General features: G+C 39.1%; 1 protein-coding gene and 3 non-coding genes across 4 annotated transcripts; all 4 read right to left on the bottom strand.

Moving 5' to 3' along the window:
- Positions 1-48,442: 48,442 nt before the first annotated feature.
- Positions 48,443-74,453, bottom strand: LOC140182264 (uncharacterized). The gene is made up of 3 exons (XM_072228409.1): positions 74,201-74,453; positions 73,819-74,071; positions 48,443-49,073 (listed from the first exon to the last, which is right to left on the bottom strand). The coding sequence occupies exons 1-3, from the start codon at positions 74,451-74,453 to the stop codon at positions 48,443-48,445; spliced, it is 1,137 nt and encodes a 378-aa protein (XP_072084510.1).
- Positions 64,846-64,953, bottom strand: LOC112781638 (small nucleolar RNA R71). The gene has a single exon (XR_003192403.1). It is a non-coding gene; the product is annotated as a small nucleolar RNA R71 (small nucleolar RNA).
- Positions 74,454-90,596: 16,143 nt separating the features above from the next.
- On the bottom strand, positions 90,597-90,705 carry LOC112781071 (small nucleolar RNA R71). The gene has a single exon (XR_003191868.1). It is a non-coding gene; the product is annotated as a small nucleolar RNA R71 (small nucleolar RNA).
- Positions 90,706-141,765: 51,060 nt separating this feature from the next.
- On the bottom strand, positions 141,766-141,873 carry LOC112781889 (small nucleolar RNA R71). The gene has a single exon (XR_003192639.1). It is a non-coding gene; the product is annotated as a small nucleolar RNA R71 (small nucleolar RNA).
- Between the last annotated feature and the right edge of the window lie 2,306 nt (positions 141,874-144,179).

Here is a 144,179-nt window from a genome sequence, read left to right as displayed (position 1 = left end):
AGTGGAGTTCAACGCCCAAACTGGCACAAAAGCTGGTGTTCAACTCCAAGAATGACTTCTCCACGTGCAACACTCAAGCTCAGCCCAAGCACACACCAAGTGGGCCCCGGAAGTAGATTTATGCATCAATTACTTACTTCTGTAAACCCTAGTAGCTAGTTAATTATAAATAGGACCTTTTACTATTGTATTAGACATCTTTGAATCTTTGGAATCATCTTTGGACGCCTGGTTCTTAGATCAGAGGGGCTGGGCATTCGGCCATGCCTGGACCTTTCACTTATGTATTTTTAACGGTAGAGTTTCTACACTCCATAGATTAAGGTGTGGAGCTCTGCTGTTCCTCAAAGATTAATACAAAGTACTACTGTTTTATATTCAATTCACTTGTTCCGCTTCTAAGGTATTCATTCGCACTTCAACCTGAATGTGATGAACGTGACAATCATCATCATTCCCTATGAACGCGTGCCTGACAACCACTTCCGTTCTACATTAGATTGAATGAGTATCTCTTAGATCTCTTAATCAGAATCTTCGTGGTATAAGCTAGATTGATGGTGGCATTCATGAGGGTCCGGAAAGTCTAAACCTTGTCCGTGGTATTTCGAGTAGGACTCTGGGATTGAATGACTGTGACGAACTCCAAACTTGCGATTGCTGGGCGTAGTGACAGACGCAAAAGGATAGTAAATCCTATTCCAGTATGATCGAGAACCTCCAAGATGATTAGCCATGCAGTGACAGCGCATCGGACCATTTTCACAGAGAGGAATAGGATGCAACCAACGACAAAGGTGATGCCTCCAGACGATTAGCTGTGCTGTGACAGAGCATTTGGACCATTTTTCCGAGAGAGATCGAAAGTAGCCATTGGCACCGATGACAGCCTTACATAAAGCCAGCCATAGAAAGGAGTAAGATTGATTGGATGAAGATAGCAGGAAAGCAGAGGTTCAGAGGAACGAATGCATCTCCATACGCTTATCTGAAATTCTCACCAATGAGTTACATAAGTATTTCTATCCTTATTTTGGTAATTAATTTCGAAAACTCCATTACTATTTTATATCCGCCTGACTGAGATTTACAAGGTGACCATAGCTTGCTTCATACCAACAATCTCTGTGGGATTCGACCCTTACTCACGTAAGGTATTACTTGGACGACCCAGTGCACTTGCTGGTTAGTTGTGCGAGGTTGTGAACCATGGTATTGGCATCGTATTTTTGGTGCCATTGCCAGGGAAAGAAAGAGCAATGAATTTTACATAATCAAAGTGTAATCATAATTTCGTGCACCAATGGCCATATATGCAAAATGACGCGGCCGCGTGGGGCACACGTTCGTGTGATAGGGCTTGTGCTTCCAGTACAAGTCTAGCCCTACTCCACCATAAGTCTCTGCCATACACCTCTTTACATCGATTTTGCAAGGCCACGCGTTCGCATGGGTGACGCGTATGCGTGGGAGGCTCTTTTTTCAAAATAACGCGAACGCGTCAGCGACGCGTTCACGTGGGCATGGTTGTGCCTAAGGCACGCCTCCAGCCACGCCTTTGTGTGACTTTCTGTTTAATTCTCTTTTCTTCAGAATGCATCTATGACGCGGACGCGTCAGCGATGCTTACGCGTCGCATGCGTTTTTGTTTTTTATTGTTTTTATTGTTTTTTTTTATTTTTTTGTTTTTTTATGTAGTATGCAAATGCAAATGCAGGCTATATGCAACTATATGCAGAGATTATGAGAAGAGTCATTAACAAAAATACAAATAGAATAAAGTAAAATAAAACTAAGACTGAAACAGAACGATCATACCATGGTGGGTTGTCTCCCACCTAGCACTTTTAGTTAAAGTCGTTAAGTTGGACATTTGGTGAGCTCATTGTCATGGTGGCTTGTGCTTGAACTTGTCTTGAAACTTCCACCAATGCTTGGACTTCCAATAAGCTCTATCAATACCAAGTAAATTTCTCAAGCTTTGATGGAGTTCTTCACAAGCTTTGAGCTCCCAAATTTGATCCTCATGTATGCTTGGATCCCAAATCTTGTTTCTACACCCGTCTTCAAGTGGAACATGATGATTCCATCTGAGTGGTAAGCAATCCGAATTCTCACTACGGCATCCAAACAGCTTCCTAGACCCATTCAGTTGAGCTTTACACCAACCCTTGCATTTAAACTTTGAGCTTTCCATCATATTGAACCTTGCATGATAACTCCAACCACTAACCATCTTCCTCTTACTCTTAACGCCATAGAGAGCTCTAAGCTGGCCATCTGTCTTAAGTAAACCATATTCAAGTGGAAAAGTAAAGGGCAAGGATAAGAATTTTACCCACTTGAATGTTGTATTGGATGGTAATGGCTTTGGGGGAGAGGTCTCCAACAACTTTGGGAAGGTGATTTCAAGCTCCATTCCCTTGTGCTCTCCCTTGGCAACTTCCACCTCTTTGCAAGCTTCTTCAAGTTCAACCTCTTCCTTTTGGTAGCTTTCTTTCAATTCAATCTCTTCTTCATTACTCACCAAGGGCATGGAAGATTGTGCTTCTTCTTCTTTAATCTCCATCTCTTGATCAACCTCTTCAAAGTCTTTAGCCATGATATGCCTTAGAGGTTGTACACCCTCTTCAACATCAAATTCAAACATCTTGGAAGGAGGTTCTATGACTGGACTTTCCTATGGAGGTTCAACATCTCTTAAGTCTTCAACCACTTCTTCCTCTTCAATAATTACTGCTTTGTCCAGTTATTTTAGTATAAAATCGTACTCATCCTTGATGATTTTTTTTCCATGATAACTCCTTTCAACTATTCCTTCATCTTTAAGGGTCTCTCCTATCTCCACATTTTGGGCCTCCTCTTGCTCTAAGACAAAATCAGACTCCTCCTTGATGTCTTCCTTCACTAATTCTTCAGCCACTCCTTCGACTTTAAGGGTCTCCACTACCTTCATCTGTAGGGCCTCCTCTAGCTTCTTATGAAGTATGAATTCGTGAAGACGATTCCTTCTTTCTTGTTCCATATCAATAGCATAATTGGGATCATCTTGCTCATGGATTGATGGATGTGGGTGCTCTTCCATGGAGGGTGGTGATGGGATGGGAAGATTATTATGTGGTTGAAAAGGAAGCGCATTGAAGCTTGAGGGTTGAATATTGGAAGTAGAGGTTGGTCCATGCGAGATATAAGATTTTGGAGTGTAGAGGTGAGACCAATGATATTACAGATGAGTGTGTTGTTATCCAATAGAGATGGTGAATATTGAGGTGGTGGTTCTGGGTGTGGTTCATATGGTGGTTGGTGTGGTTGATGTGGGTTAGGGTCACGTGGGGGTGTTTGGTGGTAAGGTGCTTGTGAGTGTGGTGGTTCAAAGGTATGTTGGGGAGGTGGTTCATAAGCATATGGCGGGGCTTGTTGGTAACTACAAGGGGGTCCACCATATTCATCATCTTGGTACGCTCCCTGGAATGTCTCTTGACCATAGTAATTTGATGGAGGTTGGTTGTCATGAAAAGGTCCACCATAACTATTGTCTCGACATGCATTGTTGAATGGTCGTCGTCCATGGTACGTTGGAAGGTGTTGTTGCCTAAAGGATTGATCAAATCCTCGTGGCTCCGTCCATCTCTGATTGTTTTGACCTTGATGCATGTTCCTGTTATAGCTTCCATTCCTTTCAACAATATTAGAACCAAACTCAAAGCGACGGGGGTGAGAACTCATAGCAACTAATAAAAATTAAAAACAAAAATAAAAACAAATAAACAGGTAAAAGAAAATATTTACAATAACCAATAATAAGGCACACATTTGCAATTTCCCGGTAACGGCGCCATTTTGACGATCGGGCTTTCTGCTAGTAAAGAAATTCACAAATATAGTCACGTTGTAAGTATAGTTTCTAAACTAACCAGAATCCTTTCGTACAAAAGTTTTTTTTGTCACTAAAGCAAACCCAATAAAATTAATTAACCGAAGTATTCAAACCTCGGGTCGTCTCTCAAGGAGTTGCAGGGAGGTGTGTTATTATTGGTTATAGGTTTTTCGAGAATTTTTAGAGTTGGGTAATAGAAAAATAAATAATTATAAATTAAGGCAGTGAAAATTAACAAAGAGGTTTTATGTAATTAAATTAAATAAAAAAGCCTTAATTCGAAGAAAATTAATTGGAAGTTCTATCCTTGTTGGATTTTCCAAGTGTAATGGTAATTGGTTGTTGTTCTACTTAGTTATCCTTTACTAAATAAAGGAAAATCAAGTTAGGAGCTAACTTCTATTCACAAGTCCTAATCCTCACCCTTGTGTTTGGATTAGCGTTAGTTGCCAGAGAGCCAATCACAATTAACTCTTGAGTCTTCCAACTCAAGGGTCTCCAAATATTAATCAACTCCAAAATCAAGTTGGGAACATACTCCATTGACATGGATGCCAATTTCATATAATAAATGACTAAATAAATACTTGAAGATAATCAAACAAATAATGAGATAAATAGAAAAATACTCTTTGCATTAATAATGTCATAAAAGCTTTCCAATTGTAACTCTGAATAAGGATTAAAGATATAAAAGAGTAGAGATGATAATTGAAATAAACTTGGAAGCAATTAAATAAACAATAAAATTTAAATGGAAAAATACTATGGAATAAATGAAAATATAAGAATCCTAATTTAAAGGAACATTGAACCTGGAATCTGAGAAGAAGTTGAAATCCTAATCCTAAAACCTAAGAGAGAGGAGAGAGCTTCTCTCTCTCTAAAAACTACATCTAAAACCTAAAATTATGTATATTGAAAGTTCCATGAATGAATAAATGCATTCTCCCACTTTATAGCCTCTAATATGTATTTTTTGGGCCGAAAACTGGGCCAGAAACAGTCCAAAAATTGTTGATTGTGAATTCTGTCACGCTGGTTTTCGTCACTGCGATGCGTCCGCGTGGAGCACGCGTTCTTCTCAATCAATTTCCAAATCGATTTGCACAATAAGGGCAAGATGGCTATATGCTTCCCTTGCCTAATATCCCAAAGTAGCAAAGCAGTTCTAAATCTCACATGGGTAGTGTGGGTGCTCGAGATGATGTAGTCCGCCACAATTTGATGCCATATACGAGCTTCAGCATTCAAATCAGAGTATGCAATACTAGTGGGAACAGAGTTTTTCCCTTTGCTATACTCCCAAGATGCACCAGGATGGCCTATTTTCTCAAGAATGGGAGTCAGAGATATTCTTCCTTCGAAGACATCCTCTTTTATCTTGGAGTATCCATCTTTCTCAAATAGAGTATGGGGGATGTTCAGGATAGCTTCTAGAGCTTGATTGGATGTATCCAACATCTTACCCCGGAGGAAGACTGACTTTGTTTCCCAAGCTTGGTAGTTTGCATAGAATTTCCGCACCATAGTCTCATTGACTTCAATGGCTTCTCGCTCGAGAATCTTCCAATGAAGCGACGCGATCATGTGGTGAATAATCGCCTTGTATTGGCTTGGAACCTTCAACGTCCACTCCCAATGAATTGTACGTGCCTCAATAGCCTCGTATTGAGAGTCGGCTCTTCGGTTAACCAAGGTATCCAGTTTATCCCCTTGGCGATCTCCCCAAACTTCAGGAAAGCGAGCGGTAGTTCGCTCAACTGGTGGAGGAACCAGTGTCTTACCCTTCTTCCTCATCCTGAAAATACAAATAAAAGAGCTTCGAGATCATAGGGCAACAATGGAGTAAAATCATTTAGGAAGCACTAATAATGTGAAAAGAGCTTATAGAAGTAGTGTGATTTGCAAGAAACACGGTGTGTATATTCCAATGATGTGCGCGGTTGGAACACACACACCGGCCAGATATCACGGCAATCACACGCTTGAGGCAATTTATAGTTCAAAGCTTCAAGCAAGCACCATAAGAGGAAATTATTCATTGTTCATTCTCAAAAAGTAGTGATCACACATACTATGTTCTCAAGTGGAAATCCAAAAGATGTTTAATCAAGACATCATCAAAAGTTTGAACATTTGTAGAGTGGTTACTCAATTAAAATTCAAGATGAACAATGAAACTTAGATTGTACCAACATAATGCATTTACAACCAAAATCAACGAAGGGATTGCATTGGTGATTTTAATTTCTATCATTAAAAGTCATAAAAGAAGTTGCACCATTCATACAATATGCCTAACAAGAGATAAATTGAACACATATGATGGCCAAGTCATATGAATCAAACCAAATGTTTATTGAGGCATTTTATCGAACATGTGGTATGCAATGTGCAAGTTCATCACAATTAAGCTCAAATTTGCTCATAACCGATCCCAACAATCAAACAACAACACTTTGCAAGTCAAAGAAACAAGAAAGAAAGCAACTAATTAAATCTAAACAACATAAAAGGAATGGAAACAATTGCAAAAATGTTAACACAAAGAGAAAGGAAAAACAAGAACCTTAGATATAAAGGTGGAAAGGAACAAGAATTAGGGAGAAACAATGGCACTTCTTATAGCCACTGCGAAACCACGGCGGTTGGGGTCGCTGGAAAAGAAATAACACCGGAAGAGGGAGAGCTCACTGGTGGTGTATATAGAAAAGAGAAGGAAAGGAAGAAGGAAAAGAGGGAAGAGAAGAGAAGAAAAGAGAAAGAGAGAGGGAGTGGTCGCCGGCGGTGGGCTGGCGGCGGCGGCCAGGACCGGCGGGGCTGGGCAGAGAAGAGGAAGAGAGGACAGCTATGAAGGAGAAAAAAAAAGAGAAGACTGCCTCTCAACAGGGCAGGTTGCCCTGTTATTACCCAGAACGCGTCCTGTGCAGACGCACAGGGGCCTGTACGGATGCACAGAGACGAAAACTTAGAAGGCTACGAATGCATACAGCATGCGATCGCTGCGACCAGAAGGGCTGCGAAAGGACGTGCGGATGCACGCAACCGTGCGCTCGCACAGAGGGGTTTTTTTTTTTAACTTGAGGATGAAATCATGTGTGCGTGTGCACACAGGTCCGTGCGCACGCACAGAGGTTAGAAGTGGGGGAGGTTGTGCCCACGCACAAGCTGTTCCGTCGCTGCCACCAGAGGGGCTATCAAGTTGCGTGCGGGCGCACACGTCTGTACGACCGCACAGATGGAGTATGTGAGGGGTTGTGTGCGTACGCACGTAGCTGTGTGCACGCACAGGTCAAAGAAAATTGGGCAGCGTGCATGCACAGGTTGTGTTGGCGCTGCGACTAGAGGGCACAAAAAAGCGTGTGTGGACACACAGGTGGATGCGGCTGCACAGATGGCGAAAAACTCAATTTTGTGTGCACGCACAGGTGGGTGCGGACGCACAAATGCCCTGTTTCATAAAATTCTTTTCTCTTCAAAACTAAGGTTCCTACCCTTAGTATATCAGCATACCAACCCCAAACCATTCAAATAAGCACAAATTCACAGTCCACAAGCAATACAACTTGAACAACTCAAAATTCATCAAATCAAACCTAAACTAACCATTATATCACAAAAAGGCAAACAAGGCAAAAGACTATAAACAAGAGATAGAGTTGGAATAATGTCACCATGGTGGGGTGTCTCCCACCAAGCACTTTGGTTTAGAGTCCTAAGTTGGACTTGCATGGCTTCATTGGTCACTTGGGAACTTCACCAAGGAGGAAGATCTCCAACTCCTTGGCATTTTTGGGTTGAGTATGATAGAGCTTCACCCTATGACCATTGACCTTGAACTTAACTCCATTAGTGGGGTGAATCACTTCTACCACCCCATATGGCTTGACATCTACTACTTTAAACGGCCCATCCCATCTAGACCTCAATTTTTTTAGCATGAATCGCAACCTTGAATTGTATACAAGCTCTTCATCACCTATCTTGAAGTTCTTCCGCCTTATATTCTGGTCATGGAATGCCTTAGCTTTTTCCTTGTAGAATTGAGCATTTTCATATGCTTCAAACCCAAGGCATTCTAATTCTTCCAATTAGAGCTTACGTTCCATTCCTACCCCTTTAAGTCCGGATTGCAATTCTTCACCGCCCAAAAGGCTCTATGTTGGATCTCAACCGGAAGATGACAGGGTTTCCCAAAAACAATACGGAAGAGGCTCATTCCATTTGGGGTCTTGTAAGCATTCCTATAGGCCCATAATGCATCTTCCAATCTAGAACTCCAATCCTTCCTCTGTGGGTTAACCACCTTCTCTAAGATTCTTTTGATCTCCCTATTGGATACTTCCACTTGCCCATTGGTTTGGGGGTGATAGGCTGTAGAAAATTTGTGAATAACCCCATACTTTTTCATCAATGCCTTAATTTTTCTGTTACAAAAGTGGGTTCCTTGGTCACTCACGACTACTTGTGGTGACCCAAATCTACAAATAATGTTATTTTTCAAAAAGGAAGCAACGGTATAGCGTCATCGCAACGGGTAGGAATTGCTTCCACCCATTTAGAGACGTAGTCCACTGCTAACAATATGTACACAAACCCATTGGAATTTGGAAATGTCCCTATGAAATTCATGCCCCAAACATAAAAAATCTCACAAAAAATCATCGATTGTTGGGGCATCTTATCTCTCTGAGAGGTATTTCCAGATTTCTGGCATTGATGACAGGATTTGCAAAATTGGTTGGCATCCCTAAACAAAGTGGGCCACCAGAATCTGCAGTCTAAAACCTTCCTCACTGTTCGTTATGGGCCAAAATGACCCCCACTTTCAGATGAGTGGCAAAATTGAAGGATAGACTGGAACTCAGATTCTAGCACGCACTTCCTAATTACTTGATCCGCTCCATGCCTCCACAGATGTGGATCATCCCAAAGATAATACTTAGCATCGCTTCTCAATCTATCTTTTTGATGCCTTGAAAATTGTGGGGGAAAAACATGAGCGACCAAGTAATTAGCTATCGAGGCAAACCATGGGGTGCTTTGGGATATTGCTTACAAGGTATCTAAGGGAAATGAGTCATTGATAGGAGTGGGATCCAGAGTTAAATGTTCAAGGCGACTCAAATGGTCCGCCACTAGATTTTGAGACCCACTTCTATCTTTGATCTCCAAGTCAAATTCTTGCAAACGTAATATCCACATAATGAGCCTAGGCTTTGACTCCTTCTTCTTTAGCAAATATTTCAAAGTGGCATGGTCCAAATATACCACCACCTTAGCGCCTAGAAAATAGGGTCAAAACTTGTCTAGATAAAAAATAATGGCTAAAAGCTCTTTCTCAGTGGTGGTGTAATCCGACTGAGCTGAATCTAGAGTTTTTGATGCATATGCTATAGTGTAAGGAGTATTACAATCGCGCTGTGCTAGCGCGGTACCTACAGCATGATTTGAGGCGTCGCACATGATCTCAAAAGGTTGATTCCAATTTGGGCCTCGCACAATAGGAAATGTGGTTAGCGCTTCCTTCAACTTGTCAAAAGCCTTTTTGCAATCTTCATTGAAATGAAATTCTACATCCTTTTGTAGTAGGCAGGAAAGGGGCAATGCAACTTTGCTAAAGTCCTTGATGAATCGACGATAAAAACCTGTCAAGCGATCCAACATTTGGTCAATGAACGACAACGGGTAATGGTCCTTCCGCGTTGCTTGATTTAGCCGGCAGTAATCAATGCACACTCGCCAAGTGTTCTAGACTCGGGTGGCCACAAGCTCTCCACTCTCCGTCTTCACCATTGTTACTCCGGACTTCTTCGGCACTACTTGGACCGGACTCACCCATTCACTGTCGGAAATGGGGTAGATGATGTCCGCTTCCAGGAGGCGAGTCACTTCCTTCTTGACTACGTCAAGGATTGTAGGATTTAGCCGTCTTTGCGGTTGTCAGACCGGCTTGGCGCCTTCTTCCAAGAAAATTTGATAGAGGCACACTTGAGGGCTTATCCCCACAGTGTCACTTAAGCTCCATCTGATCGCCTTTTTATACTTCCGGATAACTTCAAGGAGTTGTTTCTCTTCTTGATCGGAGAGGTCGGTTGCCACTATCACCGGAAATTTATGTTCCTCATCAAGGAACGCATACTTAACATGAGGTGGTAGTGGTTTCAAATTTTCCCTTGCTTCTTGGTGGGGTAACTTGTCATCTTGATTGTGGAGACTTGGAGGGCAACTTCCATCTTCTTCCTCCTCAAGGTTCCCTACTTGGAAGATCAAATCATCACTTAGACCTTTTTAAAGCTCATAGTGACTCTCTTCTTCAAGTCCATCCTGTCTCCTATCTTTAATAAATTTCTCACCCACATCAATATATTCCTCCTTCGGAAGAGCGGGTTAAGGGGCTACCTTACTAAGCAGCTCACTTCCTTTCGGAGTTATAGCATCAATGCTAGATTCCAGGGTTGATGGGTGTGTCAAGGGTGGAAGGGCAAGGTTACTAGGGGTGGAGTGAGAGAGTACTAATCGCGACAAAGCTTCGGCAAGAGTGGCCATGCAATTCTCTTGCTTCCTTTAAAATTCCCTTTACTTTTAGATGAGGACTTGAAAGCTAGGCTCCCCATAAGGGAAGTTAATTAGGGTGGAATGGTGGAAAAAGCTAGGTTGTCCCACTTGTGGCGGTAGGTAGATGTGTGAAGATGGAATTGGTGGTGGAAAAGGTAGAGGGGCTTGAGGGTATGATGGTTGTATCTCATGTCAAGGGCATAGAGCATGAGCATATGGATGGCCAAAACTGTAGTGAGGATGTGTTCCACTAGGTGTGAGAGGTTGATAGAAATTAGGATCGTAGGTCCCTCGCAATGGTCCTTGTTGCCAAGAGTTGACTGCTTGTGACCCTCCCTCAAATTGACATCCCATACCTTGAGGTGAACCAACGTCGGAATTGCCACCCCCTACAACATGATAAAAACTAGACTCCAAGCCAAAAGGGTGATAGTTCATGATGAATAGGAAAAATAAAACGCAACGATACCAACAAAAGCAATGAACAAATGTGTATATATGTTCTAATTATATCTACTAGTCTAGGCCTAAACAAACAAAAAGTGTTAGTTTCTATCAATACTAGGATAGAGGTGCCTCTTACTAATTAGTGCCAAGTAGCAAACCAAAATCAAGTATTCACAATATTTACATATTTACAACAACCAAAAATTGTAGCACTCATTGCACATAAAGTGAACTCCCCGGCAACGGCGCCAAAATTTGATTGATGAGGGGTAACCAACTCACAGGTGGGTTAGGAACTCGGTTATCCAAAGAAATGGATTTAACGTTGTAAGTATAGTCCTAACCCGACAAATTGGCCCCTCAACTTAAATTGGAAATTCACAAGATATGTCACAAGCAAAACCAAATTAAAACCGAGAGTATTAGACTCCCGAGTCGTCTCCCTAGGAGCACTTTAGAACAATGAGTGTGCAATTCCGGTTGTAGTGATCAATGATCAACGGTTGTGAATGAAAAAATGAACATATAAAGCAATAAAAGAACATGCAAAATTGTAATGATTGAACTAATTAAGAAATTAAAGAACCGACTATGCAATATAAACAAGTAAAGTATAAAAGAAATCAACATATAAAGGTATAAAAGATTGAAAGCATCAAAAAGAGTCTTGGCTTGGAGTGAGCTAAGGGTCATTTCCTTGTTGGAACCACAACTATGACAATTATGATGGATTAGTCTCACTTGATCAACCCTCACATCGGAAGGTAAGTTAAATGAGCATAAGTGTCCTTAACCCACAAATCCTAACTTGCTTGCTAATTACTTTAGCAACAAATTAGCGTTAGTGGGAACAAGAACAATTAACAACCCAAGAATTGAAACTAAATGTTGGACATTCCAACTCTAGGAACCCAGTTGCTCACTTTACCCAAGCCAAGAACAAAAAATTTAGCCTAAAACCATGTTTGACATTTTGTCAAACACTTGGTGGGTAAAAAGCTTAAACATGAGGAAAATGAGAAAATACTTGAAACTAAAAGCAACAATTGAACTCAATCAACAAGAATAACACAAGAAAGCATGTAACAAGCATCAAACATCAAATTCATCAACAAGAAATTGAAAGTGAAAGAGAGAAGAAAAATTGAACTATAACTTGAATTAGAAGAAAGAGTAATGACAATGTAACTATAAAGAGTGATAACAAGAGAATACTTACAATGAAAGCTTGCAAAATCCAAGATCAAAAATAGAAATGGCACTTGAATGTAAAACCCTAATATAAACCCTAATAAAGATGATGAAAAACTTAGAGAAAAAAAAACTAACTAAAGCTTCCTACTACTACTCCTAAAACTACCCTAACGATATCCTATGTTATCTCTTCATTTCCCCCTCCAATATGAGCTAGAAGACTTCAAAAATAGGCCTCCAAGGCCCCCAAATCACGAGGAACGTGCTATTTTAATGAAGTCATGTGCGGACACCTGTGCGGACGCACAGATGTGTGCGGACGCACAGATGTGTGCGTCCGCACATTTCGCGAGAAATCCAGGCCTGTGCGTACGCACCGAACTACGCGATGCTTGGATGGACGCGCGACGCGCTCGATGCAATCCACGCACTCTGATGTGGAAGCTGTGTGCACGCACACATCTCTAAGCTCATCTCCTTTGATTTCTCTTACTTTCTCCACTTTGCATGCTCTTCTTCCATTTTCTCCAATCCATTCCTACCTTATATACCTGAATGCACTCACAAACAACATCAAGGCATCGAATGGAAGGAAAATGGAATAAAAATAGATTCAATTAGGTATAAAAGAGCATATTTTCATAATCAAGCACAAATTGGGAAGAGAGATCAAAAGCATGCTATTTAAGTGAATAAGTGCAAGTTTATATGACGAAAATCCATCCAATTCTAACAAAAAATCATCATCAAAAATAGATTCATCAATTCCCCCACACTTAAACGCTAGCATGTCCTCATGCTAAACACACACAAAGGAGATAGAAGAAAGGGAAAATGACTTATGCTATATACTACTTAAATGCATGCAACTGTCCTAAGGTTAATCACTAATATGTACTACGATGAGAGTGGGTAGAAGCAAACCATGAAATTCCAATCCATCACAAGAAGCCTTTAGGGCCAATGCAAAGAGTTCATGCATTAAGATCAATGTCCAAAGAATTGAATTGAAGTTGTCAAAACTATCCAATCAAACAACTTGCAAGAAGACGCAATATGAGGTGTAAAAACATGGAATTGAGCGATCGAACCCCTCACCGGATGTGTATCCCTCAATTTGCTCAGTGTTTAGGGTTTAACCACTCAATTATCCTTTTATCATGCTTTTCAAAGATTTGCAAGTCATCTAACAATCAACTAGTATTTAATGCATGAATAACAAGTATCATGAGGTCTTTAGAGGGATGTAATGGGGCTAGGGTTAGGTAAGATGAATTATGGTCAAGTGGACTTAAAGAATTAGTTCTTTGATTAGCTTGAGCGTCCACCTAATCCTACATCACCTATATACACGTAACAATGCAACCTTCCCACCTATTTCCTTTTTATATCTCATCTTACTCATGCATTTTCTTTTCAAACATGGCATATGCATCCTTTATTTATTCTTTTATTTTTTTACTTTGTTATGCACAAGTTTTTTTTTAATTAATTACTTGAACTATGAATGCATATGTTTCAATTAATGAAATGCATGAGCATTACCTAATTGCCAAAAATTTTCACGAGTTCATGCCTCTATCACCAATGCTTCCCAGAATTCCCCCACACTTAGAATTTACACCTTAATCCACCCAAGCTAATCAAAGAGTAATTCATGGACATCAATGGTTTTCCACTTAAGGGGAGTAATGTGCTATTATTAGAACAAAAAGGGATCCATAGGCTCAAAGGGGTTCACAAAGGTGAGTGCAAGGGTTGGCCATATAGGTTAGTGAGTTTATCATCAAAGACGGCCTCAATCATGCTAAATGCATCCAAACACAAATATAGAACATAAAGAATCATGCAAATCAATGATCACAATAAAAAAGGAGTAAAATCACACACAAGAACAACGTTATGGTTGAAAAATGCAACCATCTATTAAAGCTCAAATCTCACAAGGCATATTGTTCGAGCTCTTTTTTCCATGTTCTATAAACGAAATACTCCAAGCAAGTTGGTAAAATAATTTTTCCTCAATTCAATCAATGGTATGCCCTTAGAAAAGGATTTCATGGAAATTCCTTGGTGTTTCACCACTTATTCATCATATCATGCAAAATGCAAATATTAACTACTAAATATCCATAAACGATAAAGAAATATTCACAACAAACCATACAAGATGCAATAGAAAAACTACTCCAAAATGAAGAAAAAGTACTACAAGAAACATTGCAAAGTGTCTTTAAAATAGAAACTTTTACCCCCTTGAAGTCATTGATGCTCCCCCACACTTAGATTGTGCACGGTCCTCTGTGCATGCTCACGTTCCGGGAGGATGAAGAGGGGGCCACCTTCAGCTGGTAGACTCAGAAATGGGATGGTCAACTGCATCATGCTCCGCACCGGCTAGCTCGGATGAAGCTGTAGGAATCGGGTCGGGGTCTCTTCCTTCTAACTTTTTTGCTATCCACTCAAAATGTTTGTGCTCCAAATACTCCATGTGGTGGATATCGTGCAAGATATCACGGAATAGATCCGGAAGAGGACGAAGAAAAGGTAAAGCAGTTGATGGAGTTGGTAGACTTGATGGTGGTGCTGTGGGTGTCTTCCTCTTGGAGGGGGTTGTTTTTGTTGATCTCTCCAAATCTCCCCTCGGAATGAACTTGTTGCCTCTAGGAAACTCAAGCATTATATCCATTGGTCACCTCTCTATCCCTGCTGCATTTGCTAAGCGTTGATAAACCCCCTTTGTAGGGTTTATCTTGTGTTGTATTTAGAGCATTTTGATAACCTTTCCTCAAATTTATCCAATGAAATAGCATGGTTTTGTGATTGTCTCCATACTTGTGCTTAGATGTGAAAATATACTTTTTAGACCTTTAATTTGATAATTTTGATTTGCCTTTGATTCCACTAGATGCTTTGATGTGTTTGCTAGTGATTTCAGGTTGAAAAGGGCTAGGAAGAGATCAAAGGAGTGAAAGGAAAGCATACAACATGGAGAAATCATGAAAAGCCAAAAGTTTGGAAAACCCCATGGGCGCACACACATACTATGCGCTTACGCGCAGATTGCGAAATTCCCCAGGGGCGCGCGCGCGCACGCGCCGATGACCACACGTGATTTTTAAAGAAGAAAACGTGCCTGGCAATTTTGGAGGGTTTCCAGCCCCATTTGGAGCTGAGCTTTTGGCGGGAAAGAGACTAAAAAGACCAAGGAATGAAGGGGGAGGGGGATTATCTAACACAACACACATTAGGCTAGTTTAGTTTGAGTTTTAGAGAGAGAAGCACTCACTTCTCTCTAGGATTAGAATTAGGATTAGGTTTAGTTCAATAATTTAGATCTAGGTTTTAATTCATGCTTTCCTCTTCTTCTACTTTTCAATTCTATGTTGTTATATTCATCATTCTTCTATTGTTGTTATTTCTTTCTTCCATTTTGTTTGTAGATCTACTCTTGTTCATTCTATTTTCTTTTAATGCAATTTGAGATAATTCATGTAGATCTTGTTTTCTTTGATTGTTGTTATTAATTCCTTGCAATAAGTAGTTGTTAGATTTCATTGTTGTTATCAATTTACTTTGCTTTACTTTTATACCTTCCAAGTGTTTGATAAAATGCTTGGTTAGATTTTAGTGTAGATTTTGTTCCTCTTGGCTATGGTAAAGTAATTAGTGACGCTTGAATTATCTAATTCTCTTGTTGATGCATAATTAGAAGTTGCTAATTGATTTGGATACCACTAAAGCTATTCTTTCCCTTGGGAGTTGGTTAGGACTTGTGGAATCAAGTTGATTCATCCACTTGACTTTCCTTCATAGTTAGAGGTTAACTAAGTGGTAGCAATGGATAATTGTGGTCACAATTGAGGAGGATAACTAGGATAGGACTTCTAATTCTCACAACCTTGCCAAGAGCCTTCTAGTTGTTAGTTTATTTTCATTGTCATTTACTTTTCATGTTTCTTATCAAAAACCCCAAACATAACTCATAACCAATAACAAGACATTTCATTGTAATTCCTAGGGAGAATGACCCGAGGTTCAATACTTCGGTTTATAAATTTAGGGGTTTGTACTAGTGACAAACAATCTTTTGTATGAAAGGACTATTGTTGGTTTAGAAACTATACTTGCAACGAGACTTCAATTGTGAATTCTAAACCACACAAAAGTCTTCTCATCAAAATGACGCCGTTGCCGGGGAATTGCAATGGTGTTGTGTTATTGGTTATTGTATATATGTGAATATTGTGAATATGTTTGCCTTTTTCTTCTTTGTTAGTTCTTGCTAGTTTTAGGATTTGGTTTCCTTTGTTTCTTATTTGATTTTATTTTCATTTTCTCTTGCTATCATAAATTCTCACTTTGGCTATGAGTTTGGTTCTAATTGTGTTGTAGGAAATGTGGACTTTAATGACAATGTGTACCAATGATGGAACACTTCAAGATGGGAGGAGTCTCAAGGAATTGATCACTCCTATTGGCAATAACCTTCGGATGCGTATAGGTATAATTTCCATCCTAATGCATGTCAATTCAATGGCTGTGGTGAAACTTTATGTGAAAATCAACTACCACCATCATATGCCTATGACTCTTATCCTCAACATGAATCTCAACCATTCTCACAAGCCTCTCATTACCAAACACCTTCCTATGATCCATATCCATCACATGACCAATTACCCATACCATATTCTTATGACCATTATGAGCAAGAACCTTTGGAACCACCACAACATTATCATGACTACTATGAAGAACCACCTCAATGTGCACCATCTCCATACCCTTACCAAGAAGAACCGCCTTCCTACTATGAACCCTCTCTCCAAAATGCCTCCTATCCATCCCAAGCCCCAATAGATGATTCTCTCACCTTGCTACTTCAAGGCCAAGCGGATATGCAAAGGAACACCCTAGAGTTTGTGACCAATTTGACTAAGGTAGTGCATACTTTAGCCTACCAATGCTTGAATACTCAAGGTGCTTCCGTGGCCACATGTGAAAAATCAAAAGAGGAGCAAAGCATGAAAGAGAGATTGGAAAATCCGGTGGAGAAGAAGGAAGAGTCAAGCTTTGTGTTAGAGCAATTGGAGGAGCCTATGACCATTGAAAAAAAGGAAGAAGTGGTTGAAGATTTAGGAGATGTTGAAAGTCCAAGGGAACGTGGCATCATGGAGCATTCTTCCAAGAAGCTTGATATTGATGTTGATGAGGGTGCGCAACCTCCAAGGCATATCATAGTTGGAGACTTGGAAGAGGCTTATCAAGAGATGGATTCAATCATGGAGGAATTCCTATCTACAATGGAATCCTCTCCCATTGGACATGATGTTGAAATTGTAGAAGAATGTGCACAACCTCTCATACCTTTGGTGAGCAATGAAGAAGAGAGTGAATTGGAAGAGAGCCACCAGAAGGAAAAAGTCGGCATGGTGTATGTCGAAATTGAAGAATATGAAGAGGTTGATCAAGAGATGAATTCATTCATCAATGAATTCCTATCCAAAATTGAATCACCTCCCACTGGGTGAGAAATTGAAGCTCTTGAAGGCAACACCAAGCCAAGTGATAAAAAGGGAAAAGGTTGAAATTGAAGAAGCTTGCAAAGAGGTGGAAACAACTAAAGAAGAGCCTAAAGAAGTAGACCTCGCATGGTCTAAGTGTGGGGAGGTCTCCCTCCCCAAGTCACCATCCAACACAACATTCAAGTGGGTAAAATTCTTATCCCTAAGCTTTGCTTTCTCTCTTGAATATGGTTTGATTGAAAATAATGGTCAACTTAGAGCTCTTTGTGGAGTTAAGAGTAGGAAAGAGTTGTGTGGTGGTTGGAGGTTTGGAATTAGGCTCATCAAGGTCAAAACCTCAAAGTATAGGGACTATGATTGGATGAATGCTACTTTACATGGGTATAGGAAGAGGACTTGGTATGCTCAAGAGAATTCTACTTGTTCTATTTGTCAACCGCCCGAACGGAGAATTCATGGAAATCAACTTGAAGACAGGTGCGAAAATAAGATATGGGATCCCGGATCGAAGCATGAAGACCAACTAAGGGAGCTCATATCTTGGGTGGAACTCCACCCAAACTTGGTGAAGACGGTTGGAATTTCTATCAACCATTTGAGGCACAATGATCCTTGGAGATTCAAGGATGGGTACAAGCATAAGCCACCATGACAAGAGCTTCCCAAATGTCCAACTTAAGGACAATAAATAAAAGTGCTAGGTGGGAGACACCCCACCATGGTAAACTCTTTTCATTCTCTTGTATATATACTTAATAAGTGATTTGAGTTACCATTATAGGTAGTTCTCTTTTTTTCCATACTCTTCTATATTTTGTTTTGATTGATAGGTTGTTGTAGTGTGTTTCATTAGTTTAGATTGTTGTTAAAGTAGGTTACTTGAAGTGCAGGTTGTGTTTATTTTGTTTTTGAAAATTCTTCAAGAACTTAAAGATTTTTGTTAAATTTGAATTTTGGTTGCTTTAGGATGTTTATAGGTTAGGAGAGTGTTAAATTCAGTGTTTATGCTTCCAAAAAAAAAAGAAAGGGGCAAAGGGCATGCGCGCACGCTGTATGCGCACGCGCCCATAAGCGGATGCAGCCCCCATAGATTTTCTAGAGAGTTGGGCCTCTCTTATGCAAACGTTGAGCTTTCAGCCCAACTCGTCCCATGTGGACGCGCACGGTACGCGTGTGCATCCCTGCAACATCGAGGGGAAACACGCGAGCGCGTACATTGCACCCGCGCACACCTACACCAGATGGCCAAGCACGTGGACGCACGCCTTGCGCGGACGCGTCCCTCAGTGGCTGGCCGCAGCCCATACTTCGTCCAGAGAATTATGCTGGTGCTGGGCCAGCACTGAGCTCCCAGCCCAACTCTTCGCACGTGCGCGCGCACATTCCGCGTGCGCGTCTTTGCTAGTTCCACAAGTCACGCATGAGCGCACATGACGCTCCCGCGTCCATCCCCAAAAATCTTCAATGCACATGGACGCGCACGATGCGCGCCCGCGTCGATTCTAAAATGGGATAACGCTAAGGCGCGATGAACAATCGCGCAGACGCACCATCCCCTAACCCACCTTTCTTCTCCTTCCACCCCTCTCACCCCATCCCGCCTCTGACCACCGCGCCGGCGCGCCTCTGCCGCCGTCGCCCCCTACCCTTCTTCAACCACCCTCACCCCGTTTTTCTTTCTCTCTCTCTCTCGCTCATTCCTCTTTTCTCACTCCCTCGCTCTCTCTGTCTTCTCTCAACCGCCACCGCGCCGGCCCCTGCTGCGCTGCCGTGGGGTCGCTGCCGCCACCATCTGAGGCGGGCACTGCATTTCTGTTCTCCTCTCCTCCCTGCTGCCTATCCTCCCCGTTCCATTCCTGGTCTGCTCCCAGGTGGCTCCCCTGCCCCCTTATTTCATTCTTTCTTTGTTCATTAGTTTACTGTTAATTTGTTGTTAATTAGAATTTAATTTTCTTTTCGTTACATGTTAGGATAGCTAGAGATATCTACTGTTAGGTAGTTAGGTTCTGGATAGAGGATTCTAGACCTGATATTTGTGCAATATTTGTTTACCTATCTGAGCTTATTTTGATTGATTGCTACGTGATATTGATTGCTTTGCTGAGTGATAATTGCGCCTGTTGCATTTCTCATTCTGTAATTCTTTTGCTGCTGCCTGGCTTTGTGACTTTCATTGGGCGCACGAACATTATTTTTCTGCTACTATTTGGTTATGCCTCTTGCTTCTTAGATTCATGTGACTCTCCTGCTGATTAGTTGTTGTTCGGAAACGTCCGAATTACTGCCAAAATGCTGCCCAATTTTCTAGAATTGCTTTGCTTTCAAACATCTTGCTTATGATTGAACTTGTTGGCTTTGAAATTGCTTATTCACCAAGCTACATCAAGTTCAATTCTTAGGTATCCTTGGGTCAGTTTTTCCATATTCCATACGTTTCCGATGACTCGCTTTAAACCATCCCTTGTTTACACTTTTCAAGTTAGTTGAATGTCTTATTCTTGTGCCTCACTCCCCATTCAATCTAACTTGTAATTTTGTGCATATGGTTCTTGCATTGCAATTAGTTGATGAATTCTACTTGTGCAACTGTTAAACCTTGCAATATCAATTATTGCAAAGAATTGATTGATGACTTGTTTTCAATTAATTGCATCATTTGCAATTTCATATTTCATCATCAATGACTAAACTTCCCTCATGAGTGTGAATGTGATTGTGTACACATTTTGCAATTCTCTTTCAATTAAGCCGTTTTCCATCATATCACTAACTACGAATCTCACTTTTTTTTAACTCACTAACTAGTTTAACCTCCTAACTTTAATTTTCATTTTCCTTAACTGTTTAACCTTTCTTTTGAGTTATGATAGTGAATGCGCCTAATATACTCACTTCATGACTATCGCATTGCTTGCTTGCTATCTCTCTACTTGGTTAAGTGCTTATATATCCTATTTGATTTTCAAGATGGCCGATAGAGGAATAGAAAAGTCCACTACCTCCAAAAAGAGAAAGAAATCGCAAGCTCTTACCCTTTCCCCTTATGTCAATTATGCCAAGAATCCGATTAATAAGGTGGATAAGGAGAATCAGCTAAAATCACCCACCGATACATACATGTTCCCAAATCTCTACTGTGAGCTCTGTTTTCCCGCCTATCGGAAGACGGGCCTGAATATTGAGAAGAAATTGGCCTTACCCGACGACCTGAAGGAACCCATTGAGGCCTGTATTCAAGGATTGGGCCTTGGCTTTATTGATAGGGATTTGGGACGGATCAACACTTCCTGGGTCAAGGAGTTTTATTGTAACTTCTTTCGAGAGACTCTAGATTTAGTGCACCTGCGGGGTGGGCAGATTTCGATCCTTGTGGCAGACATTGAGAGTGTTTTACAATGCCTACCTCGGACTGGAGATATTTGTGCATATCAAGAGGCACAGACTGCCATAAACACTATGACTTTTGATTATGAAGCGCTGAAGAGCGTTATTGCCACGCCGGATGCCTCTTGGGTCATGGAGTCCACCAACACCAGGCCCAAGGGGATGCTATTCACCTATCTGACTAAGGAGGTTAGGACCTGGCAGCAGATATTCGCGCACTATGTCCTGCCTACTACACATTTTTCTGAGATCTCGATGGATATGCTTCTTCTGATTGGAAGTGTCATGGCGCGCTCACATCCGTGGCCTTCTGCCATTTCCCACCATGATCACTAGGATGATTGAGTTAGCTGGCGCCCCATGGAGGGATGATGATGCGATTTCACTGTTCCCAGACGAGGATGAGAAGGAAGTTACTATCCCATAGGGCGGGTGGGTGCACGAGAAGCCCCCTTCCAGGCGCCGCTCTCGAGCTCGAGCAGTAGTCGATGCAGCTAGACCCTCATCTTCCACAGCAGCAACAGGACCATCTTCTTCTATAGCACCAGCAGCAGTACCACCACCAGCACCTCAGCCAACCTACTTACTGGTTCAGCGTCTTTTACGGTTCATGGAGCACGGCCAGTGTCAGATCATGCGTCGCCTGGATCGGATTGACCAGATGTTTGTGGCCCAGGGCCTTGAGCTGCCCCCTCTCCCAGAGTCCCCCGGTTCAGATGAGGAGACCCACGAGGAGGAACATGTGGATTTACATGATGAGGATACTCATCAGGAGGAGCCGGTTCATGTGGAGGCACCATCCCAGACCCAGGCTACTCAGGAGACACCTCAGCCTCAGCCCCAGCCAGAGCCAGAGCTGACCGGCGTACCTCTCCCTGAGCCTGAGGATTAGCATCGGGGAAGATGCTTGATCTTAAGTGTGGGGAGGTTGCCATTGGCACCATTGGTGGATCGGTGAACATTTTGGCACATTTCCTAGTTATATTCTCCTAGTTATCTTATTTTGCACATTACTGTATATATTGTTTGTTTCGGATTACTTTGGATACTTTTGCCTTAGTTGTTGCATACTTTGTCATTTTGGATGCTAGATTTCATACTTTAGTTGGATTGTTTTTCTTATATAGTTATCTTTTAGCTTATGGTTGTGATTAGGAATTGTTTTAGAATTGTTAAGACCTAGTTAACCTTTTTCATATGAAACCTGTTTTGATTGAAAAGAAAAGGGTGAACTAAGGAGTTTTTATAAACTCCCAATCACAACATTGCATTAAAAAGCTTAGTCAAAATGATGAAATTTTCAAAAGAATCTATCTATAGAGCACACCCCAATTGATTGAAAATTTTTGTAACTTGCTTGAATTCATACTTTGTGAAGCATGTAGTGAGCCAAGAACACAAGCATGTGAGATTTGAGCCTATTGATGTGGTTACATTTTATAACCACCCTTTTTCCATTCTTGTGTGTGATTATCTCTTCTTATGATTGTGATCCTTGGTTTGCTTGATTCTATATGTCCATTTATTCCTTGTATTCATGCATTTATATGATTGAGGCCATTATTTCAATTAACCCACTTACCCAAATAGCCTACCTTCTATCCTCCATTGTTAACCAATTTTGAGCCTACACTTAACCCAATTGTTCTTATTTTAGCACATTACAAGCCTAAAGTGGAAAACAATAAAGTCCCTTGTTTGGATCTTTGATTGGCTTAGGCTAGTGAGAGTGTCTTATATTCAAGTTTGGGGAGATTAGGAACATTGGTGGGAATAAAAGAGTAGTTTTGTATTTTTATTGAAATTATTGGGAATTGGGTACATGCTCATGTGTTAATAAAATGTATAGACTTTATGCATTGATGTCTTGTATATAGTTTGAAAAGAAAAAAAGAGAAAAAGAAATACATGGAAAAGGAAAGAAAAAGAATAGAAAAAAAAAGAAAGAAACAAATAAAAAGAAAGAAATAAAAAGGGGACAAAATGCCCCAAAATAAAGTAAAGTTCAATAAAATTAATGCATAAGTGTTGTGAAATGAAAAGGAATACATGAGTATGTGAAAAAATGAGAAAAATGGGTAGTTAGGTTAGATTAGAATTTGTATAGGTCATTGTATAGATTAGGTGGGAAGGTCTAGGTTAATCAAAGATTCAAATCTCTAGCCCACTTAACCATATATGATCCTACCTTGACCCTAACCCCATTACAACCTATGAAAAAGACCTCATGATGAATGAATGCATACATTGAATGATTGTTGATTGTTAGATGAAGAACAAACTTTGGAAAATATGATTAGGGGAGAATTGAGTAAATCAACCCCTAAACACTTGAGTGAATAGAGCGGATACACATCCGGTGAGGGTTCGACTGCTCAGATTACATGTATTCACCACTATCATCTATGTCCATGCAAGTTTGTAAATTCCTATGGTAATTCAATACAATTGTGGGTTGGATTCAACTTCCATTATTTGAGCCCTTTGTGCTTACATGTATTCTTTTGGAATTTGATTTGTTTTGACCAAGTATTAGCATTCATATAATTAGTTGCATTCATTTGGATCATTGCATATAGGTAGTTTAATTGCATTGAATAAATGTCATACCCTTTGCTTCATTCTTGGTTAAGCATGAGGACATGCTTAGTTTAAGTGTGGGGAGGTTGATAAACCCCCTTTGTAGGGTTTATCTTGTGTTGCATTTAGAGCATTTTGATAACCTTTCCTCACATTTATCCAATGAACATGATTTTGTGATTGTCTCCATACTTGTGCTTAGATGTGAAAATATGCTTTTTAGACCTTTAATTTGATAAATTTGATTTGCCTTTGATTCCACTAGATGCCTTGATGTGTTTGCTAGTGATTTCAAGTTGAAAAGGGCTAGGAAGAGATCAAAGGAGTGAAAGAAAAGCATACAACATGGAGAAATCATGAAAAGCCAAAAGTTTGGAAAACCCCATGGGCGCGCACGCGCACTATGCGCTTACGCGCAGATCACGAAATTCCCCAGGGGTACGCGCGCGCACTGTGCGCGCACGCGCTGATGACCACACGTGATTTTTAAAGAGGAAAATGTGCCTGGCAATTTTGGAGGGTTTCCAGCCCCATTTGGAGCTGAGCTTTTGGCGGGAAAGAGACTAAAAAGACCAAGGAATGAAGGGGGAGGGGGATTATCTAACACAACACACATTAGGCTAGTTTAGTTTGAGTTTTAGAGAGAGAAGCACTCACTTCTCTCTAGGATTAGAATTAAGATTAGGTTTAGTTCAATAATTTAGATATAGGTTTCAATTCATGCTTTCCTCTTCTTCTACCTTTCAATTCTATGTTGTTACATTCATCACTCTTCTATTGTTGTTATTTCTTTCTTCCATTTTGTTTGTAGATCTACTCTTGTTCATTCTATTTTCTTTTAATGCAATTGATGCACGGAAACTTGTCTCTCAACAAATTTCCTTTCGGCAAGTATACCGAATTATCGTCAAGTAAAAACTCACAATAGAGTGAGGTCAAATCCCACAGGGATTTATTGGTCAAGCAACTTTAATTGGAGGAATATTCTAGTTGAGCTAAGCAGAATTTGATTTGAGAATTGTAGGAAATTAAATGGCAGAAAAGTAAATGGTAGAAAATGTAATTGCTGGAAATAAAGAACTGAATGTAAATGACGGAAAGTAAATTGCAGAATCTTAAATGGGGAATGGGGAAGATGAACATAAAAGTAAATGACAGAAAGTAAAAAAAATGGATAAGATCAGAAATGGGGAGTTCATTGGGCTCAGGAGATGTTGTATTCTCCGGATTAAGTTTATTTTCATCTCTTCCTCAATCAATGCATTCATTGATCTCCTTGGCAATCTTAATTGATTGGATTCCAATTTCTTGGCAACCCAATCTCTCAAATCTTGATCAATAGCCAATTCCTTGGTCTAATTGCTCATGAGAAGAGATGAAGTATGGTCACTGATTATACCACATGTATTCCCAAATCAAAGTATTGGTAGGATTATATGTCACCATATCCATCCAAATCCCAATTTGGTCCAACATGAGAAAGCATTTCTAGCATGATCTCTTCATTCCTCTTCCAAGGTCCGAAGAGATCCAAGTATGAATAGCTTCTTTTCTAAGACAACTACCCAATTGGATGAAGATTGAAAGCTTTCTAGTAAAATCAAGAGAAAAGAAAGAAGAAGAATAATGAAAACTATTATTGATCCATCAAATTACAACAGAGCTCCCTAACCCAATGAAAGGGGTTTAGTTGTTCATAGCTTTGGGAATGGAAAGCAAAGATGGAAAATACATTCTGAAAGTAAAACTAGAAGTTGCAGAGAAAGTAAAATTATACAGAGAGTAGTTCTCCAAATGGCCAAAGATCTCTTACTAGTTCAAAACTACTCCTATATATACTACTCTTCTGATCTTCTAGTTGGCTCTTCAAGTCTTGGATATGGGCCTTTGGATCTTTGAGTTGAAGCAGTTATCATCTTCAGTGGGCTTAGCTTTACTTGCAGAAAAAGTGTGAGTTAGGCATGGACGTTAGTTAGGACGTTAGTGGGGTTAATGTTAAGTGAAAATGTGGGTTCGAGAACGTTAGTGATGATCACCTTTTTCACTAACGTTCCTAACCCAAGATGGTCCACGTTAACTTTAACGTTAGTGGCACTAACGTGACCACTAACGTTGCCTCTTGGTCTTTCGCAAACGTTATTGGCATTCACCTTTTCCAATAACGTTTGCTTGTTGCCCTTCCTCCCTTAACGTGGGCATGCCTCAGCTTCGAGAGCGTTAGTGACACTTACCTTTGTCACTAATACTCCAAACGCCCCTTTTCATGTTAGTGCCTCACGTTAATTGTATTAACGTGGCCCCTAACGTGGTGATTGTCATCTCCAACGTTAGTGACAAAGGTGAGTGTCACTAACGTTGGCTCATCATTTCTTTCCTCCATGTTAGCTTCCACGTTAATGTAATTAACGTGGCAACTAACGTGGCTAATAGTGGCTTGGTCTAACGTTAGTGACAAAGGTGAGTGTCACCAATGTTGGCACTTCTTTGTTCCTTCCACGTTAGAGTTCACGTTAATGTAATTAACGTGACTCTTAACGTGGCTAAGTGTGCCCCTTTTTTCAACGTTAGTGGTATTCACTTTTACTACTAACGTTGGAGCTTTACTTCTCCTCCACGTTAGCTTCCACGTTAATGTAGATAACGTGGCAACTAACGTGGGCTATGATGGCTCACGAAGGCATTATTAGCGATCACTTTTCTCATTAACGTTGCAAGCAAGCTCCCATTCCACGTTAATGGTCACGTTAGTTAGACTAACGTGGCTATTAATGTGGCATCTTCCTTTCTTCCTTTGTCCTGAAATCAAGCATGTAAAGTGCATCAAAGCTAGGTTCTAACTCATGAGATCATGCATCATCCATTTTATCATTCAATTCATACATAGTTCTCATAAAATCATGTAAAATTCACAATGTTTGCTTGAATCAAGATATACGTGATTATCTACCCAAAACTTGCTTATTAACTAAGAAAATGCATGAAACTACCCTAAAACAGTAAAGAAAAGGTCAGTGAAACTAGCCAAAATGCCCTGGCATCACAACACCAAACTTAAAGCTTGCTTGTCCCTAAGCAAGTACTGAAACATGAGAATGATGAATGAAATGACAAGAGAAATGAGTCATTATTGTGGAAGTCATGTCCTTGGTTTTATGGGATTTCATGCATAGCAAATTAGGTTCATTCTTTCACTGGCTTTCAGACCTTTATCATGCCCTGGAATACTCACTTGATTGCACCCTATGAGACTTTTATTTATTGATCCCTTTGTCTTTTCAGAGTTTAATTGTGTTCTTAGACTAGGTGCTTTGTGAGAGGGCGACTCTTTAAGATAAGCTTTCAGTCAGCACTCCCGAACCACTTGGTTCAAGGTGCTGGGTGTTAAGACACCCCTAAGGACTTACTCCCTCAAGTCTCTTTCCCCCATACATACACACCACAGGCACATGGTTTGTTATTTTCTTTCCTTGAGGCCTTGGTGTCCAGCACCTCTTTGGGTTACTAAGTGTTCTGTAGCAAAGGTTACTCTTGATAGTGGACTTTCAGCTGATAATCCCGGGTTAGTTAACCCAAGTTACCAAGTGATAAGGCACCTCTGAGAGCTTATTCATCCAAGCATATCCTTTACACAAGAGCACCACAGACACTTGCCTCAAGATTCAACCCTTGGTGCCTAGCCTTATTTCTTACTCTTTTTCTTTATTTCTCAACTTTCATTTTTCTTTCTCTTTTTCTTATTAGGATCTTGTTATTTAGCTAGTCTCATGGAGTTTGTTTGAAGTATATGATTTAGGACAGATAGTTGCCTTCCTACCTTGTTGGTGAACCAACTTAGCTAAGTAATTACTACACCACAAGCTTAAGAACTTACTCCACAAATTGAACCCCACTCTGGTCTTTCATAACATTCTCTTTTTATTTAACTTAAAGGACAAGCATACAAGTGAGCAAGGTGAAAATGCAGCAGTGACATTAGACTAGCAAGCATAGACCTAAGTAATGCAAACTTAAAGGCAGAATTGAAAATCCTAAACTACCATGGAAACATGTTCTATTTCATACATGATTTTTCTTATTTAAAACTTGAAAAAGATAGGACAATGAGGGAACTCCACCACCTTTTACTCATGGGGGTGCTCATGCTCTCCCTCTTGTTTATCCTCTTCGTGTCCACTTGTGTTTCCTTGTATCCGTGCCAGTCTGGCTTTTTTCCAATCCTCAAGTGCCTTCCTTACTGATTCATGACTCTTTTCTACTCTCTCTCTTTCTTCTCGCGCTAATTCATCCTTCACTTCTTCATATCTTGTGATTCATGGATGCAGTATAGGCTATTGTCCAACTAAGTATCCGAGCCTGGCTTGAGTGTTCACATGATGTCCAGTCTCGTTCATGTAAACTCCTTCTGAGAACGCCCTATATTCGTCAAAGAGTTCTGCCTGTTCTGATTGCTTCCGATGCATTTTATGTATGTGTGCACCTTGATGTGCTTGGATGTTAATTAGCTTTTGGATGGCTTCTTGTTGTTGATCCTGCCTTTGTTCCAACCTGTGGAAGGATTCACCCCATTGTTTCCCTTGTTCCAGTTGCTGCTCCATCATTTGCTTTTGCCACTCCCCTTGTTGATTCATCCATCTAGAGAGTGATTCTTCTTGATGGTCCATCAATTGTAGTTGAAACTCTTTCTGTGCCCCTTGATTTTCCAAGTATTGTCTAGATAAGCCATCAATGGCTTCATGTAGTTGGTGCATGTCCAAAGGGGCTTGCTCCTCTAGGTTTTGTCCTTCTACCACTTGATGGGCTGGCCTCTTTCTTGGCTTTCATTGAGGTAGGGGAGATGCAACAGCATGCATCCGTCGAACAGTAATTGGGATGCCCACTTTTATGCACTCGGGGTTCTCATCCTCGAACACCACCACAGCCCTGTCACACAGACGAAAAATAGTGCTGGGGTAGCCTAACCTTCCTCCAGAATCGCTTTTCTCAGTCATCTTCCTAATGCCTTAGGCTATGAGTTCATGAACCTTGATCTCTCCCCCTTTAAGTATACATTGCACCATTGTTGCTCTCTTAAGATTCACCTCTGAGTTATTCCCGGCAGGAAGGATGGATCTCCTTACAATTTCAAACCACCTCTTTGCTTCAGGGGTGAGGTCCCCTCTCTTGATGAACTTGGGCTTCCCCTGAGGATCTCGTACCCAATCAGCTCCTTGCACGCAAATATCTTGCACTATTTGGTTATAATTGAGATTGCTATCTATTCTGGAGTGATAGCTTTCTTCTGCAAATGGTATGGTTCGTAGTTTTAACGCCCTCATGATGCTCATGGGACTAAAATCCACAGTCACCCCTCTTACAAAGCTTGTATATGACTCATTTGCCTTATCATACCTGACTGCATTTGCGTAAAACTCTCTTACAAGAGTTGCGTTTACTTTTGTGACCGGATCAGTGAGGAGCTCCCATCTTTTTTTTTCCACCTCTGTGATTTTGGGGCACTCCATTTTTCTGACTTGAAAGCCTAGCTCGTATATGATCTCCTTATCAGCCATCCACCCAAATTGAAATGCATGGTGAAAGGTTCTAAACTTCTTTTCATCAAAAGGGGGCTGCTCCATAGGCTCCTTCTCCTTTCTTCTTTTAGAGCTTGATGATGCCATAAGTGACTTTTGAGATGTGAATGTGTTGAAGGGTGTGGATAGGTGGTGGAATTCGGTCGGGTTAGGATAGGGTATAGTTAAGGAAGTGGGTGAGAGTGCTTTTGATAGGGTAAGAGGAGTTGTGCCGAAAGTGGGAAGTACAGAGAATGGGATTGGAATGTGAAGGGGGTACGGAATAAGAACCACTTATATAGGGAGATGGTGAGTAAATGAAAGGTGTGGATTGATGGAGTGGGTGTATGATGAACGGATGGGGTTTAGCATGGGATGAGCACAAGGATCATCAACTTTATGATGGGGTTGGTTCGATTTCCAAGCGTGTCATTCTTTCAATGTTGCATGGCAACATTTCCCAATGCATTCCCCTTGAAGACACGTGTATAGTCCTCTTCTTTTGAAGTGCCCAAACCCTTCCTCCTTCAATTGTCCCATCAATTCTCCTACAAAAGGAATGTGATTAATGAATTTATGGATAGTGGTGGCAAAATTAAAAAAAATGGGATAACTACTTTTTAAAGTTTTTTTTTTGTTTCTAACTAACTAAGTGCTATTCATGAATGCAAACCAACTGACTATTTAATTGTCTATGTATGCAACATTGGTGACACCAAACTTAGTTTGTGGCCATGTGGTGTGTAAAGTTTTGTTCAAGGCTCTAAGAGTGACATGATATGAATTGCATTTATGCTCTCTTAGTATGCCTTGAACACCAAACTTGTTCTTCACTATATGCTGCATAAAAAGATTCATTCAAATATATGTCAAAGTTGATTTGGAATTCATGAACCTTGCATTATTAACTACTTTAAAAGCATATAAAACATGGGTTGCCTCCCATGAAGCGCTTCTTTAGCGTCATTAGCTTGACGTTCTGACTTTGTCAGGGTGGTTGGTAATGCTTCAAATCTTCCCCCCTCGCAGTAAATCTATCTCCATTGGCTTCATCAAGGATCTCCACATGTTCTAAGGAGAGAATTCTGTTGATGGTGAAAATTTTAGGTAGCTGAGATGGGATGGTGGGGAGATGTGGTGGGATAATTGGGAAATAACCTGAGATCACTTTATCCCCTAGAGAGAAATCCTCTGTAGGAATCTTCTTGTTCTTCCATCTCCTTGGTGCCTTCTTCTTTGTTTCTTTTGATGTTGCCATGCTCTTTGTGGCCTCTTTTTCCAATGAAATTTTGTTACTGGTCTCATATGACTCTGGTGGTTTAGGTTCCTCCTGGTTTTTCTTTAGCTGTGACAACTTCTGACTGTCTTGCTCATCAACCAAAGGGATTCTCAGGTGTACAGCTTATGTTTCAATGCTTGTTTCTTCCACTAGTGCTTTGTCGTGCTCTCCCCTTGGTTCCTTGCTTTCCTGATCTGCTTCTTGTGAGGGTTTGAAGACATTGAATGCGAGTTGTTCATCATGTATCCTCAGTATTAGCTCTCCTCGCTCCACATCTATAAGCGCTCTGGCTGTAGCTAGAAATGGTCTTCCCAATATGATTGGGTGAAGGGAACTTTCTTCCATTTCCAATATGACAAAGTCTGTGGGAAGGAAGTAGTTCCCAACCTTCACCAACACGTTTTCAACTACTCCTACTGCTTGTTTTTGAGTTTTGCCAGCCAGCCTGATGACTACATCTGTGGGCATTAGCTCATTGATCTACAGCTTCTTCATGAGAGATAGAGGCATTAAGTTAATGCTTGCTCCTAGATCACAGAGTCCCTTATCAATCAGTGTGTCTCCTATGGCATAGGGGATGTGAAAGCTCCCTGGGTCCTTCCTTTTTTTAGGCAACTCTGGTTGTATAAGAGCACTGCACTCCTTATTCATCACTATTGTTTGTCCTCCTTTGAGTGAGCTTTTCCTGGTCAGCAGCTCTTTCATACACTTAATGTATGAGGGCATTTGTTGGAGAGCCTTGATGAATGGTATGTTCACATGAAGGGATGCAAACATGTCGAGGAACTTTGAGTATATTCTCTTTTCTACATCACCCTTGAGTCTTTGGGGAAAAGGTACATAAAGGTTCAGAATCTCCTTCTGTGTAATTTTGGTTTCTTGGTGACACTCTTCCTGCTTCTCTGCTGAAGTATCTTCAGGTTGTTCTAATGGTTTGTTCAGCTCTTCCTCAGTTCCCTTATCATTTATAGTGATCATCTTGCAATCTTCCCATCTTACTTTCTTTGCTTCACCTCTCGGGTTTTTCTCTGTGTCACTTGGGAAGCTATCAGTAGGTTTGGGAATCTTTTTAGAGAGGTATCCCACTTGAAATTCCAGCCTCTTGATGATTTCTCCCTGGTTCTTGATATTGGCTCGCACCTCCTCCTTGAACACCTTATTTTCTTGGATTTCCTTGCATATGCCTTCAAGTAGAGTCTCAATCCTTGAGAGTCTATCTTCGGATGATGGTGAGTTGAGATTGGAAGGGTGAGAAGGGCCATTTTGGCTTTGATATGGATGTTCAGATGTGTTGTTAGATGGGTGTTGATATGATCTCTGTGTGGAATGTTGGTGAACTGCATTGTTGTTGGGGTTGTGACGTCTCTGATCTTGGCCTTGATCTTGTTGATTTCCCCACCCAAAGTTTGGGTGGTTCCTCCAACCAGGATTATAAGTTTTGGAGTATGGATCATGGGTCTGCCTAGGTGAGTTCCTAATGTAGTTGGCTTATTTCTGATCACCCTCTGCCTCTGCCTTCACTCCTTCTTGAGCTACTGATGAAGTGGTGATTGCTGCCACTTGGTTCCTTTCTATTTTCTTGGTGAGGTCAGCCAACTGCTTGGTGATCATCTTGTTTTGAGCCAGCAGTGCATCCACGTTGCTTAGCTCCATCACTCCTCTAGTGTTGCCTCTTTCAGAAGCATAGAAGTAGTCATTCTCAGCTACAGTCTCAATGACATCTATGGCTTCTTCAATGGTCTTCTTCTTGTTCAGAGATCCCCCGGATGAGTGGTCTACTGCCTTCTTTGATTTGTAAGAAAGACCTTCATAGAAAATATGTAACTGCACCCATTCATTGAACATATCTGGCGGGAACCTCCTTGTCAAGTCCTTAAACCTCTCCCATGCTTCATAGAGAGTTTCACCATCTTGTTGCCTGAAGGTTTGTACCTCAGCTCTCAACCTGTTGATTCTTTGAGGAGGATAGAATCTCGCCGAGAATTTGTTCACCACATCTTCCCAGGTTGTTAAACTCTCCTTCGGGAAAGATTCCAGCCATTTAGATGCTTTGTCCTTAAGTGAAAAGGGGAACAAAAGCAATCTATAGGTGTCAGGATGAACACCATTAGACTTCACAGTATCACATATCCTCAGAAAGGTGGTTAGATGTTGATTGGGGTCTTCTTGGACACTTCCTCCAAATGAACAGTTGTTCTGAACAAGGGTGATGAGCTGTGGCTTTAGTTCAAAATTATTGGCATGTATGGTTGGCTTTTGGATGCTACTTCCACAGTTTCCTGGGTTTGGGTTTATATAAGAGCCTAAAACTCTTCTCTCTTGTCCAGCATGATGCACTGGACCATCTCTGCTATGGTTGTAAGCCTCTTCTTCATGATGGTTCTCCATATTCTCATCCATGTCTGGTTCAAAATACTCTTTCTCTTCCTCAGCACTAACGACTCTCTTTCCTCTTGCTTCCCTCCTTAGTCTAAGGAAGGTCCTCTCAGGTTCAGAATCAAAGGAAGTTTAAACCCCACTTTTTCTACCTGTCATACAACCAACAAGGCACAAGCAAGAAGGAGACAGAGAGTATTCTTGTTAAAAAATGCTGTTAGTGTGAGTGATGCAATATATCAAACAGTTAGTGGGTTAGTGAACTGAATTGTAACAAATAAGAGAACACCACAAACGGGCAAGGGTTAAAGGAAAGAAAATAACTAAAATTGAAAGTAAATCACTCAAACAGAAATTAAATCAAACAAAAAAAATGCTCAATCTAGTTATCCACCAATTTAATCATTGTTGATACAAAATCAATCCCCGGCAACAGCGCCATAAACTTGATGCACGAAAACTTGTCTCTCAACAAATTTTCTTTCGACAAGTATACCGAATTGTCGTCAAGTAAAAACTCACAATAGAGTGAGGTCGAATCCCACAGGGATTGATTGGTCAAGCAACTTTAATTGGAGGAAAATTCTAGTTGAGCTAAGCAGAATTTGATTTGAGAATTGCAGGAAATTAAATGGTGGAAAAGTAAATGGCAGAAAATGTAATTGCTGGAAATAAAGAACTGAATGTAAATGACGGAAAGTAAATTGCAGAATCTTAAATGGGGAATGGGGAAGATGAACGTAAAAGTAAATGGCAGAAAGTAAAAAGAATGGGTAAGATCAGAAATGGGGAGTTCATTGGGCTCAGGAGATGTTGTATTCTCCGGATCAAGTTTATTTTCATCTTTTCCTCAATCAATGCATTCATTGATCTCCTTGGCAATCTTAAGTGATTGGATTCCAATTCCTTGGCAACCCAATCTCTCAAATCTTGATCAATAGCCAATTCTTTGGTTTAATTGCTCATGAGAAGAGATGAAGTATGGTCACTGATTATACCACATGTTTTCTCAAATCAAAGTATTGGTAGGATTATATGTCACCATATCCATCCAAACCCCAATTTGGTCCAACATGAGAAAGCATTTCTAGCATGATCTCTTCATTCCTCTTCCAAGTTCCGAAGAGATCCAAGTATGAATAGCTTCTTTTCCAAGACAACTACCCAATTGGATGAAGATTGAAAGCTTTCTAGTAAAATCAAGAGAAAAGAAAGAAGAAGAATATTGAAAACTATTATTGATCCATCAAATTACAACAGAGCTCCCTAACCCAATGAAAGGAGTTTAGTTGTTCATAGCTCTGGGAATGGAAAGCAAAGATGGAAAATACATTCTGAAAGTAAAACTAGAAGTTGCAGAGAAAGTAAAATTATACAGAGAGTAGTTCTCCCAATGGCCAAAGCTCTCTTACTAGTTCAAAACTACTCCTATATATACTACTCTTCTGATCTTCTAGTTGGCTCTTCAAGTCTTGGATATGGGCCATTGGATCTTTGAGTTGAAGCAGTTATCATCTTCAGTGGGCTTTGCTTTGCTTGCAAAAAAAGTGTGAGTTAGGCATGGACGTTAGTTAGGACGTTAGTGGTGTTAACGTTAAGTGAAAATGTGGATTCGAGAACGTTAGTGACGATCACCTTTTTCACTAACGTTCCTAACCCAAGATGGTCCACGTTAACTTCAACCTTAGTGGCACTAACGTGACCACTAACATTGCCTATTGGTCCTTCACAAACGTTATTGGCATTCACCTTTTCCAATAACGTTTGCTTGTTGCCCTTCCTCCCTACGTTAGAGTCCACGTTAGTGTAGCTAACGTGACCCTTAATGTGGGCATGCCTCAGCTTCGAGAGCGTTAGTGACACTTACCTTTGTCACTAACGCTCCAAACGCCCCTTCTCACGTTAGTGCCTCATGTTAATTGTATTAACATGGCCACTAACTTGGTGATTGTCGTCTCCAACGTTAGTGACAAAGGTGAGTGTCGCTAACGTTGGCTCATCATTTCTCTCCTCCACGTTAGCTTCCACGTTAATGTAGTTGATGTGCAACTAACGTGGGCTATGATGGCTCACGAAGGCGTTAATGGCGATCACTTTTCTCATTAACGTTGTAAGCTAGCTCCCATTCCACGTTAATGGTCACGTTAGTTAGACTAACATGGCTATTAACGTGGCATCTTCTTTGCTTTCTTTGTCCTAAAATCAAGCAAGTAAAGTGCATTAAAGTTAGGTTCTAACTCATGAGATCATGCATCATCCATTTTATCATTCAATTCATGCATAATTCTCATAAAATCATGTAAAATTCACAATGTTTTCTTGAATCAAGAAGTAAGTGATTATCTACCCACAACTAGTTTATTAACTAAGAAAATGCATGAAACTACCCTAAAACAGTAAAAAAAAAGGTCAGTGAAACTGGCCAAAATGCCCTGGCATCAGCAATTTGAGGTAATTCATGTAGATCTTATTTTCTTTGATTGTTGTTATTAATTCCTTGCAATAAGTAGTTGTTAGATTTCATTGTTGTTATCAATGTACTTTGCTTTACTTTTATACCTTCCAAGTGTTTGATAAAATGCTTGGTTGGATTTTAGTGTAGATTTTGTTCCTCTTGGCTATGGTAGAGTAATTAGTGATGCTTGAATTATCTAATTCCATTGTTGATGCATAATTAGAAGTTGCTAATTGATTTGGATACCACTAAAGCTAGTCTTTCCCTTGGGAGTTGGCTAGGACTTGTGGAATCAAGTTGATTCATCCATTTGACTTTCCTTCATAGTTAGAGGTTAACTAAGTGGTAGCAATGGATAATTGTGGTCACAATTGAGGAGGATAACTAGGATAGGACTTCTAATTCTCACAACCTTGCCAAGAGCCTTCTAGTTGTTAGTTTATTTTCATTGTCATTTACTTTTCATGTTTCTTATCAAAAACCCCAAACATAACTCATAACCAATAACAAGACATTTCATTGTAATTCCTAGGGAGAATGACCTGAGGTTCAATACTTCGGTTTATAAATTTAGGGGTTTGTACTAGTGACAAACAATCTTTTGTATGAAAGGACTATTGTTGGTTTAGAAACTATACTTGCAACGAGACTTCAATTGTGAATTCTAGACCAAACAAAAGTCTTCTCATCAAGCGCATCACCATTGATGGAAATGGAATGCTGACATTCTTCTTCTCAATCAATTTCCAAATCGATTTGCGCAATAAGGGCAAGATGGCTATACGCTTCCCTTGCATAATAGCCAAAGTAGCAAAGCAGTTCTAAATCTCACATGGGTAGTGTGGGTGCTCGAGATGATGTAGTCCACCATAATTTGATGCCATATACGAGCTTCAGAATTCAAATCAGAGTATGCAATACTAGTGGGAACAGAGTTCTTCCCTTTGCTATACTCCCAAGATGCACCAGGATGGCCTATTTTCTCAAGAATGGGAGTCAGAGATATTCTTCCTTCGAAGACATCCTCTTTTATCTTGGAGTATCCATCTTTCTCAAATGGAATGTGGGGGATTTTCAGGATAGTTTCTATAGCTTGATTGGTTGTATCCAACATCTTACCCCGGAGGAAGACTGACTTTGTTTCCCAAGCTTGGTAGTTTTCATAGAATTCCCGCACCATAGTCTCATTGACTTCAATGGGTTCTCGCTCGAGAAACTCCCAATGAAGCGAGGCGATTGACGTTAGGATTTTTGCCAGTAAAGAATTTCATAAAAACAGTCGCGTTGTAGATATAGTCTCTAAACCGACAGAAATCCCTTCGTACAAACGTTTTGGTTGTCACAAGTAACAAACCCCTAAATAAATTGTTAACCGAAGTATTCAAACCTCGGGTCATCTTCTCAAGGAATTGCAGGGAAGTATGTTCTTATTATTGGTTATAGAGATTGCAAATTTGGGGTTTTAAGAATGAGAAACAAATATGACAAATAATTTAAATGGCAATTAAAAATAAATAAATACTGTAAAGCAAACTTTTGGCAAGGGATGAGAAATTAGAAGTCCAAATTAGTTACCCTTCTCAATAATAAAGAAGATTGAATCTTTATTCCACTTAGTTAACCTTTGCTAAAGCAAAGGAAAGTCAAGGGACTAATTAGCTTGATCTTCGAATCCTATTTATTTCCTAAGAAAAGGTTGGGATTATTGAAGCTCAGTTCAATTAGCAAAGATAACAGTTATCTTTTATATTGAGCTAAGATAACTCCTGAGTTACTGATTTCTTAACCAAGACCAAAAGGGGAAAAGTAAATCTATTGGAATAAAGATGTCTTCAGAGTAAAAGCAATAATAGCATAAATAAAAGAAAGCAATATTAAACTGAAATACCTCAAATAATATTAATTCAAATAATCTGGAACATAGAAGAATTCATAAATTAAATGGCAAAGTAAATAATCAACTAAAGTAATGGAATGAATAAAAGTGAAAGGGAAGCTTAAAATAAAGGAACATTAAACCTGGGATTGAGAGTCACTCCTAAAACTAAGAGAAGTCCTAAATCCTAAGAGAGAGAGGAGAGAACCTCTCTCAAACTAGATCTAAATCATGAGAAATAACTAAATTGGCAAGCTCCCTCTTGAATGGATGCATTCCCACACTTTATAACCTCTGGTCTATGCCTTCTGGACTTGGATTTGGGCCAAAAAGGGCTTCAGAAATCACTAGGAGCATTTTCTGCAATTTCTAGTGCGTGGCTTCTGTCACGCGTCCGCGTGGGTCACGCGGTCGCGTCATTCGGAGCTTTTCTTGTCACGCGGTCGCGTTAGTCATGCGGCCGCGTCATATGTGTTTTGCTTAAGGTGCGCGGTCGCGTCAGTCATGCGGCCACATCGCTGTTATTCATGCTAGGCATGCGGTCGCGTCGTCCATGCGATCGTGTGGATGCCAGTTTATTTAGAAACTCCGTTTTGTGCTTTCCTTCCATCTTTGTATATTTCCTTTCTATCCTATGAGTCATTCCTGCCTTAGAAGATCTGAAACTACTCAACACACTAATCACGGCATCAAATGGAAATAAAGGTAATTAAAATAATTAATTTTAAAGCATAGGAAACATGTTTTTCACATACATCACATAATAAGGAAGGGAAAGTAAAACCATGCAATTAATATGAATAAGTAGGTGAAGGATTGAATAAATTACTCAAATTAAGCACAAAATATATCATAAAATATGGGTTTATCAACCTCCCCACACTTAAACAATAGCATGTCCTCATGCTAAATCCAAGGCAAAAAGTAAGGTTAAAGTGGTGGAATGTCATGCAATGCAATCTAATCTAAATGCAATCTACCTAGATGAATTATGCATCATGCAATTCTAATTTTTATTTACTTGAATATAAAGCTTGCATGTAGTTAAATTAACTCACATTCTCAAGGAGTCATGTAGATTATATAGCCAACCCTAGATAGTGATAAAGTGCCTTTACAATTGAGATGGGAGAGAAAAACATTTTAAAATTTTTTAATACAATTAACAATTTAAACAGAGATAAATGTTAATGAGCTATTGAACCCTCACTGGATTTTGTGTTTACTCTCTAATCACTCAGTGTTTATTGGGTTAATCACTCTATTCTTCTTTTTATTCTCTCTTTCTATAACTTTGTTCTTCATCTAACCAATCAACAATCATAGAATATAGTCATACCAAAAATCATGAGGTCTTTAATTAAGGTTGTAATGGGGCCAAGGTAAAGGTAAGGGTATATGTATAAGACTAAGTGAGCTAATAAGTGAATCCTTAATTAGTCTAAGATCTAACCTAACATACATACTTGCTGGAGCAAAGTTGATTTACCTATTTTCCCATATTTTCCCACTTTGATGTTACATGCTCATGCCTCAATATTTATTTATTTTTTTATCCCATGTGCATTGCTTTATTTGCATTTGGGGGATCCTTTGGTGTCCCCTTTATTCAAATATTGAAAAATAGATTAAAATTTTTTTTAATGCACATGGTAATTTAATTTCCTTCACATGAGCATGTTTTCCAAAAATTCTTATTTTGAAACATCTTTATTCTTTTTCAACATTCTACCCTTTGTTTCTATCATCCATGTTCCCAATAGGTTTTCCCACTTTTAAACTATACATAATTTTCTATCTTAAGCTAACCAAGGATTCAACTTAGGATTTTATTTTGTTTTTCTGCTTAAGGCTAGTAATGTGGCTAATAGAATAAAAGGGGATTTAAAGGCTCAAGGGGGCTAACAAGGGTGATGTAAAAGGTAGGCTATTTTGGGATTAAGTGAGCTAAAATCAAATAATGGCCTCAATCACTCTCTTGGTATGTATCTACATTCTATAATCGAACATATAGATTAAAACAAAGTAAAGAACACCAGAATATAAAAAAAGGGCAGAACACACAGGAATAAAAATTATGGTTTGAATGTAACCATACAATTAAGCTCAAAACTCACAGGCTATGTGTTCTCTAGCTCAAAAATCATTTATCACCTATGTATGTCATGCAGGTTTAGTTAAAAATTCCCATTATTCTCAATGTAAAACTTATATTGAATGGCTTTAAAGTTCTAGTGTTTCTCCTTGATGAAGTGTTGTTAACTAACATGTAATGCTATATATACAAGGTGTGGGTTATTTTGATTCTGTTAAAGTCTCTAGTTTACTTCCTTTTTCTTTTCAATCTATTCTGAGTTATCTTATGCTAAAAAGGGTAAACTATACTAATCAATCCACAATTTCTATAACTAATAAGTTAGAATTGTAACTAAACTAAGTGGCTAAAATATGAACTAAAAATATAAAATGCAGAAATAGAGTAAAAATACATGAAAGTAGCAATGTATAAGTACTCAGAGAATAAAAATAAAAATAAAAATAAAGAGAAAAATACAGAAAAATATCCAAAATAAAAGAAAAAGAGTCTGTAGTGGTTCACCAAAATAATACGCCAGAGATGACGACCTCCCCACACTTAAAATGTAGCATCGTCCCTGATGCTCACTCAAGCAAGGTGTGAAGGAGTGTTATCACTGGAAGGGTGGGTAGCTGGGGTCTCTGTGGTGGTGATCTGAGGGTCTGACTGCTGTGGAGGAGGTGCTGACTGAAGGGGGATCTCAGGGTCTACAGCCTGAATCTGGGGCAGAGCCTCCTGATGGTGTGCTGCCTGCTGAGTGCCTACCGGTTCTGCCTCCTGCTGTGGGTGGGTCTCTGCCTCGGGCGCATCCGCCTCCTCCTCAGATGCCTCGGATGGTGTGTCAGGCTTGGAGGGGATGTCGCCAGATCGTATCATCAGCTTCAGGTGCTCATAGCGTCGCTTGTTGCGATGCTCCATCTGGTCAAGCCGTCGAAACAGGCGGTGCACTAGATGATAGATGGGCTCTGGGGCAGGTGGAGGTGCAGTGGTGGTGGCAGGTGTAGCTGTGGAGGAAGAGGGGCCGGCAGATGGTGTGGCAGTGTCACCGGGAGCAGTGAGGACTGGAGGTCTGTAGCCCAAGGCCAGAAAGTTCCTGCTGTGCGGGATAATCTTCTTGCATTCTACAGCAGGTGGCCTCTCATCAGCATCCTCCCAAGGCACGTCAGCTCGACGGCCTAGCTGTGTGATCAAATATGGAAAGGGAAGAGTGCCTCGGATGTGGACCCTGGCCATGTAGAACCGGATAAAGCGTGACAGGTACAGGTCCTTACCCTCCATCACACACCATAGGAGGGTGATCATATTGGCAGGTATATCGGTCTCGTGAGTACTGGGCATAATGAAGTTGCTTAGTATCTGATGCCACAGCCGAGCCTCATCATTCAAGTATGCCCGCTTGATTCCCTTGGGCATGGTGGTATTTTGACCCATAATCCAAGGAACGGTCGGGTCAAGGGCTATCCGGGCCTTGACTGTATCCCAATCAAACTTTAGAAAGCGCATGTCTTCCTCAGCTTTCTGATAACCATCTGGCTGATCAGATTTAGGCAGAAGCTTCAGAACCTCTTCTATTGCCTCTTCAGTAACCAGAATCTGCTTTCCTCTGAGGTTCACTGCATCTAGGGAGGTCTTGAAGTAATTGCAGTAGAATTCTCTAACCCAAGATGCATTGACCTCAGTCAGGGGTCTCTCCAGGAAGAACCAGCCTCTTTGTTTGATCTGATCAGAGGTGTATTGCTGGGGTTCTCCTGGGATCTTCAGAGTCCTCTCCAGGTATAGGTTTCTGGAGTTTGCAAACACCGGATACTTTTGCTCACAGTATCGGTTTGCAAACTTTACTAGGTCATTAGCAGGGAGCAGCTAGTTGGCCCTCTCCTGCGGGGTGAAGTTTTTCTCCTGCCAGGAGGCATCATGCATGAGATCTATGATAGACATAGATGATTCTCCTCTTTTACGTTTGCCAGTGGTAGCCATTCCTTTTCCCTTTCTCTGGGAATCTGACATCTTGAAAAACAGAAAACCAGGATATAATAAAATTTGGAAAACAAATAGGCAAATAGTCAAAAGAAACACAAAGTGGCAAAGGAGAATTAGAATGAGATAAATGAGTTAAGTAAATATGCATTAAGGATTGTATAGGAGTTAAAAGTCTGAAAAGAAGAATGCACAATCCAAAATGTAATTGAATTCATGTTAAATAGAAAAATTATCATTATGCCATGGTTAGAAGGTTAAAAGAAAGTGAAAACCAGAAAAAAGATTTTAAAAGGTTAGCTTGGTTAGAATTAAAAAAATGTTTAGAAAGTTAAAATTAGGGAGTTAATGAAAAGTGGGTTAAAGTAAGTGGCATAATGAAAATATTCCAAGTAACAAGGATTCACAGGTAGGGACTATAAGTAACTCATAACCAAACAAGGAAAACAGGTTGATGCTGAGTCAAATAGATATAGAGAAAGCAAAAATTGGAATCAAACATCAAAATTGCAATATATGAACCAGGAAATCAAAGAGAATAAGAATGCGTGCCTGGCATTCATGAATGGGTTTGGGTAAAGCAGAGGAAAGCAGATTTCAAAATGCCAAAACCAAAACATGAATGAAAACATTTTACAGAAATTTGGGCAGCATTCCGGCTAAAATTGGATTGTCCCGAAAAATAAACAGCAGATAAATAGTTCATATGAATTAAAATTAAAGCTTGCAATTACATATAAGGAATATAAACATGGAAAGGCAGTATAAAGAGCAGCATGAAATAAGAAATCACAGCATATGAACAAACATCACAGCAACAGCAGAATTGCAAATTTGAGAAAACAGAAACATGAACAGTGCAAGTAAACAGGCCTAAATCCACTAACCACATCCTAGGCTACCTAACAACCTAAAATCCACTTCAACATGCATATCTAACTAGCCTAAACATGCACATAAACAGAAAAGAATGAAATAACGACTACGGATAGAAGGGGGGGCATTCGTCGGAACCTGGTAGGCCGAATAAGGAGAGTGGACAGAAAAGGGGCTGGGGGTGGTGGCGGCGGCGTCTGGCGCGGCGGCTGGCGGCGGTGGGCACGGCTGTTTGGGGCAGGGGGAAAGAAGGGATGGGTAATGGGGTATGGGGTAAGAGGGGAAGGGAGGGGGTAGGTGTGTGTGTGGCGGATGGGGGTGGCGCGGCTGGGACGGGCGGCGGCGGCGGGTGGCGGTGATGGTGGCTGGATGGTGGTGGTTGGATTGGAGGGGAAGAGAGGGAGAAGAGGGTTTCAGGGGGGGCGCGACTGATAAGGTTCGCATGGTTTGGGGGTTATAAATTTGAATCCACGTGGCCGCGTGGGGCACGCGGTCACGTGGCTGGAGCGAATTGGGGGGTGATGCGATCGCATAGAATGGCTAAAAGAGTGAATGACGCGATCGCTTGGGGCGTGCGATCGCGTCGCTGGGATTTGTGCTAAACGCACGAATCCAGCGTCGTTTCAGCGCAACTCTCTGTCTCCTTTGGGGTGTTCGTGCAATCCATGCGACTCGGTCGCGTCACTCACGCGGTTGCATGGGGTTGGCATTGTGCAAGTGACGCGATTGCATGGGGGACGCGATCGCGTGGGTCATTTGTGCGAAACACACAATGGCTGCACGATTCCAGCCTAGCTTTCTAGACGTTGGATCTTTACGCCGATCTCCAGGTCACGCGACCACGTGGATGATGCGGCCGCGTGGGTAGTATTTTTCGCAATATGACGCGATCGCATGAGTGATGCGGTCGCATCGCGCACCCTTTTTTTTATGCAGTATGCAGGATGCAATGATTAGTATGAATGCGATGCAAAGTTTCAGGTTCAATATTATAAAATAAAATAAAACTTGAAAATAAGCAAAACGAAATAAAAATTAAAAAATGAACGATCATACCATGGTGGGTTGTCTCCCACCTAGCACTTTTAGTTAAAGTCCTTAAGTTGGACATTGGAAGAGCTTCCTGTTATGGCGGCTTATGCTTAAATTCATCTAAAAATCTCCACCAATGCTTGGAATGCCAATAGCCTCTGGGGTCCCAAACTAGGCATGTAAAGCTCCTGAGCAGCTTCAAACAAATTTTTAGGCTCCCGGAATGACGAATGTCGGAATAGATTCCAGGATCCCAAATTTTGCTTTTAAATCCACCTCCGTCTTGATCTATATTTTTCCATCCGGGCGGTTTAGAAAGTAGATTCTCACCATGGTGACCAAACGTTTTCCGAGATCCATTCAATTGAACGTGATACCAATCCGTGCACTTCAAGTTGAAGCGTGGAACCTTATTGAACCTTGTGCACCAGCTCTGAGCACGAGCCATTTCCCTCTTACTCTTAAAGCCGCAGAGAGCTCTAAGCTGGCCATATGTTTCAAGCAAACCGTATTCAAGTGAAAAAGTAAAGTTAAAAGTTAAGGATTGTACCCACTTGAAGCTTGTATTGGGTGGTAATGGCCTTGGGGAAGGTATTTCCGGTGGTTCTGTAAGTTCTACTCCCTTGTGCTCTTCTGTGAATTCCTCCATTTCTTTGCAAGACTCTTCAAATGCATCTGTGTCCTGGTCAAAGTCTTCTGTGTCTTCCTCATCACTCGAGTCATAGATTGGAGGTTGAGAGAAATCTACCTCTGCATCATCTTCGTATTCATTTGGGAAAGATTCTTCGATCTCAGAGAATTCACTTGCAGATGCAAGTTCATTACTAAGAGAGCTTGACTTGTGACTATCATCATCAAGGGAATTTGTGTCCTGGGTTATTCCGTCTAGTTCTTCATAAACGACTTGCCTTGGGGATTGTGTACTATCCTCCTTAGCATTAACTGTAACGTCCTTGACGGAGTTCTCTTCAGCTCTGAATTCCCATGGAGGTTCAGCGTCTCCTAGATCTTCAACCAACTCTTCTTCTTGTGTAATGACAGCTTCTTCTACTTGTTCTAGTACGAATTTATTTTCTGTCTTGGCCACTGGAGTTTCTAGTAATTCCTTCATACTACGCTCTTCATTAGATTGTTCACATGGGGCTGTGGTTGGTCCTTGAATGTTCGAACGTCTAGAAGCTAATTGAATTACTACTTGCTCCAGTTGTCGAATGGTTGCTTGAAGTTTATTTACTGTTTCCTTGAGGCGAACCTCTGATTCTCGGGGTGATGGATTTGGACATGAAACATGGGGAAGTGGTGGTGCTTGGGAGTGATTGGATTGGAACTGGGGTAAATAGGGATCATGTGGTGGCGAATGGTGAAGAGAAGCTTGTGAGTGTGGTGGTTCGAGGTTATGTTGAGAGGATGGTTTATAGGCACGGGGTGGGGCTTGTTGGTAGTTACAAGGTTGGCCACCATATCTATCAGCTGGGTATGCATTGTAGAATGGTCGTTGTCCATGATATCTTGGAGGGTGTTGTTGCCTAAAGGGTTGATTAGATCCTCTTGGCTCCATCCATCCTTGATTGGTCTGACCTTGATGCATATTCCTGCTGTAACTTCTATTTCCTTCAACAAAGTTAGAACCAAACTCAAAGCGAGAAGGGTGAAAGTTCATAGTAGCAAATAAAATTAAAAAAGGAAAAACAGAAATAAATAAACAAGTAAAAGAAAAATATTTACAGTAACCAATAATAAGGCACACGTTAGCAGTTCCCCGGCAACGACGCCATTTTGACATTAGGATTTTTGCCAGTAAAGAATTTCATAAAAATAGTCGCGTTGTAGATATAGTCTCTAAACCGACAGAAATCCCTTCGTACAAACGTTTTGGTTGTCACAAGTAACAAACCCCTAAATAAATTGTTAACCGAAGTATTCAAACCTCGGGTCGTCTTCTCAAGGAACTGCAGGGAAGTATGTTCTTATTATTGGTTATAGAGATTGCAAATTTGGGGTTTTAAGAATGAGGAACAAATATGACAAATAATTTAAATGGTAATTAAAAATAAATAAATACTGTAAAGCAAACTTTTGGCAAGGGATGAGAAATTGGAAGTCCAAATTAGTTACCCTTCTCAATAATAAAGAAGATTGAATCTTAATTCCACTTAGTTAACCTTTGCTAAAGCAAAGGAAAGTCAAGGGACTAATTAGCTTGATCTTCGAATCCTATTTATTTCCTAAGAAAAGGTTGGGATTATTGAAGCTCAGTTCAATTAACAAAGATAACAGTTATCTTTTATATTGAGCTAAGATAACTCCTGAGTTACTGATTTCTTAACCAAGACCAAAAGGGGAAAAGTAAATCTATTGGAATAAAGATGTCTTCAGAGTAAAAGCAATAATAGCATAAATAAAAGAAAGCAATATTAAACTGAAATACCTCAAATAACATTAATTCAAATAATCTGGAACATAGAAGAATTCATAAATTAAATGGCAAAGTAAATAATCAACTAAAGTAATGGAATGAATAAAAGTGAAAGGGAAGCTTAAAATAAAGGAACATTAAACCTGGGATTAAGAGTCACTCCTAAAACTAAGAGAAGTCCTAAATCCTAAGAGAGATAGAGGAGAGAACCTCTCTCAAACTAGATCTAAATCATGAGAAATAACTAAATTGGCGAGCTCCCTCTTGAATGGATGCATTCCCACACTTTATAACCTCTGGTCTAAGCCTTCTGGACTTGGATTTGAGCCAAAAAGGGCTTCAAAAATCACTGGGAGCATTTTCTGCAATTTCTGGTGCGTGGCCTCTGTCACGTGTCCGTGTGGGTCATGCGGTCGCGTCATTCGGAGCTTTTCTTGTCACGCGGTCGCGTCAGTCATGCGGCTACGTCATATGTGTTTTGCTTAAGGTGCGCGGTCGCGTCAGTCATGCGGCCGCGTCGCTGTTGATTCGCGCTTGGCATGCGATCGCGTCGTCCATGCGATCGCGTGGATGCCAGTTTAATTAGAAACTCCGTTTTGTGCTTTCCTTCCATCTTTGTATGTTTCCTTTCCATCCTATGAGTCATTCCTGCCTTAGAAGATCTGAAACTACTCAACACACTAATCACGGCATCGAATGGAAATAAAGGTAATTAAAATAATTAATTTTAAAGCATAGGAAACATGTTTTTCACATACATCACATAATAAGTAAGGGAAAGTAAAACCATGCAATTAATATGAATAAGTGGGTGAAGGATTGAATAAATTACTCAAATTAAGCACAAAATATATCATAAAATATGGGTTTATCAGCGATCCTGTGGTGAATAATCGTCTTGTATTGGCTTGGAACCTTCAATATCCGCTCCCAATGAATTGTACGTGCCTCAATAGCCTCGTATTGAGAGTCGGCTCTTCGATTAACCAAGGTAACCGGTTTATCCCCTTGGCGATCTCCCCAAACTTTAGGAAAGCAAGCGGTAGTTCGCTCAACTGGTGGAGGAACCGGTGTCTTACCCTTCTTCCTCATCTTGAAAATACAAATAAAAGAGCTTCGAGATCATAGGGCAACAATGGAGTAAAATCATTTAGGAAGCACTAATAATGTGAAAAGAGCTTATAGAAGTAGTGTGATTTACAAGAAACATGGTGTGTGTATTCCAATGATGCGCGCGGTTAGAACACACACACCGGCCAGATATCACGGCAATCACACGCTTGAGGCAATTTACAGTTCAAAGCTTCAAGCAAGCACCATAAGAGGAAATTATTCATTGTTCATTGTCAAAAAGTAGTGATCACACATACTATGTTCTCAAGTGGAAATCCAAAAGATGTTTGATCAAGACATCATCAAAAGTTTGAACATTTGTAGAGTGGTTACTTAATTAAAATTCAAGATGAACAATGAAACTTAGATTGTACCAACATAATGCATTTACAACCAAAATCAATGAAGGAATTGCATTGGTGATTTCAATTTCTACCATCAAAAGTCATAGAAGAAGTTACACCATTCATACAATATGCCTAACAAGAGATAAATTGAACACATATGATGGCCAAGTCATATGAATCAAACCAAATATTTATTGAGGCATTTTATCGAACATGTGGTATGCAATGTGCAAGTTCATCACAATTAAGCTCAAATTTGCTCATAACCGATCCCAACAATCAAACAACAACACTTTGCAAGTCAAAGAAACAAGAAAGAAAGCAACTAATTAAATCTAAACAACATAAAAGGAATGGAAATAATCGCAAAAATATTAACATAAGGAGAAAGGAAAAATAAGAACCTTAGATATAAAGGTGGAAAGGAACAAGAATTGGGGAGGAACAATGGCACTTCTTATAGCCACTGCGAGACCACGGCAGTTGGGGTCGCCGGAAAAGAAACAACATCGGAAGAGGGAGAGCTCACTGGTGGTGTATATAGAAAAGAGAAGGAAAGGAAGAAGGAAAAGAGGGAAGAGAAGAGAAGAAAAGAGAAAGAGAGAGGGAGTGGTCGCCGGCGGTGGGCTGGCCGTGGCGGCCAGGACCGGTGGGGCTGGGCAGAGAAGAGGGAGAGAGGACAGCTATGAAGAAGAAAAAGAAAAGAGAAGACTGCCTCTCAACAGGGCAGGTTGCCCTGTTATTGCCCAGAACAAGTCCTGTGTGGACGCACAGAGACGAAAACTTAGAATGGTGCAAACGCATACAGCGTGCGATCGCACAGAGGGTTTTTTTTAAACTTGAGGACGAAATCATGTGTGCGTGCGCACACAGGTCCGTGTGCTCGCACAGAGGCTAGAAGTGGGGGAGGTTGTGCCCACGCTCAAGCTGTTCCCTCGCTGCCACCAGAGGGACTATCAAGTTGCGTGCAGGTGCACACGTCTGTGCGGCCGCACAGATAGAGTATGTGAGGGTTTTGTGCGTACGCACGTAGCTGTGTGCATGCACAGGTCAAAGAAAACTGGGCAGCGTGCATGCACAGGCTGTGCTGGCGCTGCGACCAGAGGACACAAAAAAGCGTGTGCGGATGCACAGGTGGGTGCGGCCGGATAGATGGCGAAAAACTCAGTTTTGTGCGCACACACAGGTGGGTGCGGACGCACAAATGCCCTGTTTCAGAAAATTCTTTTCTCTTCAAAACTAAGGTTCCTACCCTTAGTATATCTGCATACCAACCCCAAACCATTCAAATAAGCTCAAATTCATAGTCCACAAGCAATACAACTTGAACAACTCAAAATTCATCAAATCAAACCTAAACTAACCATTATATCACAAAAAGGCAAACAAGGCAAAAGACTATAAATAAGTGATAGAGTTGGAATAATGTCACCATGGTGGGGTGTCTCCCACCAAGCACTTTAGTTTAGAGTCCTAAGTTGGACTTGCATGGCTTCATTGGTCACTTGGGAACTTCACCAAGGAGGAAGATCTCCAACTCCTTGGCATTTTTGGGTTGAGTATGATAGAGCTTCACCTTATGACCATTGACCTTGAACTTAACTCCATTAGTGGGGTGAATCACTTCCACCACCCCATATGGCTTGACATCTACTACTTTAAATGGCCCATCCCATCTAGACCTCAATTTCCCGAGCATGAATCGCAACCTTGAATTGTATACAAGTACTTCATCACCTATCTTGAAGTTCTTCCGCCTTATATTCTGGTCATGGAATGCCTTATCTTTTTCCTTGTAGAACTGAGCATTTTCATATGCTTCCAACCTAAGGCATTCTAATTCTTCCAATTGGAGCTTACATTCTATTCCCGCCCCCTTTAAGTCCGGATTGCAATTCTTCACTGCCCAAAAGGCTCTATGTTGGATCTCAACTGGAAGATGACAGGGTTTCCCAAAAACAATACGGAAGGGGCTCATTCCAATTGGGGTCTTGTAAGCAGTCCTATAGGCCCATAATGCATCTCCCAATCTAGAACTCCAATCCTTCCTCTGTGGGTTAACCACCTTCTCTAAGATTCTTTTGATCTCCTTGTTGGATACTTCCGCTTGCCCATTGGTTTGGGGTGATAGGCTGTAGAAACTTTGTGAATAACTCCATACTTTTTCATCAATGCCTCAATTTTCCTGTTACAAAAGTGGGTTTCTTGGTCACTCACGACTGCTCGTGGTGACCCAAATCTACAAATAATGTTATTTTTCAAAAAGGAAGCAACAATATTAGCGTCATCGCAACGGGTAGGAATTGCTTCCACTGATTTAGAGACGTAGTCCACTGCTAACAATATGTACACAAACCCATTGGAATTTGAAAATGTCCCCATGAAATCTATGCCCCAAACATAAAAAATCTCACAAAAAATTATCGGTTGTTGGGGCATCTGATACACGAAAAACTTGTCTCTCAACAAATCTCCCTTCGGCAAGTGTACCGAATTTGTCGTCAAGTAAAAACTCACAATAGAGTGAGGTCGAATCCCACAGAGATTAACGGATTAAGCAATCAATGGTTAATTGATTATTCTAGTTAGACGAATCATATTGGAGTGATAAGCAGCAAGGAAATGTAAATTGCATGAAAGTAAAGAAAGCAATAAAGTGCAGAGAAGTAAAATGGCAAGAAAATAAAATGTAAGAACTAAAAAATAAAATGAACATTGGGATCAAGAGATATTGCAATCCTCCGGATCAAGTTCATTCTCATCTCTTCCTCAATCAATGCATTCATTGATCTCCTTGGCAATCTTAATTGATCGAATTCTAATTTCTTAGAATTCAATCTCTCAAATCTTGATCAATAGCCAATTCCTTGGTCAATTACTCATGAGAAAAGATGAAGTATGGTCACTGATTATACCACATGCATTTCTCAAATCAAGTGTTGGAAGGATTATAGTCACATATCCATCCACACCCAATTTGGTCCAGCATGAGAAAGCATTTCTAGCATGATCTCTTCATTCCTCTTTTAAGGTTCAGAAGAGATCCAAGTATGAATAGTTTCTTTTCTAAGATAACTACCCAATTGGATGAAGATCGAAAGCTCTCTAGTAAAATCAAGAGGAAAGAAAGAAGAAGAAGAATAAGAACTACACTTAATCCATTGAATCACAATAGAGCTCTCTAACCCAATGTAAAGAGTTAGTTGATCATTGCTCTACAAAAATAGAAAAGAAAAAAAGTGCAGAAAAGTAAAGATGAAGATTAAAACTAAAATTGAAAATTCAACATTCATAAATGAAAATTACAACTAAAAAAAAGAGAAAGAAAAGTGTGTGAGGGGAGGGAGTCCGAAGACCCCTCTTCAATCCCCCATTCCTGAATCTCAGTCCCCCTTTTTCAAGATTGCTTTCAATGTAAAGACTAAGGCCTTTATATAGGCTCTCCTAAATTACAAAATGAAATTAAAAGCAAATTACAATTAAATGAAAATTCCTATTCTAGATGCTTCTTGTGGTCTTGATTGGTTGACAATTGTGGGCTTGCTTGCTTGAGCTTTGAAGTGGACTTGAGAGAGAGTGAGTCAAGTTGAGGTCCAGGTGCTAAATTTAGCGCTAAAGTTAGCCACACTAACGCTACAAGTGTGGCGTTAGTGCTAAAGTTATTGTGGCTAACGTTGCACTTGCTGCCCAGTTGGTGTTTTTGGGGCTTAAAAGATGCCTCTTGTTTGTACTCCAATTTCATACCCACTATAGAGTATTATATATCCTTGGAAACCTCTACATGTCAGCTTTCTAACGCAACTGGAATCACCTCAATTGGACCTCTGTAGCTCAAGTTATGCTCCTTTGAAGTGGACATGGTCGCTGGCATAGTTGCTAGCGTTAATGAAAAACTTGAGTGCCAATAACGCTAGCGATCAGGGCTTCATTATTGCCAGTTTCTGAAGCTCAAACTTAGTGTCCACCCCATACTATTATATATTATTAGAAAGCCCTGGATGTCTACTTTCCAATGCCTTTGTAAGCGCATCATTTGGAGCTCTACAACTCGAGTTACACTTCTTGGAAGGTGAAGAGGTCAGCTGGCCTTACTACAGGTTGATACCATGTTCATCTTTGCACTTTCGGGGCAGGTTTTCTCCCTCAAATTTAGTGTCAACCATATAGTGCCATATATGCTTGGAAAGCTCTGAAATCCTACTTTCCAATGCCACTGAACTCACCTCATTTGGAGCTTTGTGGCTCAAGTTATGCGTGTTTGAAGAAGGCATGGTCAGGCTGCCAGGTGGGACTTTTGCCCACGTTAACTTCCACGTTAACTAAGTTAATGTGGGAGTTAACGTGGCTCATAGTGGCTTGTGTGGCTCATTCCAACGTTAGTGACAATGTTGGGTGTCACTAACGTTGGCGATCACCTCCCTTCTTCACGTTAGCTTCCACGTTAACTAGGTTAACGTGGCTTATTGGGGCTTGTGTGGGTTCCTTCCAACGTTAGTGACAATGTTTGGTGTCACTAACGTTGTCGACCACCTTGTTTTTTCACGTTAGCTTCCACGTTAACTAGGTTAACGTGGGAGTTAACGTGGCTTATTGTGACTTGGCCAATGTTAGTAATAAAGTTGAATGTCACTAACGTTGGCTTCCCATTTACTTCTTAACGTTAGAGGCCACGTTAACTAAGTTAATGTGGCAACTAACGTGGCCACTTATGAGCTTGGTCCAACGTTAGTGATAATGTTAAGTGTCACTAACGTTGGCTCCATTTCTTTTCTTCAAAGTTAATGCCACTAACTTTTCCCACTAACGTTGGGACTTTCCTTCCTTCCACGTTAGTGCCCACGTTAGTGTAACTAACGTAGCCACTAACGTGGCTTCTTCTCTTCTTCTTTTGGCCTGAAATCAATCAAACAAAGTGCATCAAAGTCTTGTTCTTAATCATGGGATCATGCATCATCCAATTTATCATATAATTCATGCAAAATTCTCATGAAATCATTCAAAGTTCACAATGTTTGCTTGAATCAAGAGGTAAGTGAATATCTACCCAAAACTAGCTTATTTTCTAAGAAATTGAATGAAACTACCTTAAAAATAGTAAAAAAAAAGGTCAGTGAAACTGGCCAAAATGCCCTGGCATCACAACACCAAACTTAAAGCTTGCTTGTCCCAAAGCAAGTACTGGAACAAGAAAATGATGAATGGAATGCCATGAGAAATGAGTCATTCTTGTGGAAGTCATGTCCTTGGTTTTATGGTGGTTTCATGCATAGCAACTTAGGTTCATTCCTAGCTTTCAGACCTTTATCATGTCCTAGAATACTCACTGTGATTGCATCCCATGAGACTTTTACTCATTGATCCTTTTGTTGTCATTTCAGGGCTTATTTGTGTTCTTTAAGCTAAGTGCTCTGTAAGGGGCAACTCTTTAAAATAAGCTTTCAGCCAACACTCCCGAACCAATTGGTTCAAGGTGATAGATGTTGAAGCACCCCTAGGACTTACTTGCTCAAGTCTCTCCCCCATACATACACACCACAGGCATATGGTTTATTTATTTTCTTTTCTTGAGACCTTGGTGTCCAGCACCTCTTTGGGTTACTAAATGCTCTGTAGTGAGGGTTACTCTTGATAGTAGACTTTCAGCTGATAATCCCGAGTTAGTTAACCCAAGTTACCAAGTGATAAAGCACCCCTAAGAGCTTATTCATCCAAGTAGATCCCTCACACAGGAGCACCACAGACACATGCCTCAAGATTAAAACCATTGGTGCCTAGCCTTATTGCTTACTCTTTTTCTTTTAATTTTCAACCTTTATTGTTCCTTCCCTTTTTCTTATTAGGATCTTCTTATTTAGCTAGTTTCATGGGGTGTGTCTCAAGCATAGTATTCCTGACAGATAGTTGTCTTCCCACCTTATGGTTGAACCAACTTAGCAAACTTATGATCACACCATAAACTCATGAACTTACTCCATAGTATGAACTCCACTCTGGTCTTTTGTAAAACACCCATTCTCTTTTTCATTTGATTCAAAGGGATAAGCATACAAGTAAGCAAAGTAAGGATGCAGTAATGACATTCAAACTAGAAAACACAGCCTTAATCAATAAAAAGTTTAAAAGACAGAATTATCATGCTTATTCACAAGGAGAAAGCACAGATACATACAAAGAACATAGAAGACAATCATGCAAATTAAAGTGTTGGAAATAAGTAAGAGGAGAAAGGAACTTTACCACCTTGTATTTTATCTTCATTGTTGTTGCCCTTTTTCTCCTATTCTTCCCCTTCCCACACCAGACATAGAATGATTGCTTATACTCAGGCAACAATTAAAACAGTGGTGACGGGGTCCATGATGAATCATGAATGTCTTAGAATGAAGTGTGAGTATGCATGTGTTTCAGCAAGCAAGGTTAAGGATACAATAAAGACACAAGAGATACCAACAGAGACATTTTGATTGCATTAATAAGGGGTGTTGGCATGGTACTTTGCATGAAAGTTAAGTGGCAACACCAAACTTAGTGTTCCACTGTCAATCTAGAATGTTGCAAGTACCCAGTGAAGATTGAAATTCAAATTGTTGCATGGCAACACCAAACTTAGAGTGTAATCATATGCTAAATTATTGAAACTAAACTAAGCAAAGCAAGGAAATATTACCTACGGTTGGGTTACCACCCAACAAGTGCTCTTTTACTGTCATTAGCTTGACATGTTGTTCATGACTTTCTTCCTCTTCTTCCAGTTTGTTAAGAGGAATGACCTCAAGAGGAAAGAGGAGCCAGTTAATGCCCCTTGTTTTGAGTGCCTCTCCCCAGCAAGCTTTCTTTTGTTGTTAGCTTGTGTAAACTTGCTTGTTGGGGTAGGGTTGGGATGGCTTTTGGTTGACCTTTTCTTCTTCATGGATATTGTCCTTCTTTTCTTGGTCACCATCCTTTTGTTAGTGTTCTTGTTGATTGCCTTTACCACCTTGATTTTAGGATTTGGGTATTGTATGATGGTTGGAGCATCCTCTTCATCAAGAACTTCTTGAATTAGTGGTTCAATGAACTCACCCTCTATGCAACTCTCTGTTTCCTTGGAGTGTGGACTCCCTTGATTGACTTCCTCCCTTTCTTCTACATGATGTTGCATTGAGTCTTTTGGGAGTGAGTTTGCATGTTCCTTTATCACCACTAGTAACCTCTGTGGGTATGGAGCCTTAGGCTTATATACTCTCATAACCTCCTCCTTCTTCATAGAAATCTCACTTGGTATGGGTGCCTCTTTTTCTTGTTCTTCTGATTCCTCCCTTGGGTTTGCCATGGTATCACTGAGAGAATTGTGGGTAGTGATTTGCTTTGATAGATATCCAACTTGTGCCTCAAGCTTCTTAATGGCAACCCACCGGTTCTGCATAATGGTTTTTACTTCCTCTTGGAAAGTCCTTGTGTCCTTATATTCTTCCAAGAGCATTGCCAGTAGGTTCTCTATCCTTGATAGCTTATCCTCGAGGGGAGGGTGTGCAGCTGGGGTGAAATTTGGAGGTTGAGGGTGGCTACTTTGTGAATGGAATTGGTTGTTTTGTGGTTTTATGTTCTGAGAGTGGTATGACTTTTGTGGGTAATGGATTGAGTTTTGTGGATGGTGAAATGAATTGTATGGATTTGGGATAGACTTTTGTGCTGAGGCATACTCAAATGATGAAGAATTTAGGCATGTAAAACTTGGAGGTGAGATTGTATAATTGAGAGGTGATGGCTCTTGATGACTGGGGTATGAATGAGTGAAATCTCCTTGATTTTGATCTTCTCAGCCACAACTTGAGTAGTGATCAATTTCACCAAAATATGGACCATTTTGTAGCTATGGAAAGTACCCCATTTCATGTTCTTGAGACTCCCACCTACCATGAGCATAGTAAAGTAAATCATTCTGTGGTGGTGGAGAGTTTCCCATAAAATTTGATTGACTAAAATATGATGGATGCTCCTTTCTTTCCTGCAGAAAGCTCTGTCTCAAACAATAATCACCAAAAGAAAATTTGAATCTCCATTGTCACAGATGAGGAAATTCCCAGTGAGGCAATATCACAAACAGTTAGTTAGCAAAAGAAAATAAAGAAGCAAAAGAAAATAAAGACAAAAGAAAAGTGTCTAATCTAGTAAATCAATCAACCGGTAGTTTGTTAATCACAATTAATCCCCGGCAACGGCGCCATAAACTTGATGCACGAAAAACTTGTCTCTCAACAAATCTCCCTTCGGCAAGTGTACCGAATTTGTCGTCAAGTAAAAACTCACAATAGAGTGAGGTCGAATCCCACAGAGATTAACGGATTAAGCAATCAATGGTTAATTGATTATTCTAGTTAGACGAATCATATTGGAGTGATAAGCAGCAAGGAAATGTAAATTGCATGAAAGTAAAGAAAGCAATAAAGTACAGAGAAGTAAAATGGCAAGAAAATAAAATGTAAGAACTAAAAAATAAAATGAACATTGGGATCAAGAGATATTGCAATCCTCCGGATCAAGTTCATTCTCATCTCTTCCTCAATCAATGCATTCATTGATCTCCTTGGCAATCTTAATTGATCGAATTCTAATTTCTTGGAATTCAATCTCTCAAATCTTGATCAATAGCCAATTCCTTGGTCAATTGCTCATGAGAAGAGATGAAGTATGGTCACTGATTATACCACATGCATTTCGCAAATCAAGTGTTGGAAGGATTATAGTCACATATCCATCCACACCCAATTTGGTCCAGCATGAGAAAGCATTTCTAGCATGATCTCTTCATTCCTCTTTTAAGGTTCAGAAGAGATCCAAGTATGAATAGTTTCTTTTCCAAGATAACTACCCAATTGGATGAAGATCGAAAGCTCTCTAGTACAATCAAGAGGAAAGAAAGAAGAAGAATAAGAACTACACTTAATCCATTGAATCACAATAGAGCTCTCTAACCCAATGTAAAGAGTTAGTTGATCATTGCTCTACAAAAATAGAAAAGAAAAAAAGTGCAGAAAAGTAAAGATGAAGATTAAAACTAAAATTGAAAATTCAACATTCATAAATGAAAATTACAACTAAAAAAAAGAGAAAGAAAAGTGTGTGAGGGGAGGGAGTCCGAAGACCCCTCTTCAATCCCCCATTCCAGAATCTCAGTCCCCCTTTTTCAAGATTGCTTTCAATGTAAAGACTAAGGCCTTTATATAGGCTCTCCTAAATTACAAAATGAAATTAAAAGCAAATTACAATTAAATGAAAATTCCTATTCTAGATGCTTCTTGTGGTCTTGATTGGTTGATAATTGTGGGCTTGCTTGCTTGAGCTTTGAAGTGGACTTGAGAGAGAGTGAGTCAAGTTGAGGTCCAGGTGCTAAATTTAATGCTAAAGTTAGCCACACTAACGCTACAAGTGTGGCGTTAGTGCTAAAGTTATTGTGGCTAATGTTGCACTTGCTGCCCAGTTGGTGTTTTTGGGGCTTAAAAGATGCCTCTTGTTTGTGCTCCAATTTCTTGCTCACTATAGAGTATTATATATCCTTGGAAACCTCTGCATGTCAGCTTTCTAACGCAACTAGAATCACCTCAATTGGACCTCTGTAGCTCAAGTTATGCTCCTTTGAAGTGGACATGGTCGCTGGCATAGTTGCTAGCGTTAATGAAAAACTTGAGTGCCAATAACGCTAGCGATCAGGGCTTTATTATTGCCAGTTTCTGAAGCTCAAACTTAGTGTACACCCCATACTATTATATATTATTAGAAAGCTCTGGATGTCTACTTTCCAATGCCTTTGGAAGCGCATCATTTGGAGCTCTACAACTCGAGTTACACTTCTTGGAAGGTGAAGAGGTCAGCTGGCCTTACTACAGGTTGATACCATGTTCATCTTTGCACGTTCGGGGCAGGTTTTCTCCCTCAAATTTAGTGTCAACCATATAGTGCCATATATGCTTGGAAAGCTCTGAAATCCTACTTTCCAATGCCACTGGAATCACCTCATTTGGAGCTTTGTGGCTCAAGTTATGCATGTTTGAAGAAGGCATGGTCAGGCTGCCAGGTGGGACTTTTGCCCACGTTAACTTCCACGTTAACTAAGTTGACATGGGAGTTAACGTGGCTCATAGTGGCTTGTGTGGCTCATTCCAACGTTAGTGACAATGTTGGGTATCACTAACATTGGCGATCACCTCCCTTCTTCACGTTAGCTTCCACGTTAACTAGGTTAACGTGGCTTATTGGGGCTTGTGTGGGTTCCTTCCAACGTTAGTGATAATGTTTGGTGTCACTAACGTTGTCGACCACCTTGTTTCTTCACGTTAGCTTCCACGTTAACTAGGTTAAAGTGGGAGTTAACGTGGCTTATTGTGACTTGGCCAATGTTAGTAATAAAGTTGAATGTCACTAACGTTGGTTTCCCCTTTACTTCTTAACGTTAGAGGCCACGTTAACTAAGTTAATGTGGCAACTAACGTGGCCACTTATGAGCTTGGTCCAACGTTAGTGATAATGTTAAGTGTCACTAACATTGGCTCCATTTCTTTTCTTCAAAGTTAATGCCACTAACTTTTCTCACTAACGTTGGGACTTTCCTTCCTTCCACGTTAGTGCCCACGTTAGTGTAACTAACGTAGCCACTAACGTGGCTTCTTCTCTTCTTCTTTTGGCCTGAAATCAATCAAACAAAGTGCATCAAAGTCTTGTTCTTAATCATGGGATCATGCATCATCCAATTTATCATATAATTCATGCAAAATTCTCATGAAATCATTCAAAGTTCACAATGTTTTCTTGAATCAAGATGTAAGTGAATATCTACCCAAAACTAGCTTATTTCTTAAGAAATTGCATGAAACTACCTTAAAAATAGTAAAGAAAATGTCAGTGAAAATGGCCAAAATGCCTGGCATCACAACACCAAACTTAAAGCTTGCTTGTCCCTAAGCAAGTACTGGAACAAGAGAATGATGAATGGAATGCCAAGAGAAATGAGTCATTCTTGTGGAAGTCATGTCCTTGGTTTTATGGTGGTTTCATGCATAGCAACTTAGGTTCATTCCTAGCTTTCAGACCTTTATCATGTCCTAGAATACTCACTTTGATTGCATCCCATGAGACTTTTACTCATTGATCCTTTTGTTGTCATTTCAGGGCTTATTTGTGTTCTTTAAGCTAAGTGCTCTGTAAGGGGCAAATCTTTAAAATAAGCTTTCAGCCAACACTCCCGAACCAGTTGGTTCAAGGTGCTAGATGTTGAAGCACCCCTAGGACTTACTTGCTCAAGTCTCTCCCCCATACATACACACCACAGGCATATGGTTTATTTATTTTCTTTTCTTGAGACCTTAGTGTCCAGCACCTCTTTGGGTTACTAAATGCTCTGTAGTGAGGGTTACTCTTGATAGTAGACTTTCAGCTGATAATCCCGAGTTAGTTAACCCAAGTTACCAAGTGATAAGGCACCCCTAAGAGCTTATTCATCCAAGTAGATCCCTCACACAGGAGCACCACAGACACATGCCTTAAGATTAAAACCATTGGTGCGTAGCCTTATTGCTTACTCTTTTTCTTTTATTTTTCAACCTTTATTGTTCCTTCCTTTTTTCTTATTAGGATCTTCTTATTTAGCTAGTTTCATGGGGTGTGTCTCAAGCATAGTATTCCTGACAGATAGTTGTCTTCCCACCTTATGGTTGAACCAACTTAGCTAACTTATGATCACACCATAAACTCATGAACTTACTCCATAGTATGAACTCCACTCTGGTCTTTTGTAAAACACCCATTCTCTTTTTCATTTGATTCAAAGGGACAAGCATAAAAGTAAGCAAAGTAAGGATGCAGTAATGACATTCAGACTAGAAAACACAGCCTTAATCAATAAAAAGTTTAAAAGACAGAATTATCATGCTTATTCACAAGGAGAAAGCACACATACATACAAAGAACATAGAAGACAATCATGCAAATTAAAGTGCTGGAAATAAGTAAGAGGAGAAAGGAACTTTACCACCTTGTATTTTATCTTCATTGTTGTTGCCCTTTTTCTCCTATTCTTCCCCTTACTACACCAGACATAAAATGATTGCTTATACTCAGGCAACAATTAAAACAGTGGTGACGGGGTCCATGATGAATCATGAATGTCTTAGAATGAAGTGTGAGTATGCATGTGTTTCAGCAAGCAAGGTTAAGGATACAATAAAGACACAAGAGATACAAACAGAGACATTTTGATTGCATTAATAAGTGGTGTTGGCATGGTACTTTGCATGAAAGTTAAGTGGCAACACCAAACTTAGTGTGCCACTGTCAATCTAGAATGTTGCAAGTACCCAGTGAAGATTGAAATTCAAATTGTTGCATGGCAACACCAAACTTAGAGTGTAATCATATGCTAAATTATTGAAACTAAACTAAGCAAAGCAAGGAAATATTACCTACGGTTGGGTTACCTCCCAACAAGTGCTCTTTTACTGTCATTAGCTTGACATATTGTTCATGACTTTCTTCCTCTTCTTCTAGTTTGTTAAGAGGAATGACCTCAAGAGGAAAGAGGAGCCAGTTAATGCCCCTTGTTTTGAGTGCCTCTCCTCAGCAAGCTTTCTTTTGTTGTTAGCTTGTGTAAACTTGCTTGTTGGGGTAGGGTTGGGATGGCTTTTGGTTGACCTTTTCTTCTTCATGGATATTGTCCTTCTTTTCTTGGTCACCATCCTTTTGTTAGTGTTCATGTTGATTGCCTTTACCACCTTGATTTTAGGATTTGGGTATTGTATGATGGTTGGAGCATCCTCTTCATCAAGAACTTCTTGAATTGGTGGTTCAATGAACTCACCCTCTATGCAACTCTCTGTTTCCTTGGAGTGTGGACTCCCTTGATTGACTTCCTCCCTTTCTTCTACATGATGTTGCATTGAGTCTTTTGGGAGTGAGTTTGTATGTTCCTTTATCACCACTAGTAACCTCTGTGGGTATGGAGCCTTAGGCTTATATACTCTCATAACCTCCTCCTTCTTCATAGAAATCTCACTTGGTATGGGTGCCTCTTTTTCTTGTTCTTCTGATTCCTCCCTTGGGTTTGCCATGGTATCACTGAGAGAATTGTGGGTAGTGATTTGCTTTGATAGATATCCAACTTGTGCCTCAAGCTTCTTAATGGCAACCCACCGGTTCTGCATAATGGTTTTTACTTCCTCTTGGAAAGTCCTTGTGTCCTTATATTCTTCCAAGAGCATTGCCAGTAGGTTCTCTATCCTTGATAGCTTATCCTCGAGGGGAGGGTGTGCAGCTGGGGTGAAATTTGGAGGTTGAGGGTGGCTACTTTGTGAATGGAATTGGTTGTTTTGTGGTTTTATGTTCTGAGAGTGGTATGACTTTTGTGGGTAATGGATTGAGTTTTGTGGATGGTGAAATGAATTGTATGGATTTGGGATAGACTTTTGTGCTGAGGCATACTCAAATGATGAAGAATTTAGGCATGTAAAACTTGGAGGTAAAATTGTATAATTGAGAGGTGATGGCTCTTGATGACTGGGGTATGAATGAGTGAAATCTACTTGATTTTGATCTTCCCAGCCACAACTTGAGTAGTGATCAATTTCACCAAAATATGGACCATTTTGTGGCTCTAAAAAGTACCCCATTTCATGTTCTTGATACTCCCACCCACCATGAGCATAGTAAAGTGAATCATTCTGTGGGGGTAGAGAGTTTCCCATGAAATTTGATTGACTAAAATATGATGGATGCTGATGAGCGGATAATTTATACGCTTTTTGGCATTGTTTTTAGTATGTTTTTAGTAGGATCTAGTTACTTTTAGGGATGTTTTCATTAGTTTTTATGTTAAATTCACATTTCTGGACTTTACTATGAGTTTGTGTGTTTTTCTATAATTTCAGGTATTTTCTGGCTGAAATTGAGGGACTTGAGCAAAAATCAGATTCAGAGGTTGAAAAAGGACTGCTGATGCTGTTGGATTCTGACCTCCCTGCACTCAAAGTGGATTTTCTGGAGCTACAGAACTCGAAATGGCGCATTTCCAATTGCGTTGGAAAGTAGACATCCAGGGCTTTCCAAAAATATATAATAGTCCATACTTTGGCCAAGAATTGACGACGTAAACTGGCGTTCAACGCCAGCCTTCTGCCCAAATCTGGCGTCCAGCGCCAGAAAAGGATCCAAAACCAGAGTTGAACGCCCAAACTGGCACAGAAACTGGTGTTCAACTCCACAAATGGCCTCTTCACGTGTAACACTCAAGCCCAAGCCCAAGCACACACCAAGTGGGCCCCGGAAGTGGATTTATGCATCAATTACTTACTTTTGTAAACCCTAGTGACTAGTTTATTATAAATAGGACCTCTTACTATTGTATTTGACATCTTTGGACGCCTGGTTCTTAGATCAGAGGGGCTGGCCACACGGCCATGCCTGGACCTTCACTTATGTATTTTCAAACGGTAGAGTTTCTACACTCCATAGATTAAGGTGTGGAGCTCTGCTGTTCCTCAAAGATTAATGCAAAGTACTACTGTTTTCTATTCAATTCTTCTTATTTCTCTTCTAAGATATCTATTCGCACCCAAGAACGTGATGAAGGTGATGATTATGTGTGACGCTCATCATCCTTCTCCCTTATGAACGCGTGCCTGACAAACACTTCTGTTCTACATGAATTAAGCTAGAATGAGTATCTCTTAGATCTCCTAACCGGAATCTTCGTGGCGTAAGCTAGAATGATGGCGGCATTCAAGAGAATCCGGAAAGTCTAAACCTTGTCTGTGGTATTCCGAGTAGGATTCGATGATTGAATGACTGTGACGAGCTCCTAACTCGCGATTGCAGGGCGTTAGTGACAGACGCAAAAGGATAGTAAATCCTATTCCAGCATGATCGAGAACCGACAGATGAATAGCCGTGCCGTGACAGGGTGCGTGAGCATATTATTCACTGAGAGGATAAGATGAAGCCATTGACAAGGGTGATGCCTCCAGACGATTAGCCGTGCCGTGACAGGGCATTGGATCATTTTCCCGTGAGATGATCGAAAGTAGCCATTGACAGTGGTGATGTATCACATAAAGCCAGCCATGGAAAGGAGTAAGACTGATTGGATGAAGACAGCAGGAAAGCAGAGGTCCAGAGGAACGAAAAGCATCTCCATTCGCTTATCTGAAATTCCTGCCAATGAATCTACATAAGTATCTCTATCCCTTTTATTGTTTATTTTAAATCTAATAAAGTATCATGTTTAAATCCGCCTGACTGAGATTTGCAAGGTGACCATAGCTTGCTTCATACCAACAATCTCCGTGGGATTCGACCCTTACTCACGTAAGGTATTACTTGGACGACCCAGTGCACTTGCTGGTTAGTTGTATCGAAGTTGTGACATATTATGAATTAAGATCAGAGCACCAAGCTTTGGAGCCATTACCAGGATTTGTTTGAGCCTGGAGATCACAATTTCGTGCACCAAGTTTTTGGCGCCGTTGCCGGGGATTGTTTGTGTTTGGACAACTGACGGTTCATCTTGTTGCTCAGATTAGGTAATTTTCTTTTTATTTTCTCTTCAAAAATTTTTCAAAAATATTTTCAAAAATCTCTCATCTGTTTTCGAAAAAAAAAAATTAAAAATGTTTTCAAAAATTTAGTCAAGATTTTTAAGAATGAATTCTAGTGTTTCATGAAGCATGTGAAGCCTGGCTGGCTGTAAAGCCATGTCTATTCCTTTGGTAATGAGTATGTCAGGCATGTCATATCTGAATTACATGCTGAAGCTTGGCTGGCCATTGGCCATGTCTAGTGTTTTGGACCGGAGCTTTCATTGAAAGCTTGGCTGGCTAGTGAGCCATGTCTAATTCCTGGACTGAAGCTTTAGACTAAGAATGCAAGATTCCTGGAATTCATATTAAAAATTTTGGAATCCTTATTTTTTCTTTTAAATTTTCGAAAAATATAAATAAAAATCCAAAAAAATTAGAAAATCATAAAAATCAAAAATATTTTGTGTTTCTTATTTGAGTCTTGAGTCATATCATAAGTTTAGTGTCACTTGCATATGCATCTTGCATTTTTTCGAAAATATCATGCATTCATAGTGTTCTTCATGATCTTCAAGTTGTTCTTGGTAAGTCTTCTTGTTTGATCTTGATGATTTTTTGTTTTGTTTCTTTTCATGTTTATCATGTGCATTCTTGAATTCTTAGTGTCTAAGCATTAAAGAATTCTAAGTTTGGTGTCTTGCATGTTTTCTTTGCATTAAAAATTTTTCAAAAAAATGTTCTTGATGTTCATCATGACATTCAAAGTGTTCTTGGTGTTCATCTTGACATTCATAGCATTCTTGCATGCATCACATGTTTTGATCTAAAAATTTCATGCATTGCAATTTTTTTGTGTTTTTCTCTCTCATCATAAAAATTCAAAAATAAAAAAAAATATCTTTCCATGTTTCTCTCATCAAATTCGAAAATTTGAATTGACTTTTTCAAAAATTTTTAAAAATCAAGTTGTTGCCAATGAGTCAAATCAAATTTTCAATTTGAAAATCTTATCTTTTTCAAAATCCTTTTCAAAAATCAAATCTTTTTCAAAATTATTAGTTATTTTCGAAAATTTCAAAAATATTTTTCAAAAATCTTTTTCTTATTTTTATACCAAATTTTCGAAAATAACATAATCAATTAATGTTTTGATTCAAAAATTTGAAGTTTGTTACTTGCTTGTTAAGAAAGATTCAAACTTTGAGTTCTAGAATCATATCTTGTGATTTCTTATGAATCAAGTCATTAATTGAGATTTTAAAAATCAAATCTTTTTCAAAAACTATTTTCTATCATATCTTTTCAAAAATATCTTCTTATCTTATCTTTTTCAAAAATATCTTTTCAAAATATCTTTTCTAACTTCCTAACTTCTTATCTTTTCAAAATTTGTTTCAACTAACTAACTAACTTTTTGTTTGTTTCTTAACTTTTTCAAAAACCACCTAACTAACTCTCTCTCTCTAATTTTCGAAAATATCTCCCCCTTTTTCAAAAATTTCTTTTTAATTAACTAATTATTTTTATTTTTATTTTTATTTCAAAAAAATTTTCGAAAAATACTAACAAATTTTCAAAAACCAATTTTCAAAAATCACTAACTCCTTTTCAAAATAATTTTCGAAAATTATTCCTCCCCCATCTCATTCTATTTATTCATTCATGTCCTAACATCTCATCTCACATTCCAATCTTCACAGTTGTGTTTCTTCCTTTACATCACATCCTTTATCTCCCCCTCTTCTTCTACTTACAAAGGGATCCCTATACTGTGGTATAAAGGATCTCTATTATTATTATCATTTTTCTGGCCATTCTTCCTTGTCATATGAGCAGGAGCAAGGATAAGAACATTCTTGTGGAAGCAGATCCAGAACCTGAAAGAACTCTGAAGAGAAAATTGAGAGAAGCTAAAATACAACAATCCAGAGATAACCTTTCAGAAATTTTCAAACAGGTAGAGGAGATGGCAGGCGAAAATAATAATAATGAAAGGAGGATGCTTGGTGACTTTACTGCACCTAATTCCAATTTACATGGAAGAAACATCTCCATTCCTGCCATTGGAGCAAACAACTTTGAGCTGAAACCTCAATTAGTTTCTCTGATGCAGCAGAACTGCAAGTTTCATGGACTTCCATCCGAAGATCCTTTTCAGTTCTTAACTGAATTCTTACAGATATGTGATACTGTTAAGACTAATGGAATAGATCCTGAAGTCTACAGGCTCATGCTTTTCCCTTTTGCTGTAAGAGACAGAGCTAGATTATGGTTGGATTCTCAACCTAAAGACAGCCTGAACTCTTGGGATAAGCTGGTCACGGCTTTCTTAGCCAAGTACTTTCCACCTCAAAAGCTGAGCAAGCTTAGAGCTGATGTTCAAACCTTCAGACAGAAAGAAGGTGAATCTCTCTATGAAGCTTGGGAAAGATACAAACAGTTGACCAAAAAGTGTCCTTCTGACATGCTTTCAGAATGGACCATCCTGGATATATTCTATGATGGTTTATCTGAGCTATCAAAGATGTCACTGGACACCTCTGCAGGTGGATCCATTCACCTAAAGAAAACGCCTGCAGAAGCTCAAGAACTCATTGACATGGTTGCTAATAACCAGTTCATGTACACTTCTGAAAGGAATCCTGTGAGTAATGGGACGCCTATGAAGAAGGGAGTTCTTGAAGTTGATACTCTGAATGCCATATTGGCTCAGAATAAAATATTGACTCAGCAAGTCAATATGATCTCTCAGAGTCTGCATGGAATGCAAGCTGCATCCAACAGTACTCAAGAGGCTTCTTCTGAAGAAGAAGCTTATGATCCTGAGAACCCTGCAATAGCAGAGGTAAATTACTTAGGTGAACCTTATGGAAACACCTATAACTCAACATGGAGAAATCATCCAAATTTCTCATGGAAGGATCAAAAGCCTCAACAAGGCTTTAATAATGGTGGAAGAAACAGGTTTAGCAATAGCAAACCTTTCCCATCATCAACTCAGCAATAGACAGAGAACTCTGAACAAAATGCTTCTAATTTAGCAAATCTAGTCTCTGATCTATCTAAGGCCACTGTAAGTTTCATGAATGAAACAAGATCTTCCATTAGAAATCTGGAAGCACAAGTGGGCCAGCTGAGTAAAAGGATCACTGAAATCCCTCCTAGTACTCTCCCAAGCAATACAGAAGAGAATCCAAAAGGAGAGTGCAAGGCCATTGACATAAGCGCCATGGCCGAACCTGTGAGGAGAGGAGAGGACGTGAATCCCAAGGAGGAAGACCTCCTGGGACGTCCAGTGATCAATAAGGAGCTTCCCTCTGGGGAACCAAAGGACTCTGAGGCTCATCTGGAGACCATAGAGATTCCATTGAACCTCCTTATGCCCTTCATGAGCTCTGATGAGTATTCCTCTTCTGAAGAGAACGAGGATGTTACTGAAGAGCAAACTGCCAAGTTTCTTGGTGCAATCATGAAGCTGAATGCCAAATTATTTGGCATTGATACTTGGGAAGTTGAACCTCCCTTGTTCATCAATGAACTAAGTGATCTGGATCAACTGACATTGCCTCAGAAGAGACAGGATCCTGGAAAGTTCATAATACCCTGTACCATAGGCACCATGATCTTTAAGGCTCTGTGTGACCTTGGTTCAGGAATAAACCTCATGCCCCTCTCTGTAATAGAGAAACTGGGAATCTATGGGGTGCAAGCTGCTAAAATCTCACTAGAGATGGCAGACAGCTCAAGAAAACAGGCTTATGGACAAGTAGAAGATGTATTAGTAAAGGTTGAGGGCCTTTACATACCTACTGATTTCATAGTCCTGGATACTGGAAAGGAAGAGGATGAATCCATCATCCTAGGAAGACCTTTCCTGGCCACAGCAAGAGCTGTGATTGATGTTGACAGAGGTGAAATAGTCCTTCAATGGAATGAGAACTCCCTTGTATTCAAAACTCAAGGATCTCCCTCTGCAACCATGGAGAGGAAGCAGAAAAAGCTTCTCTCCAAGCAGAGTCAACCAGAGCCCCCACAGTCAAACTCTAAGTTTGGTGTTGGGAGGCCACAACCAAACTCTAAGTTTGGTGTTGAACTCCCATATCCAAACTCTAAGTTTGGTGTTGGAGAGTCTCAACAAAGCTCTGCACATCTGTGAGGCTCCATGAGAGCCCACTGTCAAGCTATTGACATTAAAGAAGTGCTTGTTGGGAGGCAACCCAATGTTTATCTAATTCTTATTTTTATTGTTTTTCATGTTTTCTTAGGTTCATGATCATGTGGAGTCACAAAATAAACAAAAAAATCAAAAACGGAATCAAAAACAGCAGAAGAAAAATCACACCCTGGAGGAGCATCTGTCTGGCGTTCAAACGCCAGAACAGAGCATAGTTCTGGCGCTGAACGCCCAGAACAGGCATGGTTCTGGCATTCAACGCCAGAAATGGCAGCAAATGGGCGTTGAACGCCCAAAATGGGCACCAACCTGCGCTGAACGCCCAGAGTTGTGTGCAAGGGCATTTTGCATGCCTAAATTGGTGCAGGGATGTAAATGCCTTGACACCTCAAGATCTGTGGACCTCACAGGATCACCTCAGGATCTGTGGACCCCACAGGATCCCCACCCACCTCCACTCACTCTCTTCTCTCTTCTCAATCATCCTCTATTCCCAATAAACACTCTTCCCTAATTAACCCTTTACCACTCACATCCAAACACCCACTTTCCTTCAAAATTCAACATCTCTTTCCCACCCAATCCCACCCATATGGCCGAATACACATCTCCCTCCATCTCCTCCATATCTTCTTCTTATTCTTCTATTCTTTCTTCTTTTGCTCGAGGGCGAGCAACATTCTAAGTTTGGTGTGGTAAAAAGCATAGCTTTTTTGTTTTTTTCCATAACCATTGATGGCACCTAAGGCCAGAGAAGCCTCTAGAAAGAAGAAAGGGAAGACAAAAGCTTCTATCAAGGGTCTATAGCTCAGTGGTAGAACATTTGACTGCAAATCAAGAGATCCCTGAGATACCTCAGGGGATACATTTTCTTCCACACAATTATTGGAAGCAACTAAGGGTGGAACATCAAGAGCACTCCATCATCCTTCATGAAATCAGAGAAGATCTAAAAGCAATGAAGGAGGAGCAGCAAAGACAAGGAAGAGACATAGAAGAGCTCAAGGACATCACTAAGGTGGACTCATTCCTTGTTCTTACTTTCTCTGTTTTTCGTTTTCTATGTGCTTATCTGTGTTTGTGTCTTCATTACATGATCATTAGTAGTTAGTAACTATGCCTTAAAGTTATGAATGTCCTATGAATCCATCACCTCTCTTAAATGAAAAATGTTTTAATTCAAAAGAACAAGAAGTACATGAGTTTCGAATTTATCCTTGAACTTAGCTTAATTATATTGATGTGGTGACAATGTTTCTTGTTTTCTGAATGAATGCTTGAACAGTGCATATGTCTTTTGAAGTTGTTGTTTAAGAATGTTAAATATGTTGGCTCTTGAAAGAATGATGACTAGGAGACATGTTATTTGATAATCTGAAAAATCATAAAAATGATTCTTGAAGCAAGAAAAAGCAGCAAAGAACAAAGCTTGCAGAAAAAAAAATATAGGCAAAAAAATAAATAAATAAATAAATAGAAAGAAAAAGAAAAAGCAAGCAGAAAAAGCCAAATAACCCTTAAAACCAAAAGGCAAGGGCAAATAAAAAGGATCCCAAGGCTTTGAGCATCAGTGGATAGGAGGACCTAAAGGAATAAAATCCTGGTCTAAGCGGCTAAACTAAGCTGTCCCTAACCATGTGCTTGTGGCGTGTAGGTGTCAAATGAAAACTTGAGACTGAGCGGTTAAAGTCAAGGTCCAAAGCAAAAGAAGAGTGTGCTTAAGAACCCTGGACACCTCTAATTGGGGACTTTAGCAAAGCTGAGTCACAATCTGAAAAGGTTCACCCAATTATGTGTCTGTGGCATTTATGTATCCGGTGGTAATACTGGAAAACAAAGTGCTTAGGGCCACGGCCAAGACTCATAAAGAAGCTGTGTTCAAGAATCATCATACTGAACTAGGAGAATCAATAACACTATCTGAACTCTGAGTTCCTATAGATGCCAATCATTCTGAACCTCAATGGATAAAGTGAGATGCCAAAACTATTCAAGAGGCAAAAAGCTATAAGTCCCGCTCATATGATTGAAGCTCTGTTTCATTAATAGTTTGGAATTTATAGTATATTCTCTTCTTTTTATCCTATTTGATTTTCAGTTACTTGGGGACAAGCAACAATTTAAGTTTGGTGTTGTGATGAGCGGATAATTTATACGCTTTTTGGCATTGTTTTTAGTATGTTTTTAGTAGGATCTAGTTACTTTTAGGGATGTTTTCATTAGTTTTTATGTTAAATTCACATTTCTGGACTTTACTATGAGTTTGTGTGTTTTTCTGTAATTTCAGGTATTTTCTGGCTGAAATTGAGGGACTTGAGCAAAAATCAGATTCAGAGGTTGAAAAAGGACTGCTGATGCTGTTGGATTCTGACCTCCCTGCACTCAAAGTGGATTTCCTGGAGCTACAGAAGTCGAAATGGCGCGCTTATAATTGCGTTGGAAAGTAGACATCCAGAGCTTTCCAGCAATATATAATAGTCCATACTTTGGCCAAGAATTGATGACGTAAACTGGCGTTCAACGCCAGCCTTCTGCCCAAATCTGGCGTCCAGCGCCAGAAAAGGATCCAAAACCAGAGTTGAACGCCCAAACTGGCACAGAAACTGGCGTTCAACTCCACAAATGGCCTCTGCACGTGTAACACTCAAGCCCAAGCCCAAGCACACACCAAGTGGGCCCCGGAAGTGGATTTATGCATCAATTACTTACTTCTGTAAACCCTAGTGACTAGTTTATTATAAATAGGACCTCTTACTATTGTATTTGACATCTTTGGACGCCTGGTTCTTAGATCAGAGGGGCTGGCCACACGGCCATGCCTGGACCTTCACTTATGTATTTTCAAACGGTAGAGTTTCTACACTCCATAGATTAAGGTGTGGAGCTCTGCTGTTCCTCAAAGATTAATGCAAAGTACTACTGTTTTCTATTCAATTCTTCTTATTTCTCTTCTAAGATATCTATTCGCACCCAAGAACGTGATGAAGGTGATGATTATGTGTGACGCTCATCATCCTTCTCCCTTATGAACGCGTGCCTGACAAACACTTCTGTTCTACATGAATTAAGCTAGAATGAGTATCTCTTAGATCTCCTAACCGGAATCTTTGTGGCGTAAGCTAGAATGATGGCGGCATTCAAGAGAATCCGGAAAGTCTAAACCTTGTCTGTGGTATTCCGAGTAGGATTCGATGATTGAATGACTGTGACGAGCTCCTAACCCGCGATTGCAGGGCGTTAGTGACAGACGCAAAAGGATAGTAAATCCTATTCCAGCATGATCGAGAACCGACAGATGAATAGCCGTGCCGTGACAGGGTGCGTGAGCATATTATTCACTGAGAGGATAAGATGAAGCCATTGACAAGGGTGATGCCTCCAGACGATTAGCCGTGCCGTGACAGGGCATTGGATCATTTTCCCGTGAGATGACCGAAAGTAGCCATTGACAGTGGTGATGTATCACATAAAGCCAGCCATGGAAAGGAGTAAGACTGATTGGATGAAGACAGCAGAAAAGCAGAGGTCCAGAGGAATGAAAAGCATCTCCATTCGCTTATCTGAAATTCCTGCCAATGAATATACATAAGTATCTCTATCCCTTTTATTGTTTATTTTAAATCTAATAAAGTATCATGTTTAAATCCGCCTGACTGAGATTTGCAAGGTGACCATAGCTTGCTTCATACCAACAATCTCCGTGGGATTCGACCCTTACTCACGTAAGGTATTACTTGGACGACCCAGTGCACTTGCTGGTTAGTTGTATCGAAGTTGTGACATATTATGAATTAAGATCAGAGCACCAAGCTTTGGAGCCATTACCAGGATTTGTTTGAGCCTGGAGATCACAATTTCGTGCACCAGATGCTCCTTTCTTTGCTGCAGAAAGCTCTGTCTCAAACAATAATCACCAAAAGAAAATTTGAATCTCCATTGTCACAGATGAGGAAATTCCCAGTGAGGCAATATCACAAACAGTTAGTTAGCAAAAGAAAATAAAGAAGCAAAAGAAAATAAAGACAAAAGAAAAGTGTCTAATCTAGTAAATCAATCAACCGGTAGTTTGTTAATCACAATTAATCCCCGGCAACGGCGCCATAAACTTGATGCACGAAAAACTTGTCTCTCAACAAATCTCCCTTCGGCAAGTGTACCGAATTTGTCGTCAAGTAAAAACTCACAATAGAGTGAGGTCGAATCCCACAGAGATTAACGGATTAAGCAATCAATGGTTAATTGATTATTCTAGTTAGACGAATCATATTGGAGTGATAAGCAGCAAGGAAATGTAAATTGCATGAAAGTAAAGAAAGCAATAAAGTGCAGAGAAGTAAAATGGCAAGAAAATAAAATGTAAGAACTAAAAAATAAAATGAACATTGGGATCAAGAGATATTGCAATCCTCCGGATCAAGTTCATTATCATCTCTTCCTCAATCAATGCATTCATTGATCTCCTTGGCAATCTTAATTGATCGAATTCTAATTTCTTGGAATTCAATCTCTCAAATCTTGATCAATAGCCAATTCCTTGGTCAATTGCTCATGAGAAGAGATGAAGTATGGTCACTGATTATACCACATGCATTTCCCAAATCAAGTGTTGGAAGGATTATAGTCACATATCCATCCACACCCAATTTGGTCCAGCATGAGAAAGCATTTCTAGCATGATCTCTTCATTCCTCTTTTAAGGTTCAGAAGAGATCCAAGTATGAATAGTTTCTTTTCCAAGATAACTACCCAATTGGATGAAGATCGAAAGCTCTCTAGTAAAATCAAGAGGAAAGAAAGAAGAAGAAGAATAAGAACTACACTTAATCCATTGAATCACAATAGAGCTCTCTAACCCAATGTAAAGAGTTAGTTGATCATTGCTCTACAAAAATAGAAAAGAAAAAAAGTGCAGAAAAGTAAAGATGAAGATTAAAACTAAAATTGAAAATTCAACATTCATAAATCAAAATTACAACTAAAAGAAAGAGAAGGAAAAGTGTGTGAGGGGAGGGAGTCCGAAGACCCCTCTTCAATCCCCCATTCCAGAATCTCAGTCCCCCCTTTTCAAGATTGCTTTCAATGTAAAGACTAAGGCCTTTATATAGGCTCTCCTAAATTACAAAATGAAATTAAAAGCAAATTACAATTAAATGAAAATTCCTATTCTAGATGCTTCTTGTGGTCTTGATTGGTTGAAAATTGTGGGCTTGCTTGCTTGAGCTTTGAAGTGGACTTGAGAGAGAGTGAGTCAAGTTGAGGTACAGGTGCTAAAGTTAGTGCTAAAGTTAGCCACACTAACGCTACAAGTGTGGCGTTAGTGCTAAAGTTATTGTGGCTAACGTTGCACTTGCTGCCCAGTTGGTGTTTTTGGGGCTTAAAAGATGCCTCTTGTTTGTACTCCAATTTCATGCCCACTATAGAGTATTATATATTCCTGGAAACCTCTGCATGTCAGCTTTCTAACGCAACTGGAATCACCTCAATTGGACCTCTGTAGCTCAAGTTATGTACCTTTGAAGTGGACATGGTCGCTGGCATAGTTGCTAGCGTTAATGAAAAACTTGAGAGCCAATAACGCTAGCGATCAGGGCTTCATTATTGCCAGTTTCTGAAGCTGAAACTTAGTGTTCACCCCATACTATTATATATTATTGGATAGCCCTGGATGTCTACTTTCCAATGCCCTTGGAAGCGCATCATTTGGAGCTCTACAACTCGAGTTACACTTCTTGGAAGGTGAAGATGTCAGCTGGCCTTACTACAGGTTGATACCATATTCATCTTGGCACTTTCGGGGCAGGTTTTCTCCCTCAAATTTAGTGTCAACTATATAGTGCCATATATGCTTGGAAATCTCTAGAATCCTACTTTCCAATGCCACTGGAATCACCTCATTTGGAGCTTTGTGGCTCAAGTTATGCATGTTTGAAGAAGGTATGGTCAGGCTGCCAGGTGGGACTTTTGCCTACGTTAACTAAGTTAACGTGGGAGTTAACGTGGCTCATAGTGGCTTGTGTGGCTCATTCCAACGTTAGTGACAATGTTGGGTGTCACTAACGTTGGCGATCACCTCCCTTCTTCACGTTAGCTTCCACGTTAACTAGGTTAACGTGGGAGTTAACGTGGCTTATTGGGGCTTGTGTGGGTTCCTTCCAACGTTAGTGACAATGTTTGGTGTCACTAACGTTGTCGACCACCTTGTTTCTTCACGTTAGCTTCCACGTTAACTAGGTTAACGTGGGAGTTAACGTGGCTTATTGTGACTTGGCCAACGTTAGTAATAAAGTTGAATGTCACTAACGTTGGCTTCCCCTTTACTTCTTAACGTTAGAGGCCACGTTAACTAAGTTAACGTGGCAACTAACGTGGCCACTTATGAGCTTGGTCCAACGTTAGTGATAATGTTAAGTGTCACTAACGTTGGCTCCATTTCCTTTCTTCAAAGTTAATGCCACTAACTTTTCTTACTAACGTTGGGGCTTTCCTTCCTTCCACGTTAGTGCCCACGTTAGTGTAACTAACGTAGCCACTAACGTGGCTTCTTCTCTTCTTCTTTTGGCCTGAAATCAATCAAACAAAGTGCATCAAAGTCTTGCTCTTAATCATGGGATCATGCATCATCCAATTTATCATATAATTCATGCAAAATTCTCATGAAATCATTCAAAGTTCACAATATTTGCTTGAATCAAGATGTAAGTGAATATCTACCCAAAACTAGCTTATTTCCTAAAAAATTGCATGAAACTACCTTAAAAACAGTAAAGAAAAGGTCAGTGAAACTGGCCAAAATGCCTTGGCATCAGCATCTCATCTTTCTGAGAGGTATTTCCAGATTTCTGGCATTGATGACAGGATTCGCAAAATTGGTTGGCATCCCTAAACAAAGTGGGCCACCAGAATCCGCAGTCTAAAACCTTTTTCATTGTTCGTTGTGGGCCAAAATGACCCCCACTCTAAGATGAGTGGCAAAATTGAAGGATAGACTGGAACTCAGATTCCATCACGCACTTCCTAATTACTTGATCCGCTCCATGCCTCCACAGATGTGGATCATCCCAAAGATAATACTTAGCATCACTTCTCAATCTATCTTTTTGATGCCTTGAAAATTGTGGGGGAAAAACGTGAGCGATCAAGTAATTAGCTATCGGGGCAAACCATGGGGTGCTTTGGGATATTGCTTGCAAGGTATCTAAGGGAAATGAGTCATTGATAGGAGTGGGATCCAAAGTTAAATGTTCGAGGCGACTCAAATGGTCCGCCACTAGATTTTGAGACCCACTTCTATCTTTGATCTCCAAGTCAAATTCTTGCAAAAGTAATATCCACATAATGAGCCTAGGCTTTGACTCCTTCTTCTTTAGCAAATATTTCAAAGCAGCATGGTCCAAATACACCACCACCTTAGAGCCTAGCAAATAGGGTCAAAACTTGTCTAGAGTAAAAACAATGGCTAAAAGCTCTTTCTCATTGGTGGTGTAAATCGACTGAGCCGAATCTAGAGTTTTTGATGCATATGCTATAGTGTAAGGAGCATTACCATCGCGCTGTGCTAGCACAGCACCTACAGCGTGATTCGAGGCATCGCACATGATCTCAAAAGGTTGATTCCAATTTGGGCCTTGCACAATAGGAGCTGTGGTTAGCGCTTCCTTCAACTTGTCAAAAGCCTTTTTGCAATCTTCATTGAAATGAAATTCTACATCCTTTTGTAGTAGGCGGGAATGGGGCAATGCGACTTTGCTAAAGTCCTTGATGAACCGACGATAAAAACCTCCCAAGCGATCCAACATTTGGTCAATGAACGGCAACGGGTAATGGTCCTTCCGCAATGCTTGATTCAGCTGGCGGTAATCAATGCACACTCGCCAAGTGTTCTGGACTCAGGTGGCCACAAGCTCTCCACTCTCCATCTTCACCATTGTTACTCCGGACTTCTTCGGCACTACTTGGACCGGACTCACTCATTCACTATCGGAAATTGGGTAGATGATGTCCGCTTCCAAGAGGTAAGTCACTTCCTTCTTGACTACGTCAAGGATTGTAGGATTTAGCCGTCTTTGCAGTTGTCGGACCGGATTGGTGCCTTCTTCCAAGAAAATTCGATGGAGGCACACTTGAGGGCTTATCCCCACAATGTCACTTAAGCTCCATCCGATCGCCTTTTTATACTTCCAGATAACTTCAAGGAGTTGTTGCTCTTCTTGATCGGAGAGGTCGGTTGCCACTATCACCGGAAATTTATGTTCCTCATCAAGGAATGCATACTTAACATGAGGTGGTAGTGGTTTCAAATTTTCCCTTGCTTCTTGGTGGGGTAACTTGTCATCTTGATTGTGGAGACTTGGAGGGCTACTTCTATCTTCTTCCTCCTCAAGGTTCCCTACTTGGAAGATCACATCATCACTTAGACCTTTTTGAAGCTCATAGTGGCTCTCTTCTTCAAGTCCGTCCTGTTTCCTATCTTCAATAAATTTCTTACCCACATCAATAGGTTCCTCCTTCAGAAGAGCGGGTTAAAGGGTTACCTTACTAAGTGGCTCACTTCCTTTCGGAGTTATAGCATCAATGCTAGATTCCAGGATTGATGGGTATGTCAAGGGTGGAGGGGCAAGGTTACTAGGGGTGGAGTGAGAGGGTACTAATCACGACAAAGCTTCGGCAAGAGTGGCCATGCAATTCTCTTTCTTCCTTTGAAATTCCCTTTGCTCTTAGATGAGGACTTGAAAGCTAGGCTCCCCATAAGGGAAGTTAATTGAGGTGGAATGGTTGTGAAAGCTAGGTTGTCCCACTTGTGGCGGTAGGTAGATGGGTGAAGATGGAATTGGTGGTGAAAAAGGTAGAGGGGCTTGAGGGTATGATGGTTGTATCTCATGTCGAGGGCATGGAGCATGAGCATATGGATGGCCAAAACTGTAGTGAGGACGTTTCTACTAGGTGTGAGAGGTTGATAGAAATTAGGATCATAGGTCCCTCGCAACGGTCCTTGTTGCCAAGAGTTGACTGCTTGTGACCCTCCCTCAAATTGACATCCCATACCTTGAGGTGAACCAACGTCGGAATTGTCACCCCCTACAATATGATAAAAACTAGACTCCAAGCCAAAAGGGTAATAGTTCATGATGAATAGGAAAAATAAAACGCAACGATACCAACAAAATCAATGAACAAATGTGTATATATATTCTAATTATATCTACTAGTCTAGGCCTAAACAAACAAAAAGTGTTAGTTGCTATCAATACTAGGATAGACGTGCCTCTTACTAATTAGTGCCAAGTAGCAAACCAAAATCAAGTATTCATAATATTCACATATTTACAACAACCAAAAATTGTAGCACTGATTGCACATAAAGTGAACTCCCCGACAACTGTGCCAAAATTTGATGTGATGAGGGGTAACCAACTCACAGGTGGGTTAGGAACTCGGTTATCCAAAGAAACGGATTTAACGTTGTAAGTACAGTCCTAACCCGACAAGTTGGCCCCTCAACTCAAATTGGAAATTCACAAGATATGTCACAAGTAAAACCAAATTAAAACCAAGAGTATTAGACTCCCGAGTTGTCTCCCTAGGAGCACTTTAGAACAATGAGTGTGCAATTCCGGTTGTATTGATCAACGGGTTGTGAATGAAGAAATGAACATATAAAGCAATAAAAGAACATGAAAAATTGTAATAATTGAACTAATTAAGAAATTAAAGAACCGACTATGCAATATAAACAAGTATAAAAGAAATCAACATATAAAGGTATAAAAGATTGAAAGCATCAAAAAGAGTCTTGGCTTGGAGTGAGCTAAGGGTCCTTTCCTTGTTGGAACCACAACTATGATAATTATGATGGATTAGTCTTACTTGATCAACCCTCACATCAGAAGGTAAGTTGAATGAGCATAAGTGTCCTTTACCCACAAATCCTAACTTGCTTGCTAATTACTTTAGCAACAAATTAGCGTTAGTGGGAACAAGAACAATTAACAACCCAAGAATTGAAACTAAATGTTGGACATTCCAACTCTAGGAACCCAGTTGCTCACTTTACCCAAGCCAAGAACCAAAAATTTAGCCTAAAACCATGTTTGACATTATGTCAAACACTTGGTGGGCAAAAAGCTTAAACTTGAGGAAAATGAGAAAAGGCTTGAAACTAAAAGCAACAATTGAACTCAATCAACAAGAATACCACAAGAAATCATGTAACAAGCATCAAACATCAAATTCATCAACAAGAAATTGAAAGTGCAAGAGAGAATTGAAATTGAACTATAACTTGAATTAGAAGAAAGAGTAATGACAATGTAACTATAAAGAGTAATAACAAGAGAATACTTACAATGAAAGCTTGCAAAATCCAAGATCAAAAATGGAAATGGCACTTGAATGTAAAACCCTAATATAAACCCTAATAGAGATGATAAAAAACTTAGAGAAAAAAACTAACTAAAGCTTCCTACTACTACTTCTAAAACTACCCTAATGATATCCTATGTTATCTCTTCATTTCCCCCTCCAATATGAGCTAGAAGACTTCAGAAATGGGCCTCCAAAGCCCCCAAATCGCGAGGCACGTGCTATTTTAATGAAGTCATGTGCGGACACCTGTGCAGACGCACAGATGCGTGCGTCCGCACATTTCGCAAGAAATCCAGGCCTGTGCGTATGCACAAATAACCGTGCGTACGCACACTACGCGATGCTTGGCTGGACGCGCGACGCGCGACGCGCTCGATGCAATCCACGCACTCTGATTTCTCTTGCTTTCTCCACTTTGCATGCTCTTCTTCCATTTTCTCCAATCCATTCCTACCTTATATACCTGAAAGCACTCACCAACAACATCAAGGCATCGAATAGAAGGCAAATGGAATAAAAATTGATTCAATTAGGTATAAAAGAGCATATTTTCATAATCAAGCACAAATTGGGAAGAGAGATCAAAAGCATGCTATTCAAGGTAATAAGTGCAAGTTTATATGACGAAAATCCATCCAATTCTAACCAAAAATCATCTTAAAAAATGGATTCATCAATATGCAACTAGTTCGGGCATACACTCCTAGCCACCTCTTTAACACCCAACTTAAGATCCGCAAACTTGCTCAACAGTTCTTCTTCCTTGATCATCATCCAAGTAACACTTAGAGACTTTCTGCTCAAGGCATCTGCCACTATGTTTGCCTTTCCCAGATGATAGTTCAGCTCAAAATCATAGTCCTTCAATAATTCTATCGATCTCCTTTGAGGCATGTTGAGTTCTTTCTGGTGAAATAGATACTTCAAGTTCTTATGATCATAAAAGACTCAGAATTTTATTCCGAAAAGATAATGCCTCTATACATTCAGTACAAACACAACTACTGCAAGCTCTAGGTCGTGAGTTGGATGATTCACTTCATGCGGCCTTAACTGTCACAAAGCATAGGCTACAACGTTCTGGTGTTGCATCAAAACACACCCTAAACCTTTCAACGAAGTGACACAGTAAACTTTAAATGGTTCATAAGGTTCGGGCAATACGAGCACTGGTACTGTAGTTAGCCTCTTCTTCAGTGTCTGAAAACTCTCTTCATATTCGGACGTCCATACAAAGAGCGTATCCTTACGAGTCAACTTGGTCATAGGTTAGGCGATTTGCGAAAATCCCTTAATGAACCTTCGGTTATAGCCTGCTAAACCCAAGAAACTCCTCACCTCTGTAACAGACGTTGGTCGTCTCCATTCAGTCACTGCCTCAACCTTAGCAGGATCCACTGAAATGCCTTCTCAGCTTACCATATGCCCTAAAAAATTCACTTCTTCCTTTCAAAACTCATACTTGGAAAGCTTTGTATAGAGCTTGCTTTCCTTCAAGGTTTGCAAAACTACCCATAAATGCTCTTCGTGCTCCTTTGTAGTTTTATGGTTCATTAAGATGTCGTCTATAAACACCACAAGAAACTCGTCCAAAAAGGGTTGAAACACTCTATTCATGTAATCCATGAAGACAGTAGGGGAATTCGTCAACCTGAAAGACATCATTGTGTACTCATAATGACTATATCGAGTTCTGAAATCTATCTTTGGAATATCCTCCACTCTCACCCTAATCCGATGGTATCCCGACCTCAAGTCAACCTTTGAGAAAACTCTGGATCCTTACAGTTGATCTGTCAAATTATTGATTCTCGGGAAGGGATAGTTATTCTTTACTGTCACCTTATTCAACTGCCTCTAATCCATACACAGCCACATACTGTCATCTTTCTTCTTTATTAACAAAATTGGCGCTTCCTACTGGGAGACACTCAATGGGATAAACTTCTCATCCATCAACTCCTCCAATTGAATCTTAAATTCTACCAGCTCTAACAGTGACATTCTATACGATGCGACTAAGACCGGTCCTACTCCCAGCACCAACTCTATTGCAAACTTGATGAGCGAATATTTTATACGCTTTTTGACATCATTTTCATATAATTTTTAGTGGTTTTATTTAGTTTTTATTAAGTTTTTATAGGTTTTAGTGTTAAATTCATATTTTTGGATTCTACTATGAGTTTTTTTGTTTTTGGGCAATTTCAGGTATTTTCTGGCTGAAATTAAGGAGCTGGAGCAGAAGTCTGATTCAGAGACAGAGAAAGCACTACAGATGTTGTCCAAATCTGACCTATTTGCATTCAGAAGAGTTTTTCTGGAGCTACAGAAGTCCAAATGGAGCGCTCTCAAAGGCTATGGAAATCTGACTTCCAGAACTTTTCAAAAATATATAATAGTCTATGCTTTACTTCGGATTAGAAGGCACAAAACTGGTGTCCAACGCCAGCCTCCTGCCCCCTTCCAGGCGTCCAGCGCCCAAAAGAGCAGAGACTAGGGGTGTTATCAATTCGGTTTGGTTCGATTTTAGACCAAAAACCAACCGAACCGATCTGTTCGGTTTTCACAGGGCACCAACCAATCAGTTTACTGTCTGTGCAACAACCGAACCGAACCGAACCAAAAGCGGTTTGATTCAATCGGTTTTTTAGATTTTAAATCTTAACTAATAGAAAATTAATGACTATCAATAAACTGAAATAACATTACATTACATTCAAATTCAATACAATTTCAACTCATTCCAACAACTAAACATAATGTCAAGTCTAACATTTTTAGCTTCAACTTCAAGTCTGGGTTATTGGGCTGTTCATAGCTTGCTAGCTGTATATATACAAAGATAAATGAACAACAAAGATACATCAAGATCAAACAACAAATTAACAATGATACAATACATAACAAGTTAACATTTATCAAGCCAAAATCTGTTTAGATACAAACACAATAAATGAACAAAAATTCAGATACAACTAATACCTTATCAGTGCTCTAATCCAAATTTGTTCTCAAACAACAATAAGTCATACTAAAAAAATTTCAATATACAAGCAATCAAAACCAAAACTTAGAACCAGCAACAAATTATTCTCAAATAAACAACTAGGACTAGCAACAACAAATTTTATTAAAAACAAAAATTAAGACCATTAACTCTTCTATGTAAAAAATCAACAATATAATTCAAAAAACTCATAACACACAATATAATGATGACTCTAAGCAACCTCCTCAACCTAATGAAGAACAGACCAGCAGCAACAACAAATTTTATTCAAAAAATTGTGAATATACTAACCTCCGAAGAAGACATTATTGAGTGGCAGGAGATGGCTCGTGATGTTATTGCCCGGGGAGGAGAGGGCTGCTCGGTGACGGTTGCTACGACGTTGCGACTACTGTGACGACTCTGAATGATGCGGTTGCTCGATGATGGAGAGGGATTCTCAGCGATGGAGAGGACTGGATGATGGCACTCTCTGGCTCTCTGTCTCTGCTACTCCTGCAACGAAGACTGCTGCACTTGCGACTTGCGATGGCGTGCTTGAGAGCAATGATGACGGCTCTAACTGCTCGAAGCGCGTTTAAGTGCGACGATGACTGAGTGACTTGAACCGCAGAGAGAAGACGATCTGGTTACAATGGAGGCTAAGGAAGAAAGACTTAGAAGGTGCAGGCTCAGTGAGCTCAGGCTCTCACTCTCTGAGTGATCAAGGAGGAGGATGGGCTTTGGACAACACACTCAAAACAAATGACTTGAGGGAGGGAAGCGTACTGCGCGATGGCAATAGGGTTAGGGATTTTGTTAATTATTACTAGGTTAAAGGGAAAAATGGTAAAAGAACCATTACTATAGGCTAGTGTTCGGTTTGATTCAGTTCATTTTTTATCGATTCAACTGAAAACTGGACCGAACCGATCGGTTTAAGGAAAAAAAACCAAAAAACCAATTTTTTTTATTTTTAATTCGGTTGTTGTAAATTTCGGTTCGGTTTTGCGGTAATTTTCGGTCTGGTTCGGTAACTTACACCCCTAGTAGAGACCAATGTACAAACGCCCAAAGAGGACCCCCTATCTGGTGTTCCACGCCCAGAGACCTTAGAGCACGTGGATCTCATCAAAGCTCAGCCCAAATACTCACCAAATGGGCTCCAAAAGTGGATTTTAGTACTAAATAGATTATTTTACCCTTACTAGTCATTTGATCAGTATTTAAAAGTTATTTTACACAATGTCTTCAGACCTTTTTTGGAGGATACACATTATTTTCGAGTTTTACATTGTATTTTTTCTTTAGTATGAGTTTCTAAACCTCCTAGCTTGAGGGGAGGAGCTCTGCTGAATCCTATGAATTAATAAAAGTACTACTATTTCTCTTCGATCCGTGTTTGATTAATTCTAAGATGTATATTCGTACTTCATCGTGGTGGATAGGATTATCTAACCAATTAGCTCTGTTCATCACATTAAGATGAACATGCCTGACAAACACCCGCGTCTACTTGGGTTCAGAATGCGTCTTTCACCGGATAAGGACGACCAACATCTTGAATATACATCTCTCAGACGGCTAATCCACGACTTTGTTAGGGACTTCTCGAGACATCAGTTTAGCCTATTTCTGGGGAGTTTAGGGTCTCTGTGGTAGAGGCTAGAATCCATAGATACAGCATTCTCTGATCCGGATGATCCGACCTTGTCTGTGGCATTTTGAGTAGGATCATGAAGGAGAATGGATTGTACGCGCTTCACCCTCAAGTAGAGATGGATCCGCACTAAACCTGGGGTTCAGATCCAGAGGAGTATTATATTGGCAGCTATTCAAACCAGTGTCAATCACATACCGCCTGCCATTGAAGAAATCACTCACAAGCAAGGAGAGTAGTAGTACCATAGTTAATTGAGAAAGACAAAGCAACTCCAACTCTCAACTTCATTCCTATTTCTATCCTTTAACTTTATTATAATTTCGTATTCCTTTCACAAACATAAACCTTCTGATTCCGTCTAACTAAGACCTACAAGATAACCATTGCTTGCTTCAAACCACAATCCTCGTGGGATCGATCCTGACTTGCTCAGGTATTACTTGGACGACCCAGTGCACTTGCTGGTACTGCCCGTACGAAAAGGTGTGGGGTTTGCATACGCGTACTAAGTTTTTGGTGCCGTTGCCGGGATTGTTGAGTTTGGACAACCTGAAGGATTGTCTTGCTCCCTAGATTAGGTAATTTTTAATTTTGTTAGCTTTTCTACTTTTTGCTTCTTCTCAATTTTTCGAAAAAAAAAATTAAAATATTTTCAAAAATATTTTTCTTTTCTTTGTTTAATTTGTGTTCTTGGTATTGAGTCTTCAATGTTCTTGTTTCCTGTTTTTCAATTCCAAAAATTTTAAAACTTCTTCCTACACTCTTTTTTAAAATATTTATCTTTACTCTGTTTGAGTCTTTGTTTGTGTTCTTAGTTTGAGTCTTTGAGTCTTTTATTTTTATTTTACTCTTCTTCAAATTTTCAAAAATTTCAAAAAGTTTTTCAAAAATATTATTTTTTTTTGTTCAATTTTTGTTCTTGGTTTGAATCCTACATGTTCATGCTCTTCAATTATAAAAATTTTAAAAAAATTTTCAAAAACCTTTTTCATATAGTTTATTTTTGGCATCCTTAAGCATTCTCTTTGAGTCATTCTTTCTAAAAAATTTTTAAAATTATTTTTCTTTATTTAAATCTTGTGTCAAGTTTTTAAGTTTGGTGTTTTCTTGTTTATTTTCTTGTGTTTTTCAAAAATTTACTTTTGCTTTTCTAAAAATTTTAAGTTTGGTGTTCTTTTTATGTTCTTGAGTTCTTTGAGTCTTTAAATTTTGTTCTTTGTATTCTTGTGAGTCTTCAAAGTGTTCTTGAGTCTTATATGTGTTTTGATCTTAAAATTTTTTAGTTTGGTGTCCCTTGGTGTTTCCCTCCAAAAATTTTCGAAAAACAAGGGTGATAGATCTAAAAATTTTAAGTCTTGTGTCTTTTTTGTGTTTTTCTCTTTCATCATAAAATTAAAAAAATCAAAAAATATATTTTCTAACTTATTTTCAACCATAATTTTCAAAAATCATAAATAAAATTCAGATTTCAATTTAAAATTTTACCTTATCATATCTTAGTTGTCAAGTTTTCAAAAATTAAAATTTTCAAAATTAAAAATCGTATCTTTTTCAAAAACCTTATCTTTTTCAAAACTTATCATATCTTTTTCAAAATTTAAAAATCATATCTTATCTTTTTCAAAATTTAAATCATATCTTTTTCAAAAAAATTTTAATTTCTTATCTTATCTTATTTTTAAAATTCAAATATTTTCTCATCTTATCTTTTATTTTTATTTTTATTTTTATCTTTTCTTAATTAATATCTTATCTTCTCTCTGATCTTTTTCAAAACTACCTAACTAACTTTTCCTTCTCTCAATTTTCGAAAATACTTCTCCTATTTCTCTCTCTTCTTTTTCAAAACCACCTAACTAACTCTCTTCTCTCTTAATTTTTGAAAATTTCTTCTTCTCTTCCCTCCTCTATTTTTGAAAATTCAACAATTAAAATCAAAGTCTTTTTAAATTAATTAACTTATTTTCGAAAATTAATTAAATAAATAAAAGAAAAACAAAAATATTTTAATTCTTATTTACTCTTTCTATTTATACTGCTCTTCATCTCACATCTATATTATTCTAACTCTACTTTCTTCTCTTGGTCTACCTCAACTTCTTTATCTTCTTTCCTTTCTTCTTCACATCTCACTTGGAGCGTCTTGCCAATTGGCACAGAAATTTTTCTTGTGATTTCCTTTCTTTTATTTACTCTTATATACTATTTCCAAGGTCTTTTTCTTTTACTTCTTTTATTTATTTTTATTTTTATTTTTTATCTTCTTCTTTTTTCTCTACTTCTGACTTTAAGAAGGAGCTTCTTGTCTATTTGCGTAGTCTTTCTTCTTCTTTTTCTTTTCTTCTTGTTTATGACCAAGAATAGGGATAAAGAACCCCTCTTGACTCCTGATCCTGAACCTGACAAGACTCTAAGGAGGCGTTTACAACTAGCTAAAGCACAACACTCCGGAAGAGACCTTTCAGAAAGTTTTGAACAAGAAACAGGGGACATGGCCGAACTACAAGAGGAGCCTAGAAAGGTCCTTGGTGAATTCACCATGCCTACCTCTGACTTTTATGATAGAAGCATTACTGTACCTGCCATTAGAGCTAATAATTTTGAGCTTAAGCCTCAGTTAGTCTCTCTTCTGCAGCAGAACTGCAAATTCCATGGACTTCCACTGGAAGATCCACATCAGTTCTTAGCAGAATTTTTACAGATCTATGATACTGTAAAGACTAATGGAGTTGATCCTGAAGTCTATAAGCTGATGCTTTTTCATTTTGCTTTAAGAGACAGAGCTAAGTTCTGGTTGGATGCCCAGCCTAAAGAGAGTCTTTAGTCTTGGAAAAAGCTAGTTAACACTTTTTTGGCTAAGTTTTGTCCTCCTCAAAGGATGAGCAAGATTAGAGTGAAAAGTTCAAACATTCAGACAAAGAGAAAGTGAATCCCTCTATGAAGGTTGGGAAAGATACAAGCAACTGATCAGGAGATGTCCTCCTGACATGCTCTTAGAATGGTCCCTCATAGACGTGTTCTATGATGGCTTGTCTGAGATATCCAAGATTTTCTTGGATAGCTCTGCAGGTGGATCCCTCCACTTGAAGAAAACGCTTGTAGAAGCTAGAAAACTCATTGAGATGGTTGCAAATAACCAATTCATGTACACTTCTGAGAGGAATCCTGTAAAATATGAAATCTCTCAGAAGAAAGGAGTTCATGAAGTTGAGACTCTGAATGCCATCCTGGCTCAGAATAAGATCCTGACCCAACAGGTCAACATGATCTCTCAACATCTCACTAGGATGCAAACTGCACATGGCAGTAATCAGGAAGCTTCTCTTGAAGAAGAAGCTTATGATCCTGATCAACCCACCATGGAGGAGGTGAATTACATGGGAGAACCCTATGAAAACACTTACAACCCTTCATGGAGGAATCATTCTAACCTTTTATGGAAGGATCAACAGAAACCTCAGCAAGGTTTCAATAACAACCAAGGTGATAGGAACCAGAATAAGTTCCAGAATAGACTACCATTCCCATCTTCTCAAAGGAATATGGAGACTTCTAAGCAGAGCCTCTCTGACTTAGCCACTCTAATCTCCAGCCTCACTAAGACCACACATAGTTTCATTAATAAAACAAGGTCCTCCATTAGAAACTTGGAGGTACAAGTTGGTCAACTGAGCAAGAGGATCCCTGAGATCCCTCCTGACATTCTTCCCAATAATACTAAGGTTAATCCTAGAGAAGAGTGCAAGGCCATAACCATCGAGGTTGAGGCCGAATTGGAAGAGAATGGGAAGGCATTGAACACCAATGAAGAAGCCCTCACTAGGCGTTCAACGGTCACAATGGCAGCAAGCCTGGCATTAAACGCCAGTGAGGAACCCCTTACCAGGCGTTTAACCCCCATCCTGGCAGAAAAGCTAGCGTTGAATGCCAACCAGAGAGTACTGGCTGGGCGTTCAACGCCCAAACAGGAAGGCTTTCTGGCATTGAATGCCAGTGAGGAATCCCTCACTGGGCATTCAACACCCAACCAGGCAACCATTTTGGCACTGAACGCCAGTGAGGAACCCCTCACTGGGCATTCAACGCCCACCACCCCAGGGAAGCTGGCGTTGAACGCCTGCTAGGACATCCCTGCTGGGCGTTTAATGGCCAGAATGCTAGAGGGACTGGTGTTTAACGCCAGTCAGGGTGGACAGCAAGGGCGTTCAATGCCCACTAAGCTGACAGAGCTGGCGTTGAACGCCAGTCAAAACATACCTTTTGAGTGCCTGAATCCCACTCAAGAACCCTCTAGTCCAGAACCAAAGGAAACCATAAAGACAATTGAGGTTCCTTTGAATCTACTTCTGCAGTTCCTAAGTTCTGATGACTACTCATCCTTAAGTGAGGATGAAGACACTAGGGAAGAGAAAGTAGCTCGTTTCCTAAGAGCTCTAATGAAGCTGAATACCAAGCTATTTAGTACAAAGCCTCTGGAGGAAGAACCTCCACTGCTTACCAAAGAACTCTATGCTTTGGTTCAGCAAGAGCTACCTCAGAAGCTTCCAGATCCTGGACGCTTTCTGATTCTGTGCACCATAGGCACTATGACCTTTGAAAAGGCTCTATGTGACCTAGGGTCAAGCATCAACCTCATGCCACTCTCTATAATAGAGAAGTTGGAAATCCTTGAGGTACAACCTGCACACATCTCATTAGAGATGGCAGACAAGACCATGAAGAAGTTATATGGCTTAGTGGAGGATGTCTTGGTTAAAGTTGAAAACCACTACATCCTTGCAAACTTCATTGTCTTAGATATTGGAGAGGATGAGGATGAATGTGTCATCCTTGGAAGACCCTTCTTAGCTAATGCAAAAGCTTTGATTAATATAGCTAAGGGAGAAATGGTTTTCCAATTAGGAGAGGACTACATCTTATTTAAGATGTCCAATCCTAATTCTTCCTCCAGTAAAAAAGGGACAACTGTGCAACACCTAGTGTGCCAACCCTCTCTTTCTGTGCAAATCTCTGTAGAGCCCCCAGACATAAATTCTAAGTTTGGTGTTGGGCAGCCCTCAAAAAGCTCTAAGCATAAAGGTACTAAAAAGAAAGTACCTAAAGGCTGGAAGGACAAGAAAGTCCCTACTGAAGGCCTCTCACCTGGCATGAGAGTTGTCTTCACTAAGAATCCAGTCCTACCACATACTATGAACCGTGTCCTATCTCTAGAGCATGTAGAGCTCATTCATGAGAGGACATGAAGAAAATTCACTGTCAAGGGCAAAAAACTGAGCCCATACTCACCTCCGTAAGGAGCTAAAGGTCAAGTTAGTGACTTTAAAAGAGCGCTTGTTGGGAGGCAACCCAACCTTACTCAATCATATTTATTTTCTTTCATTTTGTTTCATTCTTAGATTCATGATCATGTGCATCAGTCCAGAGACAGAATTCACAGTAGTAAAAACAGAACACTCTAAAAAGAGGTCAAAGTTGAATGCCAGTGAGGAAGTTCTCCTGGGGGTTCAACACCCCGAAAAGGAAGCATTGCTGGCATTGAACGCCAGCCAGGGAGCAGCCCCTGGGCGTTCAAACGCCAGTGCAGAAAAGTAAATAATCTGGAATTTCCTAGCCTCTCAGGACCAAGAGGTCCCACAGAAGCTCCACCTACCCCCACCTTCTTCCCCATTGATCATATTTGCTCGAGGACGAGTAAAACTCTTAAGTTTCGTGTTGCAAAAGGTTTGCTTTGTGACTTCTACCACTCTTAAGTATAGAAGAAGAGGATGGAGCAAACTAGAGAGCATGCACATAAACTTGTGCAGCCGCCTCAACAGAGACAAATGAGTGACATAGAAGAGATTAAGCATTACATCGGATCCTCAAGGAGGAGCACTAGCCACCATTATTCAAGTGGATTCGTTCTCTTTTACCTCTTTTCCTGTTTTATTTTTCTGTTATGTTTTGTCTGTTCTCTTGTTCTAGTTGCATGATCATTTGAAGTGATGTCTTACAAGTTGTAAAATGTTCCATATATCTCTCAAAATCTTGCTTAAATATAAAAAAAATTATTTGAAAAGAATTGAGAGATGCATGAATTTCAAGTTTAATTTAAGATTAGTTTAATTAGTTTGATGTGGTTTCATTTGCTCTTGTTTTCTGAATGTATGATTAAACAGTGCATATTTGAAGTTGAAATTTTAGAATGTTGGCTCTTGAAAGAATAAGGAAAAAGGAAAAGTATTATTGATAATCTGAAAAATCTAACATTAATTCTTGAAGCAAGAAAAAGCAGCAAAAGCAAAAGAAAAAGCATGTTGCAAAAAAAAAAAGAAAAAATGGTAAAAAGAAAAAAATAAAAAGCAGAAAAATCTATTACTGCCCAAAAATGCAGAAAAAGGAGGGCAGATTGAAAAAGCCAATAACCCTTTAAACCAAAAGGCAAGGGTAAAAGGACCTAAGGCCTTGAGCATCAGTGGATAGGAGGGCCCAAAGAAATAAAATCATGGCCTAAGCGGCTAAACCAAGCTGTCCCTAACCATATGCTTGTGGTGTAAAGGTGTCAAGTGAAGAGCTTGAGATTGAGCGGTTAAAGTCGTGGTCCAAAGCAAAAAGAGTGTGCTTAAGAACTCTGGACACTTTTATCTGGGGACTCTAGCAAAGTGATGTGTGAGCATCTTTCCTATCTTTTCCTAGTGAATTTGCATTTATTTTGTTGAGTTTAATTTAGAATTAATTATCTTTTAGCCACTATGGATGCTACTTTGAGTCTTGTGGAATTCTGTTTATTTTAGGTAGCATTTGGGTGGATTTGATGGAGCTTCCACAGAAAAAGAGAAGAAGAATTAAAGGAGATGATAGCGAGGAGTGACGCGTGCGCGTACCTGACGCGTACGCGTGAAAAGTGAAGTTGCACAATGACGCGTGCGCGTACCTGACGCATATGCGTGACACGTGAAGAAGACCATCGACGCGTACACGTGACTGACGCGTACGCATGACATGCGCAACATGCAGAAAATGAAGAAAACACTGATTAATTAATTCTGATTTAAAACTTTATTTTTATTTTAAAATAGGAAAAGATATTATTTTAGTTTTAGAGAATAGATTTTAAATTAATTAGGATTAGCTATAAAAGGGAAAGGAAACTTCCCTTCTAGAGATCCCCACATTATCCCAACATTATTCCATTCCAATTAGTTAACTTTCCATTCCACCTCAGCCCAATTTACAATCCTAGTTTTCCACTCTGAACCATGAGCAACTAAACCTCCACTGTTAAGGTTAGGAGCTCTGTCTATTGTATGGATTGATACTATTTTTTTCTATTTTAATTCATGTCTTGATTTATATTTCAAGAATTGTTTTCGTTCTTTATCTTATGAATTTGGGTGGAACGGAAGTATGACCCTCTTTCTAATTGAGTTCTTGTATAACTTGGAAAAGCTCTTTACTTGAACAACAGCTTGAAAACATATTCTCCTAAATTTCTAATTATCTGAACTTAACGGGATACGTGACATATAATCCTCTTATATTTGGGTAATTAGGATTTTTGTGGCATATAAACTAGAATTGAACTTCACCTTCTAATTGGAATTAAGTGACCAAGGAATTGGCGGTTGATGAATTTTAGAGGAGACTAGAAAGGTCTAAGGAATTAGGGTATAGTCACATATAGTTTGCCATGAATTAAATCCTGCATCATTAAAATAAATTAATAAGAAAAGTCAATCCGGAAAATAGATAACTCTAAAGACTTAACTGCTTTCTCCATATTTTATTCCCAACTTATTTATTTGCCTGTCTTCTGATATTCTGAATTTACTGTTTAATATTTTTAAACTCTCAAACACTCTTTTCTGCTTGCCTAACTAAGTAAATTAATCAATCATTGTTGCTTAGTCCTTCAATCCTCGTGGGATCGACCCTCACTCACCTGAGGTATTACTTGGTACGACCCGGTGCACTTGCCGGTTAGTTTGTGGTTATAAATTCTGCAACAAGTTTTTGGCGCCGTTGCCGGGGATTGATAGTGATTAACAACTATTAGTTGTTTGATTGCTTAGATTAGGCGTTTTAATTTTAATTTTATTTGAATTTTTCTTATTATTTTTGGAAAAAAATAAAATAAATAAATAAATAAATAGCATTAATATTTTCCTTAATTTCTGAAATTAAGTTTGGTGTCCCCTAGTTATTTTTATTTCAATTTTTTCCTGTTTATTCTCCCTGTTAATTTTCGAAATTTTTTTTGTCTTATTTCAGTTATCATTTTCAAAATTTTTTTGTTTTATTTATTTAGTATATCTATTTTATTATTTTACATAGGTTACCTCACTAGGAATTCTCAGCACTCTAACGTAGAGATTCCCATCTTTTCTTATTTTCTGTTTGTTTATGCGCAGGAACAGAGACAAGGAACATCTCTTAGACTTTGATCCAGAACCTGAAAGAATTTTCAGGTGGCGTTTACAACAAGCAAGACTTTACCAGGTTGCATAATCCACTATGGATCCTAATAATGCTGTTAATGCCAATGTGGCAAATCGGAATGAGAATGATCAACAAAGGAGAGTTCTTGGCTCTTACTCTGCTCCTACTACAGATCTTTATGGAAAAAGCATTGTGGTGCCTCCTATAGCTGTGAACAACTTTGAGTTGAAGCCACAATTGGTCACCCTGGTGCAACAAATCTGCCAGTATCATGGTCTTCTCCACGAAGACCCAAATCAATTTATTTCTAACTTTCTGTAAATTTGTGATACTGTGAAGACAAATGGAGTGAACCCAGAGGTGTACAAACTCATGCTCTTCCCGTTTGCTATGAGGGATGGAGCAAAGCTATGGCTAGATTCCCGACCCAAGGAGAGTTTGGATACTTGGAACAAGGTTGTTACTGAGTTTCTTACTAAATTTTTCCCACCAAAGAAGCTGACTAAGCTTAGAGTGGAGGTTCAGACCTTCAGGCAGAAGGATGGTGAAACTCTTTATGAAGCTTGGGAGAGGTACAAGCTACTGACTAGGCAATGCCCTCCGAACATGTTCTCCAAAAGGACCCAACTAGATATCTTTTATGAAGGCTTGGGTGAAATGTCCAAGATGTGCTTAGATAATTCTGCAGGTGGTTCATTGCAGAAGAAGACACCGGAGGAGACTATTGAGCTAATTGAATTGGTTGCTAGCAACCAATATTTATACTCATCTAACAGGAATCCTGTGAACTCAGAGACTTCTCAGAAGAGAGGTGTGTTGGAAATGGAATCTGTTAATGCTATTCTTGCTCAGAACAAGCTTATGTCTCAGCAAATAAATTTACTTACTCAGTAGATGGGTGGCATGCAAGTCTGAGCTATCAACACTCAAAATCAACCTCAAGAGGTCTCTTATGACATGACAGGTAATTTTGTGCAAAATGATAATTATGGTTATGCTCAATCCTCTTCTGAACAGTTCAATTACATGGGGAGTGCTCCTAGAAACCCCAATAATAATCCCTATTCTTAGACCTACAATCAGGGGTGGAGAGAGCAACCTCAGAGGCCACAGAATTTTAATAATAATTCTCAGGGTGGTTTTCAACAGAAAAATTTTAATAACCACCAGTTTCAGTCATCTCAGCAAGCAACTTCTCAGCCCCAGCAGAATAATGATTTGAAAGCAATATTGACAAGTTTTAGACAGGAAACCAGAGCATCAATCAAGAACTTGGAGATTCAGATGGGTCAATTAGCTATAAAAGTTAATGAAATTGATCAAAGGACCACTAATAGCCTTCCTGGTAACACAATTCCAAATCCAAGAGAGGAATGCAAGGCTATCACCTTGATAAGTGGACAAGTGACAAGTACAGAAGCACAAGTTAATAAGGAGCCAGTTGAAAAAGAAAATTGCAAGGTTGTTCAATTGAGAAGTGGTAAAGTAGCTGGCTCTGAGACCAAGGTCAATGGAGAGTTAGTTGAAAAAGAAGCTTCAGATGAGAAAAAGGAAGAAGTAGAGTACGTCCCTCCAAAGCGTGCAGACAACCCATTCACAAACTCTCTTGACACTTATCCTACATTGCCAAAAGCTCTTGAGTACAAGCCTAAAATGCCATATCCTCAGAGACTTCAAAAGGAGACCAAGGACAAACAGTTTTCAAAGTTCTTGGAAGTCTTCAGAAAGTTGCAAATCAATATTCCTTTTGCTGAGGTTTTGGAGCAAATGCCTCTCTATGTCAAGTTCATGAAGGAATTGTTGTCAAAGATGAAGCCTTTAAAGGGAGATGAGTGATGAGTATTTTGGTGAAAAATAAATTTCTCCCAAAACACACAAATCTAACCGGCAAGTGTACCGGGTCGTATCAAGTAATAAAAACTCACGGGAGTGAGGTCGATCCCACAGGGATTGAAGGATTGAGAAATTTTAGCTTAGTGGTTAATTTAGTCAAGCGAATCAAGATTTGGTTGAGTGTTTTGTGATTTGCAGAAATTAAATTGCATGGAAGTAAAGAGAACAGGGAATTAAAGTGCTGAATCGTAAAGAACAAGAAATTAAATAGCAGAAACTTAGAATGCAAGAAATGTAAATTGCGGAATCTTAAAGTGCAAGAAATATAAACGGATGGAATTGTAAAAGGAATTGGGGATTGGATTTGCAGAATTTAAACAAGGAAAATTAAATTGCATCAAGCAGAGAAGTAGAAGAAGGTTTGGGTTAGATTGGATCTTGAAGAAGAAAAGTAAATGAACATGAAAACAGTAAACAGAAAATGTAAAATTGGGAAATTAGATCTCAGGACCCAGAGACTAGAAAACCAAGTCTAGATCTCAATGCCTTCCTAGATCCAACAAGAAATTGAAATTGAAATTCAAAGAAAGTGGATGAAGAGCAATTAACAGAACTTGAAATTTAATCAAGCAGTAAATAAAGCAGTGAGATCCAAGGTTGAGATTGAAACAGAATTTCTTCAATTCTCCCACCCAAAATCCAAGACAATTGTAATTGAAATTGAAAGCAATAAAACTGAGAGGAAGAGAAGTGAATTCTCCTTCCCCAAGACAAAGAAATTAAAGATCACTCAATATCCAAGGCTCTCCGAAAACTATTATGAAAATTCCAAAAAAAGCTCTCCGAAGAACTTGAATTCTATCCTATTTATACACTTTCTTCAAATGATCTTCAAGCCTTGAGTTGGGCCTTTGCTCTTGGTGGAATTGGGTTGAAAGAGGCCTTGGTTGATTGCTCTTGAAGTTTGGAGAATAACCAAAGTGAACCAATTGAACCGGTTTAGAGTTTTGCAAAAGTTGGACCAAAAGTTTGAGCAAAAGTTAGGGGGCTAACTTTTGCCCAAACTTTTCATATCAGCAGCTATACCCATCTGATACCAACGTTGGTGCCAAAGTTAGGGGTCTAACTTTGGCCCTAACGTTGGCCTTACCTTGTGCACTTGTGGCGCCAACGTTAGCCACCAAGTTAGGGGTCTAACGTTGGCGCAAACTTTTGGTACCCAGGGAGTGATTTTCATCATGCCAACGTTAGCCTCCAAGTTAGGGGCTAACTTTTCACCCAAAAGTTTGTGCAAAAGTTTGAGGCTAACTTTAGGTCCAGCTTTTTGCTTCCTGGTTCAATTTCACTTATTCCATTGTCTTCTCTTTACTCCTAGCTATTCCTTTTTTGCTTCAACCTTTCTCCAAGCTTTCCTCACCTATCATTAATCAACCAAACACATCAAAGCTATGCTTAAAATCATGAGATATTCATTCTTTCATAATATGTGACAATTATAGTATAAAACCTCATGAAATAGCATGAATTCATACATGGTTGATTAAATCAAAGGAAACATGAACATCTAGCTAATTGGCTTGCTTGTAGCTCAAGAAAGTGCATAATTCTAATGAAAACAAAAGAAAAAGACTAGTTAAAATAGGCTAAGATGACTTGTCATCACAACACCAAACTTAAAGCTTGCTTGTCCCCAAGCAAGAAAAGATTTATTGAGAAGAAAGAATGAAATGGAAGAGGATGTTCATGCTGGCAGAGTATTATTGATAGTTCATGGGGTTTTGTGTGGATATGTAAATACTCACTTCTTACTGACTCCTAGGCCTAGAAAGTCTCCTTCAAGCTTCAAGTAACATACTGCTATGACCTCTCATTATTCCTTTATCCTTGGCTATTACTTTGTTTATAAGCTTTATTTGAGTGTCATGTGTAGCAAGTTCATTTTCTTTTCTTTATACTTGACACATTATTCACCATAGATACTTGGCTCACATTCCTTCTTAAAACATTGATGCCCAGCACCTCTTTGGGTTACTAAATGCCTTGTAGTTAGGTTGCTCTTGATAGTGGACTTTCAGCTGATGATCCCGGATTAGTTAACCCAAGTCACCGAGTGTTGATGCACTCCTAAGAGCTTACTAATCCAAGCAGATCCTAGTACAAAGACATCACAGGCATATATTTTAAAGTCCAAGCTATTGGTGTCCAGCTTTGTTTCTTTTTTTTTCCTTTTGTTCTGCCACTTTTTGGCTATCTCTTTTCTTTCCTTCTTTTTGTTTTTCTTTCTAACCAAGGAATTTTTTTTATTTAATTGAGATTCATAGACAGTAGGCCACTCTTTACTTAGAAAGAGATATCCTAGCTCTTTATTCACTAAAAGTGAGCTATTATACAACCACACACATACCACCACTTACTTTTATTCTACTTCTATCTAACAGAGATCATCTTGCTTCACATTCAAACTTTTCTTTTATTGAACTTAAAGATGCAGGGGACAACACATGCTTCTTGTCAAGTGAAAGTAAACACACAAGCACACACATAAACTAGCCTACTTATTTTAAAAGAAACAAACATAATGCAAAGACTTTTAATTAAAAAGAACTACTTAAAGATGCAAAGACAACTTAGAACAGATAGAATGCATGCTTTTTTCTTTGTAGTGATGAACAAGGAGCAAGTCCACCTTTCATTTGTCATGCTTTTTCTTTCTCCTTTCATACACTTGGCTGCTAGTGTTCCCACCATCCGTGTTTGGTGTCTCTTGGACTCGCCAGAATCCAGCCTTATTCATAGCCTCCTCTACTCTATCTTCAAGTCTCATAGCATTGCCTACCTCTACCTCACTTCTCTTTTTGAAGAATTCATCAAACGTTGGGAAAGTCGGATCCATGTTGTGCAAATGTTCTCCAATATAGTTCAGTTTGATTTGGCTATTGATGTTGTAATCGGCTTGTACTCCATACCTTGCATCTTGGAGTGTTGTGAACTCTTTGAGAGCCCTCAAATTTTCAGCTTGCATTTGTTCCAACTTTCCAAAAGATTCATGAGATTGAAAAGCATGTTCTTCTTGCATCACAAGGAATCTTGACTCGAATTCACTTTGTTTGTTCATTATTCTTAGTTCCCTTTCTTCTTGTGCTTGTTGGTTTTTCATGTACAGAGAATGGTATTCCTCTTGCCTTTCTTGGATTCTCGTGTACTGTTGTGACAATTTTCCTATTGCTTCTTGCATTTGAGTCATATCCATATTGCCATGTGGGAAAAAGTGTGGCTGTTCCTCCTCCTCTTGTGGCTCTTCTTCTATGTGTGGCTCATCTTCTTCCATTGGTTCTTCTCTTTCCCTTCTTTCATGTGGTCTTCGGCCTTGATGTGCTTCAAGGGGCATCATCATTCGTTCAATGGTTATGGGCATGCCTTGACTTAACCACATTGGATTCTCCTCTTCCATTGGAACTTTAGCCTTTGCACACAACCTCCAAATGGTACTCGGATAGTACAACCAAGATCCGGCCAAATTCTTTTCAGCCAGCTTTTGAATGTCTTTTGCAAGGATTTCATGAACTCTTATCTCTCCTCCCACAATGATGCAATGCAGCATCACGGCTCTCTCCCTGTTAACTTCTGAGGTGTTCACTGTGCCCAGAATTGATCTTTTCATTAACTCATACCATCCTTTTTCTTCCGGGGTGAGGTTACATCTCTTCAGGTACTTATATCTGTTCTTGTTATCTCCTTCCCACTCTGAGTTCTCCAAACAAATGTCTCTCGCAATCTCCTCATAATCCTGATCCTCATTCAATCTTTGTTGGTATCCCGGTTCACTAAAGCGGACTGACTTTAGTTTCAAGACTTTCTTGATTGCATCCGGGCTAAAGTCTACTTCCACCCCCCGCACATAGCTCTTGTACGTTGGGGGCTCACGCATGTCAAGCCTTGGGACATTTGCATAGAACTCTCTTATGATATTGGCATTGATTCGGATGGCTGGTGATGCAAGTTCCTCCCACCTCCTCTTCCGAATTTTGTCCTTCATTTTTTGACATCTATCATCCGGCAACAAGAATGGAATTTCAGGATAGATTCTTTTCTCGTTCATCCATTGAATTTGCATTTGATGAAACCAAGACTTGAATCTCCGTTGGTCATATTCATGTGTGTCTTCCTCTACCATGGGATCTTTCCCTTTTCTTCGTTTGGTTCTTGAGGAGGAGGCCATGATCACTTGGTTGGTTGAGTCTTGTGAGGTTAGAAGGAGTGTGAAGAATGTTGGAGAGTTTGATGTGTGTTTGGAGCAAAAGGAAATTAAGACCGAACGTGCTATGACAAGAAATGATGAAGAGAAGTTTAAATGGTTGGAGTTTAAAGTAAGAGAAATGTTGTACAGAGCTTGTTATGTTGAGGAGTGATGAAGGGAGTGATGTTTCCAAGGTTGGAGTGATTCAGTCATGTGCATAGCTTGAAGGTGGTATGCTTTTAAATGAGCAATGAAGGGCTGGGATGCAATTAGACTTATGGAGATCAAAGGTATGCATGTAAGGATGAATGAAGACAAAGTTTGCTCCTTCCCTTGCCTTTGCCGTGATCATTCTCAAGGAGTGGCAGATTTCTTTTTCGAGGCATGTGATGGGATTTTGTCCTCATGCTATGCTTTCCTTTGTCTTGTCTTTTTCTTTGAAGATTCTTTGACCTCCTAGTCACCACAACAAGACAACATACATTAGTTTTATCCAACCGTAGCAAGGGTGTTCTTTTTATTAATACTATGTGAACCATCAATTCTTATATCATTTGAACCGTGACACTCTCTTTTGAGGACACCAAACTTAATATTTGGTCATATATAAAGAAAATGAGTATCTTCCTCCAATTAGTGAGATTCAAATGTTAAATGTTCATAAGAATTGTTTTCATCATACTTTCTTTTTCTCCCTTTTTTTTTTCATGAAGGATCAATTGTATCCCTAAATCGGTGCATCAAGGTTTGATGAACACCAAACTTGTTTCTTGTCAAAGGGTACATCACAATTAATGCCTTCATTACCGGAAAAGAATTTTTCCATTTATAAAATTTTGGAAAACAACAATTGTATGATTATTGATGCATGAGTTTCTACTTTTCATGAAGCTATGTGGACACCAAACTTAGTGTTTGGCCATATGCTTTGTCAAGATACTCCAAACATGCAAAATGGAATTATTTGTAACATTGGTTTAGTGTGCTTGAAGGCACACCAAACTTAGCATATGTTTCAAAATAGTGCATGCAATCAATGGACATGTTCATGAAAAGAGAAAAGAATTCATGCTCAATTGATCATAACTTATTGAATTTAAAATGACATGAATCTTAAAGCATGGGTTGCCTCCCATGGAGCGCTCTTTTATTGTCATTAGCTTGACATTGAGGCTTTCTTTTATGGTGGTTGGTGCTTGTAGGGCCTCAATTTGTCTCCTCTGACCGTGATCCTCTTCTTTGTTCTCTGGTGTTCAATTTCAGCATGCTCTAATGAGAGTATGTTGCTGACAGTGTAGTAATCCTCAGTTTGTTGAGTTGCCCCCAGCTGTTGATATATCAGTTGCACTTTGTCACCTTTGGAAAGCCCCTCTGTTGGAGTCTTTCTATTCTTCCAACCCCTTTTTGCTTTGTTTCTGCGTTTCATCTTTCCTTTTGTTGATCTTTCTTTTCTGGCCGTAGGCTTTCCTTGGGGGCCTCTCTTTTCAGTGGCTAATACTCTAATATCCTCTTGGGTTTCTTCATCAGTCTACACAATCCTTAGCATTGGGATGTTGCTGTGACCTTCCTGGTCATTTTTCATATAGTCTTTCTTCTCCTTGCTAAATTGTGCCTCTGGTAATACTTTTAGAGTGACACTCTGGTCATGCATCCTGAGAGTTAATTCCCCTTCCTCTACATCTATGATAGCTCTAGCAGTGGCCAAGAATGGCCTTCCCAGTATAACAGAGTCACCATCATCATCGTTTGATTCTAGAACCACAAAATCAGCAGGGTATATAAAACTGTCCACCTTGACTAAAAGATTTTCAATTACACCCCTGGGGTATACCATTGACTTGTCTACCAGCTCCAGAGACATTTGTACTGGTTTGACCTCCTCTATATGCAGCTTTTTCACCAAGGAGGATGGTATTAAGTTAATACTTGCTCCAAGATCGCACATTGCTTTAGTGATGGTCAATTCCCCAATGGTGCAAGGCAACAGGAAGCTCCCTGGGTCCTCAAGCTTGGGAGGAAGCCCCTTTTGAATCAAGGCCCTGCATTCCTCAGTAATCATTATGGTTTCTTTCTCATCCCAGCTTCTTTTCTTGTTGACAAGCTCCTTCAAGAATTTGGCATACAGGGGCATTTGCTCAAGTGCTTCAGCCAAGGGGATATTGATTTCCAGCTTCTTAAAAATCTCAAGAAATTTGTGAAAATGCTGGTCTTTAACCTCTTTGTTAAACCTCTGGGGATATGGCAGTGGAGGTGTGATGCTCTTTCCTATTTGCTGTTGTCCCTGGATTACTTTCTTTGAGCTATGTAGCTGGTTGTCCTTCTCTTTAAGTTTCTCAGTGCTTTTGTTTGGCATCACAACTTGCTCCTTAGCTTCATCGTCCTTTGCTTGCTTCTCATCCTCTGTTGGTTCTTTTATGCTCTCTGCTTGCTTCTGTGTAGTGTCATTGTTGCTTATCAATGTTCTCCCGCTTCTTAATTGTATTGCCTTGCATTCCTCCTTGGGATTTGGGATTGTGTCACTGGGCAGTGAGTTTGAAGATCTCTCAACAGATACTTGCTTGGAGAGTTGCCCAATCTGTCTCTCTAGGCTCTTTAATGATGCTTCATGGTTTTTGTTTGTTATTTCCTGGTGTTTCATCATTTTTTCTATCAAGGTCTCTAAGTTGGTGAGTCTTTGAAGTTCAGGTGGTGCTTGTGGTGGGTTGTGAGATGTGGGTGGTGGATGATAGGCATTTTAGTTGGTGGGTTGGTTATTGGATTGGTACTGGTTGAGATTAGGGTAGTTGTTTTGAGGTTTTCTGTATGTGTTTTGGTTAGTCTGCTGATGGTTGTAGTTTTGGTTGTTTCTTGGGTTGTTTTGATTTGAATTCCTCTGCCATGGGTGTTGGTTTTGGTTGTGAGTGTCTCCCCATCTGAGGTTGGGGTGATTTTTCCATGAGGGGTTGTAGGTATCACCATAGAATTCATTTGGATTTGAATGCATGTACTGGACTTGTTCCTATTGTTGCTCCTCTTGGATTTCTTCATTTTGCCCCCATGTGGCTGATGGTTGGCTAGTGTTAACTGTTGCAACTTGGAGGCCATCAATCCTCTTGGTCATTTGCTCAAATTGTTGTTGAATTTACTGCTGCATTAATTTGTTTTGAGCCAGGATTGAATCCACTCCTTCTAGTTCCATTACTCCTCTCCTTTGTGATGGTTGGCGGCCTCTTTGATGAGCAAAGAAATATTGGTTGTTGGCCACCATATCAATGAGTTCTTGAGCCTCTTCTGCAGTTTTCATGAGTTGCATGGAACCTCCAGCTGAATGATCCAAAGCTTCCTGGGATTTCAGTGTTAAGCCTTCATAGAAGTTCTGCAGCTTCTCCCACTCATTAAACATGGCAGGGGGACATTTCCTGATTAGAGCCTTATACCTCTCCCATGCCTCATAGATGGGTTCAGCCTCCATTTGTGTAAATGTTTGTACCTCAGCCTTCAACCTTATAATCCTCTGAGGTGGGTAAAACTTGGCAAGAAGCTTGGTTACCAAATCATCCCAGTTATTGATGCTGTCCCTTGGAAAAGATTCCAACCATTGAGTGGCCTTGTCCTTGAGAGAAAATGGGAATAGCATCAGTTTGTAACTGTCAGGAGGCACTCCATTAGTTTTGATAGTATTGCATATCCTCAAGAAAGTGGATAAATGTTGGTGTGGGTCCTCAAGTGGTCCTCCACCAAAAGAGCAATTGTTCTGAACCAGAGTGATGAGTTGTGGCTTGAGTTCAAAATTGTTAGCATTGACATTTGGAGCCAAGATGCTGCTCCCACAATGTCTAGGATTTGCAAAGGTATAGGAAGCCAAAACTCTCCTCTGGGGTGGGTTGTCATTGTTGTTGTCTGCTCCACCTGGTGGATTGGTTGAATGTTCCTCCATCTCTTGGAATTCTTCGTCTGATTCCTCTTCTCCAACAATATTTTTCCCTCTTTCAGCTCTTCTTAACCTCCTGAGAGTTCTTTCGTCTTGTTCATGAAAATTGGGTATGGTTCTTCTTGTACCTGACATACAAGCAGAGCATGAGAAATGCACAAAACCAGTGACACTTCAATCTACTGCTAGATTGAAGTGTTAGTTAGTTTAAGCAAAAAATCAAACAGTTAGTGGGTTAATCAAAATTAAAGAGAAAGTGCTTGATCTAGATTACCACCTCACTTAATCATTGTCAATCTAATCAATCCCCGGCAACGGCGCCAAAAACTTGATGAGTATTTTGGTGAAAAATAAATTTCTCCCAAAACACACAAATCTAACCGGCAAGTGTACCGGGTCGTATCAAGTAATAAAAACTCACGGGAGTGAGGTCGATCCCACAGGGATTGAAGGATTGAGCAATTTTAGCTTAGTGGTTAATTTAGTCAAGCGAATCAAAATTTGGTTGAGTGTTTTGTGATTTGCAGAAATTAAATTGCATGGAAGTAAAGAGAACAGGGAATTAAAGTGCTGAATCGTAAAGAACAAGAAATTAAATAGCAGAAACTTAGAATGCAAGAAATGTAAATTGCGGAATCTTAAAGTGCAAGAAATGTAAATGGCTGGAATTGTAAAGGGAATTGGGGATTGGATTTGCAGAATTTAAACAAGGAAAAGTAAATTGCATCAAGCAGAGAAGTAGAAGAAGGTTTGGGTTAGATTGGATCTTGAAGAAGAAAAGTAAATGAACATGAAAACAGTAAACAGAAAATGTAAAATTGGGAAATTAGATCTCAGGACCCAGAGACTAGAAAACCAAGTCTAGATCTCAATGCCTTCCTAGATCCAACAAGAAATTGAAATTGAAATTCAAAGAAAGTGGATGAAGAGCAATTAACAGAACTTGAAATTTAATCAAGCAGTAAATAAAGCAGTGAGATCCAAGGTTGAGATTGAAACAGAATTTCTTCAATTCTCCCACCCAAAATCCAAGACAATTGTAATTGAAATTGAAAGCAATAAAACTGAGAGGAAGAGAAGTGAATTCTCCTTCCCCAAGACAAAGAAATTAAAGATCACTCAATATCCAAGGCTCTCCGAAAACTATTATGAAAATTCCAAAAAAAGCTCTCCGAAGAACTTGAATTCTATCCTATTTATACACTTTCTTCAAATGATCTTCAAGCCTTGAGTTGGGCCTTTGCTCTTGGTGGAATTGGGTTGAAAGAGGCCTTGGTTGATTGCTCTTGAAGTTTGGAGAATAACCAAAGTGAACCAATTGAACCGGTTTGGAGTTTTGCAAAAGTTGGACCAAAAGTTTGAGCAAAAGTTAGGGGGCTAACTTTTGCCCAAACTTTTCATATCAGCAGCTATACCCATCTGATACCAACGTTGGTGCCAAAGTTAGGGGTCTAACTTTGGCCCTAACATTGGCCTTACCTTGTGCACTTGTGGCGCCAACGTTAGCCACCAAGTTAGGGGGCTAACGTTGGCGCAAACTTTTGGTACCCAGGGAGTGATTTTCATCATGCCAACGTTAGCCTCCAAGTTAGGGGCTAACGTTGGGGCTAACTTTTCACCCAAAAGTTTGTGCAAAGAGTTTGAGGCTAACTTTAGGTCCAGCTTTTTGCTTCCTGGTTCAATTTCACTTATTCCATTGTCTTCTCTTTACTCCTAGCTATTCCTTCTTTGCTTCAACCTTTCTCCAAGCTTTCCTCACCTATCATTAATCAACCAAACACATCAAAGCTATGCTTAAAATCATGAGATATTCATTCTTTCATAATATGTGACAATTATAGTATAAAACCTCATGAAATAGCATGAATTCATACATGGTTGATTAAATCAAAGGAAACATGAAAAACTAGCTAATTGGCTTGCTTGTAGCTCAAGAAAGTGCATAATTCTAATGAAAACAAAAGAAAAAGACTAGTTAAAATAGGCTAAGATGACTTGTCATCAATGAGACAGTGGTCCTGACTAAGGAATGTAGTGCTATCGTTCAGAATAACATGCCAAGGAAGATGCCGGATCCATGGAGCTTCTAAATTTCATGCACCATTGGGAGCACAACCTTTGAGAAAGCATTATGTGATCTGGGAGCAAGCATCAATTTAATGCCCTTGTCTGTGATGAAGAAGTTGCAAATTCAAGAGGCACAACCCACAGGGATAGCATTACAGATGGCAGATAAATCTATGAAGCCTGCAAATGGATTAGTGGAGAATATCTTTGTCAAAATGGGTAAGTTCTTCCTCCCAGCAGATTTTGTGATTCTTAACACAGGGGAGGATGAGAATGCCTCTATAATCCTAGGAAGATCTTTCCTAGCCACGGGGAGAGCTCTAATTTATGTAGAAGTGGGTGAATTAGTGCTCAGAGTGCATAATGAGCAACTGGTCTTTCATGTCTTCAAAGATATACATTTAGCAGGTAAAGAAGAGAGGTGCATGCAGACTGAGCTTATTGATCCAAACCTTCAAGAACCCCCTGAATACGGACAGCAGAATCTGCAGCTCAAACCTCCTTTGGTGACAATCAATAAAATTTCTCCTGATATCAAACCTAAGTTTGGTGTCAGAAATGCATCATTCACCAAGGAAGAGGTTCCCAAAAAGAAGAAAATACCCAGGGGATGGAGAAACAAAAAGATCCCCACTGAAGGTTTCTCCCCAGGAATGAAGGTGGTGTTGACTAGAAATCCAGTATGGATTTATACAATAAACAGAATCCTCTCTCTAGAGCATATTGAGCTAATTTATGGAGACACAGGAAAGAAGTTCAAAGTAAGGGGTGAAGAGATGAGCCCCTATGATCCTCCTCCTTAGAGGAGCTGACCGTCAAGCTAGTGACGGTAAAGAAGCGCTTGTCGGGAGGCAACCCGATAATTTCGTATCCTTAGTTATTTTTCGTAGTAGTAGTTTTATTACTTATTTTATTTTTATTGAGTTTTTATTGTTTTTCTGTTCATGCAGCTATTTTATAACAGGAACCGAACAATTCAGGCGACATATAAAAAAAAAAAGACGAGCACACGACGCGCAAGCGTTGCTGACCCGTACGCGTCATATGTGTGTGTATGAAAAATAACAGTGAACAGAGAGTTGAGCGGAAGTGGAGATGAAACTATGTTTTACGGACAAACAAGCCCACGCGTACACGTACCTCATGCGTGCGCGTCGTTTGCGCTTTTAGCCACCCATGCGTGCGCGTCCCTGACGCGTACGCGTGACCCTAAAAATCGGCGTCAATGAGTGTTTGGGCAGAGAGTTGTGATGGCTTGGTGCTGGAAGGGTGCTAGAGGCATAAACTTCATCACGCGTACGCGTCCCTAACGCGCGCGCGTTCTTTCCAAAAATAGCCATCCACGCGTGCATGTGCATGACGCGCACACGTCATATGAGAATTTTGGTTCCCAGGCCACGCGAACAGAGAGTTGTACGTGCGCGCGGCCGCCTTCGCGTGATTCGCCCAAACCAAGGGCACGTGTACGCGTGCCAGACGCTTTCGCGTCACTTTCAAAAAAATTAGGGCGACCCACGCGTACACGTGCTGTACGCGTACATGTCGCCTGCGCCGCACACCTTCACTTGCGTGCCGTCCAGTTTTAATTTTCATTCTCTTTCCCTCCCAAATCCTAATTCTCTCTTGATCTTTTATCCTTTTATTCCTCTTTCCTCATAATATTTGTTTTTGTTTTCAGTTCTTCTTTGCTTGCGGACAAGCAAACCTTTAAGTTTGGTGTTGTCGCTTCGCTTATGGCTTTTCTATTTATTTTAATAGCACCAAAGGGAGATGAATGTTCTTCATGGAGGAATGAGATGGCCACTACCATAACTGAGATGGTTGAATTCCTTTTATTCTATATTTCTTCCCGCTCTTAATGTGTTATGTTCCGGTTTTTTTGCTATTTTGTCTCATTTACTGCATGATCCTTTATTAGATAAATTCCTAGGTTTTAGTTTAGTTCTGTTATTTTCAATAATTTCTGTTAGTTACTTTAATTCTGAAAGGTGTCTTATATATTGCCCACTGAGCTTGAAATAAAAAAGAAAGAAGAAAATATGTAATGCATGAGAAATTGAGTTTAATTTTTAGGGTAGTCTTGTAACAACCCCGGTTTTCGAGAACGCGAATCTTTTCTGAAAGTACGGATTTCTCCGGAAGATCAATAAGGGGAAAACCTTTGATATATCATCAAGTATCTCAATCTTCATTGTCATTATGTCATCTTTAAGTTAGAACCTTTTCCGAGACAAGCTCGATAACGCGGTCACGAAGAACCTGGTTTTTGAACCGTATCGATTAGAAGTTTTGATTTGTTTTTTTTTTAAATAGTCTCAGTTTGATGAACCGGACTCGATTTATGAGAGAAGAGAGATAATAAGATCATATTATCATTATATTAGTATTAGAAGCTTCTTGAATAATATTATAAGGTTACCTGGTCAGTTTTAGTTAAAAACAGAAAATTGGTTTAACCGAGTTTACGGTTTACTGGTGCAGCTTAGCACCAGCACTCTCTGATGACTTTAGCAACGCTAAGGCCTCATCATACATGTTTTATTCTCATAATAAATATGTTACTAGTGTCATTTATGCTAGTAGCTCAGAAAATAATTTTTAGAGATGTTTTTACGAGTGTTCTGATACATCTAGTTTTAGTAGTTATACACCTGAGATATTTTAATATTATTTTAATCCACCTCCAAGCCAACCAATCACAACTCACCTTACACCCCCAAGACCTCCAAGGCTGTCTCATTTCATCATTTTGTCCGAAAATAACAAGAGAGAAACGAGAGAAAACTTCATGAACACTTAATCTTCAAAGCTTGATTTCTTCTGAACCAAAAATCAAATCAAAACTCCGATTTCACCAAAATGATCCTCTCTTCTTCCTCTACATAACCATGTGACTTATCAAGGTTGGAAATAAGGTGATATGGCTGTCTCCCTCCCATTTCAATTCGGTTTTCAAGGAAAACCATGCAAAATATGTGTTTTCTTGATGTTCTTCCTTAGGAATCATGCTTAACTTGACTTGAGGGCCAAGAAACATGAATTTCCAGAAAGTCTAAGGTGAGATATCTCTTCTTAACATACTGAGTGAGATTTTGTCAGTTGAGAGTTTTTGGATTTAAAGTTGTTCTTGATGTGATTTAGGAGGAAAAAGTGCTTAAGGACCACCTGAAAGTTTAACCGAATTAGGAGCAGCAAAACCAGGTAGGGATTGACGAATTTAATCTTGATTGATTGTGTTTGAGTTGTGTGATTATGATATGGTTTGGCTGTGCTTGAAATTGATGATTTATACGAGTGATTCTTGTTGAAATTTTGGTGAAATTTTGATGAAATTTGATGAAATTCAAGCTTTAAAATTCATGTTCTTGGGGCAGCTGGAAAAACAAAACCCTAAGCTTAAATTGAGGTTCAATTTGTGTTGAAATCATGTAGAAAATATGGGGTTTTAGTGGCTGCTAATTTATTATGAATTATAGTAAAAATCGGTTGCTGAAAAGACTAAAAAATAGGTAAAAACAGAGAAAGAATCTGAAGAATTTATGAAGAACATGAAGAACACTTTGAGTGTGATGAAGAACAATGAAGAACACCTTTTTTATTCATAAAAGGGCAAGGAAGTAATTAATTTGGTGTTTGGGGGGTTATTTAGTAATTTCTGAAAGTTAGGGTGGTAAAAGTAGAAATATTAAAAGTTACGGGTGGTAAAAAGTGAATTTTAAAGGTTAAAAGTAAAAGTAAGTTAATTTTCGAAAATTTAATGATAACATAATAAAAAATAATAAAATATTAAATAATAATATTTAATTAAAAATAATATTTTAATAAAAATAATAAAATAATGCAGAAAAGGCAGTTTTCTGTAAAAGCTTCAGAAAGACAACATTAAGCGCAGAATCTCATAATTACCTTCATAAAACACTTAGGGAGTGGTAAAAACATATTAGTGAGGCAAAGATAAAGAAAAGATAAAAAGTTGAAGAAAAGATAAAAATCGAAGAAAAAGTCTGTAAAGTTTTAATGACAGAAAAACAGACAGAGACTAGTGAACGAACTAGGGCAACATAGTTAGTCCTATAATTGCGAATAGGGTTAGGTATTATATGAAAAGTTAAACTATTTCAGTATAGACTTAATGAACCTATACTCAGGACAGACTAACTATTCATACCAAAATTTACATAAGCTTTAAATACATACGTTAAACAGAGAAATCAGAGCAGAGTAAAGAAACAAAGAGAACAGAGTAACCAGAGCAGAATAAAGGGATACAGAGAAAAGAGTAATTAGAGCAAAGTAAAAAGACAAAGAGAAAAGAGTAATGTGATAATGAGAATGATTATGTGATGATTTGTTGCTTGAGGCAACCTAAGAGATGTGTTTATTCATTTGTTGTGTTAAGGCAACTCCAGATATACTTGTATGATCATCTGCTGCAGTGAGGCAGTCAGATAGATAATGGTGTGATCATTGAGAACGCTTTCCTACGGTACAGATCCATATTTTATTTCTGTAAGGCAGAGGGGTTATTTCCTGCTATAGAAGTACCGTGACCACCTGTTCCATTTCTGTAGTGGCAGAGGGGTTATTTCCTGTATACAGAAGGTGTGTCGGTGTACATCCCTGCAGTGGCAGATGTGTTATTTCCTGCGTGCAGTGAACCCTGTGGTGGCAGAGGGGTTATTTCCTGTACACAGGGGTATAGCCAATAGGAAAGCCTTATCCAGACAGAGGTTGCTGGATAACGTCGGGAGCGGGTTAGTAACCGACAGATGAGCTCATTACCTGCACTAGGGCTAGACATGCATCATACTTGGTTGCGCATTTCCTTTGTTATGTTTGTGGTATGAATGTATGCTTTCCTTGTTTGTATTCCATTCTCTGCACTTGTGATATTTTCTTGTGTTCTTCTGTTTGTGTTCTGCTATCTGTTTTCTCTACTTCTCTACTTATCTGTGTTTTCTAATTACTGCTTCCTTGTATTCTGCTAATAGTCTTCTAAACAACATAGAATTAATGAACGTAAATAATAACCCCGACCCTACTAAGAACTCCCCAGTTCTTACCCCTTCTCTCTCCCTTCCCCCTTCAGATAGAAGTAAGAGTACCTTACCATAGTTCGCTGATGACCGTTCGCAAGAAGAAGATTCTGCTCTAGATAGTCTTCTGAGTCTAGGGTGAATATCGTTCTCTGATTATATGTAAATACTGTGAGACCAGCCAACGAATGCACCCCTTCGTATGCGCACTTTAACCTAAATCCTGTGTACGAGATTCCTATTTTGTGGATACTTCATGAGGTACCAGAGAGACGTCCTGTGGAAAAGTCTGATCGTGCAGAGGAGTAGCAGATGATGTTCTATCTTTTGATGACGTTCCACCTGACTTGAGTTGTGAAGACTTAGAATGTACTTTCCCTCGCTTTAGTAGTTTAGAGGGACTAGGTGAGTATAGAGTCTAGGCTAGCCTAGGTGCCAGCTTAGGGACCTCTTGAACAGGTCAGGACCTGGGATGTTGTATGTATGTATATGTATATAGTTATTATCTAGCTATACCTAGGGGTGTTCTAACTAAAGGTCTATACTCTAATAAAGGCTGGATAACTGAATGTTGCTAGCTACTTGTGATGTATTTATGTGTGGTTGCTTATAACTGTTTTATCTGTTATCAGCTGTGAGTTGATTATGAATGATTTCGTCTATTGATCCAAATGTTTTCAAAAAAAAAAAAAAGTACCTCGCTAACTAACTACGCTTTTAACAACGAATCAGGCTCATATAATAAATAATAGATAATAATTAGGATGACAAATTGGTAGCACTCAGTTTCTGGTATGTTCTAGGCGTACTGAAAATTGGGTCGTTACAATTTGGTATCAGAGCAGTTCGTTCCGAGTAGAGCCTGGGGAGTGGACTGACTATGCTTCATTGCATACTCTTCTTGTGTGTCTCACGCCATTAGGGTATCTTTAAGATACATTTGGCATGAATGTCTATGAGTGCTCATTTTGGGAATGTTCGTGCCTTACTTGAAATATTAAGACTGATCACCTTAATGTTGATTGTTTGGTGCGGATAGGACCTTAATGACTGCGAATAGACATAGTTTAATCGAGTTCCGAATGACGAATCGATGCGAGGCACAGCTATCCTCATAGCTGTTATGATCTCCATGGTTATGGTTATGTTATATTTGGATGCTGTAAGGAACGAACGCTTATTTTACTTGTGAGGAATCTGGACACATAGCTAGGATGTACCCAAGAAAGTTTTTTCGGAATCTAGTGCGAACCCAGCAACAAGGTCGAGTGTTTTCCATGACTGCTGATGATGCTATGCAATTAGACGCCCTGATCCAAGGTCAGTGTATTGTCAAAGATCGATTTCTAACTGTACTGTATGACTCGGGTGCATCGCATTCCTTTGTTTCTTTAACTGTTGCTCATGAGTTGGGACTAGATTTCTCTGAGTTGAACTTTGATTTGATTGTCCATACACCTGTATCCCAAAATGCTTTGACTAGTTTAGTGTGCCTGCAAGTACCATTCACTATTAGGAACAGAACTTTTATACATGATCTAATCTGTTTGCCTCTATGTGGTTTAAAAGTTATTCTAGGGTTAGATTGGTTATCTAAGTATCATGTTTTTCTTGATTGCTATGAAAGAACTGTTGTTATTCCATCTGATAGTCTATGTACTAAACCATTTCTGTCCCACACCTTATATCTGAATTCTGTAAGAGTTACCTTAGGCGGGAGTGATTATGAGGGGTACGTTCTGTTAGTGGCTAGCTTGAATGACAGTGAACTAAGCTTAGAACGAATCCAAGTGGTGAAGGAATTTTCTGATATTTTCCCGGACGACATACCTGAGTTTCCTCCTCAGCGAGAGATAGAATTCAGCATTGAACTTGTACCTGGAACCGGACCGATTTCCATAGCACCGTACCGGATGTCACCACTGGAACTTGCAGAGTTGAAGAAGCAGTTGGATGAGCTACTTGAAAAAAAATTTATTCGTCCCAGCGCATCATCTTGGGGATCTCCAGTATTGCTAGTAAAGAAGAAGGACGGTGGAATCAGACTTTGCGTAGATTACCGACAGCTAAATAAAGACACTATCAAGAAGAAGTATCCACTTCAACGGATAGATGATTTGATGGATCAGTTGGAAGGTGTAACTTTGTTCTCGAAGATTGATTTGCGATCGAGCTATCACTAGATTCGAGTGAAAGAATCAGATATACCGAAGACTGTATTTAGAACTCGTTATGGTCACTATGAGTATACGGTTATGTCGTTTGGACTAACTAATGCTTCTGCGATTTTCATGGATTACATGAATTGTATTTTCCATCCATACCTTGATCAGTTTGTAGTAGTTTTCATAGACGATATTCTCATCTATTCGAAGACAGAAAGAGTGCATGAAGAGCATCTAAGAACTGTATTGCAGACACTGAGGACTCGGAAGTTATATGATAAACTATCAAAGTGCAAATTCTGGACAGCGAAGGTGAATGGAGTTCCTGAAGGACTATGATTTTAAGTTAAGTTATCACCCAGGAAAAGCGAACGTGGTGGCAGACGCTTTGAGCAGGAAGAATTTGAATATCTCTTGGATGATGATAAAGGAAGAAAAGTTACTCGCGGAATTTGAGGACCTTAAGTTAGCTATGACTGAGACGTCAAGTGGAGTCCGTTTGGCCCAATTGCATATAACACCAGATTTTAAGATTAGGATTCAGCAAGCACAAGCACATGATTCAGAAATGATGACGATGCTGAGATGGATGAAAGTAGAGGAACCAGAAGCTGTAAGACTAGATCGTAGCAGCCTCTGGAGATATAAGAACAGAATTTATGTGCCTAGCTTTGGAGATTTGCGACAAAGGATTCTTGCAGAAGCTCATCAAAGTATATTTTCCATACATCCTGGAGTAACAAAGATGTATCAAGGATTTGAAACAAATGTTCTGGTAGCCGGGCTTGAAGAAAGAGGTAGCTGATTATGTCTCAAAATGTTTAACCTGCCAGAAGGTGAAGGTGGAACACCAGAAACCGTCAGGAACCCTGCAACCCTTGGAAATACCATAATGGAAATAGGAGCAGATCACTATGGATTTTGTCACAGGATTGCCAAGGACCTCAACAGGACACGATGCTATTTGGGTGATTGTGGACAGGTTAACAGAATCAACACATTTTCTTTCGATTCGAGTTGACTATACTTTAGAAAGGCTAGCACGAATATATATTCAAGAAAACATACGACTACATGGGATACCTTCATAAATTGTCTCAGATCAAGTTTCGAGGTTTACTACTAGATTTCGGAAGAGAAATTACTCGTACTTGGATTTCCTCTGAACCTTGGAAGAGGAATGAGGAACTCATGCTAGAAATGCTCTCTCACATTGGATTAGGTTGGGGGGTTGGATGGATATTGTGATATTTAATCCTACCAATACTTTGATCTATGAATGTGTGTGGTATAATCAGTGACCAAACTTCATCTCTTCCCATGAGCAATTAAATCAAGGAATTGGGAAATTGTTCAAGCTTAGAGAGATTGGATTGCCAAGGAATTGGGATCCAATCACTTAAGATTGCCAAAGAGATCAATGAATACATTGATTGAGGAAGAGATGAGAATGAACTTGATCCGGAGGATTGCAATATCTCTTGATCCCAATGTTCATTTTATTTTTAGTTCTTACATTTACTTTTCTTGCCATTTTACTTTTCTGCACTTTATTGCTTTTCCTTTCTTTTCTGTTAATTTACAATTCCTGCTGCTCATCATCCAAATCTTAACCATCTAACTAGGATAATCAATTAACCATTGATTGCTTAATCCGTTAATCTCTGTGGGATTCGACCTCACTCTTTTGTGAGTTATTACTTGACGACAATTCGGTATACTTGCCGAAGGGAGATTTGTTGAGAGACAAGTTTCCGTGCATCAAAAATCTAAAATTGATTCTTGAAGCAAGAAAAAGCAGCAAAAGCAAAAGAAAAATCATGTTGCAAAAGAAAAAAATTATTATGCATGCAAAAAAAAAAAGAAAAAATGGCGAAAAGAAAAAAATAAAAAGCAGAAAAATCCATTACTGCCCAAAAATGCAGGAAAATGAGGGCAGATTGAAAAAGCCAATAACCCTTTAAACCAAAAGGCAAGGGTAAAAGGACCCAAGGCCTTGAGCATCAGTGGATAGGAGGGCCCAAAGGAATAAAATCCTGGCCTAAGCGGCTAAACCAAGCTGTCCCTAACCATATGCTTGTGGTGTGTAGGTGTCAAGTGAAAAGCTTGAGATTGAGCGGTTAAAGTCGTGGTCCAAAGCAAAAAGAGTGTGCTTAAGAACTCTGGACACCTCTATCTGGGGACTCTAGCAAAGTGATGCGTGAGCATCTTTTCTATCTTTTCCTAGTGAATTTGCATTTAATTTGTAGAGTTTAATTTAGAATTAATTATCTTTTAGCCACTATGGATGCTATTTTGAGTTTGTGCAATTCTGTTTATTTTAGGTAGCATTTGGTGGATTTGATGGAGCTTCCGCAGAAAAAGAGAAGAAGAATTAAAGGAGATGATAGCAAGGAGCAATGCATGCGAGTACCTGATGCGTGCGCATGATTTGGAGCTTTCCATGGCGACGCGTGCGCGTACCTGACGCGTACGCGTGAAAAGTGAAGTTGCACAACGACGCGTGCACGTACCTAACGCGTACGCGTGACACACGAAGAAGACCATCGACGCGTACGCGTGACTGACGCATACGCGTGACATGCGCCACATGCAGAAAACGCAGAAAACGCTGATTAATTAATTCTGATTTAAAACTTTATTTTTATTTTAAAATAGGAAAAGATATTATTTTAGTTTTAGAGAATAGATTTTAAATTAATTAGGATTAGATATAAAAGGGAAAAGAAACTTCCCTTCTGGAGATCTGATAAACCCCATATTTAGGGTTTATCTTGTATGGAATTTAGAGGGTTTCGTCAACCTTTCTCCCATTTATCCAATGAAATAGCATGGTTTTGTAAATTCTCCTTTAATTGTGCTTAAGAGTGAAAACATGCTTTTTAGGTCCTTAATTGTTTAATCTTGATTTACCTTTGATTCCATTAGATGCCTTGATATGTTTGTTAAGTGATTTCAGATTTAGGAGGAAAAGATTGGATCAAGGGAATGAAGGAAAAGCATGTAAAAATGGAGAACTCATGAAGAAATGAAGGAATCGCAAAAGCTGTCAAGCCGACCTCTTCGCACTTAATCGGCCATAACTTGAGCTACAGAGGTCCAAATGATGCGGTTCCAGTTGCGTTGGAAAGCTAACATCCGGGGCTTCGAAATTCTGAACCGGATGGATCATTTCTTTTTCTGATATAGGAAATCCGCGATTTCGTTGGATCAATTCTTAGAAAATCTCTAATCAGACCATTTATATTTACTTCAACAAAAGAAGCACGGGATTCTTCTATCGAAGAACTTTTTTTATCTCGATCCCAATTCAATACTAAACAAGTGATATAGGATTTTCCATTGTTGCTACACGTATGGTGATGCGTACACGCACTGTACGCGCACACGTCATTTCTGCCATATGATCCACTTAAAGCAATACGTGGCCAGCAAATTCTAAAGCCTTGTGGGCCCAATCTAACTCATTTCTGATGCTATTTAAGCCAAGGATTGAAGAGGAATCAACATACTTTACATATTTTCACACATTAGTTTAGTTTAGAGTAGTTTTGGAGGGAAAGTTAGTTTTACAGAGAGAAGCTCTCACTTCTCTCTAGGATTAGGAGTAGGTTAGATCTAGATTAGAATTTCTTAGATCTATGTTTAATTCATGCTTTGATTTACTTTTCCTTTACAATTTCTAGTTCCTCTTCTTCTCCTCTCTCTAATTTTGTATTTCACTCTTGTGATTCTCTACTTTTATGTTCATGCACTTTTGTTTCTTCTATTTTCATTTCAATGTAATTTATGTTTTCATGTTCCTTTATTGTTCATTTGATTTATTGTTGTTTAATTTCTTGCAATTGAGTAGTGTAGATTTACTTTCCTTGCACTTTTTACTATGCTTTTCTTTTATGCCTTCCAAGTGTTTGATAAAATGCTTGGTTGGATTTTAGAGTAGATTTTAGTGCTCTTAGCTTGGGAAGGTAACTTAGGAACTCTTGAGTTACTAATGTCCAAGTGATTGATGATTGGGAGCCATTAACTCTAGATCTCACTAATTGATTTGGTGGAGAACTAGGACTTATGGTCTTGGATTGACATAGCTCACTTGACTTTCCTTTATTAGTTAGAGGATGACTTAGTGGGGTTGATCCTTGCCAATTCTCATGTTGTGGTTAGTGATTAGGATAGAGATCCTTGACCACCAAACCTTGCCATGGCCTTTTTTGTTATTTGAATTTCATTGCCATTTACCTTTCATGTCTAATATCTCAAAAACCCCAAACATAACTTCATAACCAATAACAAGGACATCTTATTGCAATTTCTAGGGAGAACGACCCGAGGTTCTAATACTTCGGTTTATAAATTTAGGGGTTTGTACTAGTGACAAACAAAGTTTTGTATGAAAGGATTATTGTTGGTTTAGAAACTATACTTGCAACGAGAATCAATTGTGAATTCTAAACCACACAAAAGTCCGATCATCAAGATCCCCACATTATCCCAACATTATTCCATTCCAATTAATTAACTTTCCATTCCACCTCAGCCCAATTTACAATCCTAGTTTTCCACTCTGAACCATGAGCAACTAAACCTCCACTGTTAAGGTTAGGAGCTCTGTTTATTGTATGGATTGATACTATTATTTTTTATTTTAATTCATGTCTTAATTTATATTTCAAGAATTATTTTCGTTCTTTATCTTATGAATTTGGGTGGAATGGAAGTATGACCCTCTTTCTAATTGAACAACAGTTTAAAAACATATTCTCCTAAATTTCTAATTATCTGGACTTAATGGGATACGTGACATATAATCCTCTTATATTTGAGTAATTAGAATTTTTGTGGCATATAAACTAGAATTGAACTTCACCTTCTAATTGGAATTAAGTGACCAAGGAATTGGCGGTTGATGAATTTTAGAGGAGACTAGAAAGGTCTAAGGAATTAGGGTATAGTCACATATAGTTTGCCATGAATTAAATCTTGCATGATTAAAATAAATTAATAAGAAAAGTCAATCCGGAAAATAGATAACTCTGAAACCTTAACTGCTTTCTCCATATTTTATTCCCAACTTATTTATTTGCCTATCTTCGGATATTCTGAATTTACTGTTTAATGCTTTTGAACTCTCAAACACTCTTTTCTGCTTGCCTAACTAAGTAAATTAATCAACCATTGTTGCTTAGTCCTTCAATCCTCATGGGATCGACTCTCACTCACCTGAGGTATTACTTGGTACGACCCGGTACACTTGCCGGTTAATTTGTGGTTGTAAATTCTGCACCATAAAGCTGAGCCACAATCTGAAAAGGGTTCACCCAGGTAAAGTGTCTGTGGCATGAATGTATCCGGTGGTAATACTGGAAAACAGAGTGCTTAGGGTCACGGCCAAGACTCTGAAAACTGTGTTCAAGAATAAAAATAAGCTTAACTAAGAGTGTCAATAATATCATCTGGATTCTAGGTTCCTAAGGATGCCAACATCTCTGAGTTTCAATGGAAAGTAAGATGCCAAAACTATTCAGAAGCAAAAAGCTACTAAGTCCCGCTCATCTGATTTTTACTAAGCTTTATTTGAAACTTAGAAATTTATTGTATCTTAACTTTCTTTTTATCCTACTGTGTTTTTAGTTGCTTGGGGACAAGCAATGGTTTAAGTTTGGTGTTGTGATGAGCGGATATTTTATACGCTTTTTGACATCATTTTCATATAGTTTTTAGTAGTTTTATTTAGTTTTTATAGGTTTTAGTGTTAAATTTACATTTTTGGATTCTACTATGAGTTTTTGTGTTTTGGGCAATTTCAAGTATTTTCTGGCTGAAATTGAGGAGCTAGAGCAGAAGTCTGATTTAGAGACAGAGAAAGCACTGTAGATGTTGTCTAGATCTGACCTGCCTGCATTCGGAAGAGCTTTTCTGGAGTTATAGAAGTCCAAATGGAGTGCTCTCAACGGCTATGGAAAGATGACTTCTAGAGCTTTCCATCAATATATAATAGTTTATACTTTATTTTGGATTAGAAGGCCCAAAACTGGTGTCCAACGCCAGCCTCCTGCTCCCTTCCAGGCGTCCAGCGCCCAAAAGAGCAGAGACCAATGTACAAATGCCCAAAGAGGACCCCCTAGCTGGTGTTCCATGCCCAAAGACCTCATAGCACGTGGATCTCATCAAAGCTCAGCCCAAATACTCACCAAGTGGGCTCTAGAAGTGGATTTTAGCACTAAATAGACTATTTTACCCTTACTAGTCATTTGTTCAGTATTTAAGAGTTATTTTTCATAATGTCTTCAGACCTCTTTTAGAGGATACACATTATTTTTTAGTTTTACATTGTATTTTTACTTCAGTATGAGTTTCTAAACCTCCTAGGTTGAGGGGAGGAGCCCTGCTGAGTCCTATGAATTAATAAAAGTACTACTGTTTCTCTTCGATCTGTGTTTGATTAATTCTAAGATGTATATTCGTACTTTATCGTGGTGAATAAGATGATCTAACCAATTAGCTCTGTTCATCACATTAAGACGAACGTGCCTGATAAACACCCCCCGTCTACTTAGGTCAGAAAGCGTCTTTCACCGGACAAGGACGAACAACAGCTTGAATATACATCTCTCAGACGGCTAATCCACGACTTCGTTGGAGACTTCTCGAGACATCAGTTCAGCCAATTTCTAGGGAGATTAGGGTCTCTATGGTAGAGGCTAGAATCCATAGATGAAGCATTCTCTGATCCGGAATATCTGACCTTGCCTGTGGCATTTTGAGTAGGATCATGAAGGAGAATGGACTGTACGCGCTTCACTCTCAAGTAGAGATGGATTCGCACTAAACCTGGGGTTCAAATCCGGAGGAGTATTGGCAGTTGCTCAAACTAGTGACAAACACATACAGCCTGCCATTAAAGAAATCACTCACATTCAAGGAGAGCAGTAGTACCAGAGTTAATTCAGAAAGACAAAGCAACTCCAACTCTCAACTTCATTCCTATTTCTATCCTTTAATATTATTACAATTCGGTATTCCTTTCACATACATAAACCTTCTGATTCTGCCTGACTAAGACCTGCAAGATAACCATTGCTTGCTTCAAACCACAATCCTCGTAGGATTGACCCTGAGTCGCTCAGGTATTACTTGGACGACCCAGTGCACTTGCTGGTACAACAGTACGAATGTGTGGGGATTCGTGCTACCAAAACTCTATCTCTCGAAGAGGGAAAAATTTAGGTATATCCTCGGGAAATACCCCGGGAAACTCTTTTAATATAGGAATTTGGTCTAAGTTCTGTTCATCTCCTGACAAGCTAGTGGCCAAAAGAACATACTCTTGACACTCCTTTCTGCTACAACTCACTATCACATAGTTCAAATAATAATCGCGGGCTACTACTGACCCTTCTAACCTTTCAAACATAAACCGAATAGAACATTTAAAATGGTCCAACAACACTTGATGCATCGACAACTAATCCAAACCCAAAATAAATCCATTCCAGTCAAAGGCAAACATATTAAATCATGAACAAACTGTCTATTTTCTCAGAAAAGACACTTGTCGACAACACAGTCTAGTTATCATAACTTCAGAAGCTGGTGTATGCACATGCAAGTTATAAACTAAATCTGACAATTTCGGCCTAAGTCCTCAACTTTGTCATATGATATGAATGAATGCGATGCTCCAGTATCATATAATGCAATTAAAGTTCTATCACCAATTTTACAAATACCTCGGATTAGGGATTCAGATCTAGCAGCATCATTCGCCATCATAGCAAAGACTCGACCTTGTTATTGAGATTGACCCATATTCTGATTCTTCCTATGTGGGTAATTCCAAGACACATGCCCTGGTCTCCCGCACTTAAAACATAGACCCAACTCGACCCTGCACGAATTGTCTGGGTGATAGCCCCTGCATTTCTGGCATGGCAAGTCATCTGAATGTGTCTTTGCCTGCTTCCCTTTACCATTTTCCGGACGGTTGTTATTCTTTCTATAATTATTCCGACCTTGGGGGTATTGCGGTGTGTAGCCACCTTTCTTAAAATCTTGGCCCCTTGGTGCAAAACTTTTGCCTTGTCCTTTTTATAAAACTCCCGACGATCATTTCTTGCAGCTGCAATTTTCCTTGAGCATTCTTCCACCACTCGACTCTTGTTGACCAACTCAGGAAAGCTCCTAATCTCCATTGGCGCCACGGTACTCATAATGTCATCTCGGAGGCCACCCTCAAACTTGATATACTTCCACTTCTTATAGCCCTCCGGTGTGCCTTGGCAAACCTTAGAAAAGTGGCATTACTCCTCAAACTTACTCGTATACTTGGCCACCGTCATCGACCCTTGCCTCAGTTGCATGAGTTTCAATTCCTTGGCCGCCCTTACTAAATTTGGGAAGTATTTACTATAGAAGTCGATCTTGAAAACTTCCCAAATAATGGCAGCATCACCCTGTTGCAACAAACAACGTGCTCCTTGTCAACAAAATTAAGCCTCTCCTTCTAACTGATAAGTAACAAACTCCACCTATTGAGTTTTTGGCATATGTTGAGCTTGCAATGCTTTCTCTATGGTTTAGAACTAGTTATCAATCTCAGTAAGGTTAGTTGTACCCTTGAAGGTTGGAGGATTCATTTTCAAGAACGTAGCCAAAGTCATTGACCTTCCGTCCTTATGATTGTCTCCACCACCATTTCCATTACCACCTCCATTGCCGTTTCTATCTTGTTGTCCCATCCTATTCACTACTCGGTTGATAGTAGTGATAGGTGAAAATCAGATTCCACACCAAAACTCACCAACAAGTGTACCGGGTCGCATCAAGTAGTAAAACTCACTTAGAGTGAGGTCGATCCCACAGGAATTGATGGATCAAGCAACTTTAGTGGGTGATTAGTCTAGTCAAGCTAACATTGGTGAATTTGATGAAATTGAAGCAATAGAATGTAAATTGTAGGAACTATAAATTGCAGGAAGTAAAGTGACTGAATCTTAAATGGGCAGAAGCTTAAAGAGCAAGAAAAGTAAATTGGCAAAATCTTAAATGACAAGAAAAGTAAATTGCATGAAAAGTAAAGGGGGCTGGGTGCTGGAAATTAAAGAAAGCAATAGATCAGAACTCAGAAAGACTAAATTGCAGGAAAGTAAATTCAGATTTGCAGCAAGCTCAATTGTAAAGTTGCAGAATGTAAATGTGCAAAAGAGTAAATCAAGCTCAAGAAGACTTAGATCTGAAATCTAAAAGAAAAATTAACAATTTCAATGAAATAGCAAAAAGGAAAGAAAGCCAAGAGCTCAATTGCTCTCTCGATCAAAACAGAAAGAAAATTGTAGAGGAAGAAATTGTAGCAAAAGGTTGCAGAAACTGAAATTTCATAAATCCAAATTGACAATTGCAGAAAAAGTAAAAGTGTTTCAAAGAGAATTCTCTATTCTACCCTACTCCTATTGCTCTAGCAGAGCCAACCTCCTTACAAAAATGAAAATGATGCCTTTTTATAGGCTTTTACAAAAATGAAAAATGAAAATAAAATTGAAAACAAATTACAATAAAAATGAAATTCCTATTCTAACTATCTCTTGTGCCTTTGAGTGATGATAATGGGCTTTGCTTGCTTTTGATTTGAAGAAGAGGAGATCCGGATTGGCTTTTGGTTGAAAATGGGTTCATGGGACACTTCCAGGAGAGCGCTCGGTTAAGTAAGGAAACGTAGCGCTCCCTTTGCTTAACCCCAGGCTCGTGTCCAGCCTTGATTTGTAGCACTCAGTTCACTCATGCAACGTAGTGCCCCTTTGCCTTGTGTGTGCTTCTCTTTTCTTCATTTGTTGGCCACAAAAAAGTGAAAACATTTAACGTAACGCTCCTTAGAGTGAGGTTCCCTCTTCGAACCTTGGCTGTTTCCTTTTAGGCTAGCAATTTTTCTCATGGCGCTCAGTTGAATCTTTCAACGTAGCGTCCTTGCTTCCTTGCTTAGCCTTGCTTAAAGTCACAAAAAAGTGAATGCAATTTAACGTAGCGCTCCCTTTCTTCCTTGGATGAGCGCTCTGTTTCTTTAATGAACACTAGGCTTTATTGCCTTAGTTCATTGTATTACATGCATGCTTTGGCTTTATATTAGTAATGCCAGTTAACTTAGTAATGCAATGCATTAATTAATGTAAGCTTTAATGTATGGCTTTAATTAATAATACTAATGCATTACCGTTAAAGCATTCATTCAATTCTTTCTCACTTAAATGCATGCATGCTTTACTAATTAGTAATGCCATTTAATGTAAAGCTCATTCATTTCATGCATGCTTTATTTTAACTTTATTATATCACTTAGTCATGCCAAGTAACGTAAAGCCCATTCATTTAATGAATACATGAATAAACCAATGATGGCATTAAGAATACTAGCATGAGTAAGCCAACGTAACATTCATTCATTTATAAGTAATGCCAATGTTAATAATGTATGGTTCATGATGGCATTAAATGCATTCATGTTTTAATTTATTAACTCATGATAATGCATGCATAAGGTATTAATGCTAATGCCAAGGTTTTATGGGCATGGGCCACGCTTTTTAAAAACGTGGCCTAAAGTTCTAAAACGTGTTCAATCTTCAAAGCGTGTCCCAAAATTTCTCTTTTCTTCTTTTTAGCTTATTTTGTGCCTTTTTTGCTTCTTTTTCCACTTATTTCCTACAAAATTTATAAAATCAAAAGATCAAGGAAATATACCATTTAAGCACAAAAGAATGCAATATTTAAGCACTAATCCTCAATTTCTTGTATGAAAAAGCATAGAAAAAACATGACATGATGACATGTCATCACAACACCAAACTTAAACATTGCTTGTCCCCAAGCAAGAAAAGAATCATGCAATAGAGATTGACAATCCAAGGTAAGAAGAATAGCAAGTTAATATTCATGGTTGGCTAGTTTTCTATGCATGCTTTAATCACAAAAGAAATGTAAATGATTGATGCTTCTATCTAGCTCAATTTATGAAATCTTTTTCTTATATTTCTTCCTTGAAACAAGCTTTTGATTTTCTTATTAGCTTCTCCTTTTGGGTGCTTCGCCCCATGAGTTGATAACAAAGCTACGACTCTAAATGCTTTGTTTTCAAGTATTACCACTTGATACATAAGCACCACAAGCATTTAATTAGAGGACTTCATTAAGCTCATTTGTTTCTTTTCTTGACTCTCTAATCATTGATGCTCAGAGCCTTGAGCTTTGAGGGAGTGCTTTTTGCACTTTGAGCCTAACCTTGACTTCTAAGTGTTTTGTTTTCAAGCTTTTTGCTTGATACATAAACACCACAAGTACTTAACAAATGAATTGTCATTGGTACTCAGAGCCTTCAGCTTTCTCATTCTTTCCCTTTTGCTTTTCTTGCTGTAACTGTATTTGCTTTTTTTCAAGGTTTTCATAATTTCCAAAGATTTCACAAAATGTCCTAGATGAAAACTTCAGTTAAATAAATCTAATGCAATTGAGCAACAAGTAATCATACCAGCTTTCCAATACTTGTATGCACATGCTAAATTCTTCTTAAATTCCTTGTTTGTTTATGATCATGATACTTTATTGCTTTTGAATTCACAAAACTCAAGTTGGTAGTCATAATGTCACAGCAACATGTTACAAATCAAGATTCAGGCTATGCTTATTCATACACACAAGTAAACAGAGAAGATAAAGACAATCATACAATTTAAAGTGCTGGAAACAAATGAGAGAAAAAGAAACTTTACAACCTTGTAATTCATCTTCTCTATTGTTGTCATTTTCCTCCCATTCTTCCCCCTTTCCCTTTGCCAAACTCAGAATGCTTGCTCATCCTCAAGCGACAATTAGAACAATGGCTATAGGGCTAAGATGGATCATGAATGTCTTACACAATGAAATGTTAGCAGTACATGTGTTGCAAGCAAGAAAAATTAAAGATAACAATCAACGCACAAGAGACAGAGACATTGTGATTGCAAATATAAGAAGGTGTGCATAATACATGACATAAAAGATAAGTGGCACACCAAACTTAGTGTGACACTTTCACTTGGAATTGATGCAAGTATCTAGTAAGGATTGGAACCAAATTTTGTTGCATAGCAACACCAAACTTAGAATGAAATCATATGTCAATTTATTTGAACTAAAACTAAACACAAAGAATTGTTATATGTTAAATACAATCACCAAGCCAAGAATCTGTCATGAATAAGGATCTCTTGGTGATGTATTAACAAAAACAGTTAAAAGAAGAAGGCATTAAAAACAAGGAAATGATTATAACAAAGAGAAAACTAAAATTGTCTAACTAAAATAAAGATAACACTGCAAAGTGCATTATGATTATGTAGACAAGTGGTGTTGCTTAATGAATTGCATAGAGAATTAAGTGGCACACCAAACTTAGAACGTTAATGTGACACTTTCATTTTTGATGCAATCATCCATAGAGATTGAAACAGATTGTTGCCGAGCAACACCAAACTTAGAATGTAACCATATGCCAATTTATTGAATTTAAACAAAGCAAAGAAAGAAAACAAAGCAAAGAAGAGAAATGTTACCTACGATTGACATGTTGTTCTTCACTTTCTTCCTCTTTTTCCAGTTTATTGAGAGGAATGACCTCAAGGGGAGAGAAGATTCAGCTATTGTCCCTTGTCTTGGCCTCTCCTCAGCAAGCTTCCTTTTGTAAATGGCTTGATTGAGCTTGCTTGCTGGATCAGGGACAGGATTGGTGCTCTTATTAGTTGCCTTCTGATAAACCACTATTTTATTGTTTATCTTGTGTTTAATTGAGTGGTTTCATCAAGTCATCACCCACTTATTCATACTAATTGAATGATTTTACATTTTCCTTCCTAGTTTTATTCTATGGTTAAAAACTTGCTTCCTAAAGAACTTTAATTAATGTATTTTAATTCTCCTTTATACCATTCGATGCCATGATCCGTGTGTTAAGTGTTTCAGGCTTTATAGGGCAGGAATGGCTTAAAGAACAGAGAGGAGGCTTGCAAAAATGGAAGAAACACAAGAAACTAAGGAGATGACCAGTGAACACCAACGCGCGCGCATGGCTCACGCGAGCGCGCGGAATGGAGAAAATTGCAGCGACGCGTGTGCGTGCCTGACGCGTACGCGTGGATTGGAGTCTGCACAAATGACGCGACTGCGTGAACGACGCGTACGCGTGAACAATGCATACGCGTGACAAGGAAAATTGCTGAATGACGCGAACGCGTGGACGACGCGTACGCGTGACCTGCGCGATCTGCAGAATTAACAGAAAATGCTGGGGGCAATTTCGGGCCGCGTTTTGACCCAGTTTTTGGTCCAGAAATACAGAATAAAGCCAGGGAACATGCAGAGACTCGACACCTTTTTTACAGAACACAATTTTAGATACATTCACACATTAGGATAGTTTTAGGTTTTTATATCTAAATATAGAAAGAATTACTCTTCCTCTAGGTTCTCTTCCACATTCCGAGTTTATTGCTTTTGCTTTTGGATATTGAAGAGTCATTACCTCCGTTGAAGATACTATTCTAGTTTGTTTCCCTACTTACTCTTTTATTTATTCCATATTCTTAATTCTTGTATAAAGTGGTAGTTGGATTATTTTCATGGATTGTTAGTGAAAATGATTACTTTTATCTTTAATTTTCAAAGCTTTATTTTATTCAATTTATTATGTCTTCTTCTTATATTTTTATGAGCATTATATTCATGTCAATGGAGTAGACTCCAAACTTGACATGTGGGTTGATTAAAAGGAGACACTTGAGTTGGAAGGCTTAAGTGCTGATTAAACTGGAAGTTGTTGGTTAGTGCTGTATTTACTAACGCTAGACCTTCCCCAGGGAGAGGACTAGGATTTGTGAATAAGAGTTAGCTCAATCACTTGACTTTTCTTTATTTAGTAAGGGTTAACTAAGTGAAAACAATAACCTTTTTAATACTACACTTAAGAGAACCCAACAAGGATAGAACTTTCAATTAATCATTCCCCCAGTCAAGGCTTTTTATCTAGAATATTAATAATCATTCTTAGTTTTTATTGCTTTAATTTATAATTATTTAATTGCTCATTATCCAAACTCAAACTCTCTTGGAAATTCCTAATTAATAAAATAGCACCCTTCCTTGCAACTCGTTGGGAGACGACCTGAGGCTCATACTCCCAGTATTTTTATTCTAAATTTTTGTGACACCTTTCTAAATTGGTGAGGCGGATTTTAGCTGGTTAAGAGCTATACTTGCAACGCTGTTCTTAATTTACAATCTCTTAATTGGCCTAACTTCTACCACGCACCAGTTTTTGGCGCCGTTGCCGGAGAATTGCAAACGTGTGCCTTATTATTGGTTATTGTAAATATTTTCTTTTGCTTGTTTATTTGTTTTTTTTTTTGTTTTTAATTTTTATTTTTATTAGTTACTATGAGTTCTCACCCCCGTCGCTTTGAGTTTGGTTCTAATGTTGTTGTAAGGAATGGAAGCTATAACAGGAACATGCATCAGGGTCAAAACAATCAAAGATGGAAGGAGCCACGAGGATCTGATCAACCCTTTCGGCAGCAACACCTTCCAAGGTACCATGGACAACGACCATCTTACAATGCATGCCAAGACAATAGTTATGGTGGACCTTTTCGTGACAACCAACCTCCACCAATTTACTATGGTCAAGAGCCATTCCGAGGTGCGTACCAAGATGATAGATATGGTGGACTGCCTTGTAGTTACCAACAAGCCCTACCATATGCTTATGAACCACCTCCCCAACATACATTTGAACCACCAAACTCACAAGCCCCTTTACACCATTCACCTCCATATGACCCTGACCCACATCCACCACACCAACTACCACATGAACCACACCCAGAACCACCACCTCAATATTCACCATCTCCATATCCTTATAAAAAAGAACCACCTCCATATTATGAGCCATTTCTCCCAAAAAATGAACCCTCTCATTCACCCCAACCTCCATTGGATAACAACACACTCATCTCTAATATCATTGGTCTCACCTCTACACTCCAAAATCTTATATCCCGGATGAACCAACCCTCTACGTCTAATATTCAATCCTCAAGCTTTAGTCCACTTCCTTTTCAACCACATAATAATCTTTCCATCCCATTACCACCCTCCATGGAAGAGCACTCACATCCATCAATCCAATAGCAAGATGATCCCCTGCTATGCTATTGACAAGGAACAAGAGAAAAGGGATCGTCTTTGCGAATTTATACTTCATAAAAAGCTAGAGGAGGCCCTACAGGTGGAGGCGGTGGAGACCCTTGAAGTCGAAGGAGTGGTTGAAGAATTAGTGAAGGAAGTCAACAAGGAGGAGCTGGATTTTGTACTTGAAGATGAAGGAATAGTTGAAGGGAGTTGTCATGGAAAGGAAATCATCAAGGATGAGTACGATTTTATACTAAAACAACTGGACAAAGCAGTAATTATTGAAGAGGAAGTGGTTAAAGACTTGGGAGATGCAGAACCTCCATGGGAAAGTTCAGTCATAAAACCTCCTTCCAAGACGTTTGAATTTGATGTTGAAGAGGGTGTACAACCTCCAAGGCATATCATGGCTAAAGACTTTGAAGAGGTTGATCAAGAGATGGAGATTAAAGAAGAAGAAGCACAACCTCCCATGCCCTTGGTGAGTAATGAAGAAGAGATTGAATTAGAAGAAAGCTACCAAGAGGAAGAGGTTGAGATTGAAGAAGCTTGCAAAGAGGTGGAAGTTATCAAGGAAGAGCATGATGTGCAAATATTGTTGTCGGTCTAGATTTTCTTCTTAAAGAAAGGGATTACTTCGTTGTAAACATAGCTCCAAAACAACAAACAACTCTCACATCAAATTAAAATATGGTTTTGTCACATGTACAAACCCCAAATAAGAATTAACCGGAGTATTTGGACTCCGAGTCGTCTCACGAGGATAACAATGAAGTGATCAATTATTAGCTGTGCGAATGCAAGGGGTAAAAGGGGGTTTGGTTGATAAAAGGGGCAATAAAATAAATAGAAAGAAAGGTAAATCAAATAAGCAATTAAAGGAAGCAAGATAAAGGACTATTGGCTAAGACTTAGGTAATTGAGATCACTATCCTTGTCATAATTCAAGTATTGTTAATCATGCGGAACCGAGCTCATTAGGTCTACTCACTAAAGCCTTAAGTACGTAATGTCTACCCCTAGGCTTGGAGTACATCAAATGGCTTGATCAACATCAATCCATAAGTCCCAACCTAGCTACTAATTAACTCAATAGTAGGCTAGAGTTAATGGCTATCAAATTGATCCCCAAGGATTCTAAAATTACCAATTCAACAAAACCCAAGGACTCAAGATCACTCAATCCCCTTAGCCTAGGACAAGGGTCAAGAGAACTACTCAAAAATTATAGGAAGCATTATATCAAACACCTAATGTGCAATAAAAGTAAACATCATAAATTTCTAAAATTAAGGAGAACCATAACTTCATGAACGAGAAATCAATAATAGCAAGCAAGATCAACATGAAAGAAACATCAACATCAAATTGCATTAATTGTAAACCAAATCCAACATGAGTTCGTCATCACAAAGGAAGACAAAATGAGAAATTAACATCACAACTAAATAGATCAAGACATAGACATAAGAAATTATAAAAGAAGCAAGATGAAAGCAAGGAATTAAACATGGATCTATAATAATCTAACCTAATCCTAACCTAATTCTAGAGAGAAGATGGAGCTTCTCTCTCTAGAAAACTAACTAAAGGCTCATGTTGACTAACTAATTGCTCCCCCTTTTGCTTGGACTTCAATTCTGCATGAAATACACTCAGAAACAAGTTGGATTTGGGTCTGGGCAGCTCAGAAATTGCCCCCAGTGTTTTGCCTTTAAGTGGGCCACGTGAGAGTATTGGCGCGCGCGCGCCATGTGCGCGTGCGCGTCGATTGGCTGTTTCTTCATCCGCGCAGACGTGGCATGTACGCGTGCGCGTCTCTATGTAAAACCACTTTAGCGTGTGCGCACCTTGTACGCGTGCGCATCCTTATGTAAAATCACTTCGGCGCGTGCGCGCCTTGTATGCGTGCACGTGCATCGATGAATTCCCAATCTTTGTTTCTTCATGCATTTTCCATTTTGTATGCTTTTCTCGTCATTTCTTCCATCCAATACTTGCCTTATGAACCTGAAATCACTTAACAAACACATCAAGGCATCGAATGGAATTAAAGTGAATCAAAATCACCAATTTAAGGGCCTAAAAAGCATATTTTTACACTTAAGCATAATTCAAGGGGGAATTACAAAACCATGCTATTTTATTGAATAAATGTGAAAAAAGGTGATAAAATCCCCTAAAATAAGCACAAGATAAACCATGAAATTGGGGTTTATCAGAGCACAAGGGAATGGAGCTTGAAATCACCTTGCCAAAGTTGTTGGAGACCTCTCCCCCAAAGCCATTACCATCCAATACAACATTCAAGGGGGTAAAATTCTTATCCTTGACCTTTACTTTCCCACTTGAATATGGTTTACTTGAGACAGATGGTCAGCTTAGAGCTCTTTGTGGTGTTAAGAGTAAGAGGAAGATGGTTAGTGGTTGGAGTTGTCATGCAAGGTTCAATATAGTTGTATGCTCCAAGTTGAAGTGCAAGGATTGGTATAGAACCAAAGTGAATGGGTCTAGGAGGATGTTTGGGTGCCTAAATGAAAATTCTAAGGCTGAGCCACCCGGATGGAATCATCATGATCCACTTGAAGACGGGTGTAGAAACAAGATTTGGGATCCGAAAAAATATGAGGATAAAGTTTGGGAGCTCAAAGCTTGTGAAGAACTCCATCAAAGCTTGAGGAATATACTTGGTATTGATAGAGCTTATTGGAAGTCCAAGCATTGGTGGAAATTTCAAGACGAGTTCAAGCACAAGCCACCATAACAAGGGGCTTACCAAATGTCCAACTTAAGGACTTTAACTAAAAGTGCTAGGTGGAAGACAACCCACCATGGTATGATCGTTCCGTTTTAGTCTTAGTTTTATTTTACTTTATTTTATTTTTATTTTTGTTAATGACTCTTCTCATAATCTCTGCATATAGCTGCATATAGCCTGCATTTTCATTTTGCATTCTACATAAAAAAATGCACGCGACGCGTAAGCATCACTGACGCATCCGCGTCATAGGTGCATTCGAAACAAGGAAGAAAAGAAACAAAGAGTCACGCGGGAGCGTGGCTTGAGGCATGCCTTAGGCACAAGCATGCCCTCGCGTAAGCGTCAATGACGCGTCCGCATCATTTGAAAAATAGCCTCTCACGCGTGCCGTCGCCCATTCGCACGCGTGGCCCTGCGAAATTGACGTAAAGAAGTGTATGGCAGAGAGTTATGATGGAGTGGGGCTGGAATGATGCTAGAAGCACAAGCCCTATCACGCAAACGCGTGCCCCACGCATCCGCGTCATTTTTCAAAATATGGCCATTCACGCGATCGCGTCACACCACGCGCATGCGTCACCCAGATTTTTGGCAAAATACGTATAAAACAGAGAGTTGTGCATACGCAAGGCTGCACTCACGCCAATAGCACAAATCAGGTCACGAGATCGTGTAACTCATGCGTCCGCGTCACCTGAACTTATCACATACCACGCGATCGCGTGCTCCACGTGTCCGCGTCACATGCGACGCACAGCTTATCCAGATCAGCGCCTGATATCTTATCTTTTCTTCCCCAAATCCAAATCTTTTCTTTCCCTTCTTATTTCTTTCTTCTCTCTTCTTCCTTCTTTATTCTTTCTCACTCTTTACTTTCTCCTCCCTTATTTTTTCACATCCATTATCAAGGTTCTTTTCTTTCTTTCCTTACTTTTTACTTTTCCTTTATTATTTTTTTTAATGTTTTCTTCTTCTTTTTCTTTTAACTTTCATTATCTATATTTTCTTTTTCTTTCTTTTTCTTTTCTTTTCATTCCTTTAATTGGTGTTAGAAATTTAATTGGGTGATTATTTTCTTTTATATTTTGCTTATGAGTTATTGTGGAATTGTTTGACAATTAATATTACTTCTTAAAAGGTTGCCTGCATGTTCACTTTAATACTTTCAATAACATATTCACCATGCATGCTATGTGTTTGTGAAAAAGTCCATATGGCATTGTGCATTATTTTTATATTACTACTACTCTAAATGCCTGTTTTTCACAAAACCCCTTTTATATTTTATTAATTAAATATAATTGTCAATACAAACAGATTGTTAGTTTGAAAGAGTTGATAATATAACTTGGACATTTAATGCTTGATCTATGCTACTCATGCCTTTGCCGGCATGCCAATAAACATCTTGCATTTAATTGCCATCACATGCACTTGCTATATTTCCATTGATGAACTTTTCACATGTAGTCATGACCATGTGTTAACGACATCCCTCTTTACCATGCATTAATTATCACCTATACTATCCTCTCCCTTGCTCGAACCCTTAGCTTTACATATTACTCTCTCTTTCCCTTTTCAGGATGGCCACCAAGAAAGGTAAAAAGAAAGCTACTCCCAAACCACCAGCAAGGAAAGGAACAAAAAGAGAACTAGTGGCAGAGCCATCTTCAACCATAGTAAAGCCCTCAACAAAGCGAATCAAGAGGATCTTCAAGGTCGAGGAAAAAGAGAAAGCTTTTCCAGCAAAGGACACTGCGCGGTTCACTAACCGCTACTGTGAGCAGAAGTTCCCTATCCTGGCAGAGAGGAATTATAATAACGAATACCTTCTCGTCCTCCCGACCAACATTGTTGAATTTGTTGAGCCCCGCATTGAGCAAAGACAATGAGGATTCCTACGGAGACAGCCACGGCAGGTTAAACTTTCATGGGTAGTTGAATTCTACTCCAATTTTCACATGCCAACCATGTCATCTGTCTATGTCCGTCAGAAACAGATCCCTATAACTGAAGAGGCCATTCAACGAGCTTTAGATCTTCCCCCTACTCCAAAAAGATTAGACGCATTCCAAGAAGCCTCATTCAAACGCCAGACATACCAATTTGACTGGGACGCCATTCTCAGAGTTATAGCACAACCTAGCAGCAGATGGATCTATGGATACTATCGATCTCGACCTAAGAGCATATTGGCTTCAGCACTCACCTTGGAGACTCGAGTATGGGCACAGATTATGTCCCATTACGTCTTTCTGAGCACTCACGAGTCCTCCTTCACTGCAGACATGGCTGTTCTACTCTGGTGTATCCTTACAGACCAGCACCTCAATTTACCAAGACACATTCAGAATGCTATGGGACACGTACAGATTGCGGACAACCTACCTTTTTCCACCTTGGTTTCAAATCTAGTCTCAGCAGCCGGAGTCTCCTACAGAGCTGGGGACACCAAGGCCATGATTCCTCGAGATGATCAGATAGTCCCTAACGGAAAGTATATCAGACCTCCAGCAGTCACTACTAGCCAGCCTGCAGACCCGGCCGAAGATATTTCTACTCCTTCCACATCACAACCACCTTCAACAAACCAACTGCTCCATCAGATACTTGAGAAATTGGACCTGCTTGATCGGAAAGGAAAGCAAAGGGAGCGCCATAACAAGCACCGATTTACATACCTCAAGGAGCTGCTTGTTGGTCACCACCCACCTAAAGAAGACCCAGACACCTCGGACTCCACTTTATTTACCAGCACAGGGAGCCATGACGGTCCCGATTGTGGAGATACTGCTACCAGCCCCCCTTTGTTCCTGACTGATGGCACCGAGGACGATGCCAAGCTTTAAGTGTGGGGAGGTCGGTCAGTACCTGACTCCCGGAGGTAATTTCTCTTTCTTAACACCAATAAAATAGGATATTTAATTATTTTTCTTTTATTAGGATAGGATAGATAGCATAGTAATAAGTAATTGCATGCATGTTCTATTTGGTTAGAAAATAATAAAGTTTCTTTTTAAGACCCTATTTTTGAAAATTTTCACTAATTTAAATCAAAACTCTTGTGTTAAACTTGTTTGGAAGTTGTATTTGGAACATTGTTAAAAGCTAGAACATACAACCTATGAGACTTGAGCTTAATGACATGGTTACATTATTTAACCATAAAAATTTTATTCTTGTGTGTTTGCTTTTCTATGATTGTGATCTATATTTTGTTCCATCCTATATGTCCAATATTTAATGTGTTATATGCATGCATATAATTGAGGCCATTATTTTATTAACTCACTTATCCCAAATAGCCTACCCTTTCAATCACCTTTGTCAGTCACTTTGAGCTTTTTAATCCCATTTGTTCTATATTTTATCACATTACTAGCCTTAAGCAGAAAAACAAGTAACACCCCAAATTGAATCTTTGGTTAGCTTAAGATAGAAATTGTGTGTCAATTAAGTGTGAGAAAATTGTGGGAACATAGGTTAATAAGGGAATGTGTCATGATAAAATATTAGGAATTTGGGTACCTACTCATGTGAAACTAGAAAAATTAAAAATCCATGTGCATTGGCAATGTTATGTTTATTTTTATGCTTCAAAAAAAATATTCAAGTAATTAAGTGATTAAACAAATGAATAAGGGGACAAAATTACCCCAATGTTAAGTTTAATGAAAAATCAATGCACATGTGATACAAGTTAAAAGAAGAGTTGTACATGAGTATGTAATACAAAAGTGGGAAAATTTTGGGTAACTAGGCATGAATTTAAAAGTATAGAGTGTATGTATAGGTAAGAGCTTAGGTTAATCAAAGATTTAATTTATAGCTCACTCAGCCATATATATACCCTCACCTTTACCTTGGCCCCATTACAACCTTAAAAAGGCCTCATGATGTTTGCATTGGTACATTAAATACTTGTTGATTGGTTAGGTGAAGAACAAGGTTTAGAAAGCATGATTAGAGAAGAGCAAAGTAATTACCCTATACACTAGAGTGACTAGAGTGCATATACACCATCAGTGAGGGTTCAATGCTTGATTCTGTGTTCCCTGCTTTCGTGACTTGTCTTTTTACAAGTTTAATTGCTTTTACTGTATAATTTGAATTAGTGGAATTTAATTTATTTTTGTCTTGAAGAACTTATTTATTTTTAACTAAATAGGAAAAATCATTTTAGCATATAGTTGCATTCATATACATAGGTTGCATTACATTGCATGAGTCTTACTTTTCTCTACTCATTTGTTTTATCTCCTAAAGCTAAGCATGAGGACATGCTAATGTTTAAGTGTGGGGAGGTTGATAAACCACTATTTTATGGTTTATCTTGTGTTTAATTGAGTGGTTTCATCAAGTCATCACCCACTTATTCATACTAATTGCATGATTTTACATTTTCCTTCCTAGTTTTATTCTATGGTTAAAAACTTGCTTCCTAAAGAACTTTAATTTATGTATTTTAATTCTCCTTTATACCATTCGATGCCGTAATCTGTGTGTTAAGTGTTTCAGGCTTTATAGGACAGGAATGGCTTAGAGAATGGAAAGGAGGCTTGCAAAAATGGAAGGAACACAAGAAACTAAGGAGATGACCAGCGAACACCGACGCGCGCATGGCTCACGCGAGCGCGCGGAATGGAGAAAACTGCAGCGACGCGTGCGCGTGCCTGACGCGTACGCGTGGATTGGAGTCTGAACAAATGATGCGAACGCGTGAACGACGCATACGCGTGACAAGGAAAATCGCTGAATGACGCGAACGCATAGACGACGCGTACGCATGACCTGCGCGATCTGCAGAATTAACAGAAAACACTGGGGGCGATTTCAGGTCGCGTTTTGACCCAGTTTTCGGTCCAGAAACACAGAATAATGCCAGGGAACATGTAGAGACTCGACACCTTTTCTATAGAACAAAATTTTAGATACATTCACACATTAGGATAGTTTTAGGTTTTTAGATCTGAATCTAGAGAAAATTACTCTTCCTCTAGGTTCCCTTCCACACTCCCAGTTTATTGCTTTTGCTTTTAGATATTGAAGAGTCATTACCTCCGTTGAAGATACTATTCTAATTTGTTTCCCTACTTACTCTTTTATTTATTCCATATTCTTAATTCTTGTTTAAAGTGGTAGTTGGATTATTTTCATGGATTGCTAGTGAAAAGGATTACTTTTATCTTTAATTTTCAAAGTTTTATTTTATTCAATTTATTATGTCTTCTTCTTATATTTTTATGAGCATTATATTCATGTCAATGGAGTAGACTCCATACTTGACATGTGGGTTGATTAAAATGAGACACCTGAGTTGGAAGGCTTAAGTGCTGATTAAACTGGAAGTTGTTGGCTAGTTCTGTATTTACTAATGCTAGACATTCCCAAGAGAGAGGACTAGGATTTGCGAATAAGAGTTAGCTCAATCACTTGACTTTCCTTTATTTAGTAAGGGTTAACTAAGTGAAAACAACAACCTTGTTAATACTACACTTAAGAGACCCCAACAAGGATAAAACTTCCAATAATCACTCCCCCAGTCAAGGCTTTTTATCTAGAATATTAATAATCATTCTTAGTTTTTATTGCTTTAATTTATAATTATTTAATTTTTCATTATCCAAACTCAAACTCTTTTGGAAATTCCTAATTAATAAAATAGCACCCTTCCTTGCAACTCGTTGGGAGACGACCTGGGACTCATACTCCCAGTATTTTTATTCTAATTTTTTTGACACCTTTCTAAATTGGTGAGGCAGATTTTAGCTTGTTAAGAGCTATACTTGCAATGCTGTTCTTAACTTACAATCTCTTAATTGGCCTAACTTCTGCCACGCACCACCTTCACTTCTTTAGATTCAAGACTTGGTTGCTGTGTGATTATTGGAGTGTTTTCTTCATCAAAAGCCTTTTGAATTGGTTGTTCCATGAGCCCTTCCTCTATGCACTTCTCTGCTTCAATTGAGTGTGACTTCTCTTGAGTGACTTCTCTTGAGTGTCTTCCTCACTTTCTTGCTCCTCCACTTCTTCTGTTGCACTCAACATTTGACTTAACAGCACTTTCATGGAGGAGGTTTGTTGTTCTTCCCAAGATTTCTTCATCTCCTCTTCATATCTTTCAATCACAGATTCAATTGTTGAGACTTTTTGGTCCAGGAAAGTTTGAGGAGGTTGTGAGTTTTCAGGTTCTCTTGTTATCTCAAGTGCAGTTTCAGGTTCAAATATTTCCACCACCTCTTTCTTCTTCACTGAAAATTCACTTGACTCAGTAGCCTCTTCCTCTTGCTCTTCTACTTCCTCCTTCACATTTAACATTTGGTTTACCAGCACTTCCATGTTTTTGAGGGAGTTCTCTTGGTCATTCCAGGATCTCTGTGCTTCCCTTTCATATCTTTCAAGCATTGTTTCAAGCTTTGAAAGGCTTTGGTTCATGGAAATTTGTGTGGACTGTGAGTTTTGGAAGAGATTTTGTGTCAAGGGATAGTTAATTGATGAAGAATTTTCATATGAAAAACTGGAAAGTGAGGTTTGACAGCTTTTCATGAATGAATTGAAGGTTTGCTCAAGTGATAATAGCTCTTGATGAGTGGAGTATGACTTGTCAAATGCTTTCTGATTTTGATTTTCCCAAGCACCACTTGAATCATTGTTGAATTTATTACAGTATGAATCATTTTGTTGCCTTGGGGGACAATCTTGCATGAACTCATTGAGAGCATACTCCAGTGATGATGTTTCTTGATGAGTGGAATATGAATCATTGAAATTCCCTTCCCAGCCATGGTTTGTATAACTGTCATCACAGTATGAGTCATTTTGTGGCTCTGGGAGGTGTTCATGCTCTTTCATTCCTTGGTAATACTCCCAACCACCATTAGCATAATAATATGAATTATTTTATGGTGTTGGGTGGTATTCCATGGAATTGTCTTGATTAGCATATCCCCATTAGTTGGATTGCTCATAAACTGTTGATTCTTGGTGATATTCCCAGCCACCAATAAAGTAATGACTTGAGTCAAGCTGTGGTGGTGGGAAATATCCCATATGATTCTCTTGCTCATCTTGTGTCTCTGAAGCATATCTCCATTGATTGGAGTGCCCAGAATTTGTATTTTCTTGGCGATATTTTCAGCCATCATTAGAAATTGGTGATGGTGGGTAATATCCCATAAAATTTGTTACATCATAAGATGAGTTGAACTCTATTTGAATTTTGTAAAACACAACACCAAGAAAAATTGAAATTCATATCTCAGAGAAGAATTTTTTTAGTGAGGCAATAACTCAAACACCTTGGTGTCAACATAAAACAAAAACAAAGAAAATGCTTAATCTAGACTTCTCACCCACTTAATCGTAGTTGATCTAAATCAATCCCCGACAATGGCGCCAAAAACTTGATGTGTGGAAATCAAGAATTCCACACCAAACTCACCGGCAAATGTACCGGGACGCATCAAGTAGTAAAACTCACTTAGAGTGAGGTCGATCCCACAGGGATTGATGGATCAAGCAACTTTAGTGGGTGATTAGTCTAGTCAAGCTAACATTGGTGAATTTGATGAAATTAAAGCAATAGAATGTAAATTGCAGGAACTATAAATTGCAGGAAGTAAAGTGACTGAATCTTAAATGGGCAGAAGCTTAAAGAGCAAGAAAAGTAAATTGGAAAAATCTTAAATGACAAGAAAAGTAAATTACATGAAAAGTAAAGGGGGCTGGGTGTTGGAAATTAAAGAAAGCAATAGATCAGAACTCAGAAAGATTAAATTACAGGAAAGTAAATTCAGATTTGCAGCAAGCTCAATTGTAAAGTTGCAGAATGTAAATGTGCAAAAGAGTAAATCAAGCTCAAGAAGACTTAGATCTGAAATCTCAAAGAGAAATTAACAATTTCAATGAAATAGCAAAAAGGAAAGAAAGCCAAGAGCTCAATTGCTCTCTCGATCAAAACAGAAAGGAAATTGCAGAGGAAAAAATTGTAGCAAAAGGTTGCAGAAACTAAAATTTCATAAATCCAAATTGACAATTGCAGAAAAAGTAAAAGTGTTTCAAAGAAAATTCTCTATTCTACCCTACTCCTATTGCTCTAGCAGAGCCAGCCTCCTTATAAAAATGAAAATGATGCCTTTTATAGGCTTTTACAAAAATAAAAATAAAAATAAAATTGAAAATAAATTACAATAAAAATGAAATTCCTATTCTAACTATCTCTTGTGCCTTTGAGTGATGATAATAGGCTTTGCTTGCTTTTGATTTGAAGAAGAGTGGATCTGGATTGGCTTTTGGTTGAAAATGGGTTCATGGGACACTTCCAGGGGAGCGCTTGGTTAAGTAAGGAAACGTAGCGCTCCCTTTACTTAGTCCCAGGCTCGTGCCCAGCCTTGATTTGTAGCGCTCAGTTCACTCATGCAACGTAGCGCCCCTTTGTCTTGTGCGCGCTTCTCTTTTCTTCATTTGTTGGCCATGAAAAAGTGAAAACATTTAACGTAGCGCTCCTTAGAGTGAGGTTCCCTATTCGAATCTTGGCTGTTTTCTTTTTGGCTAGCAATTTTCCTCATGGCGCTCAGTTGAATCTTTCAATGTAGCGTCCTTGCTTCCTTGCTTAGCCTTGCTTAAAGTTGAATGCAATTTAACGTAGCGCTCCCTTTCTTCCTTGGATGAGCGCTCCGTTTCTTTAATGAATGCTAGGCTTTATTGCCTTGGTTCATTGTATTACATGCATGCTTTGGCTTTATATTAGTAATGCCAATTAACTTAGTAATGCAATGCATTAATTAATGTAAGCTTTAATGTATGGCTTTAATTAATAATGCTAATGCATTACCGTTAAAGCATTCATTCAATTCTTTCTCACTTTAATGCATGCATGCTTTACTCATTACCGTTAAAGCATTCATTCAATTCTTTCTCACTTAAATGCATGCATGCTTTACTCATTAGTAATGCCATTTAATGTAAAGCTCATTCATTTCATGCATGCTTTATTTTATTATATCACTTAGTCATGCCAAGTAACGTAAAGCCCATTCATTTAATGAATACATGAATAAACCAATGATGGCATTAAGAATACTAGCATGAGTAAGCCAACGTAACATTCATTCATTTATAAGTAATGCCAATGTTAATAATGCATGGTTCATGATAGCATTAAATGCATGCATGCTTTAATTTATTAACTCATGATAATGCATGCATAAGGCATTAATGCTAATGTCAAGGTGGCCACGCTTTTTAAAAGCATGGCCTAAAGTTCCAAAGCGTGTTCGATCTTCAAAGCGTGTCCCAAAATTTTTCTTTTCTTATTTTTAACTTATTTTGTGCCTTTTTTGCTTCTTTTTCCACTTATTTCCTACAAAATTTATAAAATCAAAAGATCAAGAAAATATACCATTTAAACACAAAAGAATGCAATATTTAAGCACTAATCTTCAATTTCTTGTATGAAAAAGCATAGAAAAAATATGACATGATGACATGTCATCAAGTAGCAGTAGTAGCATTTTTGGCAGCAGCCATGTTCACCACAATGGCGATGAAATTAATCGAATTATCTACCAGTACAGTTCCCTCATTACTGATGCACAAAATTTGAACTCGCACAACTTCACCGACAAGTGCACCGAGGGTCCAAGTAATACCTCAGGTGAGTGAGGGTCAATCCCACGAGAATTGTTGGATTTTGCAAGCAATAGTTATCTTACTAGACTTAGTCAGACAAACAGAAAAGAGAGTTGTTGTTGTTATAGGTGCATGAAACAAATTAATAAAGAAAGTAGTAAAGAATTGGTGTAGAAACAATAATGAGAAAATAGTTAAGGCTTTGGAGATGCTTATCTTTCTGGATTAATACTTCTTACTGTCTAAATTAACAATGAATGATTCATTCTATCGCAAATTGTAAGTGATTAATCTCCAATTCCTTGGAAATTTAATCTCCTCTGAATCTCATCAAAAGTGGTCCTTCGATTCGAATGAGGGTGAAATTTAGTGCAATTCACTTTCCACTGATCCTACTTAAAGTGCCACAAATAAGGTCAGATCTTTCGGATCGGAGAATGAAGCGTAGCATTCTAGTTTATACCATAAAAACCTTAATTACCCAAAGCTAACAGGACTTCATGTCATAAACTCCAATTAGTCTAGGTAATTCGCAGTTTAGGAGATGTATTTTCAAGCTGTAGTTCAATACTATCTAGTCAGGGACTCGCAAGAACTCATGTAGAAAAAAGGGGTCATACTTCCGTTCCACCCCAGATTCATAAGATGAAGAACGAAGATACATCATAGAAAGGAATCAAACATATATTAAAATAGAAAAGTAATGATATTAATCCATAGGAATAATAAACAGAGCTCCTAACCTTAACCAGGAGGTTTAGTTACTCATACTTTACAGAGAAAATAGAGTAAAACGCAAAGAAGAAGATCTACGGAGGCATGCTCCGTGATACCCTTAAACCTAAGTGATCTCCTCTTTAAATAGTAAATGCTAAGCTGATGAGCGGATAATTTATACGCTTTTTGGCATTGTTTTTAGTATGTTTTTAGTAGGATCTAGTTACTTTTAGGGATATTTTTATTAGTTTTTATATTAAATTCACATTTCTGGACTTTACTATGAGTTTGTGTGTTTTTCTGTGATTTCAGGTATTTTCTGGCTGAAATTGAAGGACTTGAGCAAAAATCAGATTCAGAGGTTGAAGAAGGACTGCTGATGTTGTTGGATTCTGACCTCCCTGCACTCAAAGTGGATTTTCTGGAGCTACAGAACTCAAAATGGCGTGCTTCTAATTGCGTTGGAAAGTAGACATCCAAGGCTTTCCAACAATATATAATAGTTCATTTTGGCCGAGTTTAGATGATGCAAAAGGGCGTTGAACGCCAGTTCTACGCTGCAGTCTGGAGTTAAATGCCAGAAACACGTCACGAACCAGAGTTGAACGCCAAAAACACGTTACAACTTGGCGTTCAACTCCAGAAGAAGCCTCTGCACGTGTAAACTTCAAGCTCAGCCCAAGCACATACCAAGTGGGCCCTGAAAGTGGATTTATGCATCAATTACTTACTTTTGTAAACCCTAGTAACTAGTTTAGTATAAATAGGACTTTTTACTATTGTATTAGACATCTGATGATTTTTAGTTCATCTTTGAATCATATTGATCACGTTTGGGGGCTGGCCTCTCGGCCATGCCTGAACCTTCATCACTTATGTATTTTCAACGGTAGAGTTTCTACACTCCATAGATTAAGGTGTGGAGCTCTGCTGTTCCTCATGAATTAATGCAAAGTACTATTGTTTTTTATTCAATTCAACTTATTCCGCTTCTAAGATATTCATTCGTACTCCAACATGAATGTGATGAACGTGACAATCATCATCATTCCCCCACGAACGCGTGCCTGACAACCACTTCCGTTCCACCTTAGATTGAATGAATATCTCTTGGGTCTCTTAATCAGAATCTTTGTGGTATAAGCTAGATTGATGGCGGCATTCATGAGAGTCCGGAAAGTCTAAACATTGTCTGTGGTATTCCGAGTAGGATTCAGGGATTGAATGACTGTGACGAACTTCAAACTCGCGAGTGCTGGGCGTAGTGACAGACGCAAAAGGAGGGTGAATCCTATTCCAGTATGATCGAGAACCTCAGATGATTAGCCGTGCTGTGACAGAGCATTTGGACCTTTTTCACAAGAGGATGGGATGTAACCATTGACAACGGTGATGCCCTTACATAAAGCTTGCCATGGAAAGGAGTAGGACTGATTGGATGAAGACAGCAGGAAAGTAGAAGTTCAGAAGAACGAAAGTATCTCTATACGCTTATCTGAAATTCCCACCAATGAATCACATAAATGTTTCTATCTTTACTTTCTATTTATTTATTATTTATTTTCGAAAACTCCATAACCATTTGATATCCGCCTGACTGAGATTTACAAGGTGACCATAGCTTACTTCATACCGACAATCTCCGTGGGATCGACCCTTACTCACGTAAGGTTTTATTACTTGGACGACCCAGTGCACTTGCTGGTTAGTTGTATCGAAGTTGTGACAAATCATAAATTAAGATTAGAGCACTAAGTTTTTGGAGCCATTACCAGGGATCACAATTTCGTGCACCAAGTTTTTGGCGCCGTTGCCGGGGATTGTTCGAGTTTGGACAACTGACGGTTCATCGTGTTGCTCAGATTGGGTAATTTTCTTCTTATTTTATTTTCAAAAAGTTTTCAAAAAAATTTTCAAAAATCTTTCAAAAATTTTCCCTTTATTTTTGAAAATTTATTTCAGAATTTTTAAGAATGAATTCTAGTGTTTCATGAAGCATGTTGAAGCCTGGCTGGCTGTAAAGCCATGTCTAAATTCTTTTGGACTGAGGCTTTCAAACCATCATCACAAGAGCAAGCTAGCTGTTCCTAATCCACCTGCTGTTGTATGACTGATTTGTATCTTCTAAAGCTTGGCTGGCTATTAAGCCATGTCTAACCCTTGGATTGGAGCTTTAGGCTAACATTGAAAGATTCCTGGAATTCTTATTAAAAATTTTGAATTTCTTATTTTCTTTTTCCTATATGTTTTTCGAAAAAAATTTAAAATAAAATACAAAAAAAATTTATCAAATCATAAAAATAAAAAATATTTTGTGTTTCTTGTTTGAGTCTTGAGTCAATTTTTAAGTTTGGTGTCAATTGCATTTTTTCTAAAAAAATTTATGCATTTTTCGAAAATTCATACATTCATAGAGTTCTTCATGATCTTCAAGTTGTTCTTGGCTAGTCTTCTTGTTTGATCTTCATATTTTCTTGTTTTGTGTCTTTTCTTGTTTTTCATATGCATTCTTGCATTCATAGTGTCTATACATGAAAAATTTCTAAGTTTGGTGTCTTGCATGTTTTCTTTTCTTAAAAATTTTTCAAAAATAAGTTCTTGATGTTCATCTTGACATTCAAAGTGTTCTTGGTGTTCATCTTGACATTCATAGTGTTCTTGCATTCATCACATGTTTTGATCCAAAATTTTCATGCATTGAGTCAATTTTGTGTTTTTCTCTTTCATCATTAAAAATTCAAAAATTCAAAAAAATATCTTCCCCTTTTTCACTCATAAATTTCGAAAATTTGGATTGACTTTTTCAAAAATTTTTAAAATCTAGTTGTTTCTTATGAGTCAAATTAAATTTTCAATTTAAAAATCTTATCTTTCTCAAAATCTTTTTCAAAAATCAAATCTTTTTCATTTATTTTCGAAAATTTTAAAAAAATATTTTTCAAAAATCTTTTTCTTAATTTTATCTCATAATTTTTGAAAATATTATCAACAATTAATGTTTTGATTCAAAAATTTCAAGTTTGTTACTTACTTGTTAAGAAAGATTCAAACTTTAAGTTTTAGAATCATATCTTGTGATTTCTTGTGAATCAAGTCATTAATTGTGATTTTAAAAATCAAATCTTTTTCAAAACTAATTTCAATCATATCTTTTCAAAAATATCTTTTTATCTTATCTTTTTCAAAATCATATTTTTTTCAAAAATTTGATTTTAAAATATCTTTTCTAACCTCTTATCTTCTTATCTTTAAAAAAAAATTGATTTTCAAAATTTGTTTCAACTAACTAATTGACTTTTGTCTGTTTCTTATCTTTTTCAAAACCACCTAACTAACTTTCCCTCTCTAATTTTCGAAATTTTCTCTCTCTCATCTCCTTCTATTTATTTATTCATCTACTAACACTTCTCTCCCATCCAAGAATTCGAACACTACCTCCCTCTCTGTGTTCAAGTTTTCCTTCTTTTCTTCTTTACATTACATTCTTTTCTTCTTCTACTCACACAGGGAAACCTCTATACTGTGGTAAAAAGGATCCCTATTATTATTTTCTGTTCTCTTCTTTTTCACATGAGCAGGAGCAAGGACAAGAACATTCTTGTTGAAGCAGATCCAGAACCTGAAAGGACTCTGAAGAGGAAACTAAGAGAAGCTAAAATACAACAATCCAGAGACAACCTTACAGGAATTTTCGAATAGGACGAGGAGATGGCAGCCGAAAATAATAATAATGCAAGGAGGATTCTTGGTGACTTTACTGCACCTAATTCCAATTTACATGGAAGAAGCATCTCCATCCCTGCCATTGGAGCAAACAACTTTGAGCTGAAACCTCAATTAGTTTCTCTGATGCAACAAAAATACAAGTTTCATGGACTTCCATCTGAAGATCCTTTTCAATTCTTAACTGAATTCTTGCAGATATATGATACTGTTAAGACTAATGGAGTAGATCCTGAAGTCTACAGGCTCATGCTTTTCCCTTTTGCTGTGAGAGACAGAGCTAGAATATGGTTAGACTCTCAACCTAAGGATAGCCTGAACTCTTGGGATAAGCTGGTCAAGGCTTTCTTAGCCAAGTTCTTTCCTCCTCAAAAGCTTAGTAAGCTTAGAGTGGATGTTCAAACCTTCAGACAGAAAGAAGGTGAATCCCTCTATGAAGCTTGGGAGAGATACAAGGAACTGACCAAAAAGTGTCCTTCTGACATGCTTTCAGAATGGACCATCCTGGATATATTCTATGATGGTCTGTCTGAATTAGCTAAGATATTATTGGATACTTCTGCAGGTGGATCCATTCACCTAAAGAAAATGCCTGCAGAAGCTCAAGAACTTATTGACATGGTTGCTAATAACCAGTTCATGTACACTTCTGAGAGGAATCCTGTGAGTAATGGGACGCCTCAGAAGAAGGGAGTTCTTGAAATTGATACTCTGAATGCCATATTGGCCCAGAATAAAATATTGACTCAGCAAGTCAATATGATTTCTCAGAGTCTGAATGGAATGCAAGATGCATCCAACAGTACTCAAGAGGCATCTTCTGAAGAAGAAGCTTATGATCCTGAAAACCCTGCAATAGCAGAGGTGAATTACATGGGTGAACCATATGGAAACACCTATAATCCCTCATGGAGAAATCACCTAAATCTCTCATGGAAGGATCAACAAAAGCCTCAACAAGGCTTTAATAATGGTGGAAGAAACAGGTTTAGCAATAGCAAGCCTTTTCCATCATCCACTCAGCAACAGACAGAGAACTCTGAACAAAATACCTCTAATTTAGCAAACTTAGTCTCTGATCTATCTAAGGCCACTGTGAGTTTCATGAATGAAACAAGGTCCTCCATTAGAAATTTGGAGGCACAAGTGGGCCAGCTGAGTAAGAAGATCACTAAAATTCCTCCTAGTGCTCTCCCAAGCAATACAGAAGAAAATCCAAAAGGAGAGTGCAAGGCCATTGACATAGTCAACATGGCCGAACCTAGAGAGGAAGGGGAGGACGTGAATCCCAAGGAGGAAGACCTCTTGGGACGTACAGTGATCAATAAAGAGTTTCCCTCTGAGGAACCAAAGGAATCTGAGACTCATCTAGAGACCATAGAGATTCCATTGAACCTCCTTATGCCATTTATGAGCTCTGAAGAGTATTCTTCTTCTGAAGAGAATGAAGATGTTACTGAAGAGCATGTTGCCAAGTTTCTTGGTGCAATCATGAAGCTGAATGCCAATTTATTTGGTAATGACACTTGGGGAGATGTTCACCAATGAACTAAATACATTGGACCAACTGAGATTGCCTCAGAAGAAACAGGATCCTGGAAAGTTCCTAATACCTTGTACCATAGGCACCATGACCTTTGAGAAGGCTCTATGTGACCTGGGGTCAGGAATAAACCTCATGCCACTCTCTGTAATGGAGAAATTAGGAATCTTTGAGTTACAAGCTGCTAAAATCTTATTAGAGATGGCAGACAATTCCAGAAAATAGGCTTATGGACAAGTAGAGGACATGTTAGTAAAGGTTGAAGGCCTTTACATCCCTACTGATTTCATAATCCTAGATACTGGGAAGGATGAGGATGAATCCATCATCCTTGGAAGACCCTTCCTAGCCACAGCAAGAGCTGTGATTGATGTTGACAGAGGTGAACTAGTCCTTCAATTAAATGAGGACTCCCTTGTGTTTAAAACTCAAGGTTACCCTTCTGTAAACATGGAAAAGAGGCACAGTAAGCTTCTCTCACTGCAGAGTCAACCAGAGCCCCCACAGTCAAACTCTAAGTTTGGTGTTGAACTCCCATATCCAAACTCTAAGTTTGGTGTTGGGGAGTCTCAACAATGCTCTGAACATCTGTGAGGCTCCATGAGAGCCCACTGTCAAGCTATTGACATTAAAGAAGTGCTTGTTGGGAGACAACCCAATTTTTATTTATCTAATTTTAATTTATTTTTATTTTTATTTCATGTTTTATTAGGTTCATGATCATGTGGAGTCACAAAATAAATCAAAACATTAAAAACAGAATCAAAAACAGCAGAAGAAAAATCACACCCTGGAGGAGGATCTTACTGGCGTTTAAACGCCAGTAAGGAGCATCTGGCTGGCATTCAACGCCAGAACAGAGCATGGATCTGGCGTTGAACGCCAGAAACAAGCAGCATCCTGGCGTTCAGACGCCAGAAATGCACAGTGAGGAAAGCTGGTGCTGAATGCTAGAAACAAGCATAGAACTGGCGTTCAACGCCAAAAATATGCTGCATCTGGGCGCTGAACGCCCAGAACAAGCATCATTTCGGCGTTTAAACACCAGAATTGCATGCAAAGGCAATTCACATGCCTAATGGGTGCAGGGATGCAAATCCTTGACACCTCAGGATCTGTGGACCCTACAGGATCAACTCAACATCTGTGGACTCCACAGGATCCCCACCTACCTCCACTCACTCTCTTCCCTCTTCTCAATGTTCATCCTCTCTTCCCAATAAACACTCTTCCCCAAAACTCTTCACCAATC

This window comes from Arachis hypogaea, chromosome 19, assembly GCF_003086295.3.
Source record: "Arachis hypogaea cultivar Tifrunner chromosome 19, arahy.Tifrunner.gnm2.J5K5, whole genome shotgun sequence".
NCBI classification, from domain to species: Eukaryota; Viridiplantae; Streptophyta; class Magnoliopsida; order Fabales; family Fabaceae; genus Arachis; species Arachis hypogaea.
Note: the sequence above shows the minus strand (reverse complement) of the source record. Positions and strands in the feature narration are given on the sequence as shown.

Coding starts and splice junctions, on each gene's coding strand:
- LOC140182264 (XM_072228409.1), bottom strand. CDS start 74,453: ATGTTGGATCGCTTGGGAGGTTTTTATCGTCGGTTCATCAAGGACTTT. Junction 74,072..74,200: donor TGTGCTAGCACAGCGCGATG/GTAATGCTCCTT, acceptor CCTATTTGCTAG/GCTCTAAGGTGGTGGTGTAT. Junction 49,074..73,818: donor ATATCCCAAAGCACCCCATG/GTTTGCCCCGAT, acceptor AAGTTTCTACAG/CCTATCACCCCAAACCAATG.